Below are 144179 nucleotides of genomic sequence, written 5' to 3'. Positions count from 1 at the left end.
GCTTTTCCTGTTAGGGCAAAAGGAACGAATAAACGTTGACTCATATGCTTGTATCTTTTACTTATCAAATTATGCATGACAATACGTTTTATAACACCAAGTTACTGATGCGTTTTCGTATCACCAATGCATGACCGACTTGTAAATTGCAACTCATATATCTTCGTTTCAAGATTATAAGATATTATCGTCTCAGTATTACTCGTGACGAACTCCATGAAGTAATACTCTGAGCGAGGGTTTATCCAATACTCAAATCTCAATTTCTGAGTACTCATGAACGTTGCAGCAATTCTATTGCCATGTCTATCCTTAGACAATCCGCAATCCAATTCATGACAGTCTTAATTCACTACTTACTTCCAAGAGTACGAGCGACTGTGGAGTTTGAATAATCTCATTATTCAGGAAGTAAAACATGCAAAAATGAAACACAATAATAAACAATCGACAAAAGGTAGTAGCCAAACTTATAAATAATACTTTATTATTTAATCACCAAAGGTCAATTACATTTACTTTGTTACAAGTTTCAAAAACTAATCTAACTACTAAAACTAATATCATCTTTCAGTCCTATGCTCCGAGCATGCTGAATATGCTTAGCCCTACTCAGACCCTTTGTGAGGGGATCTGCTGGGTTATCTTCAGATGACACCCTCTTTACTATAAGATGGCCTTCTTCAACTCTATGTCTGATGAAATGGTACTTTCTGTCGATATGTCTGGTCTTACCATGATCTCTCGGTTCCTTTGTCAAGGCAACCGCTCCTTCATTATCGCAGAACAGTTCCATAGGCTCCTGGATGGTTGGAACAACTCCGAGATCCCCGATGAAGTTCCTCAACCAAGCTGCTTCTTTCGACGCTTCACTTGCTGCTATGTACTCTGATTCACAAGTAGAATCAGCCACCGTATTTTGCTTGGAACTCTTCCAAGTAACTGCTCCTCCATTCAGTAAAAACACCCAGCCTGACTGAGAACGGAAGTTATCTCTATCCGTCTGAAAGCTGGCATCACTGTAACCATCTACTCTCAAGGTATCACTGCCACCAAGCACAAGGACCCAGTCCTTTGTCCTTCGCAAATACTTGAGTATATTCTTAACTGCTACCCAATGAGCTCTACCTGGGTTTCCCTGATAGCGACTGACCATGCTCAAAGCAAATGCCACATCAGGGCGAGTACATTTCATAGCGTACATGATCGATCCGACAGCGGAAGCATAAGGTACACGACTCATGTCATCTATTTCAACATCTGTACTCGGGCATTGAGTCTTACTCAATTTGGTATTGCTCTGGATAGGTAGCTCTCCCTTCTTGGAGTTTTCCATACTAAACCTCTTTAGTACCTTATCCAAGTATGTGCTCTGACTAAGTCCAATTAGTCTCTTCTTTCTATCTCTCAATATTCTAATCCCAAGAATATAGGCAGCTTCTCCAAGGTCTTTCATGGCAAAACACTTTCCAAGCCAAGACTTAACTTCTTTCAAGGTTGGAACATCGTTACCAATGAGTAATATGTCATCGACATATAACACTAGAAAAGTTACTATACTCCCACTAGCCTTGATATACACACAAAACTCATCTTCACTTCTAGAGAAACCAAACTCTTTGACTTTCTCATGGAAGCAAAGATTCCAACTGCGAGATGCTTGTTTCAATCCATAAATGGATTTCTCAAGCTTGCACACTCTATTGGGGAACTTTGCATCAACAAAACCCTCTGGCTGACTCATGTAAACATCTTCAGCCAACTTCCCATTAAGGAAAGTAGTTTTGACATCCATTTGCCAGATTTCATAATCATGAAAGGCAGCTATGGCGAGCAATATCCTAATAGATTTAATCTTAGCTACTGGTGAGAAGGTCTCATCATAGTCAACCCCTGGGGTTTGAGTGAAACCTTTTGCAACCAGTCGAGCCTTGAATGTGTGCACATTTCCATCCATGTCTGTCTTCTTCTTGAAGATCCATTTGCACCCAACTGTCTTGCGACCTGGTGCACTATCAACCAAATTCCAAACTTGGTTGTCATACATGGACTTAATCTCGCTGTCCATTGCCTCTTTCCACTTGGAAGCCTCTGGGCCTGCCATTGCTTCCTTATAAGTGACTGGTTCATCTAAGTTTACCAGTGTTCTGTCACTTATGAATGTGTCACCATCTGAAGTAATATGAAAACCATACAACTCAGGTGGCACACTCACCCTAGTGGATCTTCTAAGAGGTAATGAGTTATCAATTGGTTCAACAGGAACTGTTTCCTCTGGTTGAGTGCTAGTGTCATCTAAGGTTCCCTCATTGGCTGACTCTTGAATTTCTTCAAGGTCAATAGTGCTCTCACTGTCCTCTTTGAATATGAGCTCTCTTTCAAGAAAGACTCCTCTTCGTGCTACAAAGACCACGTTCTCACTAGGCCTGTAGAACAAATATCCAAAAGACTGCTTTGGGTAACCAATGAAAACACATTTCTCACTTCTAGCTGCTAGCTTGTCGTGAGTCTCTCGTCTTACGAAAGCTTCACAACCCCAGACTTTAATATGTGCTAACGAGGGAACTTTCCCTGTCCACATTTCGTGAGGTGTTTTGGCAACCTTCTTTGTAGGGACAAGATTGAGGATGTGGGCGGCTGTCTCTAAGGCATACCCCCAGAAGTGAATAGGAAGCGAAGCCCGACTCATCATAGAACGAACCATGTCTAACAAGGTTCGATTGCGCCTCTCAGCTACACCATTTAACTGTGGTGTCCTAGGAGGAGTCAATTGTGAGACTATCCCACATTCTTTCAGATAGTCGTTAAACTCGATACTAAGATACTCCCCGCCTCTATCGGATCTAAGTATCTTTATCTTTCTGCCCAATTGATTTTCGACTTCATGCTTAAACTCTTTGAACTTTTCAAAAGTTTCTGACTTATGCTTGATCAAGTAGATATATCCATATCTGCTATAATCGTCAGTGAAAGTCACATAGAATCGATTAGCATCTCTTGTAGTTGATCTGAAGGGCCCACACACATCCGTGTGTATGAGATCCAACAGACCTTCACCTCTTTCACAAGACCCTGTGAATGGTGATTTTGTCATCTTTCCCAAAAGACAAGATTCACACATATCATTTGATTTTAGGTCAAATGATTCCAACACTCCATCCTTTTGGAGTTGGGCTATGCGTTTCTTGTTAATGTGTCCAAGACGACAATGCCACAAGCATGCCTTGTCGACACTATTAGACAAGTCAATATTAAGTACACTATTTCCTAGGCTATCAACACAAGTCACTGTTTCATACACACCATTACAAGGCAAAGCTTCAAACATAAAAACACCATTCTTATAAACAGAAATTGAACCATTCAAATCATTAAAAGAATATGTAAAACCTTGTCTGAACAATGCATGAAATGAAATAATGTTTCTCGTCATCTCAGACGAATAGCAACAATTTATTAAATCTAATCTAACATCATTACTAAGCAGAAGCTGATAAACTCCGATCTTGGTTACTGGTGAAGACTTTCTGTTTCCCATGATCAGGTTTATCCTTCCTTGCTCTATCTCCTCACTTTCCTTTAGACCCTGCAAATCAGAACAGATATGAAAACCACATCCTGTATCAAGGACCCATGAACGAGAAGATAATGAGTTATTAGCAGAAACAGTGTAAATACCTGCCGAAGATGGCTTCACTTTGCCATCCTTGATATCTTGCAGATATTGTGGGCAAGATCTCTTCCAATGCCCCTTTTGGTTGCAGTAAAAGCAAACTGCCTCTTTTGGATCAGAAACATGGGGAGTGGAACCATTGGGCTTAGCCTTTGGGCCATTACTAGATGACCCAGCTTGAGCCTTGCTCTTCCAGTTTTGCTTGGGAGGACCTTTCCTCTTTTTCCCCTTTCCCTGTCCAATAGCCAAAACAGGGGCACTCGTAGATGTGGAGGGTATACTTTTACCCTTCATCCCTGCCTCAGCTGTCTGCAACAAGTTGTGCAATTGGGCCAAGGTCTGCTCAGTATTGTTCAAATGGTAAGTTAGAATAAACTGACCATAACATTCAGGAAGTGAGTTCAAGACCATGTCAATGGCCAATTCCTCATCAAAGTGAATATTGAGCTTGACCAAACGCTCTATGTAGCGTTGCATTCTTTGCACATGTGACACTACCGACTCCCCATCCTTCATCTTGCAAGCCATGAGTGACTTGACTACTTCGAACTTTTCTTGACGAGCTCGCTTATGGTACTTTTCCATAAGGTCCTTGTTCATCTCGAAAGGCCAGTAGTCCTCATAGTACCTCTGCAGTTCTGGGGACATAGTTGCCACCATGATGCATGCCACTTTGGTAGCATCATCGTAATGTTTCTTGTAGGCAGCAAGATCTTCAGGAGTAGCTTTATTCTCATCAAGCTCTTTGAGCTCCTTTTCAAGAACATATTCTTTGTTCTCGAAACGAAGAGCCATCTTGATGTTGCGCATCCAATCGTTATAGTTTGAGCCATCCATAACGACTTTGGAGCATATATTGAGCAAAGAGAAGTTTTGGTTGGAGGAGGACGAAGCAGAAGTGTTTCCAGGAGTAGACATCTGAAAAGAAAGAAAGTTTTAGTTAGATTTCAAGATACCTTAATAGAATAACCCAAAGATATAATATCAAGGTTAGGATCCAACTATGAAGATTCACAACTTAGAAATGGGATGCCGAGATCCAAGTGCAAATTTCATAAAGGTAGGTGAATGACGATTCACCAATTCCACCATTAGACGAAACAAACGAAGTGAAATTCCTAATTCTTTTGAGATACATTGAAACTATTCAATGGCATGTTTTAATCTCAGATTATGTTCTTCTATTTGTGACTGGGATGCCGAGGATCACAAACAAGATGTGAATAACCATGCAAATGTGCTTGGTAACCTCATTGTCTTTATCATTAACTATTGATGTGCTGGTAAACCACACACGCTCCATCAAAATGACAATTATGAGATACCCATTACTACTCTTTATTAGTGCCTTTTAGTGTGCTGGTTAACCACACACGCTCCACTAACGACCAATAAAGCATAATGTGCAATTTCATGGATTAGCATACTTTTCACATTTTTCCTAAAGTAACTAGAGTTGGGATTTTGAAAATAATGTTCTAGTACTTTCTTTAATATCATTATACTTTTAATGAGAAGTAGTTGTCCTATCAAATCCGTTCTGCTAACGACCCTCCACTAATCAAGGAAGCGGTGGGTGAGAGTGGACACCCATTCAACTACCATTTTATAGGCAGTTTCCTTATACCCCCCTTATAGATTAGCTTCGTGAATGAGGCATACTAGCGATTTGACTGACCATGTTCTTGTACATATATAATATCAAACTTTTAATTATAATATATATATATATAAGGTGTGTTTTAAAACATTTTAAAACTTCAAGGGTTTATAAATTTCGAAATTTAAGCTATTAAATTTAAATTTAAATAAACCAATTAACTAGATTTAATATTTATCTTTTAATTAACTATTAATCAAATTATTAAATCTTGTAAGGATTATCTAATTAAATTAATCCATTAATTTAATCCTAATCCTTATCCCTCTAAATTTCGAAAATTAGGGTAAGGATAATTATCCAATTAATCTAATTAAGTAACAATTATCCAAAACAAGAAACCCTAGTTATCCTCTAGCATATTTCGAAATTTACAAGGGAGGAGGCTAGGGTTTTCAAAACCCTAACCCTAATTTCGATTAGGGTTCTTTGGAGGCTAGGGTTTTCGAAAAAACCCTTTGATCCAAAACCCTAGAAATCGAAAATTTGGCCTTTAGGGTTTAATAGCTATAAACCCTAATTGGCAATTCAACAATTATAGCAATTCAATTTAAAACAATAATGGCTCTGATACCACTGATGGGTTTTAGGTACAACAAATAAACTAGAAACAATTCCTAAGTTCACATGCAACCTACTTTGGATCTATGTTTTAACTATTGAACATACAACTTTGAATTGCAAAACAAGAACCCTAGAGGAGAGAGGCTAATTTCGAAATTAACAAACTAGGGTTTAGGGTTTACATACCTTTCAATTGTTATAGCAAACAATTGATATTCCCTTGATCTTGATCTTGATCTTCTTGGAAGCTTTAGCACCACAAGTGTAATGCCTCTAATGGAATCACACCCAATGACTAGCAAGAAGGAAAGTAGAAGAGAGAGGGGAGAGGGAGTATGCAAAATCTCGGCCTTAGGGTTTTTTCAAAAGAAAGAGTGACCAAAAACATGAACCAGGAGGCTCCTTATATAGCTGAGGGATTTAGGGTTTAAGGGAAACCCTAGTTATCCTTTGCTTAGGGCCTAAGCAAACCCAAGGGCCTTATCCAAGCCCCTATGGACGAAATTATTAGGGTTTCCCCTAAAGATTTCGTCCACCCTCTTCCAAGGGGGTTCTAGAGCCTTCCACTCAACTATTAGATAATTGCAAACTAGTCCCTGCACCTTATAATTAATTCTTTTAACCCCAAAATCAATTCTGATTAATTTCTGGCTAACAATTAATTAAACATAATGATTTCTAATTAATATATTAATCCATTAACATATTAATAAATCATTATATATATATATATATATATATATATATATATATATATATATATATATATTAATTTATTAATCTTATAAATTAATATCTCTCCTTTCATAATTTCCTTGTCCAGTTGCTAGGTTGAGGGCAACCCAAAAGGACTGTGCTGCTATCAATTCAAGTACATACCAATTATAGTTATGGGCTTAGACACCTAATCCAACATAGGAAACCCTACCAAAATTTCGAAATCTAGGGTTTAGAAACCCTAATTTCGAAAATCAAGCCTCCAGGGTTTATTAGCCATAAACCCTAATTGTCATATTCATACATTTGTATCAAATCTAATTGAAAACAAAAACCTAAGGCTCTGATACCACTTATAGGTTTTATACAAACAATCCTATGTGTGCATGCAACCCTAATTGGATCTATGTTTTCACTATTAGACATACAACTTTATGAACACAAAAAGAAACCTGGAATGCTCCTCTAATTTTTGAAATCTACATAGGAGAATAGAATACATACCTTTTGTTGTTATATAGCAATAACAACTAGTTCCTTCAATTTCCTTAGCTCTTGAAAGCAAGTACCACAAGTGTAGTACCTCTAATGGCTCACAAACACACTAGGTGAAAGGATGAATATGGGAGAGAGGAGAGAAGGGTATCTTGCTCTAAAATTCGTCCCTTTTAGGGTTTCCCAAGGCTTGGACGAATTCTAGTGCCTTAGGGTGCTATTTATACTGGAGGCTAGCTAGGGTTTCAAGGTGGAAACCTTAATCCCTTAGCTTAGGGCCTAAGCAAGTCCATGGACTCCTTTCCTTAAGCCCTTGGACGAAAACTCCTAGATCCTTCTAGGATTTTCGTTCAAGCCTTAATAAAGGTGATCCAATAGCCCAAAGTCTCAACTATCAAATAATTACAAAACAGCCCCTGTACTTTTAATTAATTCCTTTAATCCCGAAATTAATTCCTAATTAATTTCTGATTAAATACTAATTAATAATATGATTCCAAATTATTATATTAATCATATAATATAATAAATAAATCATATTTATGCCCTAATCAACCTCTCTCCTCAACTGTCATCCTGTCTAGTCACTCGTGTGAAGGCAACCCAAAAGGACCATGCTCACAATCGGGTCAAGTACATACCAAAATAGTTATGGACTTAGACACTAATCCAACAGTCTCCCACTTGGATAAGTCTAATAACTATTCTGCATATGACTTCAGAACCTGATCAACAATATTAGCTTTCAAAAGCCGTTGTCTACTCTGATCTTATCAGATACGCGTGTCCTTTAGATAAGGGATTATATATTCCTCCATTCTCAAAATATCGTATAGACACAAGACATGAATTTTAATCATTCTCTCTATACTGTTTCCCGACTTCCGATTTATGACGACTGACAACAGACTACAATTGAACACATCAACTTAGTCCCGGCTTGGCCAAGCGCTTAGGGTGTCATCACTAAATCATCGAGGGGCCCACAGATATCACTTTTATCCCACTTTGGGTAAAATGAATGGATAAACTTCGACTCAAATGCTCGTTTTCATTTACTGATCGAATCACACACAACAATAAGTTTTATAACACCAAGTTACTGGTGCATTTACTTATCATCAATGTGCAACCGACCAGCAAATAACAACTCACACGTCTCGGTTTCAAGAATATACAATGTTATCGTCTCACTAATCACCCGTGATAAATCCATGAAGTGACTCAAGTGAGCGTGGGTTTAATCCAATACTTTAATCTTACCAAAGCACTCATGAACTCTGCAGCAAACTTGTGCTATGTCTAAACACTTTAGACAATCTGCAGACAGATTCATGACAGTCTTCCTTCATACCTACTTCCAACGTATGACCGACTGTGGAGGTTCGAATAACCCAGTTATTCTGGAAGTCAAAACATGCAAAGTGAAACGCAATAATAATATTAATCCTATATGGCCCCAAAACTTTTGAGCGTAAATAAAAACACTTTTATTTAAACACCATATTGATTACTCATTATTCATTGCTTACTGTTTCAGAAAATCAACTTATTACTTGAATTATAACCACAATTGTCCCATGCTCCAAGCATGCACACTTTGGTTTCCTATGGTCTATACTTTGCGAAATAGATCAATTGAAAGACTTTTCCAATGAAACTCATTTCACAATCCCCAATCCTTATTATTAGTATAAGAATACCAAATTCTTGCCACTTTTAGAATATGTCAGATTCTAACATTTTATGCAATGATTCTTTTGTAATGTCATAGCACAAAAGTCACCAAGACCCGGCTAATGAAATTACAAGGTATTCTATCGAAAATTGTTACAAGACAATTCCATAGACGTGAAGTCTCACATTCAAAGTACATTCCTTTGAACATCCTTCTCGCATAAAAGTTTCTAATCTAGACATATTTCTTAATATCCAACTCCCATTAATGGAAACATTTCCATATTTGCCATATGACAACTCATTCTTAATAGAATCTTATCTATTCATAATAATGTCAATATTGTCCATCCAATACTATACTTCCAACTACTCACAAGCGACAAATCCTCAGTGAACCTCAGATTGTCCTTTGATAGTTGTTTAATTATTTTTAGTCAAAACCAGTTCTAGTCCCTTTTCCCTCTTAATACCCTAGGCATTTGGAAAATTTTAGAATGGTCAAATAGTATAGCATATGCAATCGATCCTATACCCGAAGCGTATTGGACACGATGCATAATGTCTCACATAAAGACATGATACTTCATCATCCTTCTGCCATAATATTTTATGTGCCCTGTTCCCACAATTCGAACTATAAAGAGGGATGCCGTAATCATAATCGAATTTTGAGAATGCACTATGTATCCTTGACTAAATTTATTAACATTTCTCGATCTAAGCTTTAGAATTTTGAAACGAAGTATAATATTCTCTCCCTTAATTATAGCAAAACAACTTTTCAACCCTTGCAACTTTGCAAAATGAATCTTTGTTTTCTATAATTAATATTGCTAACTTGCAATACTTACCATAATAATCATGCTCCCACTAACATGACGATTATTTTCTTACCAGCATAACACTTATGCTCCCACTAGCTTTGACATGTATTCAGAAAACAATTGAACTTCTAGAAAACAATGCTTATTGAATTCCTTAAGTTCATATTTCTAATACCTAATGCTTTGATAAGCCTTTATCTAAGCTTTTTAAGCTCATACGCCTTTGCCTTAGATAGCTCACATGTGTGTCTAAACAATTCAGAATTTATGTTACTAAGTCCCAAATGTTCAGATCAATTGCCAAATCTCACAATTCGAACTATGAAAAGGGATGCCATAATCATAATCGAATCTGAGAATACAATTTTCACAATTGCTATCTTCTTAAAATCTCTCTTAGTGAAAGCATTTCCTCACAATCATTTTCATGAAGGAGGAAAACCTTATGACACTTGGATTTTATGATGTATGTGTTCCTATCCATGTGAATTTGTCAAAACGAAAGTTTACGACAAATCCAAAACCATATGGACTGAACTTGTTCAATTTTGATTTCTTGCCTCATGGTAACATGAATGCCCACCATGTCTTCCAAGCAACTCACCCTTTCATATCAATGTACTTTCCATTGATCAAGGTGCTTTGTCTTCATGCGTTCAAATGAGAACTCATAGAACTCACACGCATAATTAACTCAATTGGAATGGCACAGAAAAAGAGTATGTCATCCACGATAGGCTTTAAACCTCAAGTCGTGTGCTAGTGATGATCAACTAGGTTTACTCTTGATTTGTTCTTGAAACTTTTCAAGACCATTAAGACTCCCATTGACTCCTTGACATATAAGATTCTCTTGTCAAGAAACATTTCTTGACAAACAAATATTCAAGAGTTAGTGTAGCCTTTTGTCAAGTTTAACACTTCACACAATTGGTCTTGGTTGGTCTTTGTCTTATCCAAGACATCACAACTTACCAATTTCAAATGTGCAAGAATAAGAAAACTTTTCCAAATTCCACATTTGTCGAGTGTTATAAACCTACTTAAGACTTGTCACTCATGTCAGAATCTTGACTCTAAGACTTGATATTGGAACGAAATATGATTGACTTCTTGATTTAACCATTTCTACAATTCTCGATTTCTCTTCTTAGACATGCAATTGCACTAAGACTCACTTAGAGGATCAATTGAGATATGGTTCTTAATCATTAAGACTTATCATAAAACACAATAAAAGGTACTCTCCCTTCTTCTTAGAATAGAGAAACTTTTATCTTTCTGCCTACTTGATTCTTCTTATTCGTTCTGCTATTGATTGAAACTCTTTCAATCAACTCAGAATTATACTTAATCTTATAAGTATAATCATATTTACTAAACTTTAGTAAATCATGACGAATATCTTTATCACTCTTGTGGTGGACTTGATCAACGCACAACCTAGTGTACTCGATCTCCTGGTCCTTCTCTTGACACTTTGCCAAAGAATTAGTCTAATTTCCAAAATATGAAGTTTCTCATTCATCACGCAACCAAGTTGTATGATTCTAAGTTTCTGTCCAATTGAAACTTGGGCGATGAGAATCTTCCTTTATTTGGCAAATCCTCGACATTTCATAAATAACATAATCAAGAATCACATCCAATTCAACATTGCTAAAATTAGAAATACATAAACATCCATTTTCACATATGCCATTGCAAGGATAAATAAATAGGACGAAATCAAAATTCATTTTATTGCGGAAAAACTTGTCCTTACAATGCAATTCAAATGAAAACTATGTTATTTCAATTTCTAAGCAATCTATTCTAACTCTAAAGTAGTAGCTCAAAAATCCGATCTTCAAGCAATGCGATCGAAATCCATTTCTTCACGATCAGATTCAGCTTACTTCTTCCCTTAAGCTTCCTCTCTTTTATTCGATCCTACAAAACATCAAAATGTAATCTTATCGCATCATGTATTGAAAATCAAAGAATAGGAACTTATAGAGTTAGTTATTGGATTTTACCTGAAGTAGAGCCATACGTCTTGACTCTCCCATCTCTTAGATCTCTCAGGTAAACAGGACAGCTTCGTCTCCAATGCCCCTTCTCTTGGCAGTAGAAGCAGATGGACTCTTTTGGAATGGCACAAGGAACTATCACAGAATTTACCTTTTCTGGATTTCCAATGTCACTATTTTCAATGTCCATTGAAGTTTGGGAGTTTGATTTGCCAGGCAAATTTGCTCGATTAGCACGCCAAATCATTTCTGATTCAGCAGCTATAAGCAAATAGGTCAAATCAATGAGGGTCACGTCATGGTCCATCATATAGTACTCTCTAACGAACTCACTATATGATTCAGGAAGTGACTGAAGAACCCAGTCAACAGCCAACATTTCTGAGATATCGACACCCATCATCCTTAACCTATCAATGTGTGACTTCATCTCTAAGATGTGTGCACACACAGGTTTCCCATCTTCGTGTTTACTTGCCAATAGGGCTTGAGTGAGCTTGAACTTTTCAAGCCTTTGAAGTTGTGGGTTAGGGAGAATAATTGGAGGAGGTGGAGGAAGTGAAGCATGACTCTCATTTCCTTGATCATATCGTGGAACATCATCTTCATTTGGAAAGCTTGTTCCAAGGGACTTGGGAAGACCATTGTAAGATTTAGACATCTACAAAACGGGAGAAAATTCAAGTTAGTTGATAAGAATCCTTGATGTAACACCCAAATGAAACATCAAGGCTAGGATCCAACACAACATTCTACAACCTAGAAGAGGGATGCCGTAATCTAGTTGCAGAATATTTGAAGGTAGGTAAATGACGATTTACCAATTCCCACCATGAAAAACGAAAAAGAAATTTAAGTTTTAAATGAATTGAAACTCCTAGATCTTTTGAGATTCATTGAACTTTTCAATGGCATGTTTAATCTCGATTATGCACTTCTATTTGTGACTGGGATGCCGAGGATCACAAACAAGGTGTGAATAACCATACGAATCACGTGGTGCACCCAATTGCTACTATCACCTAATCAATGTGCCGGTTAGCTACACACGCTCCATTGATCTATGATAAACATCGAGCCACCCTTCGCCACCAATGTCAATCCTAAATTAGTGTGCCGGTTAGCCACACACGCTCCACTAACGTTTGACAAGGGTACGAAGTGTAATTCCATGGATTAGCATACAAATTCACATTTTGCCCTAAAGTAACTAGAATTTGGGAATTTGTAAAAGCATGTAGTTACTTTGTACTTCATTATACTTATAATGTAAGGTTTCGTCCTATCCTACCCGTTCGGCTAACGACCCTCCACTAGTCAAGAGTGCGGTGGGTAAGAGTGGATACTCATTCAATCGCCATTTTATAGGCAATTTCCTTAAACACCCCTTATAGACCAGCTTCGTGAATGAGGCCTATTAACGGTAAGACTGACTGTTTACTCATATATAATTTTAGACTTTTAATGTTATATATAGTATAGGGTGTATTCTATACTTTTAAAATACTAGGTGGTCTAATTTAATAAATTATACTTTTAATTTAATTAAATTTAAACCAAAACTTTATGGAATTATTAACTCTCTTTTAATTATACATTTTAATTAATTAATAAAACCATAAGGGTGTAATTTGAACTTTTCAAAATACTAGGGTTTTAATCATATTTAACTTTTTCGAAAAATTAAAACTTTTTAATTTTAAACTCTTAAATATTAAAAAATTTTGATTTAATAATTATCCAAAATTAAACAATTAGTTTAAAATTATTAAATCTTGTAGGGTTATCTATTAAATTAGACAATTAATTTAATCTAATCCCACATCCCCTAAGATTTGAAATTTTATGGAATGAGATAATCCATAAGATCTTTTAATTATCTATTTAAGGAATCAAGGATAATTACAAGATATGGAATTATCCAAATCCCTAAAATTTGGGAATCCTATCTAGGGGACAAGGCAAATTTCGAAATTCTAGGGTTAGACAACCCTAAAATCGAAATCTTGGGGCCAAAGGAAAGGGTTTAGGAAACCCTACCAAAATTTCGAAATCTAGGGTTTAGAAACCCTAATTTCGAAAATCAAGCCTCCAGGGTTTATTAGCCATAAACCCTAATTGTCATATTCATACATTTGTATCAAATCTAATTGAAAACAAAAACCTAAGGCTCTGATACCACTTATAGGTTTTATACAAACAATCCTATGTGTGCATGCAACCCTAATTGGATCTATGTTTTCACTATTAGACATACAACTTTATGAACACAAAAAGAAACCTGGAATGCTCCTCTAATTTTTGAAATCTACATAGGAGAATAGAATACATACCTTTTGTTGTTATATAGCAATAACAACTAGTTCCTTGAATTTCCTTAGCTCTTGAAAGCAAGTACCACAAGTGTAGTACCTCTAATGGCTCACAAACACACTAGGTGAAAGGATGAATATGGGAGAGAGGAGAGAAGGGTATCTTGCTCTAAAATTCGTCCCTTTTAGGGTTTCCCAAGGCTTGGACGAATTCTAGTGCCTTAGGGTGCTATTTATACTGGAGGCTAGCTAGGGTTTCAAGGTGGAAACCCTAATCCCTTAGCTTAGGGCCTAAGCAAGTCCATGGACTCCTTTCCTTAAGCCCTTGGACGAAAACTCCTAGATCCTTCTAGGATTTCCGTTCAAGCCTTAATAAAGGTGATCCAATAGCCCAAAGTCTCAACTATCAAATAATTACAAAACAGCCCCTGTACTTTTAATTAATTCCTTTAATCCCGAAATTAATTCCTAATTAATTTCTGATTAAATACTAATTAATAATATGATTCCAAATTATTATATTAATCATATAATATAATAAATAAATCATATTTATGCCCTAATCAACCTCTCTCCTCAACTGTCATCCTGTCTAGTCACTCGTGTGAAGGCAACCCAAAAGGACCATGCTCACAATCGGGTCAAGTACATACCAAAATAGTTATGGACTTAGACACTAATCCAACAGTCTCCCACTTGGATAAGTCTAATAACTATTCTGCGTATGACTTCAGAACCTGATCAACAATATTAGCTTTCAAAAGCCGCTGTCTACTCTGATCTTATCAGATACGCGTGTCCTTTAGATAAGGGATTATATATTCCTCCATTCTCAAAATATCGTATAGACACAAGACATGAATTTTAATCATTCTCTCTATACTGTTTCCCGACTTCCGATTTATGACGACTGACAACAGACTACAATTGAACCAATCAACTTAGTCCCGGCTTGGCCAAGCGCTTAGGGTGTCATCACTAAATCATCGAGAGGCCCACAGATATCACTTTTATCCCACTTTGGGTAAAATGAATGGATAAACTTCGACTCAAATGCTCGTTTGCATTTACCGATCGAATCACACACAACAATAAGTTTTATAACACCAAGTTACTGGTGCATTTACTTATCATCAATGTGCAACCGACCAGCAAATAACAACTCACACGTCTCGGTTTCAAGAATATACAATGTTATCGTCTCACTAATCACCCGTGATAAATCCATGAAGTGACTCAAGTGAGTGTGGGTTTAATCCAATACTTTAATCTTACCAAAGCACTCATGAACTTTGCAGCAAACTTGTGCTATGTCTAAACACTTTAGACAATCTGCAGACAGATTCATGACAGTCTTCCTTCATACCTACTTCCAACGTATGACCGACTGTGGAGGTTCGAATAACCCAGTTATTCTGGAAGTCAAAACATGCAAAGTGAAACGCAATAATAATATTAATCCTATATGGCCCCAAAACTTTTGAGCGTAAATAAAAACACTTTTATTTAAACACCATATTGATTACTCATTATTCATTGCTTACTGTTTCAGAAAATCAACTTATTACTTGAATTATAACCACAATTGTCCCATGCTCCAAGCATGCACACTTTGGTTTCCTATGGTCTATACTTTGCGAAATAGATCAATTGAAAGACTTTTCCAATGAAACTCATTTCACAATCCCCAGTCCTTATTATTAGTATAAGAATACCAAATTCTTGCCACTTTTAGAATATGTCAGATTCTAACATTTTATGCAATGATTCTTTCGTAATGTCATAGCACAAAAGTCACCAAGACCCGGCTAATGAAATTACAAGGTATTCTATCGGAAATTGTTACAAGACAATTCCATAGACGTGAAGTCTCACATTCAAAGTACATTCCTTTGAACATCCTTCTCGCATAAAAGTTTCTAATCTAGACATATTTCTTAATATCCAACTCCCATTAATGGAAACATTTCCATATTTGCCATCTGACAACTCATTCTTAATAGAATCTTATCTATTCATAATAATGTCAATATTGTCTATCCAGTACTATACTTCCAACTACTCACAAGCGACAAATCCTCAGTGAACCTCATATTGTCCTTTGATAGTTGTTTAATTATTTTTAGTCAAAACCAGTTCTAGTCCCTTTTCCCTCTTAATACCCTAGGCATTTGGAAAATTTTAGAATGGTCAAATATTATAGCATATGCAATCGATCCTATACCCGAAGCGTATTGGACACGATGCATAATGTCTCACATAAAGACATGATACTTCATCATCCTTCTGCCATAATATTTTATGTGCCCTGTTCCCACAATTCGAACTATGAAGAGGGATGTCGTAATCATAATCGAATTTTGAGAATGCACTATGTATCCTTGACTAAATTTATTAACATTTCTCGATCTAAGCTTTAGAATTTTGAAACGAAGTATAATATTCTCTCCCTTAATTATAGCAAAACAACTTTTCAACCCTTGCAACTTTGCAAAATGAATCTTTGTTTTCTATAATTAATATTGCTAACTTGCAATACTTACCATAATAATCATGCTCCCACTAACATGACGATTATTTTCTTACCAGCATAACACTTATGCTCCCACTAGCTTTGACATGTATTCAGAAAACAATTGAACTTCTAGAAAACAATGCTTATTGAATTCCTTAAGTTCATATTTCTAATACCTAATGCTTTGATAAGCCTTTATCTAAGCTTTTTAAGCTCATACACCTTTGCCTTAGATAGCTCACATGTGTGTCTAAACAATTCAGAATTTATGTTACTAAGTCCCAAATGTTCAGATCAATTGCCAAATCTCACAATTCGAACTATGAAAAGGGATGCCATAATCATAATCGAATCTGAGAATACAATTTTCACAATTGCTATCTTCTTAAAATCTCTCTTAGTGAAAGCATTTCCTCACAATCATTTTCATGAAGGAGGAAAACCTTATGACACTTGGATTTTATGATGTATGTGTTCCTATCCATGTGAATTTGTCAAAACGAAAGTTTACGACAAATCCAAAACCATATGGACTGAACTTGTTCAATTTTGATTTCTTGCCTCATGGTAACATGAATGCCCACCATGTCTTCCAAGCAACTCACCCTTTCATATCAATGTACTTTCCATTGATCAAGGTGCTTTGTCTTCATGCGTTCAAATGAGAACTCATAGAACTCACACGCATAATTAACTCAATTGGAATGGCACAGAAAAAGAGTATGTCATCCACGATAGGCTTTAAACCTCAAGTCGTGTGCTAGTGATGATCAACTAGGTTTACTCTTGATTTGTTCTTGAAACTTTTCAAGACCATTAAGACTCCCATTGACTCCTTGACATATAAGATTCTCTTGTCAAGAAACATTTCTTGACAAACAAATATTCAAGAGTTAGTGTAGCCTTTTGTCAAGTTTAACACTTCACACAATTGGTCTTGGTTGGTCTTTGTCTTATCCAAGACATCACAACTTACCAATTTCAAATGTGCAAGAATAAGAAAACTTTTCCAAATTCCACATTTGTCGAGTGTTATAAACCTACTTAAGACTTGTCACTCATGTCAGAATCTTGACTCTAAGACTTGATATTGGAACGAAATATGATTGACTTCTTGATTTAACCATTTCTACAATTCTCGATTCCTCTTCTTAGACATGCAATTGCACTAAGACTCACTTAGAGGATCAATTGAGATATGGTTCTTAATCATTAAGACTTATCATAAAACACAATAAAAGGTACTCTCCCTTCTTCTTAGAATAGAGAAACTTTTATCTTTCTGCCTACTTGATTCTTCTTATTCGTTCTGCTATTGATTGAAACTCTTTCAATCAACTCAAAATTATACTTAATCTTATAAGTATAATCATATTTACTAAACTTTAGTAAATCATGACGAATATCTTTATCACTCTTGTGGTGGACTTGATCAACGCACAACCTAGTGTACTCGATCTCCTGGTCCTTCTCTTGACACTTTGCCAAAGAATTAGTCTAATTTCCAAAATATGAAGTTTCTCATTCATCACGCAACCAAGTTGTATGATTCTAAGTTTCTGTCCAATTGAAACTTGGGCGATGAGAATCTTCCTTTATTTGGCAAATCCTCGACATTTCATAAATAACATAATCAAGAATCACATCCAATTCAACATTGCTAAAATTAGAAATACATAAACATCCATTTTCACATATGCCATTGCAAGGATAAATAAATAGGACGAAATCAAAATTCATTTTATTGCGGAAAAACTTGTCCTTACAATGCAATTCAAATGAAAACTATGTTATTTCAATTTCTAAGTAATCTATTCTAACTCTAAAGTAGTAGCTCAAAAATCCGATCTTCAAGCAATGCGATCGAAATCCATTTCTTCACGATCAGATTCAGCTTACTTCTTCCCTTAAGCTTCCTCTCTTTTATTCGATCCTACAAAACATCAAAATGTAATCTTATCGCATCATGTATTGAAAATCAAAGAATAGGAACTTATAGAGTTAGTTATTGGATTTTACCTGAAGTAGAGCCATACGTCTTGACTCTCCCATCTCTTAGATCTCTCAGGTAAACAGGACAGCTTCGTCTCCAATGCCCCTTCTCTTGGCAGTAGAAGCAGATGGACTCTTTTGGAATGGCACAAGGAACTATCACAGAATTTACCTTTTCTGGATTTCCAATGTCACTATTTTCAATGTCCATTGAAGTTTGGGAGTTTGATTTGCCAGACAAATTTGCTCGATTAGCACGCCAAATCATTTCTGATTCAGCAGCTATAAGCAAATAGGTCAAATCAATGAGGGTCACGTCATGGTCCATCATATAGTACTCTCTAACGAACTCACTATATGATTCAGGAAGTGACTGAAGAACCCAGTCAACAGCCAACATTTCTGAGATATCGACACCCATCATCCTTAACCTATCAATGTGTGACTTCATCTCTAAGATGTGTGCACACACAGGTTTCCCATCTTCGTGTTTACTTGCCAATAGGGCTTGAGTGAGCTTGAACTTTTCAAGCCTTTGAACTTGTGGGTTAGGGAGAATAATTGGAGGAGGTGGAGGAAGTGAAGCATGACTCTCATTTCCTTGATCATATCGTGGAACGTCATCTTCATTTGGAAAGCTTGTTCCAAGGGACTTGGGAAGACCATTGTAAGATTTAGACATCTACAAAACGGGAGAAAATTCAAGTTAGTTGATAAGAATCCTTGATGTAACACCCAAATGAAACATCAAGGCTAGGATCCAACACAACATTCTACAACCTAGAAGAGGGATGCCGTAATCTAGTTGCAGAATATTTGAAGGTAGGTAAATGACGATTTACCAATTCCCACCATGAAAAACGAAAAAGAAATTTAAGTTTTAAATGAATTGAAACTCCTAGATCTTTTGAGATTCATTGAACTTTTCAATGGCATGTTTAATCTCGATTATGCCCTTCTATTTGTGACTGGGATGTCGAGGATCACAAACAAGGTGTGAATAACCATACGAATCACGTGGTGCACCCAATTGCTACTATCACCTAATCAATGTGTCGGTTAGCCACACACGCTCCATTGATCTATGATAAACATCGAGCCACCCTTCGCCACCAATGTCAATCCCAAATTAGTGTGCCGGTTAGCCACACACGCTCCACTAACGTTTAACAAGGGTACGAAGTGTAATTCCATGGATTAGCATACAAATTCACATTTTGCCCTAAAGTAACTAGAATTTGGGAATTTGTAAAAGCATGTAGTTACTTTGTACTTCATTATACTTATAATGTAAGGTTTCGTCCTATCCTACCCGTTCGGCTAACGACCCTCCACTAGTCAAGAGTGCGGTGGGTAAGAGTGGATACCCATTCAATCGCCATTTTATAGGCAATTTCCTTAAACACCCCTTATAGACCAGCTTCGTGAATGAGGCCTATTAACGGTAAGACTGACTGTTACTCATATATAATTTTAGACTTTTAATGTTATATATAGTATAGGGTGTATTTTATACTTTTAAAATACTAGGTGGTCTAATTTAATAAATTATACTTTTAATTTAATTAAATTTAAACCAAAACTTTATGGAATTATTAACTCTCTTTTAATTATACATTTTAATTAATTAATAAAACCATAAAGGTGTAATTTTGAACTTTTCAAAATACTAGGGTTTTAATCATATTTAACTTTTTCGAAAAATTAAAACTTTTTAATTTTAAACTCTTAAATATTAAAAAATTTTGATTTAATAATTATCCAAAATTAAACAATTAATTTAAAATTATTAAATCTTGTAGGGTTATCTATTAAATTAGACAATTAATTTAATCTAATCCCACATCCCCTAAGATTTGAAAATTTATGGAATGAGATAATCCATAAGATCTTTTAATTATCTATTTAAGGAATCAAGGATAATTACAAGATATAACATTATCCAAATCCCTAAAATTTGGGAATCCTATCTAGGGGACAAGGCAAATTTCGAAATTCTAGGGTTAGACAACCCTAAAATCGAAATCTTGGGGCCAAAGGAAAGGGTTTAGGAAACCCTACCAAAATTTCGAAATCTAGGGTTTAGAAACCCTAATCTCGAAAATCAAGCCTCCAGGGTTTATTAGCCATAAACCCTAATTGTCATATTCATACATTTGTATCAAATCTAATTGAAAACAAAAACCTAAGGCTCTGATACCACTTATAGGTTTTATACAAACGATCATATGTGTGCATGCAACCCTAATTGGATCTATGTTTTCACTATTAGACATACAACTTTATGAACACAAAAAGAAACCTGGAATGCTCCTTTAATTTTCGAAATCTATATAGGAGAATAGAATACATACCTTTTGTTGTTATATAGCAATAACAACTAGTTTCTTGAATTTCCTTAGCTCTTGAAAGCAAGTACCACAAGTGTAGTACCTCTAATGGCTCACAAACACACTAGGTGAAAGGATGAATATGGGAGAGAGGAGAGAAGGGTATCTTGCTCTAAAATTCATCCCTTTTAGGGTTTCCCAAGGCTTGGACGAATTCTAGTGCCTTAGGGTGCTATTTATACTGGAGGCTAGCTAGGGTTTCAAGGTGGAAACCCTAATCCCTTAGCTTAGGGCCTAAGCAAGTCCATGGACTCCTTTCCTTAAGCCCTTGGACAAAAACTCCTAGATCCTTCTAGGATTTTCTTTCAAGCCTTAATAAAAGTGATCCAATAGCCCAAAGTCTCAACTATCAAATAATTACAAAACAGCCCCTGTACTTTTAATTAATTCCTTTAATCCTGAAATTAATTCCTAATTAATTTCTGATTAAATACTAATTAATAATATGATTCCAAATTATTATATTAATCATATAATATAATAAATAAATCATATTTATGCCCTAATCAACCTCTCTCCTCAACTGTCATCCTGTCTAGTCACTCGTGTGAAGGCAACCCAAAAGGACCATGCTCACAATCGGGTCAAGTACATACCAAAATAGTTATGGACTTAGACACTAATCCAACAAACTTTGGTTATGTATTTTATTTTTTGTGAATTTTATTTTTTGTGATTAGTATTTTATTTTGTGATTATTATATTTGTGTATTTTTACTGTTTCTTTTAGCTCTGTGATCAAACCAGAAAATGAAAGGAGGGACCCTTCAGATCAATTGTCACAACACAAATCTTGTTTAGTTATTATTTAACGGAAATGTGGTACAAAAGTATGATAAAAATTGATAATTAAGTTGACATAGAGAAAATTACAAATTTAGCAAAATATATTTATGATTTTTCAAAAGATAGCAAAAAATTAGCGTTTTTTCAATAATAACCATCCACTTTACATGCGATTACCGTCAGATATGATATCGGTCTCTCCAAATGTGATTTCGTCTTTTTGGGCTAGCTATAAAATCAGCTAAAAGTATATCAACTATCTCTAATGGCCGAAGATTAATATTCTCCCGAAAACTTTTTAAATTTTCTAGTTATGTCATGTTTTAAGCGTGTTTTATTAGGTTTTATACATCTAGTATTGGTTTTTGTATGATTTTTTGGTCAAAAAATGGAACTATGATTTCTAAAGAGAAAATCACATCTAGAGGGTTTGAAAGAGAAGCAATCGCATATGGAGGATACAAAATCACATCCGAAGGGCGTGGTGTATAAGTTGTGCATCATGACTTATACATTTTCATTAATCATGCTTAAGTAACTTGTACATCTACATGGTGTATGTGTAGATGGAAACGTAAACGTTACTGATGCACGAGTCATGCATCGGTGACTTGTACCTTCGCAGGTGTGTTTTCCTTATTTAAATGTATAAATAGCTGATGCACGACTTATGCATCTTTATCTGTGATTTTATGTTGTACCAGATTATTATGTACAAGTCAGTGATGTATAAGGCTTGCATTACTGCCTTGAAGATTTGTTTTTACTTGTCAATTTCTTTTTATTTTTTATTTTATTTTATAGATTTTTAGTACTTTATAATGTATGATATTTAATATTGGTGATCAGAAAGTCCATTTATTATATTTGATATGTTATTAATAGTTGTAGCGCACGATATTTGATATTGGTGACATGTAGGTCTGTTTTTTTTTTGTCTTATTTGATATAATTTTACAATGTTCATATTTATTATTAGTGAGTTGTTTGTTTCAGCAGACATAACAAAACTTTAAGGTGGTTCTGAAAGGATCAGGGTGTAAATTATGGAACCGTTAAGTAGATCAGAAGGTACCCAACATGCTTTATTTTGGACGACAATATTCATATATTTTTTGGACGTGCCAATACTTCAAGGGGAAAGGTTAATATTCTCCGAAAATGCCACACCGAATATAAAAATATATAAGTATTCACTAAATTTAATCTTCTCTAAATTAAAAATTCATCGTGTTCTTACTTCCACCAAATATAAAAAATCACAAAAATTAATATTCTCTGATAGAGGAAATCGTAGGTGACTATTAACCATATGTAATTTCATTAAAAAAAATTGCTTTTTATACATATTATTGGATTGAAATGGGATAAAGTGGTAGGGGAAGAGACCAATTTCATAGTTGACCGTAATCACACATTAATTTTTTGATACGTGATCATATTTGGTTAAATTTGTAATTTGTAATTTTCTACTTTTTTTATTTCTTAGACTTTTTGCTATTTTTTTGAAAAGTTTAAATTTTTAACTTTCTACTTTTAATTTCTTAGACTCGTTTAAATTTGCAATTTCAACTTTTTTATTTGTTAGATTTTTGCTATTTTTTTTAAAAGCTAAAACTTGTAATTTTCTATTTTTTTAATTTCTTAGACTCGTTTACATTGAAAGGAATTAATTGTCCATTTATGAATTATGATGAAAAAAATTGAAATGTTAGAGGGTATTGAATTCAAAAATAACTAATAAGCAAAATGGAGATGCGGGGGATCGAACCCCGTGCCTCTCGCATGCAAAGCGAGCGCTCTACCATTTGAGCTACATCCCCTTCATGCTAATGCTTATACATAGTTAGTTAATCTCAACTAGTGATAGAATTTGTGAATAGAAAATTCTAATTAAATGAAATATTTACCGTAACGACTAAAAACCACTTACTGAACTTATATGGAGTATAGAATTACTTACTGTGTTAAAGAGTATTGTGTTGCCTTTATAAAAAGCAAAAATAAAGGAGAAAATAATGATAAGTAGGATGCCTAAAATGTATATTTATGTGTGTTTTGAGAGACAAAATAGAGAATGCATAGAGATCGGCTGTCAAATTTGGTGTAGCCATTCTCCATTGGTATGTATAAACAAGTACGTCAAAAAAATATTTGAGAATTAGAATGTGTTTTATTCAAGAATCAAGACCCTCTTTGGATTATCGAATAAGTCATTACATTATAATAGAAAAACAATAATCTAGCCACATTATCTTAAGGTTAATATTTCAACAATTTTATTATTCATCAAAATCGTCACCAATTTCACAATGACCACTACACGAAATCGAATATTTTTTTTCATACAATCCACACTTTTTTTTAAGTTCAGAACAATATAGCACTTAAACATTTCTTCAACGTTTTTGATTTAGAATAATATCATTTAACATTAAAACGTTTAAAACAATAGCACTTAACATTTCTTCAACGTGGCCCCAATAGGCCATTACAGGGGAAGAATTTCCAAACAACGATATGTAATCACTATTTGTACAAATTTCTCGCTAATGTACTTCATAAATGTCAAGTAAAACAATGTATGCTCTCACCATTTCTCTCTACCTTAACATACGCCAAATATCCAACAAAACAAAACCCTCTAAACATCTCCAAACATTATACAGCCTAAGTAAGTATACAACAAAATTCCAAAGATTCATAACACAAAACACAAGTAAATCGTTTCAAGACACAGGGAAAATCTCCGCCTGCAAATTAGGCGCGATATTTTTGACATGTAACCAAGTCAACTGCCAAAAACTATCCGACCCAACCGAATCACTCTCAACAAGAATCCCATTACCTTTCATCACAACCAAACCCTCCTTCAAAAGCTCCATCACCATCTCATGAATCTTATCACTCGTTTTCCCCCTAATTTTCACCTTCATAAACCTCTCCAAACAACTCAAAACCCCTATCCACACTTTACAAAACGACGCCAACCGACAAAGACTCGGTAACGAATACAAAAACACATTCAACAAAAGCTTCACACATAAAACAACCGTACCTTCCATGTTCCGATACTCTTTCGTTGACTTTTCTTGCATTATTTCTAACAACTCACTCGCTAAAGTGAAAACCACCAAATCGAAACACTGGGCCCACATTTCGTCTTCAAGATGAATCCCGTCCAAACCCGTTAAACACTTTTGCAATGTGAAAACCGCGTGATTCCTAATTTCTTCTCGCGGGTCTAGACACACTTTTTTTAAACTTTGTAGTAATCTCAACCACATTTCTCCAATATCTTGATAAACTTTATCAGCAGCTTCACCTTCTTCACCTTCACTAGTGGCACGAGACCATTTCACTAGACACATAGCTGATCCCGACATTAAGTCCAACGACTTAACTGATCGAGACGTTTCGCCTACGCGTGACTCGGCAAACTGCCGAGCTGCATTGACACATAGGACGAAATTTGCGGGGAGGAGATGTGTTCCTTCAAACATGACGAATTCTAGGGTTTGGAATCCGGGGTCGGAAGCTTCCGGATGACATGCGGTGATGGAAACGAGAGAAGTGATTGTACGCCAACCGAGGTGGGATTTTATCTGTCGCGCGTTTGCTTTTACTAAACGCATGATTTCTTGCGTGATGTGTTCACAGTATGCGTCGGCTACACGCGCATCGAGTTTTAGGATAAGTTGAAGGGATTTTAAAAGGTCGTCTGTTAGATTCTCCTTGTAAGGAAGTAGTCGCTGACAAATCCGGATTAAACCAAAAACCGCTTTTTCAACTAAAGTACTCGGCATTACTGCTGACTGGACAATATTTGAAATGTAACCGAAAACATTTTCCCATAACAGCATGATTCTGTCGCGGTTGTTTAATGTCACGGTGATTAGTAATTCCAGACAGAAAACCGAAGCTTCTTCGTTTTTGTTTTGGCCCACGGATAAAATGAGAGCCCGGGTGAGATTCAAAAGAGAATCAGATTGAAGAAACTTACTCTCTGTGAAAATGTTATTCACGTGACAACTTTTTACAGTTTCGACAGCACGTTTGTGGGCTTCGAGATGTTCTTGAGAGGGTTGCGGGGCAGGTTTTTCCGTATCGTAGTATAAAAAGTCACTGAAGCGGCCCATGAGGCCCGATGACTTTCGCGAATGAGACGCAAGGACAGCTGGCGGTGGCGGTGACAGAAGAACGGATTTTCCGGGATCTTCGATTTGGTCTGAATCGTTAGCTGTGTCAGTTGCTAAACGGGTCGGAAGAAGACCGAGTTTGTGTAAAGTCAAAATGCAGTCAACCGTGTTTCTCCAACCGGACCTTATGTAATCACTGTAGGTGTTTGCAATTGTGAAAACACCGATAGTTGCTTTCATAGCTTTAGTATCGTTACCGAATGCGAAAACCGGTTCTTCCATAGACACAGGAGTTAAAAGGTTTGTGAACTTGGATAGAGCCACGAGTAACCCGTCGATGACATCATCGAGCTGATAACACCCGGCAATCTTAGCAACTTTTAAGAATCCGTCTATACATGTTTGCAACACGTCGTCTTGTTCCACAAGATCAAGAACCACTGATAAAGCAGCAAGAGTCGGGCCGGACAAAATAGCAAACATTTCGTTGTTAATTTGTTCGCCCGAATCGCAAACGATATACGGAACAGTTTGTCTCGATTTGTGAAGGAGCCCGACCCAGTTATCATGGGTCATGACCCCGGCACCCTGTGCCGGGGTCATACGGATCTCGTTTTCACAAATCGAGCTGTACAGCTCGGAAAGATACTCACGCGGGAGATCATTTCCCCCGTTTATTCTCCGGTTGTTACGGATAAAATCTTCTTCGGTCATCTTTTTCTTCACTTGTGGACTGTGTCTGTCTGTGTTAAGTAATATTAGGGAGTAAGACAACAAAAGTGCGGCGTCTTTGTTCGCGAATATATCCGGTGATTGTTCGTAGAATTGATCGGCGAAGGCCTCGACAAATCTCTGAATCTTTTGGGCTTCACCGGGCAATCTAAAAGTCTCTAGAAACACACGTAACGCGATGTCTAAGTTCATGTCATGAAAATCAAACGTTTTAGCAAATTCTAGAAGGACATCGACATTGAACCGATCATGGTTTCCCAAATAGTCGCCAATAAGAATCTTATCCAATCCGGTTGTGTACCTTAAAAAACACGCGACACTTACCGGATCAAGTGTATCGGGTAACATACGCAATCCTTGAAGAAACTCAAGACCCTTTTTAGGATCCGTATTGAAATGATCCGACCCAACTGATAACTTTTTCTTCAAGTGCTTCGTTTTATGAATATATGGTACCCAACAACCAGGGTTCTCGTAATTTTCACATTTCACCTTCCAAAATGGCTCATTTTCAGGATCTGGAATCGTGTGTTCTGATACTTGTACTTCACAGTTCCCGGTGATTTTTTCGGAAATACAATTTGTCATGGCGATTAATCCTTCGAGAGCGAGAACGTGAATAGCGGTCAACGGGGTGTTGACCGGAAACGCGCTTTTTGACAACAAGTTGACTAGATCTTCAAAGATATTGCTACAGGAAATGTCGCAATCGTAATTGGTGTACATTTCATAAATAAACATCGGTTGCCTACAGAGATCAACAATAGTTTCCATGGCAACTTCCTGTTGTTGATATTTAGCTCCGTGTTTGTTTTGTGCAATTCTCATGAGCACAGAAGAAAAGAAAGCTTCCAGTTGTAGCTTCAGCTTTGTTCTAAGAAGATGGTATAGATTCAAAACAATGCTACACACAGTAGAAAGAATCAGTGGACTTGGGGACAAGCCAAATTGGATTAAGCTATGGAAAAGATCATTCTCCACCAAAGTCAACAACTCAGGGTGTTGACCAAGAGACGCCCCGCCTAACTCAACCACCGAGTTAATTAATCCCAAGGAAAATAAAGGAACATCTTCATCGTATGATAAGGAGTTTGACCTGAGACCGGGACCCACTCTTGAATTCTCAACTGCGGTTAAAAGAGAACAAAGAAATTGAAATATTTCCACCATGCATGGAACCCCGTATGGTTCTGTTGTAAGGAACTCCTTTGTGTGACCAATACTTTCATCCACTTTAACTGCAAGCATATCAAGATTTGTAGCACCTTCAGTTTTTGAACTAATGTAACCGTTTTCCTGTAAGCAAAAGTGTAATTAAAGTTAGTAATAATCTTATAAAGAGAAAATTAATGACCTTTAATCATAGGGAAAATTGTAGGAAATAGCAATGTACTTTACTTTTTTTACCAATATAGGATAAAACATAAAGTACATTGCCAATATTGTTCTACCAAGAGCAAAGTACGTTGCTATTCCCCACAGTTTGCTATTAATCATATGTCATTACCTTTTCATTCACATGTGGTGTAGCAACATTGGGAAGATGTGAGAAAATACATCTGACTAACTCATGCAAGGTCTGTCTTGCTATCCTTTGTAACAGTTCACCTTTAGAGCTTGCTTGATGAACTATCTGGAAACACGTGTTGACCATGTCACATACATGTTGGTTACTTAATTTAACAGATGCTTTGTTCTTCATGCAAGCTAGGAGAACTTGAAGTATCTTGACCAATACGACTTCTTCAGATGCAGGATCTGTTACTTCAAAGCGACAACTTGTGACTGCATCAATGATTTTATGCGATGCATCGGCTACATTGACAGTGTTTAGATGAAGGACTTCAAGGGTTATGAATTTGTATATTGAAGATAAAGCAACACCAGTGATTGGTGCACTGGTTTCATCGGATTGGATTACGTCTAAAAAGGGTTGTAAATAGAGGATGGGATTGATGGTGTGCCATTGGGTTTGCCATGAGAAGACTTCTCTTCTTATTTCTTTGAAGGATTTGATAAGGGAACGCTCTATTTGATCTTCATCTTCAATATATTGAATTCCCCACCTTACGTTTCTTCTCATGACAGATAAAACTGCACCAATTTCGGTATTTATAATAAATGCTGAGGGACTTCTGAGAGGAGTGCAGGATGTGTCTTTGGTTTCTTGAGCAAGGGTAATGGCTTCCGACTCTTGACTTGGGCACCCCATCTTTTCAAGCATTGAGATACTGTTATTGATGAAGTTTACATTGAACTCTTTATGGGAAGGAAGAAGAGTTCTGAAAGTTTAAATATTGAATAGGAACATGATGAAGTCAGATACATTGTAAGATTGGAAGCATATATATTTCTATGCAAAAGAGTTCATTAAAACAAATTCATGTGGCCCTACTTTTCCATGTAAATGATTTAATAACAAGAATTACAGTAATTTCTCCATATCAATCTTGGTCAACCCTTACAACCACCAAAAGTCTCATTTTGTAACTGATGCATTAGAAGGTCTGAGTGTGAAAACTTAACAGTCTTATTGAAATATACTATGAGATTTCACTCGTCATTTTTTACAATATAATAACTAGTGAAAGCACAAGCTTTCTTCAGAGTAAGCTACATTACTAATGTGCAACATTCCATCAACTAACAGAATCAGGCATTCTGTATAACTGTAATGTGGTATACCTATCCTTGTGGGAGAATTGTCCCAAATGCAACATCAAACAGAATCCTTTTATCTGTAAATTGTTCACGAAATGAAGCCAGAAAAATCCTCCAAACTCTAACCTATCACCATTCCTTTCCCCTATATTCAGAGCAACTACCTATTAAGTATAAACCAAATGTAGACTTGCTAATTCAGCACAATGCACGTATGCTGCCAAATAAAAGCTTCTTATGATCATATCACTTCGTGTGTCTAATTGGTACAATTAGTCAAACTGAGCTAATTAGGATAAATCGTTCTCGATTACATTATATTAAGAACCTCGGTCCTGTTGTAAATAAGTTCAATCAGCATAAAACACCGAAATCCTCACCATATTCAACTTAATCAGCGACTTCAATTGATTTAATTATAAAACAAGCATCTATCATTACAGATCCCACGCTATCAATGTTCAACGATTTGTATGACCAAATCAGATTTCATCAATCGACTTAAAACTGTGACGTGATTCATAAAAGGCATAATTCAACAGCGTAGATCGGGGAAGACAAAGAAAGAGTTTACCGTTTTCAGCATCCTCCGATAAGGCGAGAGGTATCCGACGGCGACGGGTACCTTGCGCACTCACAGGGTGATGATATTGAGAGCTGAGATCTTCCTCCTGATTCTGTGTAACAGGAAAAGCCAGATGTGTTTGCAGAGATCGGCGTCTTGCTCAGGGTTTGGCTTATTTCTCTTTTTGTTTCAAGTGAATTTTCAATAAAACCGAAGTAATGGGCTAATTGCGAAAATACCAAAAATGGAGAGTGTATAAGATAAAATATGAGACTTTTAAAACTTATAAAATAATCATGTGTTAAATAGTTTTTCAAAAAGAAATTGCAAAATTATTTTTTGAGCTGGTCTTATTATGAAAATATTTCAAAAAGAATAACTAATTTGCTAATATTCTTCAAAATATTTAAATAACACATAGTTTTCGAAGTAACAAAAGTTTTTGTAATTTCAAATTTTGCGAAACAGCTTGTAACGTAGTAAAGCTCATCATCCTTTTGATTCGATCATTATGTTGTCACGTTGTAAAAAGTGGAACATGTCTTTTGATCTTGAATTTTGTTAATACTTTATAAAATTAAAAAATAATTATATAGTGTATTGAATTAGTATTTTTGTACGTCAAAATTTTACACAACTTACTATTAAACTTATATGAGGTGTACAAAATCTATCGTTTTTATCATGGATTACATATTAATGTTTTTTATAAGATTTAATTTTAAATATATTTTTTACATGATTTAATTTTCAATTTATTTTTATAAATATTTACCATTAAACTATGTATCTGTTATCATTATCATCCAACACCATACATTCTTACAACCATCATCAACCTCTCACGACCACCGTTCACCTCCAACAACAAACATCATCTTCCATCATCACCATTAGCCACCACAACCATTAATCTCCATAATTCACCACTACCAAAAAAATAATCTAAAATTAATTTTAACTTGTAACAATATTGATTCAAAACTTTGAATGATTTAAATCAACATTCAACCTAAAAATTAATTCAAACTCATATACAAACAATAATTGCATCCTTGAACGGAAGTTGTTATTGGTGACGCACAACTCACGAATAAAAGGGTGAGAAAGGGATGTGGGGTAGGGATAATTTCGCAAAGTAGCAGGATGGGGAGTGGAGTAAGGAAAGGTGTGAGCCATGACAGGAGGGATGTCGACAGTAGTAAAGTGACGGAGTCGAGGGATTTTCATCGAAGAGGAGAATGAGAAGATTCTACGCTTGCACTGTTTTTTTAAATGAATACGTAAAATTGTGTTTTCTTTCTTTGGAATTGTGTTTGTAACACCCTCTTTCCGGCCATTTCTTATTTCAGGGTCATGAGCCGAAAGTCGATTGTGTAAAAAAGTTTTGGGCCTTAAGGAGGCAAAGTTTAATCCTTGTGGAAGGAGATAATGATGGTTAAGAGATTTAACCCCTTGAATTGTGTTTTGGGTCGAATGGTAGAAAGGAAAAAGTCATAGATCGGGTTCTTGCATGTAATATGGATTTTTGTTCGAGAAGTTTTTAGTCTAAGATATTTATATAATATTGTAGGGCTCTTCAATACCGTTCTGTGGATATAAAGATCGTTGAAAACGGAGTTGGAACTGAGAAATTATGATTGTTAGAAGTTAGAAAGGTTTTGGGCTTAGTCTAGTACGTTGGATGTACAGGATGTACGTTGGGTGTACTAGGCATCCCTGGTACGTTGGGCGTACGCAATCAGAACCCAAACCATATTTTCATGGCTTGAGCCTTTTTTAAGCTCCTTAACTTTCCCAAACTCATTTCATTCTCAGCCTCCACCTCTCAAACACCCTCCCTTTAAATCCTAACCCTAGTTTGAGCCTTGTGAGCTAAAGAAGGAGTTTTTTTTAGTGCTCTGGAGTGTTCTTGGTGTATCTTGGAGAAGAAGGAGCTCATTGGAGAAGTGTTAGTTGCTTTCGAGCTTCTAAATTCAGTCCTTGTTCACCTTGAACTTTCTTCTAGAGATATAAAGCTTGAATCTTGATGATGCATTTGTTAGATCTAGCTAGTTTTGGGTGTTGTGAACTTTTGATCACTTTAGTGCATAATGTTTAGATCTTGAAAGTTTGTGTAACGCCCGTAGATCCGGGCTAGTCAATTTAGAGACGATAAGCATCAAAAATGACTTTTTGATGGAAGATTATTTAGAAGGATTAATCTTAACCAAGTTGTAGTATATGTCTCAAGGTTTCCGGATATATAAAGAATGTCGAAATCCGAGTTATAACGAAGAAGTTATGACCTGTCGAAGTTTCGCGACAAACCGGCACGGTGCCGAATGTCGTAAAAAGTGAGTTTTTGATAAACTACTTTTTAGCCTTAGTGATCTAAACGAAACTTGTAGTGTTCGTTAAACCGAGAGTAGGTATAAAAAGAACGCCCAAATCTGACTTCGTATGAGGAAGTTATCATTTTTCGAAGTTTCAGCTTAGCAGTAAACAGCTAAAAACTCGAATTTTAGATCGAGTGATTTTTAGCCGACACGACCTAAAAGAGAATCGAAGGTCTCGTCATTAGTAGCACAACGGTAAAAAGTCTGACGAAAACGGACGTCGGATGAAGAAGTTATGAATTTTTAACGGATTTCATGTCCCGGTCTGTTAAAAATAATAATATAAAATTTAAAATCAAAATTAGCCGACGAAGTCTAAACGAAAGTTGTAGAGCGTAATTTTACCTACGCGTGCATATAAAGAACGTCAAAAACGGAGCTCGTATGCGAAAGTTATGGATTTTAGAAGTTTTGGCGCGAAAACCGAGAAATTTCGCATAGGTGGCTTCGGCCACGTCACCTTCGCTTAGAGCATGCCACGTGTCCGAAATAAGTGATGAGTCATCCGAGCTGCTGAGCAAATCCGAAGTGGTCCAATGCCTGTCCGACGCGTGTCCCATTCCTCGTGTCCGAGTCTCGCAGAAGAAGCCACGAAGCCCCTATCTCGGACCCTAGGCCGCGGTCCAATCAGAGGATAACACCGAGCCCTCGCACGCGCAGCCCATGTGCAGCCACCTGCGCACCCTCGCCTTCGGACCCCACCCTCCTTAATCCGACTTCGGACCCTATAAATAGAAGGGTATGCGAGCCTTCTCGGTTACTTTTGGAGTTTTGTCACTTTTAGCCCATTTTTCCATATTTTCTTCATCTTAACATTCCCCAAAGCCCTGGTATCGATTATAACCCTCGGAATACGCCACGAAGAGCCCGAGAAGACCCGGAAAATTTATCTTTTCGGTTTTGAAGCCCGACCCTCGTAGAGCCCGGTTTCTCAATAAAACTCCCGGTTTTATTAGAAACGATCGTTTTAGGAAACGAATTGCTGCCCGATTTTCATTAAATCAGGTGAGTGTCGCGAGAAGGCCGTTTGCCTTCACCTTCCCAATCACGAAACCCTAATAATCTATGGTGATAAACTTGGCACTAATCCTCGTCTTATCTCGTGCATCAAGGCACAGAAGTGCCTGCACCAGATGAACTACGTTTTCCTCGCCCACGTTGTGGACTAGACCAAGGAAGAAGTAAGCATACAAGGTATTCCAATAGCATGCGATTTTTCGGATGTAATTCCCGAAGAACTTCCGGGAATACCCTAGAGAGACAGGTCGAATTTCGAATCGACCTCATACTGGGAACCACATCAATTGTCAATTCACCCTATAGGTTGACTCCCGCCGAAAATTCAGAAGTTATCCATTCAATTGAGAAAATTGTTGAGCAAAGGATTCATCAGACCAAGCTTTTCACCCTGGAGAGCTCCAGTCTTGTTCATCAAGAAGACAGATCCTTTAGAATGTGCATCGATTGTAGGAAATTGAATAAGCTCACTATCAAAACCGATACCCACTCCTTCGGATTGACGAACTATTTGACCAACTTCAAGGAGCTAGTTGCTTCTCCAAAATAAATCTAAGATCCAGTTACCATCAACTCCGAGTCCGAGAAGAGGACATTCCAAAAACTGTCTTTCGAACTCGTCGCGACCATTTCAAATTCGTTTGATACCCTTCGGTCTAATGAATGCTCCCACGGTATTCATGGACCCTACGAACCGAGTTATCCCAACCATTCCTAGTCATCCTTTTTAATTATTTTCATCGATAACATACTCATCTGCTCACGAAGCAAGAACAAAACACTGTCAACGTCTACGACCAGCCTTGAAAGCATCAAAATCGGAGAATATCGCGAAGAAAACACTACATGGATGGATAAAACTCTCGAAGTCGAAGGACGAAGCTTATAGTTATGCGAGTTGAGTTGGGCGTTAACTGGGTGATCGTCGATAGGTTAACCCAACCTGCCCATTTCCTGCCAATACAGAAATCAAACAAGATGGAAGGATTAGCTTGGATCTATATCCAGGAGATCGTGAGACTCCATGAAATATCGGTATCTACCATCTCGGATCGAGATAACGGGATTACTTCAAGACTTTGACAGTCATTTCAGAATGCTATGGGAACATAGCTAAGTATGAGCGTTGCTTACCACCCTCAAACCAATAGCCAAAGAGAACGAACCAATCAACCACTCGAATTCATGCTACAAGTTTGGGTGTTTGAATTCAGCAAGTCATGGGATAACGGGTTGCCCTTGATTGAATTCTCACGCAATGACAGTTATCGCACGAGCATCAAGGATGCTCCTTTCGAGACTCTTTATGGTCGTAAATGCAGATCACTCATCAGTACTCTCATGGGACCAGAAAACCATTCGCGAAACGACAGAAAAGATAATCCAAATCAGAACTCGACTTCAACCATCACGAGACAGACAGAAGAGTTATGCTGACAAATGACGAAAACCTCTGGAATTCCAAGTCGGAGGTCGGGTACTATCGAAAGTCTTTCCTAGAAAGGAATGATTCGCTTTAGGAAACGGGAAAACTGAACCCGTAATACATTGGACCGTTCGAGATTCTTGCGCGAATTGGTCCAAAGACTTATAGGCTGCAGCTGCTTGTAGAGCCCAACAACATACACCCCGTGTTCCACGTTTCAATTTTGAAAAAGTGCTTATCTGATGAAACTCTCGTGATACCTTTAAAAGAGAGTGAAGTAAACAAGAATCTCTTGTTCGTCGAAGGACCAGTTGAGATAAAGGATAGGGAAGTGAAGTATACGAAGCAAAGCCGCATTCTGATTGTGAAGGTTCGATGGAACGCCAAGCGTAGATCGGAATTCACATGTGAACGCAAAGACCAGATGAAGCAGAAGTACCCTTACCTATTCTCTCATTCATGAACCTACCTTTCGAAAGAATTTCGGGACGAAATTCTCTTTAACGGGGGGGATGATGTCACAACTAGCATTTTTGCTAGGAAATTCTACTCTCATATAATCATTCAACTAGTATAATAACTGGTACTCTAAGCGAATATCATACTCTATGCTTATCCAAATACATCTCATATGCCCAACTAAGGGCTGAAAACCTTAGAAATCCCGGTTCAAGTTCTTTATGGACTAGGATTTTCTTACTGGGCCTAACGGACCAATAAGCATTCAACTCGACTATTTTGGGCTTGGAAACCCTATTTGGATTCTATATGGACCCAATTCACAAATCTATAACATTTTGGATCATTCGGGCCTAAAATGTAATAAAATTATATAATGGGCCTTGTTGGGCTATAATTAACCTAATTAGTTTTATTGGGCCATAATTGATTTAATTAGCCCTAATGGGCAACAAATGATTTCATTTATTCTAATAGACTTCAATTGGGTCGTGGACCCTCATAAAGGGCCCAATGGGCCGAGAATTAGGAATTTGGGCCTCATAGGATCATAACCAAGCAAGTAAGGCCCAAGCCACTTCTTCTTTTCTCTTCTTTCTCACTTACGACCCATCAATAAAAAAAATGAAAGAGATTTGCATGAAAAGAGGTGGTGACACCTCATTTTTATTTTGAGGACAACCAAGTAATTACATAACATGCACCTAAGTAAGATATTAGCCATGGAGTAATAACCTAATTGAAAATCCTCTCTCTTCCACCTCTTTTAATTGTGGCCGAGAACCACAACTCACCCCAAACAATTCTCATTTCCTTCCAAACACTCTCAATACTTCACTCAAAAACCCTCCTTTCCTCTCTAAAAATTTCGTGAGTTGAAGCAAGATTTCAAGAGGTTCTTCAACAAAGTTCATCACATTTGGTAAGTTTTAGTTAGACTTCATAGTTTTAACTCCAAGTTACACTTTAAATCTCTCCTTAACCTACATCATTTCATGATCCATACCCTAGAACTCCATAGAACTCGAGATCTACTCAAGGGAAGCTTGCAAGAGCCGAAAGCTTCCTCTTTTCTTCACTAAAACCGAAATCAACAAGCAAGGTGAGTTCATACCCCTTGTTTTCGGTTTTCATATGATTTTGGGGGAGGGTACAAGTTGCTTTGTGTAGATCTATGTGTATATGCATGACTATGTGTGTTTTTCCATGAATTATTTGGTGATTATGTGTTGATTTCTTCATTAATCTAAAAATATGTTAAGAACTTGAAGTTTATCACTTGGATCTTCATAAGAACCTTGAGAAAAGTATGTTTTATCACATATATTACATATAAACTTGTAGATATGGGAATTATACACTTAAAATAGCAAAAATGAGTGTTGTGCTCAAAGATCTATAACTTATACCCAAAAATCAGCTTTTGACAGGAAAGTTTTAGCCCAATCCCGAACTGTTTTGACCCTCTTAATGGAAATATTTTTCAAAACTGTTTTACATGGATAAAGTTCAGATTTATACCTTTAAAATGACTACTCTCACGTTTTCATACGATTTTTCTACAATTTTTGGCGAATTTTACAAAACTGCCTATCATATTTGAAATAATTTCGGACCAACCTGTGAAGGTGAGTAATTTCACACTAGTTTGAGGCCATCAAATATTATGAGAAAAATTGTGAACAAAGTAGACAAAATTTCCAAACTTCCAGAATTTACGGATCCAAATTTTGACTTACGATGATTTTTCTACAAATTTTCCAAAAACTAGGTCGGAAAAGCCCAAAACCAGAAAAATGTGTATTTTCACAAAAATCAAGCCAAAAATGATATTTTTGACAAAAATGGGTTTAAAATGTTATTTTTACCACAAACTAGTCATCAACGCAAGTTCTGAACAAAATGGAGACTAAAGTGTTATTCTTACAAAAATTGGGCCTTAATAAGTAAACTTTTTGCTTATTGGGCCAAGAATGTCATTTTTACAAAAAGCGGGCTTTTATGCTATTTAAGTGAATACTTGAACCAAAACCAACGATAAACTAACAAACGGATTAATTTGATCATTTTCTAGGTTATTGGGCCTTAGTGGCCCATTTTTATGTGTGATAGGTCCTGTATACTATTTATATGTTTATTGGGCCTCATTGACCCATTAACATGTGCGACGGACCTTGGATACTATTTGTGTGCTATTTGGGCCTGTAAATACCTTACATGTGAAATGGGCCTTAGTTGTCCTTTCATATATATATTTCGGGCCCATGTTATATAATTTCATTCCAATTTGGGCCTTTAAATGATTTACATGTTTAGCGATGCCTTAGTGGTTCACTTTCATGGTTCATTGGGCCTGTAATGAGATTATACCTTTCTTCGCGTAAATTCGATTAACGATCTAGTGAGTTTTGTCGGTTGGCACCTATTAAGTGTACGATCGTAGCCCGTAGTTATAACCAGAGTCTCTTGGAGGGAGAGCGGGGATTTGTGTACAAATCTATACGGGGATGACACCCCACACCTGAGTTGTTCGCTACAATTAGACTAACTCAGTCTAGGGTGACGAAAACCTTATAATAAAAATCAAAACCGGCGTCCAACGACGCCAAGACAGGTGAAATTGTCATTATTTAGTATGGTTATGACGGCTCGCTTAGAGGAATTAACGTTATGAAGTTTACGGAAGACCATTCTTTTTTTTTACAGACAACATCGGGTTGTCTGGGAACATTCTCTTTACATGCTCTTTACATTCTCTCTACATTCTCTTTACCCCTTTTAGTCAAATAAACAATAACATACATGCATTAATACAAAATCTAACACAAACATACTAAACAATTTGCAGAAAATATAGGATTTTCTGGTGGTTTCAAAATTATACAAATCATTTTCACAAACATGCTTATGAACTCACCAACATTTTATGTTGACCGTTTTTCAAAATAACTTGTATTCTCAGAAAACCGTTGAAGCAGGATGAACGAAACAAACTAATGGATATTGTGTTATATTTTGTTTCATCATACTCTTACTATTTTGGCATGTAATATTCAAATACAATACTCGATGTAAACAATGAATGTTGTTATATTACATGTGTGATGATGATGATGTTATGTTTCAATTATATACTCTGTAATGATATTTCAAGATGAAGTCACGCACAAGCCCCCGGACGTTTCCGTCGTCTGGTTCGGGGGTGTGACAAATATGTTGGGTAAAACATGGGTAGATAAAGTATGAGGGATAAAAGTACAGTATAGATGTACGTTGGTAGCTATGAATTTAGTACAGTATAGATGTACGTTGGTAGCTATGGATTTATTATGTTGGCAGCTATGGACTTAGTGCCTGTTGTATAAACCTTGGCGACGATGTGACTTCGTGCCTATTAGATAAACCCTGGCGACTATGAGACGTAGTGCCTATTAGATAAACCCTGGCGACTATGAGACGTAGTGCCTATTGTATAAACCCTGACGACTATGAGATGTAGTGCCTATTGTATAAACCCTGGCGACTATGAGACGTAGTGCCTATTGTATAAACCCTGGCGACTATGTGACGTAGTGCCTGTTGTATGAACCTTGGTAGCAATGGACTTTGGATAAATTCCTTAGGTCAATCCTGAGGAATGATTGGATGAAGGATAGTCGATTCTTGATCGACGTTTATTAGTGCTTGTAGTATAAACCTTGGGCAGCGATGGACTTCATGCCTATTCCTTAGGATGAATCCTTAGGAATGAGTGAGATTTGATTCTTAGGGTAAATCCTTAAGAAATAAATAAGATAATGGGGATTGGGTAATTGGGTTGATTGTTTGATGTTTAAGCATAATAAATTATTTATTGTGGGTTGAAAACCCTATATGCTCAGCAGGCTCCCAAGCCTGACCCACTCAGTTTGTTTGTATCACAGGTATCGATACGAAGTTACTTTACATTGAGAGATTAAAAGAGATGTAGATCACTAGTGTAAGTGAGTGTAAGTTCTGTTTATGCTTATGTTTCTGTATTGACGATGACATCCCAATGGTTTAAGTGAATAAAATACATTTTTTCATAAATAATTTGATAATATAATTATTATGTTTTTATGGGAACAAATTCCGCAACACCTTTTAAAAGGATTACTCTGATTTTATTTTAAAAAGCATAAACGAAATCGGTCTTTTCTGGCCGAGAAATTAGGGGATGTCACAGTTTGTGACCTTGTTATGGATAAAGTTGGAAACTTTGTCCATCTTAACATCATTTTGATTCAGATCTGAAGGTTAGAGACTTTGACTTAATGGAATAAGTTGAGAAAGATGCACTTTTGGTCCCCTTTTGACTTAAAGACTATATATTGGTTGTTTGGACCATTCTAATGGATGAAGTTGGAAACTTTATCCATTATGGATCTATTAGGAACCATAAAAATGTGATTTTGGTCCTTCTATCTATTCTACGCAAGAGTTATGATGTCTTAATGGATAAATAAGTTAGGGTGTTAGCTTTTAGACCTTTTCTAGCCATGGAAAGTCATAAGGTGGAAACTTTATGACTTAAGTCAGTGTTTTAAGTCTAGATTTGAGCTCTGGACAAAAGGTCTTAAGGGATAAAGTGCTTAATAGAATGTTGGAATCAGCCAGCGTACGTTGGGCGTAGCTGGGAGTACGCTTGGCGTACTGGACTTGAATCGCGTACGTTGGGCGTACGCAGCCAGTCTTGGACTTTGACTTTCGTTGACTTCCATTGATTGTTGACTTTTAACCAAGTGTGACTTTAGATCAAACTTGACGATTTTGGGCTATTGATTAAGATTCTATATGGTTCTAGTGTTAGTGGATTCGTGGGTGCAAGCAGTGTAGAAAAGGGACCTTATCGCAGTGTTTCAGAGTTCTTCGATTCAGGTGAGTTTTCCTTACTGTACTTGTGGGTCGAAGGCACCAATGTCGGTCCACTAGGTTATGTATCCTGGTATATAGGATGTTGTTATGATGTAGTGGTATGTTAGATCTGTATCCTGGTATGTAGGATGTTGTTATGTGGTAATAATCTGTAGATATGCCTATTTGTCTGCTGACTTGTTATATGTTTATCTGATACATATGTTGATATAGTGTGGTTGGGTTGAGACTGTACTGCTTTGTGCTGTCAGTCAACAAACCCCGGGCAATCCAACCGGGAAGTTGTGGGCCAGGGCAATCCAACCAGGAGGTTGTGGTCTAAGGGTAATCCAACTGGGAGGTTGTATACCCAGTATGTAGTATGTATGGCAATCTAACCGGAGGTTGTGGGCCAGGGAAATCCAACCGGAAGGTTGTGGGCCAGGGGTAATCCAACTGGGAGGTTGTGGACTCGAGGGTATTCCAGTCCGATGACTGATTAGACCCAACATGCATGATTGTATATGTTATATGTTTGTATGGTGGGACTTTAGGGAACTCACTAAGCTTCGTGCTTAAAGTTTGGTTTCATGTTTTCAGGTACTTTAGATGATCGGGGCAAGGCGAATGCTTGATCGTGCACATCCTTCAGTTTTTATGAGATTTGTTTTTGGGATGCTCTGATTTGTGACTATTGGCACTTTGGAAACTATGTTTGTAAACATTTATGGTTTTGGGTTGTTTTTGAAAAATGAAAATTTTACCGTAATTTTTGGGATGTTACGGTGTTGGCCGGAAAATATGACCAGAAATTTTATGATGGCTGGAAAATATGAAAATGACAAAATATGTACATAAGTTAATTAATGGTAAAACGTGTACAAAAATGTGATTCTAATGATTTTTTTCTTTCATTGTAATTGTGTTGGCCTGGAGAAGTTAGACCTAAAATGATCATGTTCGAAAAATATGAAAATGATTAAATGTGTACAAAAGTTACCTTAATGTAAATAATATACAAAAATTGAGTTTAATGGTGTTTTCTAAACAGGTAAACCAACTAGACTTGCAATAGCAAATCAAAATAACATTCTAAATAAATATTAGTTTAATGGTAAATCATACACAAAAAATGACTAAATATATTAAAACATAATTATCCATTGCCCTAGAACATTGTTTTTCTTAAAAATAAATTACTGTTAAATATTTGTTCACCATAACAAGCTAATAAATCAGTTTGAATACGTTAGATGAAATATATTGATATTGCATTATAATGTCTAATATCAACTACCATGTCATATAAATTTTAGTTATTTTTTGTAATTTGTGCGAGACAAATAAAATAAAATATTTATGTACATAAAGAACTCTCTCCCATATCTTTATAGGATTTGGTCCTTCAAAGATTGCAAGATTAGTGATAGGTTGCCTAACTCTAATTCCAGAGCTATGAATGGGGTGATGTGGTGCTGGAGCAGACCGTCGATAAGAGGTAGAGAGTCGGTTCAACTTATGGAGTTGTGCAGAAAAATTAAACATGTTAGGCTGACTTCGACTTTGGATTCTTGAAGTTTTAAAGGTAGCGCAAATGGAGATTTCTCGGTTAGCACATTGAGAAGGTACATGGTTGATTTTTACTCCGGAGTTGCTCATTTCTCTTTCATTTGGATAAACTGGATCCCAATGAAAGTGAATTGTTTTGTTTGGAGACTTTCGTTTAACAAGATTCCTTTTAGTGCTCTTTATTATCCCTCTGGAAAAAAAATGAAGATGTCAACCATGTGTTTTTTAATTGTGATTTCGTTGTGGAGGTCTGAAAATGGTTTTGTGCTTGGTCGAAACTTATTTATGTTGCCCATGTGAGCTTTTCTTCACTGATTTCGGTTGTTTCTGATATGAAGGCTGAAACAAGGAGATGTAAATTGTTGCATTCCTTAGCTTATGTGGTGTTGTCGTCTTTATGGAAAACGAGGAATGATGTCGTCTTCAAAAGGCGGAGTTGCAACCCGATGAGAGCGGTGGATGATATTCAACTTCTATCTTTCAATTGGATTAAGTATATAGTTAAATTATCAAAGTTATGTTGGTTTGATTGGTGTATTACTCCTTCTATACTTTATACTTTGTAATTTTCTAACATCTTACTAGTTTTAATGTATTTGTTGTCGTCTAAAAATATTTAAATAGCTGAGATTTATAATAAACTCATTACACGGTTACATACTACACTAAGCAAATGCCCTTACTATACTTATATAGTTAAACTAATATATATATATATATATATATATATATATATATATATATATATATATATATATATATATAGGGAAGGGTTATTTGGAAAACAAAAAAAACCCAAAAATCATAAAAATGCATAAAAAAATACCTAGAGATCACAAAACTTTTTTTTGACATTTTTTATGAAAAAATCGCAGGTTTTTAAAGAAATTCGCTGAAAAAAAAATTTGAAAAAAAAAACTTTTTTTTTATAAAAAAAAAAATTGATTTTTTATGTTTTTTTCAGCGAATTTTAATAAAAAGCTCCGATTTTTTATAAAAAAAATTCAAAAAAAAGTTTTGTGATCTCTAAGTATTTTTTTTATGCATTTTTATGATTTTTAGGGTTTTTTGTTTTCCATAGAACCTAAACCTATATATATATATATATATATATATATATATATATATATATATATATATATATATATATATATATTGTTAAGACTAATTAAAAGGGGAATGAGTGTCATGTATTTATACATGGTGTAATAATAATACGTATTTATATTATATAGGATTAATAGTAAATATTTATAAAATAATTAATGATTAAATATATATATAATATAAAACTAATGATTAAATATGTAAAAAAATCAGTGACTAAATATGTACAATAAAATTTATAATAATCAGTAATAATGATATTTTTCAAGGAAAAATATCTTAATGACTAAATATATATAATGAAGTAATGAACCAAATTATTTATGAATTTTTTAAAAACTAATTTCCAGAAAAAAAGATATCGTTAAAAATGTTTTTTTTTTTTTTTCATTTAACTAACCATGTAACAAACGTATTGCATAAGGTTGCATTGATGAAAGTTGTATTGGTCTCATAATTAAGGGATCTTGTGATCGGTTTCTCCGGTAGGATTATCCCCAGAGCCACCGTAGGTGCCGGTGATAGAACCGGTCGATTTATTCACAACGATAAAGGCTAAGTCTGCAATATTGTAAGTCGTTTTTCTCTTCCCTGTTCAATATTTATTCTGTGTTGCAATTGCAATTGATACATGAGTTCAGTTAACGATAGAAGTATGTCATTTCCCCAATCCCTGATTACAATAATCTAGTGTTAGGGTTCAATGTCAACCATTTGAATTCCAAAAAAATCATCGATTTCAGTAAGTACACTACATATCAGTAGGAAGGGGATGATGGAGTAACAATGGCCAATTGGCCATTGACATTGCCTTTGCCTTTGCCTTTGCCCTAGATAGACAACTAGCACCTTGTCATTTCACCTAGTTAAAAACTCAAAAACCTTAAACCCCAATTCATTTACGTAAATGCCACTGTAGAAACAAACAAGCTATCCATGTGGCAACCTTAGAAGAGCCATATCACAATTATTTGAGAGAGATAGATTTGGTAAATATCAAGAGGATGAAGTTAAGATCAGAAGAAACAAACAAGAGGTTGATGTTTTTAGCATCTCAAACCTTTCTTGTCTCTTCTTTTGTTAATTCTATTGGCTGTTTGCATGTTACCTTTAGAATCGTTCGTTTATACTTCATACTGTTACCCTGCTATGTGACATTCTTTTGAATCTTTTCGTTCATCACATATGATCATTAATTCATTATCTTAAGACATCGGTTTTGTCGATTCTGAAAGAACTTTATGAACTAATGAAATCACCATAATCAATGGTCCAATTACCACAAGAGTTTTGTAGCAACTAGTCTGATTGCTTCCATTAGATATGGCTCACTGGGCCCTACTAAACGCCTTATGGGACAAACTATGTAAGAACACATCGACTTGAATTTTATACAATTATTAATATGACTACGTAACTTGTCTTGTAAATTGCTCCAATTGTCTCTTCTGTGATGCAAGATGCAACTTGCAAGTTTCCCAAAATTGATTAGTGGGATTACCAATACCATGTTAAGTACATGTAATGGGGTGATGATATCAAAGCTTCTCTTTGTCTATGGGCTTTGATCTTAGTTTTAGGATGATATAATATATGAGTTGAACTTGTAGTTGAATATCTAAAATTTCCCATGATAATAACAAGAAAAAGGGTGGTGGATATAACTGAACGCTATAAATATGTTGTAATAGTTATTAACACAAATGAAATCTTGATTTCGAATATGCCAATAAATAAGAAAAGAAATGAGTATTAAACAAAGAGAACTCAATATTTAATCAAAAGCATGATAGAGGAAGCTATAGGTACTATAATACTATATACAAACTCTGGCTAGGTCAAACTATATATTTACAGATGAATATTATAAAGATTGAATACTTTATTCTTTTCTCCTCGAATGAAAGATAACGCTCCAAATGGTTTTATCTAGGAGCCAAAAACTGAAAGTTGATAAATTAATATTTAAAATAAAAAAGAGTTGTGACCCTTTCAGTAGTTTGACAAGATCTTCTCTTTCTAGTTTCTATGCCTATATATAAATGCATCAAAATCCAGATATAATATGTATCAGAAACTAATATAGCTTCCAAAATCCAAACCGAATAAACACATTATCATGGCTAGAAAGAGAAAAGTGTCAAATGAACAAGACTCTGATCATCTTGAAGAAAACATAGTGTGGGAGGATGAGAGGGTTAAAGAACCACCAGCTGTGGCGGCATTTGGCGGAATCCGGCGAGCTCGGAAGCGGTTTGTGGGTGTTCGACAGCGGCCCTCCGGCAGATGGGTGGCAGAAATTAAGGACACGATACAAAAGATTAGAGTCTGGTTAGGCACTTTTGACACAGCTGAAGAAGCAGCTAGAGCATATGATGAAGCTGCTTGTTTGTTAAGAGGAGCCAACACTCGCACAAACTTCTGGCCTTCTTCTCAGTCAACTTTGACCACACCTGCCCTTCCTTCAAAAATCACAAACCTTCTTCTTCACAGACTCAAAGCCAGAAATAATTTTTTAGCACTTGCTGCAAGTGCTTCATCTCAAAACGTTTCCCATGTATCTATTAATCATCATGATGATAAGAAGCAAGAGGAATTTAGAGATGATGTAGTTGAGTTTTCAGATACAATCTTTACTGATTTTCTCAATGACACGGATGAGTATATTCCTGATACAAATGATGAAAATCATGTTAAAGATGATTTTGGTATGTTGATGGAATCTGATAATAATTTGGAAGCTCAGTGTTCAAACGGTGATGTAAACAATGGAGGTGGGGTTGATGAAGAAGAAGAAGAAGAAGATGATGATGATGAAGGGAGCAGTGAAACAGGAGTGATTGATTTTGGTTTCATCGATGAACTTGGATCAACTTGTAACTTTTCTCCATTTGAGATAGCTCAAGAGATAGCATCAGAGGTGTACAATGAAGAAGGAGAAGAGCCATTAACAATATCTGAAGCGATGAAGAGGATGAAATATGAGCGCAAGTACTCAGCTTCTCTTTATGCTTTCAATGGCATACCGGAGTGTTTGAAGTTAAAGCTTGGTTTTGGAAGAGGTGTAAGTGTAAAATCTAGGGGAAGATCCAAAATGCAAAGAACTGTTCTTCATAAGAAAGCAGAAGAAGAAGAATCAAAGAAAGATGTTGCAGAAAACTCAACAACAGTTTCTTCTGCAACAAACACTATCGATGGAGAGTTGTCACTATGGAGCTCTCTTGATCTCCCAACCATATGTTATGTTAATTAGCTCAAACCTTTTATATAGTTTTAGTTTTGTCTAGTTCATCAAACTCACTCAATGTCTTTTACTTTTTTGAAAAGAAACGAAAAAAAGTACATTGTCCTAATTCCCAATTCTTTTTTTTTTAACAAATACAAGCAATGAAGTTGTACTTAATAGATTCGATACTAAGGTTACACATTACTCTTATTATAATAAACCAAAACAAGCTATTGATGGTTTTATATAAGTAAACAAGTTAACAAAAGATAAATACGGGCTCACAAAATTCGCCTATAAATAGAAGCCTAGAGACTTTTATATACAATACAGCCTAGCTTTTCTTCACAAAAGATGATATCCCGGAGAAAGCCATTCTTCATACATATAAATATATAAATATATATATATTTTTTTTTTCAGGCTATGTCTTGTTCTAGAGAACACGAAGCTGAGCAAGAAACGCAGCACAAAGTTCCAAAAACAGAAACTGAGGTCCATTTACCCTCTGTAGATCAAGCAAATACTTTTCCTCACGAGTTTTATAAAGCTGTAACAAAACACATTTTTTTAACATGATCAATAAATATTCAATACAGAAATTAGTGTAGCAAGCTATTGATGGTTTTATATAAGTGAAATAGTTAACAAAATCATGTTTACCTGGACTTCAAACTTGACAACATTTGGAGAGGTTGAGGAAGCAGTGTCAGCAGCAGCATCTACTATGGTTGACTCATCTCCAAAGTAACGACTACTTTGCAATTGCATGGTGTTGGTGTTGTGTCCATGGCTAGTGGCAGGATCCCATCTGCACTTCATGTTGTAGTGTCCTATTTTCTTCCAGTTAACATTCAGTTCTTGCAAAGCTTTTAATACTTCTTGCATTATCTCACGAGGATGCGCTCGAGACTGTCAAAACGGACCCCATTAATACAAAGAAAAAAAAAATTAAAATACTTTATTCATACAATACAAGGAAAATGAGAAAAATAACCTGAAGCCCAAGAGCCCATTTCCTTTCAACTTGGTTTCTCATATTTGTTCCTTGATAATCCATGTATCCAGTTGAACGTGGTGATAAAACTGATACAGAAGCTTCGTTTGAATTCACACCTCTGTACCCCTCAACAGGTTTTTGAAACTCCGCTCCAAGATAACTGTTTGAGTTACGAAACCTATTGTCCAGTAGCAAGTAATACGCCACAGTACCCTGTATGTAAAATATTCAAATTTTTACAAACATTTTTCACCTAAGAAAATTATAATAATAAAAGTTATTACCTCATTTTGCACTCGGTTGCGAAGTGACTCGATAAGCCCATCCCTGTCAAACCCCATCTTAATCACCTCATTAAGAATATCTTCATCAGTCTGCACCAACAAAAAAAAGGGTATATTAGAAAATTGGAATTGCTAGTGATTATCATTATCAGTAAAGGGTATATTTGGAAATGTACCTTTTTTGCTTGCTGCATGGAATCGGGTGGAGGGACGGCTAAGTAGCGAGGGAGATGAGCTTGGAACCACGGGTGTGCACGGATTTCAGGAATAGTCATACGCTTCATTGGGTCAACCACAAGCAACCTTGGAATCAAATCTCTAGCACCGGGTGACAAATGACTCGGAAGGGTATATATTCCACCCTTAAACAACAAATCAACATGAGAAGGGTATAAATGGGAATTTATCAAATATTAAACTGGCAGACCTTAATTTTCTTGAAAAGGTTAGGAATGTTTTCATCGTCAAAAGGAAGGGTCCCACAAAGAAGTGCATACAGGATAACACCACAGCTCCATACATCTACCTCGGGCCCAGCATATAGTTTCCCAGATATAACCTATTTTTTAAAAAAAAAATGTTAATTCTTCTGATGCTGAAATTATTAGTCTGACTTATGTGAAACTTATATTTAATACCTCAGGGGCTGCATAATTTGGACTTCCACAACTTGTTTTGAGGAAATGACCATCACGCATGATATTACTCAAACCAAAATCTGCAATTTTCACATTGCATTTGGCATCCAATAGCAGATTTTCAGGTTTAAGATCTCTGTGGACCACCATATTACGGTGGCAATACTCCACACCAGATATTATCTGCCTCAAGAGTCAAGACATTGACATATAAGTAATAAGTTTAGTTTAACCAAATACATTCCTGATGAAACAATATTTATATTTAAGTATTTTCACCTGCTGAAAGAAATTGCGAGCTTCATCTTCATGCAATCTTCCCTTTTCCACAATGTAATCGAAAAGCTCACCGGATTTCACATACTCCATAACAACATAAATGTCTGATGGTGTTTCTACAACCTCATAGAGACGGATGATATGTGGATGCATGAACAATCTTAATATCTTAATCTCTCTTCTAACTGCAAATATATGAAATGAGTAACTATTTGTTTATGAGCATTGTTATTATTGTTGTAAGTTATAAAGTTTGTACCTTTTTCTTCCATTTCCATGTTTTTGATCTTGCGACGATTGAGGATCTTTATAGCAACTTTGTGTCCTGTTAATGTATGTTCTGCAATTTTCACCTTCCCAAATGAACCAATACCAAGTGTTTTCCCAAGCTTATAGTTGCGTAAGAACATGTCCACACTACTCCCACCACGCCCTCCTCCCTCCATATCTTATCCTGAAAAAAAAAAATGGTTGATTTAACATAATATATAGATATTAAATCAACACTGCAAAAGCTTTGGTATGATAACATTGGGGGGCACTAGGTAACTTGCATTGAAAGTTTGCCACAAAAGGGGAAGCCACAATTATGATTGAATATACCAAGATGGAAACATGTATCTTACAGATCACTTAAAAGGAGAAAGTTGCAATTATCGAGATATATTTCAAGATGGAAATTGTTATAATATTCATGAAAGGAAGGAAGAATGTTGGGGCTGGAAGTTGTGTAACATGTGGGGAACATTATGAACACCTAAAACACTAGCAAGGTAACAAATGAACATGAAAAAAGGAGTAAAGTTATGAGTTGAGCTCATGTACAGGATGTTAGTACTCCTATTACTCTTTCTAAGATGAGATCCAAAAAAGAATTTTGGATCAGCCAACAAGCTCGTGTTAGCCCTTAAGCTAGATGAGTCGTCTCGATTTTAAACTATGGAGAATGATAAAGAACCTCTTTAGAAGAAATGGAACTAAATCGCAACACACCTGCCGATTATAGTTTGCTAAGAATTCACATCGACGATTAGGTTACAAGTAAGAGAACAAAAAGCGAATAAATTGAAAAAGAGAGATTGGAAATCTGTTCGAATCATCAAACAAGGGAATCTCACATTAAACGCAACTGAAGGAATTATACAAAAAGCAAGATTCTTGAGAGATTAGATTAGGTTCCTCGGAGCTTATATGGAAACCGACCGATTTTCCCAACAGAAACACATGATAGCCACAGATCTGAATTTTAAAATTAAACAAACCCCACGAACAAAAACAATTTCAAATAGAGCGAGGAAATTATAATTTATTGGAAGAGTAACAATCTTCAGAAATTTCATAGACTAACCGGGTAACGAAAAGCACACGAACTGAGTCAAATCATGTAAAGTTTGTGTCTCCCGATTACGACTCCTGGTTGCGAAATTCTGGCGAAAGAGCCGAGTGTAAAATCAATCACAAAGATTAATCGAATGAGTTTTCTTCGACATATCAACGTACGTACGTATAAGAGAGAGAGACCGATGAAATATTAGAAAAATATAATTGGGAAAAAGGAAAAAGAAAAAGAAACAAAGGAATGGTAGACCTCCCTGTGACAAGGGTTTGAGGAGGGGGTGATGAAGAAGGGAAGCTTTGGTGAAAGGCCACGCAACAAATCACGAAAGGGTGCACGCACTCCTTCTTCTCTCTCCTACTAAAAAGTAGACCTCACAATGTGATATTTGGGCTTTTTTTTTTTTTTTTTTTTTTTTTTTAATGTCCTTTTCCTTCAAAGTCTAAACAAAAGATGTTTTCAATTTCACAGGATTCCCATGTAAAATTTGGCAAATGAGTTTTTAAATGGGTTGGTAACAATTTTAGGCTAAACTCCGACAAATTTACTCATCTAATTTTGAAAACCATTTTTATATTGGATGTTTTTTTTTCTGTCCTTCTGGAACAACGATCAAATATATAAACACATAGAAAAAACAATAATGTAAAATAAAAAAATAAAAATCTTAAGCGAGAAACTCAAGTCAAATATAAAAAAATGCCGATAGATGAAAACACCACTAAAGTGTCAGGGTTTTTATTCAATTCAAAAATACTCTAATGTTAGAGACAAAATTTGACATAATTAACAATGGAAATATTTTTCTTTGAATAAACTAAAACCATTTTAACTTACCAAAAATCATTTTGCAAGATTAGAAAAATTAAAACAATTATAGAAAGTTAAGTGTTACAACCTTTAAAGACTTTGATTCTCATGAGATGTAACCACCCAAAAATCAAGGTTAAAAATTTCATTTTTAATATAGCTAAAACATTGATATCATTTATTCAAACATTTCAAATCATCGTTAAGTAAAACATTTATCAGAGTTCATCCCAAAATCATTCATTGCGGAAATCATAGGTGTGTGCACTGCGATCAATCTGAGCCCTTCTTTTCTAAATCAATGATACCTGAAACCAAAACTGTAAACCGTAAGCACAAAGCTTAGTGAGTTCCCCAGAGCATACCCCACACAAACCACATAACCAGATAATTCATATCAGTTATAACAACTACATAAACCATATCAATCACATATCCATATCAATCACATAGCCATGCATATAAACATATACGGATGTCGTGGGCTCCCCCAGGGTCTTACTCCAGGATGTCATGGGCTCCCCACATGGTCTTACACCTAAGTGTCATGGGCTCTCCCATGGTCTTTAATAGGAAAGCCATGGGCTCTCCACATGGTCTTACATCCGAGTGTCATGGGCTCCCCCCCCCCCCCCACCCCATGGTCTTTAATAGGAAAGTCATAGGCTCTCCACATGGTCTTACATCCGGTGCCATGGGCTCCCCAATGGTCTTCCATGCAAGTATCACAAAGACAGCTAGCATACCACATAATCAATAGCATACCACATAATCACTAGCATACCACATATACATGCATACCAGATATATCAGTAGTTAATCTACAATAAACACTACAACTAACTGAATGGGTCGGCCTTGGTGCGTTAGACCCATTAGTATGGTGAGGAGACTCACCTGGCACTGCTGAAGTCCTGCGGACAAAACTCTCATTGCTGGTTGACAGATTCTCGAATTGTCAACATCAAAATGACACCCAATTAATAATTGGGTTCCAATGCATAACCATAAATCTACACTTGGGGTAAATGGACCATTTTACCCCTAACCTAGCTTGGTTCAAAACCAAGGCCTAAACTCACACTCTGAAGGCCCAAAAGCCCAATAATCAACCAAGGCCCACTTATGGCCCAATTTTCCAAATTGGGCCCAAACCTCTACATGGACTTATTTTGAGGCCCAACCAATTATTCTAGTCCAAACAATTGGCATTCTGATGGTCCAATAGCTAATAATCCTCAAGGCCCAATTATGGCCCACTTATGGCCTAATTTTCCAAATTGGGCCCAAGCCTCTATAATGGGTCTTATCCTAAAGCCCAATAATTTCCTTAATCCATAAATATGTTCCCAACTGGCCCACAAAGGCCCACATCAGCTTAGTCCAATAAATAGCCCAATAAGAACCCAAAACCCAATTAGGGTTTTTCACATAAAATGACGATTAGGGTTAAGTGTTCCTACTTAACCCATTAAGACTTAATCCGTTAAGGACTTAATCCATTAATTCCATTACTCCACTAGACCAACTTAGTCGGGCATAGTTTAAATTTCCAAACCAATGGTCCTACGCGGGTCCCGACAAATCCAAAATACATACTCCCAAAATTAGGGTTTTCTAAACCCTAATTAAGGTTTCCAACCAAATCAAAAACCAATTAATCTAATAGTTCAATTTTTACATTAATTAAAGTCTAATCTAGTCGAGTACCACACACTACCACCCCGGGCAGTGGTGGTTGGCGGTGGTTCACGGTGGTGGTAGTCATGTTCTTGGGCCAACACAACACCAAAAGCACTCCAAACATCAATCCAAACGCACCCGAAAGTCCACAGCCACCTGGAACAACGACAGCAGGTGGCGGAACGGCGGCAGCAGGTGGCGGTGACGAGTTCTCTTCGTTTTTTCCTATCCAAGAATGTCCATACAACATTAAACTCATGAATTAGGCTCACACACACCCAATCACGCACACAGCCACCCTCCCACGGTAGCTGGTGACGACAAAAGAAATGGCAGCCACCACCTCACGGTGGTGGTGGTTACTTTCCGGCCAAAAAATCGATCACCGAACCCCATCTGTTCATGATGCAAGACCACAGCTCCCAACCACCGACTAGGTGGTTGAGGACGCTGAAATGAGCAAAACGACAACCCTAGGGCTGCCAACGACAGCAATCGACGTGCACAACGTCGTCTCACCGGGGAAAGCGAAGGAGATGAGAGGGAAAGGTGGCAGGTGGCTTACCGGTCGTTTCTTGATATCTCGCGACCCACTGGCGACAAACGCAACGTGCCCCACCGTCCTCGCATATATTTTGTTGCCCATGGCGCCTTCGACGGTCGGGGTTATTGCAGCGGCGATCAACGGCGATATTGCAGACAGAGAAAGGTGGCGGTCGGACTCGACACTGGCGGCGGCGGCTGGAATAGCTTCTTATGGTAGCGACTAAAGAAAGATTAGGGTTAGGGTTGCTCAATGAAACAGTGGCCACCGGGAATGGAAGGCACGAGTTTAAGTCTTGTGACTCCATTCAAACTATTAACGGATTTGGCAATTCTGGTCCATCCCCTTCACAATCTTCTCAATTCAAACCCAAAATTTACGATTTAGCCCCATGCCTTCTGAAATCTCTTTCAAATCACATCCAATACTTACCAAACACACCCTAACTTCTAAAAATCTTTACAAAGTACATCCTGAAATTACACTTTGACCCCCGAAAGTCTAAAATATATCATTTGGCTCCTCGAAACCAACTATCCGCTAAATATTATTGGTTTTAGGGCCATTATAAAATAATATAAATTATAAATTTACATCTTGGTGCTCCAGGTTTATTATTTATTTTAATTAATTTAAACAGAATGTTACATGAGAGATTAGAAGTTGATGAAATATGCATGAAACTCCAAAAGAGAAGTTCTTTATAATATATTCATCATGCAAGATTAAACCACCAAAATATGCTAGTATACACTTATATAAAGTTGTTCTTAAGTTTTAAGACTTATACCAAATAAGTGTTTACAGAGAAGCAACTTTAGAGCCTTCATTTCTAGCACCAAATGGAAGAAAGAAGAAGATGAGAATGGAGCATCTAGCTCTTGGATTTGGTAGGCCAAATGAGGGAGGAAAGAGTGTCTAAAAATTTAAACTCGTTCACTAGTTAAGCCTTCTTTAAGTACCAAAACATGTAACCATAAACCAAGACCAAAAAGCAAAAGTGGTAAGGCTTTTCTTACATGTATGAGAGATGTAATAAACAACACAAAGGTAATCCTTGCCCATGCTCCTCAATTTTCGGCCATAATGGTCAAAAACACGAGACGTGGAATATTTAATACATATCACATAACTAGCTAGTTGAGTTGTAACCAATTGGTTACTCTAAGTGATGACAAAATTGTACACAACATTAATAATCATACTATATGATATTAAGCTAGTTTTTGTTCTCTTTTATTATTATTTCCTAAAAACAATAATTCTCAATATATTGGTAAAAATTATTTTCATAAAATAATGTTTTTCCAATTAAATACAAGTGCTGATATTTATTAATAATCAAAATTACTGTAATAAATAATCAATTGGTAGTAACTGGTGGGTTTTATAGGTTATAAAATACATGTACATGCGGAAAAAATCACTTAACATTTAAGGGCACATGCAACCTATAAGGATCTATGTCATAACACTTTGAAGGTAACATACAATGAACATCAAAACCTACAAGAAGCCTAATGTAATGAAAATACCAAGTTAGGGTTACATACCTTCGAAATGTCGAAGTAAACAATTCTCTTCAATACCTTGTAGTTGATCTTGGAAAGCCTAGCACCAAAATTATGATGCCTCAAATGGTTTATATACAAACCCTGGAACCAGAAGACTATTGAGGAGAGAGGAGGGAGAGGTAGATTTTTGGCTATTCTCTTGGATACACAAGTGGCTGAAAATGCTTAGGTATAGGTTCATATTTATAACTACTTCGAAAACCCTGGAAACCGGAATTTGAACGTATAATAAAAATATTTCAAATTCAGATAGCTATCCAGTTTCCTAATCATGAGGAAGCTTCCAGAATGCCCTATTAGGGCATCCCAAAATCGTCCCCATGGGATGGGTCAAATTAGATCAGGGTAAAATGGTCATTTTACCCTAAGAAGGATTATTAGTTTTTGACTAAGTGTTATCGTGGTAATAATAGCTCGGGGAGTCGTCGGAGAAGCCGTTAGAGATTCCTTACCGTGAGATTCTACATTCAGCTTTGCGAGGTGAGTTTCCTCCTATAGGAACGGGTCGAAGGCACCAATGTCGGCCTGTATGTATGATTATATGTTTTTGGATTTCGATATGATGTCGGGAGGTGCCCGATGAATGTTTATATGCTTTATGGATTTCGGTCTGATGTCGGGCGATGCCCGAGGAATGTTTGTATGCTTGATGTCTTCGTGATTCTTGCATGTGTCTGTATTTGTATGTTTCTGGATTATAGTCCGATGTCAGGCAAAGCCTTGAGGAATGTTAGTACGCTTCTGGATTTCGGTCTGATACCGGGCGGGGCCCGAGGAATGTTTATATGTTTATATTATGTGTATATTTTATGTGTATTTGTTGATATGTTATTATGTATATCGAGCTTTGCTCGATGCTGGGCGGGGCCCGATACCAGACTATGTCCGATGCCGGGCGGGGCCCGATGCCGGACATTGTCCGATGCCGGGCGGGGCCCACGATATGTTTATATGTGATTATGTGCTTATGTGTATGATATGTGGTAGTTTACGGAGACTCACTAAGCTTCGTGCTTACAGTTTTCAGTTTTGGTTTCAGGTACTTCTGGTAGCAAATGGAAGAGCTCGGGATGACTGCAGTGCACACACCATTATGTTTAGCCTGGGATGATTACTCTGATGTTTTGATTTGGAAAGTATGATAATAATGTTTTGAGATAATTTGACTTATGTTTCAATGAAATGTTTTGATAACTATGGTTTTATTTAATGATTTAAAACGAAATTTTTTGACATGATTTTTGGGATGTTTCAGTCCCCCTGGGTACATATGTCCAAGGGGTAGAGACCTTGACGGGTTCTAGGGGTAGCGCCCCTAGTATGGTCCAAGGGGCTGAGCCCCTAGCAGAGGTTTCGCTGAGAAATGGATCATGCGTATATTTTGTCGCCAAAAACATATAGTTATGTTATGGTGATGTGGCGGTGGTTATTCCCTTAGTAAGTACCATTAACCGTCATTTTGTCCCATAACCACCTCTTTAAACCGCTATATTCCATGTATAAAATGGAAGATGTTCGTTGCATCTAAAGGTTACCAAGTTTAATAACCAAAAATCGTATTCTTCTATCTGAATGCAAATTGTCTCGGAGAACACATAACACAATCAAGGTAGTATGTGTTTGTGAATTAGATTGGTCTTGTATCTTATTTAATCTCTTTAATTATCACATGAATTTGCGCTCATGTAACCATATGAATAAGGGTCAAATTACTGATTTTGGAAAGTGATTTCCAAACACGATCCAAGAGAGTATCCAAGTCATTTTTATTCTAAACCCTTAAAATTCTAACAGTAAGTCTTTAGATTATATTAGTAAATATTGATAGTTTCCTTCAACATCTTACATTGTTTGAAATCAAGTGATTTATGCATCTTAAAAGTTCAATTTTGATTTTCTAGTCAAAATAATTAGGTCAACCCGACTTCCATGTCATTTAATTAGACATTCATGTCATTTGATTAGGTCGCATCAACAAGTTACCTACTAAGGTTAAAATCTGTTGCATTGAATAAATTAATTGGTATTTTATGTTTTTTTCTTCAATTAAAATTATGTTTGAGATGTTTTCATAAACTGTATCAAAAGTGTTGAGACTTTACTAAAATTATCACATTTATATTTGCTAATCATCATGCTATATGTAAGTAACTAGTATTTGAGCTCGTGCTTTGCCACAGGTTCTTACTTGTGTTTTTCTTATGTATATCACTGTTTGAAACAAACAGTTAAAGTTTAAAAAAATGAGTGTTAGATGATTTATCAAAAGTTGAGAAGAGTTTAGGGATTATTTTTGTAAGTTGAATGTTTATGAATAATCCATATAAATGTAGGGGTCATAACTGTAGAATGAAGTAGTACAATTGTCACACCCCGAAACCGATGGCGGAAACGTTCCGGGGCGGAGGACGTCATGTGTAGCATCACAACCAATGAATAATAGCAATCATAGCAACACAACCAGTACAGTGCATACTAAAATAAAAATGTTTACATCAGTTTGAAACGTTGTTTGAATTACATTCAATAACTTTGTATAGTATAAACTTAAAACTCTTATTGCTCCCGTCCTCGAAAATCCAGCAAGTACCTGTCTACTGATTTCCTGAGAATACAAGCAGTTTAAAAGAGTATCAGCATAAAGCTGGTGAGTTCATAAGCGGTGGTTTGTAGTGAAAATCGTTGATGAGTTCGGAAAATATTTGTATAGTTTCAAGAAAATCCGATATTTTCCTTAGTGAAAATGTAGTGTTATCAGTTCTGTAATAAACCATGAATATCTGTATGTTTCCAAGAAAATCCGATATTTTCTTTAGCGAAAAGGTAGCGTTATCGATTTCGTATAAAACCATGAATGTTCGTTACTGAAAACTGTAGTGATATGCGAAAATACTACCTCATGTGACTAGCTAAAACTAATCATGAAGTGTAAGTATTTTATATGTGAACCCATTGCATAATCGGTTCTGTTTGAAAAACCCTGGCTTTAGCCAGAATACGTAGTGTGTATCAGTTCTATATAGTAAAAATAGAACTGTTGAAGAGTGTTAAGTTGTAAACTAAAGGTGATTTATACATATTGTGAGTCGTATAACCATGCTTGATATGACTAGAGACCTTTCCAACGTTCTTCAGGCGTCGAGTTAAATGACATTTGTACATCTCAGGCGTGCCCGCCTAACTGTAGCTAGCAGTCCAGATGTGGGATTGTCAGACCCAAATAGATCTATTCACAAATCTCACGCTCTCCCTCCAGGAGACTCTGGTTATACAGTGGTAGGATTTATCCCTGTACACCTAAGGGTACAGTAGTGAAGTAGCGCCTCACAGTATCGTACAATCTAGTTTACATGTAGTGTAGTAGCGTTCTACCGTAGTGAAAATCCGTATGTATCCCGTATATAGTGATAATTACAGTTATGAAAACCATGATAAAGTAGTGATGTAACTGTAAACTATTTCTGTCTTAGTGCATATGTTTAATAGTGAAAGTTTCTGTACTCGTGATGTTTAGAAAATCCCAAACTATACCGATTATAGTTTGCATGTATAGTGAATAGCGTGTCCGGAAAACTATGCAAATTTTAGTGAAAACGTCCCTTATGCTCAACACAGTACAAAAGGGTTAAAGTATGAGATTTGCATAAGTTTTGAAAACATTTATGTTTAGCTTGTATTCCCCCCCCCCCTGAAAACATTAAAAATACGGAAAATGTAGGGGTATGAACTCACAGTTCTTGTTGTGAAATCGTTGACTGAAATGAAGATCCTCGAGTTGTTGCATGTGACACTTAACGGAATCCTATTATCAAATAAATACATATATGTATCTAAATTAGCGATTTCGTTAAATAACGTGTTAGAGGTACACTTGTATTCGGTTGAGGAATGTTACCGGGACTTTATCGAATCGATGAAAGTGGTTTCCAGTCAAAAGCACCACTTAAAAGGTGTTTACGGTCGAAGAGGAGTTTACGGTTCCTGAAGGCTCGGTGAGTTTACGGTCGTAAACTCAAGAACAGAGTTTACGGTTCTTGAAGGCTCAGACCGTAAACTCAAGAACAGAGTTTATGGTTCTTGAAGGCTCGGACCGTAAACTCAAGAACAGTGTTTACGGTCTTTGAAGGCTTGGACCGTAAACTCAAGAACAGAGTTTACGGTTTCTGAAGGCGGACCGTAAACTCAAGAACACTGGTGCTGGTTGCTGATTTCGAAGAGATGAGTGCCCTGAGACGTTCCAAAGCGACCCAAACGTGGTTTTCTCGATGATTTCCGAAATTTGAAGGCGTTTTGAGTGTTTACGGTTAAGGTTCTTAGAAAGAGAATGAGAGAGTTTTTGGCCAGAAATGTTCAAATGAAGGTGGAGGTCTCATATTTATAGGGGTGAGGTGGGGGGTCCACTCGTTACTGACCGTAAACAGGTTTACGGTCGTAAACGAGTTTACGGCCGTAAATGAGTTTACGGCCGTAATCTCACTTAGACCAGAAATGTTTGATTTTTCGAGATAATCGGGTTTCCGTGCGATTTTTGGTTCCGACTCGTAAATAATTTAATTAAATATAACTAGATTATTTTTTAAACCAAGAAGTTTGACGGAAAAGTTAACAAATTTGAAATTTTATTAACGGAAATCACGAAACGGAAACGGAAAAAGTTTCGGGTTGTCACAACAATGCACATTCGAAGTTTAAACTTGAGAAGAGTTTATGAACTATTTTTATAAGTTTGATAGTTTTTGAATAATTCATAAAAATGTTGGGGTCATAACTATAAAAAAAAGTTGTACCTTGTGTATTTTGAATAGCAGTAGCTATAGTGATTTTGTAAGAGGCGCTGTAAATTACAGTTTGTATCTAGTTTTTCTAGTTTTTTTTTTGTCATATGCTGCAACGAGTCCAATATGTTTTTAATTGAATTTAACAATTGTATTGATAAAAAATAGGTACTGTTGTAGTTGTCGGTAGAAAAATATATAATGTCGATAGCATTGTATATACCGATCTTACAAAGTGTATTTATAAAAATGTAGTTTTTTAGGATAAAAAATGAAAAAAAGTTTAAAGGGCCGCAAATGGCAAGTAAAAATAAAAAATGATATCTATTGTGAAGAAGGTGTAAGAACATGTGGATTATAAGGGTAAAAAACGAAAAGAAAAAAGAAAAATGTTACAAATGGGTTAATTTGATTTCAATGGTAAAAGGTGAAACAAAAGAAAGAAAAAGGGACGTAAATTGTTATTAATAGAATATGTGTAACGTCCGTGTTTCGGGGCTAAGCATTAGTAGATGATGTAATAGTCTAGGTCAACTATTGTAACTCTTTCTGAAGTAATAAAGATGAATTATTTGAATATTATGTGAATTATGTGCATTTATGTGCTTATTACTTATTTATAAATGTATAATAAATAAAGGATAAAAATAAGCGTCAAAAATTAAAGTGTGAGATAATCCCGATATCTTTATATAAAGTTGTAGTGGTCGAAACAAGGATTCCGGGGATATAAAGAACGCCGAAATCCGAGTTATAACGAAGAAGTTATGATCCGTCGAAGTTTCGCGACGGAACCGGCACGGCACCGGGAAGCGTAAATAGTGAATTTACGATAGAAGACTTTTTGGCCTTAATAATCTAAATGAAATTCGTAGAATATATTAAAACGAGAACATCCATAAAAAGAACGCCCAAATCTGACTTCGTATGAGGAAGTTATGAATTTTCTAAGATTCGACATAGCGGTGCACGGCCCGAAACTCGAATTTTAGTTCGAGCGGTTTTTGGCCTACGCGACCTAAATGAGAGTTGAAGATCTCATTAATAGGAACTCAACGGTAAAAAGACAGACGAAAATGGAGTTCGTATGAAAGAGTTACGAATTCTTCGCGGTTCTTTAACAGTCTAATCTCCTCCTACTGTTAAATTTAAGATCGGTCGAGAATTAGCCGACGGAGTCAAAATGAAAGTTGTAGATATTATTTTTACATATGCTGTCTTCTCCATGTCCTCCTCTCTGACCCTGACCTGATGATACCCAGACCTCAAATCTATCTTGGAAAACCAAGATGCGCCGTGCAACTGATCGAAGAGATCGTCTATCCTCGGGAGTGGGCAACGGTTCTTCACCGTTAACTTATTCAATTCCCGGTAGTCAATGCACATTCGGTGCGAACCGTCCTTCTTCCGGACAAAAAGAATCGGTGCTCCCCATGGAGAACTGCTAGGTCGAATGAACTGCTTGCCCAGCAGTTCCTGTAGCTGTGACGACAGCTCCAGCATCTCTGGTGGTGCCAATCGGTACGGCGCCTTAGCGATAGGGGCCGCACCTGGCACCAGGTCGATCCTGAACTCGACCTGCCTCTCTGGAGGTATCCCTGGAAACTCCTCCGGAAACACATCTGCAAACTCCCTGACCACCGGAACATCGGCAACTGTAACCTGATCCCTGACCCGCGTATCCACCACATACGCTAGATAACCCGCACACCCATGCTGAATGTACTGCCGAGCCCTGACAGCTGAACAAAATCCTGATCCCACTCTGGTGCCCTCGCCATATACAATCAGTTCTCCCCCACTTGGGGTTCGAACTACCACTCGCTGGCCCTCGCAATCAATCATAGCACCGAACCGACTGAGCCAACCCATGCCTACAATCACGCATACCTCCCCCATGGGGATCGGAATCAAATATATCGGAAAGGACACCCCGAAAATCTCCAAATCACACTCTCGATAAACCGAAGAAGCAGAAACCCCGTGTTCGTTGGCGATAGACACTCACAACGGACACTCTAACTCGCCTACTGGCACACCGAACTCCTTACTAAATGACTGAGATACGAAAGACCAACTCGCCCCCGAGTCAAATAAAACCAAAGCAGGCAAAGAGTTCACTAAGAACGTACCTAACCACATGTACAACGGATAAGCACAAAACATATGTAATAAATGAGATAAAGGGTAGAAACATACCAGCAACCACATCTGGAGCTGCCCTGGCCTCATCCGCTGTAAGCTGGAAAGCACGCCCCTGGGCCCTCGAGGGCACTGCTCGACCCTGACTCCCGTCAGTAATCCTCAATGTAGTCGGCGCTGGAGCCTGTGACAGCCTGGCTGCAAGCTGTGGACAGTTGGTCTTCACGTGACCAACCTGATGACAGTGGTAGCAGATCCTCATATCCTGAACCGGGGCCGTCTGACGACAATCCCTCGCAAAATGCCCCTCCTGGCCGCATTTGCGGCATTCGCTACCGGATCTACAAACCCCCGTGTGTCCCTTTCCGCACTTCCCACAAGTGCGGCCCTGATGTCCCCCTGTCTTGGAATCAGCGGTCTTAGACCGCTTTGGCGCCGGCTGCGACTGTGCCGGGGCCCGACCCTGCTCTCTTAGCTGTAACTCAATCTCAAGCTCCCGCCGCCTGGCGGCCTCCTGTAACTCCAGAAGCGTATCACAACGCTGAGTCGCCACAAACTGTCGAATATCTGTCTTGAGCATGCTCAGATAACGAGTCATCTGAGCTTGCTCATAAGTAAACTCCGGGCAGAACATCGCCCTCTCAGTGAACATACGGGTGATCTCCGTCACCGTCTCCCGATCCTGTCTCAACTCCAGAAACTCCTAAGCTAACCGCTCCCGCTCGACTCAAGGAATGTAGCGAGCGCGGAACATATCCCTGAACTGCTCCCAAGTAACAGCAGCTCTCTGCTCGTCAGAATACGACCCAATCATCAACCTCCACCAGTCCTTTGCCCCGGACCTCAGCAAGTTCAGGACACACCTGGCCTTCTGGTCAGTAGGACATAAGCATGTGAAGAAACATCCCTCCACGTCAGACAACCACCTCATGGCTTTGATGGAGTCCTGGGTCCCATCAAAAGTAGGGGCTTCGTGTTGTCGAAGCCCCGATACTGAAAAGCCCGACCGGCTCCCATCCCTGCTGCCGATACAGCTGTTGTAGCTGCTGCGGCAGCCGCCTCAGTGAGGGCTACATAACAATCATCAAAATACTCCATCATAGCGGTCTTAATAGACCCGAACATCTCTGGCAACTCGGCCCGGAACAAAGCAGCAACCTCATCATGCAGGATCTCCCGGATCCTATCATCCGTCTCGTCTGGCCTCCTTTGGCCGATAGTCTCGGGCGCTGTCGGCGCCCCCTGTCCGCCCTCTCCCTCTCCTGATCCTAATCCCGAACCGGATCCAGTCACAAAACGCCTGGTCATCACCATTCTGAAACATAACACAAGGCATCAGATAATCCATACAAAGAACTGGGAACCAACTCCCGATAAAACCCTAGGGTTGTGACCTCCTTGCTACGCGTATGGGTCCTGTGCTTTCAGTAGTATGGGCCCATACTACCTTCCACACCTACCCATATTTGTTCCAAGTATCATCACAACGCCCCAACCATATATATAATCATAGCGAACACTTAAGCCTCACTCCTAGAGGAAGGCTAAATATCCCGTAATCGGCGGACTCATCCCAAATAACCTACCCCTCCATGAAACTTTCACCAACCCATGCAGCCCTAGTGTATGCTATTCATACACAACGCTGGACCCTATAGACTTTCGAATATCCAATCCTACCCTAAGCTCCCAATCAAACAAGAACATAACATAAGGCCAAATCAAACATTCTCAGGCTATAAGATCTTGGTTATGTATAAATGTGATGCATACACTAAGCAATCACAGTAATGATGTCAATCTCATATAAAGGAAACCCTAGGCTAGCAGGCATCATGTAATCAGGCAATTCTATCATGCAATTCCTAAAGATCCATAGCCTAGTACTAACATGTTGTTCTAACATATCTCATAATCAAATAACTTTTATGGTATTTTGGGGGTCTACTTACTGGCTCCGTCTGATCGTACACCCTGCATCCTCCTTTACTTATTTTGAAAACCCTTTAAAAAAATCATTTTGAAAATCCTTCCCTTGATTTGAGACTGGAGTTACATGCATGTTCCTCCAATTCACTCAAACCAAGGCTCTGATACCAACTTGTAACACCCAAAAATTCAAACCAATTTAAACTTTTAAAAACATTTCAAATCATTAAAAATCATTACAACTTGTTTTCAAAATGTATAATATCAGAGTTTTCCCAGAAACATAGACAAAACATGAGGAGATGTACGATCACGCCTTCGCCTTGCCGCGATCCCCTGATATACCTGAAACAATAAACTGAAACTGTAAGCCCGAGAGCTTAGTGAGTTTCCCCAAAATACCAACGCCATACAGATATATCCATATCATATAAACATATAGGCAAATAATATAGCATGCGTAATGAGCCATCAGTCTGACTGGACCGAATCCCGGTCCTCAGTCTATCTGGACCGCTCTCCGAGCCCTCGTCACGTCTGGACCGCCCTCCTCGGGGCCTTCAGCCTATCCGGACCGCTCGCTGGGCCTTCGGCCTGACTAGATTTGCCCGGCCCGGGCCTGCAGTCTACCCGGTCCGCCCAGGGTGTCTTGGCCTACTGCACACAGCAGGACCTACCTCAACCCTTTCCCCAAACCAACAAACATGTGCACATACATATAAACAAGTAAACATGCAGATCTAACAAATCACTAGCATGGAAACCATCCTATAACCAGGATACCGATCTAACCGATCTCTAGCATAGCAACCATCCTAAACCAGGATGAAATCTAACATAGCAACCATCCTAAACCAGGATGAAATCTAGCATAACAATAACATAGCAACCATCCTAAACCAGAATGTAAATCATAAAGGGCCGGCCTTGGTGCCGTAGACCCTGTTGATATAGTGAGGAGAACTCACCTCACAATGTCGCACTGAAGTGATAGACTCAAACCCTCGAATCACCAACACGAACTCCACCACCTATAGTCACCATAAAACCCCTTTTTTCCATAAATCTCCAAATTACCAAAATACCCTCAGAAATCAACTGGTCATCTCTTGGTCAAAGTCAAAGTCCACAGTCAAAGTCAACAGTCCATGTTGACTCGACTTGTCGAGTGCAGATCGCCGACTCGTCGAGTCCTTCCTGAACTCGAGAAGTCGTGAAACCCTTGATTAGCTCGTCGAGTTCCCTTTTAACTCGCCGAGTACATACGTGTCCAAGAATTTGGAGAAACCCTAGCCGACTCGCCGAGTCTTCGAACGACTCATCGAGTGCAAGGCAATCTTCATCGGGCTCACCGAGTTTGTTCATCAACTCGACGAGTTCATTACCATCTTCATATGACTCGCCGAGTTGACTATGCAACCCACCGAGTCCTTGCAGACCTTCATCCATGCAGACACTTTTTAAGCCATGTCAAGGTTCCGGATTACAGATCCAAGCTTCTAAGGCATGATTATCACGTAAAGTTGCAAACTTTACACGCATGCAAGGCCCTAGAGGCTCTAAATGACCAATCTAAGCTTCTAATGGGGCTTTACATCTTAAGAGGGTCTCATCCTTGCAAGAGCTGGAAACTTTATGGGCTTAGGACTCAAAAGAGGTTCAGATCTGAAGTTTCAACTTCAGATCTAGCTCACATAACAAAATCCCTTCATGCATAACTAAAGAAAGCCCTAGATTCCACATAAGAATGATTCTAGAAGAAAAAGAAGTTAAGGTAACAGGTGGTTACCTCCAAAACGTGCCCAAACCGAAGTAGACTCTGGATCCACACAGAAATCTTGATGCTAGCCTCTTGATTTACAAATTTCTCACAAAAGTCACTTCCCAAAGCTCCAAAACACTCTCCAAGCTCTCACTCACGTAAATTAGGGTTTCTGGGTCTCAAAGGGTGATAAGGGACAGTAGGAGGCGCTAATGGTCCAATATATATGGTGCAAAACCCTGAAAATTAGGGTTTCCACTGCCAGCTCCTACTCGTCGAGTCCCCCATACCGACTCGGCGAGTCACTCATTAATTGACGTGTCCTAGCCCGCTGCTACTCGACGAGTCATAGCGCCAACTCGTCGAGTAGACCTTAAACATGATGTCTAAAATGGAAAATTAATAATACCTGACGGTTGGGATGTTACACGCACAGAGCCCGGTTTTCAAGCAAACTTTCCGGTTTCGTCTGAATCACTCTGTATCAGGTGAGTGCATAGTCACTTCCATCTTACACATAGATATGAAGTATTTTATATAAATTATGTGTTATGTGTCTAAATATATGTTGTCTGTTTACCTGAGATGTTTGTTGGATGAAAGATCTGAACCTCTTTCTTTTCAGATCTGAATTTCTTCCTTTATATCTAAACATTTTCTTCCAGATCTGAACTTTCTCCTTCAGATCTAAACTTTTTTTTTTATCTAAGACTTTTCTTCAGATCTAAATCGTATATGTATTTTTTGTCAGATCTAACCCTTTTCTTTCAGTTATGAACTTTTTCCTTCAGATCTGGACTTTCTCACTGCAGATCTGAACTTTTCAGATCTAAACCTAATATATGGATGATTTATACTTGAGATCTGTGCTGGATGAAAGATCTAAACTTCTTCCTTTCCAGATCTAAACTTTTCTTCAGATCTAGACTGTATATGTATTTTATGCTTTGAAAGATATGATGAAAGATTTAAACTTTGTTTTTTCAGATCTAGACCTTTTTCTTCAAATCTGAACCGTATATGTGTTTTCTTTACAGATCTAAACTACTTCTTCAGATCTGAACTGTATATGTATTTTATATCTACAAATATGTTGGGTAAAACATAGGTAGATGAAATAGTTGGTGTGTGATGAAAGATGAGTTAGAGGATGAGATAAAAGGTAATATAGATTATGAGATGAGGGTGAGAGGTGAAAAATGAGAGAAACCTTTACCCAAACGATGACCCCGTCATCTAGCAGAGTACAGATGACAACCATGGACTATTCTAGACAGTCTATTGAACACTAGCAGGCTCGCTACCTGTAGGTGTTGTGAACGATATGTTCACCCGGTGTACTCTAAAAACCCATTTACATGTATTGCAGGTGGACTCCCGCAAATAATATTGTCGATAAATGAGAGCTATGGACTTAGCACCCGTTGGATGAACCCTGGAAGCTATAGATTTAGTGTCTGTTGTATAAACCTTGGCGACGATGGACTTCGTGTCTGTTCCTTAGGAAAAAACCCTTAGGAATGAGTGATAGATGATCCTTAGGGTAGATCCCTAGGAATTAAAGAAGATAATGGGGATGGGTAATTGAGTTAATTGTTTGATGATAAAACATAATAACTTTGTTATTGTGGGTTGAAAACCCTATGTACTCACCAAGTTTCCCAACCTGACCCACTCAGTTTATTTGTATCACATGTGTCGATATAAAGCTACACTTCACTGAGGGATTAAAGAGATGTAGATCACTAGTGTAAATGAATGTAAGTTCTGTTTATGCTTATGTTTCTGTATTGACGTTGACATCCCAAGGTTTTAAAATGAATAAAATACATTTCTTCGAAAGTGCTTTGATAACATATTTATCATGTTTTTCTGGGAACAAAATTCCGCAACACTTTTATTAAGAAGTTTACTCTGATTTTTTTATTAAAAAGCATGAACTAAATCAGTCTTTTCTGGCCGTAAAAACGGGGATGTCACAATATGTAACGGCCATTTTTGTATTTTGTTAAATATTGAATTGTTGTAGAAGAATACAAATAAAGAAAGGGAAATCTCCAAAAAAAGTCCCAAAATTTTGGGTCAAATTATGATCTAGTCCTAAATTAAATTTCATTAACGAAAAAGGACAGGAAACCGGCTAATGTAATCACTTTAACCTTTTTTTACCTTTAACCTGTTGAGGTGGCACCAAGTGGACTACTTGCTGAGGTGGCATGCCAAATGGACTGTTGGACTTACGTGGCAAATGATGTGGCATGCTCGGACTGTTGGACTTACGTGGCAAATGATGTGGCATGCTCTTCCTTTATAAATTTAAGAAATCTGATTTTTGGGAGAAAAGATACGAGGGGGAGTCGAACCCATGATTTCCCAATCATGAACCATACACCTTACCATGTGAGCTGGGAGAACTTATTATTATAATTTCTTCAAAATAAATTATAAATTGTTATAATCCATGTCTTCTTTCCCACATCAGCCCAACAGGCCCCATCAATATACCTTCCACAAACTTAATTATATTGTCATTCACCATTAACGTCTGACTGCTTCATCTTCTTTCCCACAAGATTCGTCCACTGTTATAACCATCGTCATAGCTCTCTACACCCTAAAATCATGAAGTTAATTCTCGTCCCTCATTAACGATCGCAACCCATTTACCCTTTTCTCTCTCGATCGAAAAAAGCTTGCTTGACGCCGGCCACCGCCACAACGACATTCACCGATTCCTTCGACGCCACCAATGATTCTTGCCAAAAGGTTTTGGAGTGAGTTGTTGAAATAAAAAATCAAGAACATGAAATTTTTATTGAATTAGTGTGTTTGATCTGAAAAGGTTTCTTGAATGAAAAAATTTATGTTTATGGAACTTGTCTTGAAAATCAAAATTACCAAAAGCATTTGCGGTGTTGAGTATTGAAGTAGATGAATTAAATTTTGATGATGCAAAAGTTAGGTCAAAATTGGTATTCAAGTCAAAATTGGTGTTAAGTAGTGTTCGATGATACAACTCATACAAATTCGTTTTTCCAGATGATTGAATTAGATTTCGATGGCCAAAAGCATAAGCTGGAATGAATGTCAATTTGGTTGTATATGAAAAGTCAAAGTTTATATCGATCGATGGTTGAATTAGATTGGAGTTTCAATCTTTCACAGTGGACTTTAGAAGTTATTGAATTGAAAATTTAAATACAATGTCGAATTCGATTTTGCAAAAGAGTCGAAGTAGTCAAATTTGCTACTCCATTGATGTTATTCACACAAAAATCGGTGATTTTAATTCGAGCCCATAGAAGGAAGCGAATTTGATTTTGCAGAAGAGTTAGAGAAAGACTGAGGGAAGATGAAAGGTTAGAGCCTCAGGTAACCGACTGAAAAGGTAAAAATGATCAAAGTGATTACATTAGTTGGTTTCATGTCCATTTTTGTTAATGAAATTTAATTTAGGATTAGATCATAAACTAGCCCAAAACTTTGGGACTTTTCTGAAGATTTCCCATAAAGAAATTGCGAGACCCACTAATGACGTGTATGTTTATTTATTAAGTTGTAAACAATGCATTCTAAAAGTACTATTAACTATAGTATTTTCACAACCCAAGGTTGGTATTTGTATATATTTATAATGTTTATTGATTTATTTTTATACATATCTTTGATTTTTTAGGATAATTAAATTAAGAATTTTTTCCTCTTATTTTACTCAATATGTATAATAGACAATTTGTTAGATTGGTAAAAAGTGATTTTTGACTGTGATTGTAACTGTAAACAATACTAATGAATTAAATTGTCATTAGAAAATAAATTATAAAGCGAACGATAAGAACTAACTATTTATCATAAGCCTTAAATTTTGAGTTTGCTGAAAACTTTTGTATCTATAAAATACTAGTTTATAACCCGTGAGAACCACGGTTATAAAATTAATTAAACTTTTATAGCAAAAACTTAAAATTATTAATTAATTATTTCAAATAAATTATTTGAAATAAATTATTAATTAAGAGATATCTTTTTAGTTATATAAAATTATAGTCGTTGATTTATATAAATTCATGAAATTATTCACTATATAATATATATTAACTTTATTTTATTTTTTATTCTAATGTTATTAATTTAATGTAATTAAAGTGTGAAAATTCAAAATTCAAAGTTTGAAATGAAAAATCAATTATTAATTTAATGTAATTAGAGTGGAAATTTAAAATTTAAAATTTAAAATGGAGAATTAATAGGTTGACATGTGGCATGATATATGACATATAATATTAATCAAGATTTCTAATATTGTGACACTTATCAATACGATAATAAACTTATTCATTTATTAGAATAGAGATATGAAAGACCCATGTATTACATGAGTTAATTTAAAAAAAAATAAATATAAAATTTTAAACATTTGAGAAGTTTGAATTTATAAGAAAAATTAGAAAAATATTGAATTATTAAAATTAAAATGTTTTTTCTCTTTTAAATTTAAACAAATAATTTAGATAAATAAACAAAGAAAACTAATGGGCCTTAATTTAGAAATTTTGACATTAAAAGGAAAGTCAATTAATGAAATTGAAATGCATTTATTATTATATTTATTACAATTAATATATTTAATTAAATATTATGTGAAATTTAATAAAATGAAACAAGCATAAAATGTCATGTGAAAAAATTTAATTGAAAATAACCACAAAATGACATATGGCAAAATCAATGAGAGTGTGACATATGACAAAAGTATTTTATTTATTAGGGAGCATCGTATCCGAACCAAAGGTTAAGTCTTTTACTTTGGAAAAAAAATTCTATTTTCGTTTTGACTTTTTCTTTTTAGGTTTTTTTGTAGGGCAAAATATACATATTGAATGTCTTGAAGCTAACTTCCCGTTTTTGTTAGGGAAGTAAAAATCTTGTTTTTTGTTTTTTTTGAAACATAAAAAATAATATAATTTTAACGATCATACAATGCAGCTGTTGGTATGTGGTTTTTACGAATAATAAGATGCAATATATAATACGAAACAACATTGCACCGCAAATACTCTATTTTTTCAAAAGAATTGGTTTTGTCATCCAGAAAGCGCTAGCGGCGCAGCTTGTTGCCCGTTTGCCTTCAATCGATATGTATTGAACTATAATTATCGGATTATAAATAACTAATGTAATCTTTTGGAAAAAAAAAATTACACCATCTTCCATTTGTTAGATTAAATTTTTAAGTATTGAGCTTTCGCGATTTTTCAATTTGATAATTCGGTTTTTGCTAATCCTAACCATATAATACATATATATTAAATCCAAAGGAGCTTAGGAATAGTACATTTTTAGGCTTTAGGTTTTTGCCACAAAAGTTTACTGAATTTGACACTTTTAGTCCTTAAAGTCAAAATTTTTACATTTTTGCCTTTTAACTAAGTTTTTGTGCCTTAAGGTTTTTGCCACAAATCTTTAATGACTTTGACACTTTTCGTCCTTGCAGTCAAAAGTTTTACATTTTGGTGTTTTTGCCACAAATCTTTAATGAATTTGACACTTTTCCTTTTTATAATTTTGCCCCTTTATTTTTACTTCTTCATATTTTTGTCACTAAACATTCACTTTTACTTCTTTAAAACCCTTTTTTTTTATTCTTTTATAATTTTACCACTTTATTTTTACTTTTTTATAATTTTGCCACTAAAGTTTCAACAAACTTTTCCTCTTTATAGTTTTGGTACTTTATTTTTACTAATTTTGCCATTAAAGTTTCAACAAACTTTTCATCTTTATAATTTTGACACTTTATTTTTACTTCTTTATATTTTTGCCACTAAACTTTCACTCGTGTAGCGCCAGCAACGCCTTTTCCTAGTTTTTAAAAATCCACGTTAGTTTGGGTAAAGGACCCACGTTGGTCAATTCAATTTTGGTCGACCACAGGGTTGTGGAAAATAGGCCGTGATAGGTCTGGATTTCTTCGTGTTGGAGCAACGGCAGAGGCGAAACTATTTTCTGGATCAACTGAAATCCTCCATCGTTGATCCGTCTCTCTCTTTCTCTCAAATACTCCAAGCAAGTGATTGATCTCAATCCTCGGGTAAGCTGTTCTTATATCCGACCTAATTATTAGCTCTATGAATCATTGCTTTTCCCCCAAGTTTAAAGGTGCTTTTAAATTGTTAGTGATTAAGAATTGTGAATGGAATCCTTCCGTTCTTTCGGTACTTTCGGTTTGTATTTTGTATTGTGACCAAACTATTTCAATCTGGTGTGTTCAGCTTGAAATAGGTTAATTAGTAGTTGATACTCTATATTGTATAGTTTGTTTCTGCTGCTGTCTGTCTCTATATGCGTCCGTAGCACTACAATTAAGTCACCATACGAATCGCAATAAGATGTTGCTTTTTGATCATGATCTGTCACTTTGTTACTGTTTTCATTTTGAATGCAATCAAAGAAGGTAAGTAAGTGTAAACAACAATTAGAAATATGACCAGCTTTGCAAAGAGGGATGAAATGGTTGATGCATCTCATGATTCTAATGTAAAATGATAATCATGTAAGGATAACATCATTAGAAGCATCCTGCGAGAGCACTCCACCATCAAGTTAAATCACAATCATGAGAGCATATACAGGGAAAATGATAATGATTGTGTAGTAACTAGTAAGCTAATTCTTGTCTATTTATGGGTTTTACTGTCCAAGTTGGAACTTCATTTGACATTTATATGATCTGTTTTCGTATTTACTTCATAATAAAACATTATCTGCTAAAAAAGAGGCATTCTTCATACACAAGCATATGCACATTAAGAAAAGTTGATGATATACACACTTTTATCTACCCATACACATACATAAGTGCATTAAAGAAGTTGGAATCTTAGATAGAACACCATAGCATTAATCAACAATGATGGTTTTCCAAAGCAGTTTGATCTGAGTGGTTCTTTTTGTTAAATTTGAAGTGAAGGTGACATGGCATCTAGGAGGAACATCAATTACAGTCGTCTTCCTGATGAAGACAATGATCGTATAGGCAATGAAGGAAGATACGACCCTCGGTTTGACTACTCACCAGGAAGCTTGGATGAAGTCCCATGGAAATCCATTGCCCTTGCACTTTTTCTCCTTTTTCTTGGATGTTGTCTTCTTCTTCTTTCAATCTTCATCTTCACAGGTCACATGGGAGGAGACAAATCCCAAGCATATGGCCTCTTAGGACTTGGTGCACTCACCTTCCTCCCAGGTACCCTACATTAATCATATATTAATAAGTATAACACAATCTGCATTCATTCTGCACATACATACTTATATTATAGTGTTGTTAAATACTTAAATTTTGAAGAATTCCTTATTTCTTGATGATGATGATTCATTTGTTTTAGGTTTCTATGAGACTCGAATTGCTTATTATTCATGGAGGGGCGCACAAGGCTATCGGTTTGCATCCATCCCTGGTTATTAAAGGTTTATAGTTATACCCCTCCTTTTCCTCATCTTTTTTGGTTGTATATGTAATATACATACAGCAACTTCCAGTTATGTAGTAGGTTTTGAGAATTGAGATTGCTTTTGTTTTGGAAATGAAAAACTTCTAATATAGAGAAACTGCTTTGGAGTCTTCTTGCTGGGAATATACTTTGAACTTTTCTTTAGCATTTTGGAACTAGACTTCAGCTTTAGTAACTAACAAGATTCTTTAGCAACCAAATTTTGTTGGGTGTTGGAGTGTTGTTTGTGTCGATCATTTGTCTTTTGATTGGTTGCATCTTCTGACAATGACAACATATATATGTTTCCATTCAAATTGTTAACTGAAACAACCTGATTATCATTTCTTTTTTCTTTTTAACTTGTCTTCTAGATCTTCTATATTTAATGCCTGCTTCTTTATTTTCAAAATAGAGAATATTTTTATACCAAATATCATTGGAATCCATTTCTTTCTTTGGATCACTTTGTTGGGTTTTGTTCCAGGTGTTGAAGCCTTTTGCTTAGGAACCCATATTTTCTTAAACTTCTTTTATTCTTTTTGATCTCCCTTTGATTGGGTTTGAAGTATCTGTTCTTAGACATTTGACTGGTGTTGGTCTTTCATACCGCGACTGTTAGAGGATACACTTGAATTTGACATCGATTTTTTACCAGGCTGGTACCCCTTAACATTTAACATATAGAATCGCTGGTTTTCTGAATTCCACCAATCCAATCATTGAGTTGTTTGATCTTGAAATACGAGGTTTTTCCTTTGATTGTATCCTAGAAACACCAGTGGCATGTTGTTCTTCGAAAATAACACCTTTTTTTTTCTTCTGAAACTTCGTCAACATATTTGACTTTAGAAATCTCTTGTAATGGTACTTTAGTTTTGATATTAACAACAATTGTACTTCTATCTTTCTTATCATAAACTTGAAGATCAACGTTTGAAGCAACTTTGTTCAATAAGTGTTTCTATATGTTGGAGGCTCCCCTCTGGCCCTCTCTCTATAGGAGCTCTTTTGGAGAGAGCTTTGGACTCCTCATATATCATCAATGTTATTAATGTTTGCGCGTCATACCCCCATGGATCAATACATGTTATCAATGCCTATCCGCGTCAAGCCTCTAAGATGGAGTGTTAGTATATCCTGTCTATAAGGGTTATTTTGAATCCAACTCTTGTATTAAGTTTTTTTTTTTTTTATTATTATTATTATTATTACAAATTTCTTTGCATTTTTGTTTTTCTTCTTTTTTCTGTATTTTCTTTCTTTTTCAAATCGCCATAACAAGAATTTGAAAGAGCAATTCATCATCATACTAGGTGTTATTAAAAATAAAAATTTAATATCAATAATTAAACATTAAATATTTTATAAAATAATATTTTTACATAACATAATGTAATCTTTTGGAACATTTATAAAAGAAATCAAATATTCTTTAGAATATTTATGAGACTTTATTATCAAATTAATAGAATGATTCTTTTTCCTTATAAAACCCATTAGAATTTTGTGGAATTTTATTTTTAAAAAAATGGAAATTCTAAAAAAATAACAAGTGGAAAATAATAGTTCTAAAACTCCCACAAAATTACATGGGGCAAAACTCTTGAGAATTTAACAAATAACAAAAAAAAAACATTCATTTATTAGAGAGGATTCTATAGCACTCCAACCATATTAGTCTTAATGTCCTTTTGAACTTTTGTAAAACATGAAAGAGTTCAATTCATCAACAATTTCATTCTCACCGACACGAGTTAAATCAATCAGCCACTTAATCGTCATTTTGAATCAACATCAACTAAAACGAAAAACTGAGATATTGACTTGATTCACTTCCAAATCATATCTAGATTTTAAATTTTGAAAATTGTCATCTATGAACCAAAACATATCAAGAACAACTCTAAGATAAAAATATGAAATAACTTGTTCCTGAAGAAATCTGACTTGAAATTGCACTTCCAAACTTTGAATCAAGAATAAATGTTGAATCGATGACGAATAACAAATCTTGAATCGATGAAGAATAATAGTAAAAATCAAATATAATGATGGAAAAATGAATTTAAATTGAACAAGAATATAGAAATTAATTTGAAGATAAACGAATCTAATGAGAAAATGAAGAGAAATTTGCTAATTTAGCTAAATTTGTTAATTATTCTTCTAAAAATAGCAAAAAAAATATTTTTTTGCAAAATAGCCACTAAAATCGTAAATGACTATATTCCATCTGCTATTTAGCCATTCCATTGCTATTTAAGGATTCCTATAAAATGGGCAAGTTTTTGTATTTCTTTCTGGACTTTTATTAGAAAAGTCTCAAACTTTTGGAAAAAATTTTAATTACACCCGAATTTTTTTTAATAAAAAAATCAGATATTTTTTTCAAAACACGAACCTAGGTCTCCCCTACAACAAAGCCAACTACATACCAACTTAGCCAAATCCTTTATCTAATTTTAATACTTCACTCATATATATATATATATATATATATATATATATATATATATATATATATATATATATATATATATATATATATATATATATATATATATATATATATATATATATATATCAAATACAGAAGCTTTTAAATTTAAAAAACGAAGCAACAAGGATTCGATCCTGCGTCACTTCTTCACCAAACAAGAGACATTAAAAGTATTATATATAACTATTATTTGCTGAATTATTATTATTATTATTATTATTATTATTGTTATTATTATTATTATAAGCAAAAATCATTAAAAAAAATTAAATTCATTTTTATCAATACTATTAAATAAATAAACATATAAATATATTGTAAATACATATTTATACATAAAAAAAACATATAAATGTAATAAATACATAAAGAAAATGCGTTCATATATTTTTAGACTTTAAAAGCGTTTTTAATTTTTTTTTCCAATTAAACGTATTTATACATATATTTTCCAATTAAACGTATTTATTTATAATATTTATAAATAAAATTACAAATACTTTTAAACTTTGTTCTTCCAATTAAATGTATTTGTAATCTTATTTATAAATATTACAAATAAAGATGTTTAATTGGAAAAAAATATGTAAAATATGTTTAATTGGAAAAACAATGTTTAAAAACGCTTTTTAAAATATAAAAAGATATAAATACGTTTTCTTTATGTATTTATTACATTTATATGTTTTTTTTACAATAAATATGTCTTTAAAATGTATTTATATATATATTTATTTAATAATAATAATAAAAACAATTAATAATAATAATAATAATAATAATAATAATAAATGAATTTGAAAACTTCAGCAAATAATAGTTATATATAATACTAATGGAAGAAAATCATGTAATTCTCAAGTGTCCAAGGATCGAATCATCCTTTTGTACGGTTTTTAAAATTTAATAACTTTGGTATTTGATAAATATATATAGGAGTGAAGGATTAAAATCAAATAAAACCTTTGGCTCAGTGTTGGTATGTAGTCGAATTTGTTCTACGGGGGCATATGTTCGATTCTTCCTCTCTGCTTTTTTTGAAAACGCAAGTTTTGTATTCTGAGAGAGAGATATATATATATATATATATATATATATATATATATCATTTGGTACTTAAATAAGTATGAAAGGTTGAATGAGTAGAGGGGAAATAACGTTTTATATGTATGGGATGTTATTTCGGAGCTTGGACAACAATGTTATATATGGGCATCGCTAGATGGTTTATTAGAGCCTTAGAAACATATTTTAAAAGGGTTATAATAGAAATATAGTCCTATCTCTTAGACCAGCTCCAGTGGTAAAACACTAAAATGGTGATGTTTACATATTAAAATTGTGTTTTCAATCCCAATCATACACTAAAAAAGTGGCTTTTAAATGCAATGTATTTTGACCTTTATATTTGGTGTCTAAAGTTATCTCACACACTAAAATAATGTTTTTTAGAGGTTGGTTGGAGTCAAATAGCCACTTTTTTTGGCCTCTAAAATGGTGTTTTAGTGTTCCATTGGAGTTGCTCTTAGTTGTCAAAAGATAAAATGTCTAAAGGCAACGGTGATCGATGTGATACTAATGTAAATTTTCAACTATTTGTAATGTGATGCAACAACTATCAACTAATAGATAGTTAACTAAAGGGTTTAAGTCATTTTTAGTCATTGAACTTTTCTGGATGTTTTATTTTGATCATTTTACTTTGTTTAAACTATCATTGGTTATTGAACTTGTTTAATTTGTTCATTTTTTGGTCACTCGAACTAGGTATAGCATGTGTCTAATACTAAACGATGTTGTCAAGGTTATAATTAGTCATTGAACTTTTATGAGTGTTTTATTTTAGTCATTATATTTTGTTTAAACTACCATTGGTCACTAAATTTGCTTATTTTTTTTTCATTTTAGTCACTCTATTTTTTTATTATCATTTATAAAAAAAAAAAAAAAAAACTATTTTTTTCATTTTTCTCCACAACTAAACTTGTTTCATCGATTATTTAGAGTAAATTATATGAATAATCCTTGTGAGTTAAGGTAGAGTGTTCATTTAGTCTTTAACCTTTTTAATAAAAAGACTATTTTATAATTGTCCATCGCATCACTCTTGTCACTGGTAGAAACGCACCAAATCATCATTGATAATCAGTTTTACGTTAGGTAACCTCGTGGAAAGTCTCCGTATCGGGTGGCCCAAAGCAAAAAATATTTTGGTATATATGAATTAATTGAAAACACTAATAATTCTACTTCTACTAAAAGCCCGAATTAGGGGACTCGATCATCCTTCAATACATAAAGAGAATGTTTTGTATGAAGCAGTTAAAAACATTAAACATGCATGCTCATGATCACAATGATTATTCATATAATGACTCTAAAATAATTGATATAACAAGTTTAGTTGTGGAGAAATAGAAAAAAAAATTGTAGTTTCTGTAGTTTTTTATAAATGATAATAAAAAATAGAGTTGCTAAAAAAAATTCAGTAATCAATGGTAGCTTAAACAAAATATAATGATTAAAATAAATCACCAAGAAAAGTTCAATGACTAATTATAACATTGACAATGTTATAAACCGACTATCACATGTTATAGTGACCAAAATGATAAAAAAATAAACAAGTTTAATGATCAATGGTAGCTTAAACAAAATATGATGACCAAAATAAAACATTTAGAAAAATTCAATGACTAAAAAAACCTAAACCCTTAACTAAAATCATTTCTTTTCTGTATTTGCACTGATATTCATGTTAAAAGAAGAGTTGGAATATATCGTTAGCAACAACGAGAAGAAAGTTACAAAAAAGAAAAGGGTAAGTGAATGGAGTAAAGGATAACAAATCTAATAAATCAATGAAAATATAATTCCATTTCTCCCTTCATTCTTCAGCACAATGATCCAAGCACATGGTACAATAGCACTGCATCAGAAAGGATCAACAGGTTTTATTTGACCTTCATCTTCCCCCTTTTCACATAATAATAACTCTGCGTCTACAACACCCAAAACACAACAACATGAAAATATGCAAACCGGGTAAAACTGGAGCCGAATGGGATTTTTCGTTTACCTCTTGAAAATCGCGATTTATGAACACCATTGCGAGTGTTACCTTCTTGTCTCCCATTGGTTGTATGTGCGTGACGTAGCATAGGACCCGAGTATCGTTTCGTTTCTTCTTCCTGTTCTTGATGATCCTGCAGATACACCAACATTCAACATTAAGGATTCCAAATCCATTCTTCCTGATCGAAAGTTGACTTACAGATGATGTTGATGACAGATCTTGCTCATAGATGGCCTCAAATGAACGAACATCTTGACTCGTTGGGGTCACAAAACTGACATGCTTTCGCCTTTTTGTTGACCACCCACCAAGGCTCCCATGTGATGAGGTCGCTCGTGGAGGCAGCGAACAAATTGTGTCAGATTCAGATACATCGGCGGTTTGTGAAACGTCCGATACCGTGTCAAGATTATCAGCTGATGCTCTAGATCCATTCAAATAACCAGTTCGTCGAGCCTGGAATTCCATAAATCAACTCAGAAATGTTCAAAAACTCAAAGGAATAACAATGGTGTGGGAGAAAGAAAGAAACCTCTGATTGAACAACTTTAGACAAAGTACTTTGTCGGCCTCTTCTCACATTTCTTGATCCCCCAGATGCCCTAATTCTGCCACCAACCTTCTTTCTGAAATTTAGGGTTCTTCAAGTTAAAATTTATCTATATTTTACCAGATCGAAGCTAACAGAGAAAGGAAACTCACCTGTTTGCTTCCTCTCGAAACTTGGCATCGATCTCTTTGCTGGGTGGGTATGTTGGCAAGCTTGCTGGATCACAGGCGTAAGGTCTCGAATGAAAGTACTGAAGATGAACAAAACATTAAAGCAAGATATGCGATTTTAGGTATAGAATTAAGCCAAGAAGACAAATTCATAACTGTTACCTCAGATTGAAGAGCGGAAGTGGCAGTCATACGTTTTTCTGGTTCAACAGAAAGGAAAGACGCGATTAGGTTGACAGCATATTTCGGGAGTTCATTACACCTTTCCTTAAGAGAGCTTTCATAAGCATGTCGGGGTTTAAACATTGTTGCAAGAGTAAGTGACGAATTTTTCCAGAACTCATCTGGTGGATTGCCACAAAGCATGAATATTTTATGCAATTGTTCAACCTGCAATGTGGTTTGACTACCCAATCAAACAAACAAATTGCAAGTATAAAGTCAAGATTTTGAATCCTTATTACCTCTGTTCTCCCTTTTAAGATGGGTCGACCGATAAAAAGTTCAGCAAAAACACATCCCACGCTCCACATATCAACATTGGTTCCATAATTTGATGACCCTAAAAGAAGCTCAGGAGGACGATACCACAATGTCACTACACGACTCGTTAATGGTTGCCTGCTTGCTGCAAAATTGGCAAGACCGAAATCTGCAATCTTCAATCTTCCATTGTTATCCACCAAAATGTTTGATGTTTTAATGTCACGATGGAGGATTCCTCGTGAGTGACAGTGCTCGATTCCTTTCAACAATTGCCGCATGTAGCATTTGATCTGGGATTCGGTGAATCTGATGTCGGGGGATGATAGAAGTCCGGCAAGATCATGTTCCATATACTCAAATACAAGGTAAATGTTACACGACAAACGTGACGTGATTATTCCCTCCAGTTTCATGACGTTTGGATGATCAAGCCTTCGAAGGATTGAGATTTCACGAGCCATGAATCTCACGCTTTCAGGTTGGAAATTGTCGAATCGAACCTTCTTTAGTGCCATCATTTTACCACTTCTGAGATCGCGTGCACGATAGACACTGCTGTATGTTCCTTGTCCAATCTAGATGTGAAGAAAGAAGAAGATGAGTGTATAAATGTTTGCGAACATAAAAACTGAAATGGTATATTATTACCTTTTCAAATCTCTCGAAGCTATCGGATTTTTGTGGAACCCAACCATCAATGGCTTCACCAGCGACGGCACTGAGCCAGGCGGGCCAACCGGCGGCGACATGTTCTGCTACAGTCAATCTTCCAAATCTCGTGCTTAATGAAAATGCAGGCTTTTTGGGAGAATGTTGTACGACAACATCACCGGCGGGATCATCGTCGTTACTGATCTTATCATCATCATCGTCGTCTTCTGTCTCCTGTTTGAACTTCCCCTGTCCATAATCCTGATTCTGATTAGGATCCGGAAAACGCCTGGCGGGTTTATCATCATCAGCAAGGGTCAGGGAAGAATCATGAATAGGGGAAAGAGTAGCGATGGCAACATGTTTTGAACTGATACAACCCATTTAGATTCGCCCCCAAAACCCATCAACGAATTGACAGATTTTGGGGAGACCCAGATGGACCCGACGCAGGGAGAATCGGGCCTCAAACTGGTGAAAGTCGGAGAATGGTCCCTTCAATAAGAGGGACCAGAGGAAGAAATTTGCTAAAAATCGATGCAATCCCTAAAAAACGAACCTCGTCTAATTCCAATAATTTAATTTCGTGGACGACTGGTTTTGGGATTTATGTGTGGCGAGATAATCGGAGGTGGGAGAGAAGAAGTTGGAAATGCGGCAAATATTCGCCAAACAATTCCTCTTGATTTTCTCTGTGTTCGATATTACCTGCCATTACCATCGTTTTTTTCTATTGGTCCATCTCACATTTCTGCAACTTATTTGATTTGCATTGTAGTCGGAGGTGGAAGACAAGGTTTTTCCATCATAAAAACATTTTTAAATGACAAAATTACAAAAATGGTCCCTGTAGTTTGTCAAAAGTCACAAAGTCAGTCCCTCCTAATTTTTTTTGATGCAAATGGTCCTTGTGGTTTGCAAAACTTGCACAAATGGCCCTTTTTACTAACTCTGTTAGTATTCAGCCTTTAGGGTAAGTGCATTTTCGTCTTTTCAGGTATAAAGGAACTAAATTCGTGATATTTGGTAAACCAGAGAGACCGTTTTTTAAATTTGTTTCAAAAAATGAATTTTTTGGCTGAAGGATGGGGAGGGCTCGAACTCGAGACCTCCACCTCTTAAGTAGCCAAAGATTTAACCAGTTGAGCTGCATGTATATTTGGTTTATATTTTCCAAATAGTAATTTATATAATAACGAAAACGTTAAAACATAAACAATAAACAAATTACAAAAAACATTTTTTACATATTTTTTTTAAATAAAACAAAATGTATTTAATTGTATTATAAAAAAATTACAAACAATTTGTATATATTTTTATGTATTTATTTTACATAAAATGTATTTTTTTTGTCTTTAAAAAATACGGCTTTGTATAAAAAATACATTTTCGTAAAATATTTTTTTATATCTTTAAAAAATACGTTTTCGTAAATAATAATAATTAACACTACTCATGACATAAAAAAATGTATAAATTCTTTTGGATCGATAGTTCTAAAACCGGTGTTAGTTATTATTATACGAAAACGCATTTTTTAAAGACATAAAAAAAATATTTTACGAAAACATTATTTTTAAAGATAAAAAAAATATTTTACGAAAATGTATTTTTTATACGAAACCGTATTTTTTTAAGACAAAAAAAAATACATTTTATGTAAAATAAATACATAAAAATACATATAAATTGTTTGTAATTTTTTTTATAATACAATTAAAATACATTTTGTTTTATTTAAAAAAAATACGTAAAAAATGTTTTTTGTAATTTATTTACTGTTTATGTTTTAACGTTTTCGTTATTATATAAACTAGTATTTGGAAACTATAAACCAAATATGCATGCAGTTTGAGTCCTTCCCCCTTCATTCAACCAATAAATTAATTTTTTCAAACAAATTTCAAAAATGCTCCCTGTGGTTTATCAAATATTACCAATTTAGTCCCTTTATATGTGAAAAGACGAAAATGTCTTTACCCTGACGGCGGAATACTAACGGAGTTAGTAAGAAGGTCTATATGTGCAAGTTTTGCAAACCACCAGGACCATTTACATAAAAAAATTAACAGGGACGACTTTGTGACTTTTAGCAAACCACAAAGACCATTTTTGTAATTTTATCTTTTAAAATCTTTAAAACGATTTTTTTTGGTTAAATGAATTAAATAATATAAAAATCATTCCATTTCTAATTAATCACTGCATTTAAGAATATTAATTAGGTAACAAACAATTGTTTTTAATAAAATTAAAGGTATTTTTTATTTGTACGGTAAAAATAACTATTAGATTTTAAAGATATATAAACTTATATAAAAACTAAAAGTTAAAAACCACTTAAAGTAGTTTTTTTATTTTAAATTTTTTATTTAACATAAAAATTAAAATATATTAGATTTTTTACCTATATATACCCATCAAACGTCAATTCAATTTTATTTCAATCTATCTCAACTTCGTTTCATTTTCTCACAATTCTATTCCAACCTTCTTGAGTTCCATTTATTTTCTTTCTATAACCTTTCAACAAAATGAATTAAAACATCCGAAAAATAGTAGTGAAAAATAATCCCTAAAGTTCATCTCCATCCGACGATGAACCTAGCAACACTAATTTGTTAGTTACATTATCTCGTACTACACAAGTTATGTTTTAGAACAATGCGAGTTCAAGCAGCATTCATATGAGACACACAATCAACAAAGATCGTCTAGGGGTTGAATACCTACTGATTTGAGATTTCTTTGCTAGTGATTCAACCTTTGCTAACGAGCAAACGTTTGCTTATGTGACTTGTTGGTGACCTGAAGAAGAATTATCATATTTTTTTAAAATATGGGATGCAAGAAATGAGAAAAGTTTCAGTGCGCTATAAAAATGAACCTCAACAATACGTCAAATAGCATATAGAAGCAACTTGGACTCATTTGATGAGTATATGAATATGTAAGAAAGAACTTCACATGAAAGTCTTCAAAACTTATGCTATGGTCTTATCCAACTGTATAAGGCCGGAAATTTATGTCGTCCAACACCCACTGACATTCAACTTTTGTACGAAGCACACGAAGCCAAACATGGATTCCCTGGAAATTCTTGGTAGCATTAATTGCACACATTTGAATTGGAGGAATTGTCCAACGAAATTGAGAGGCCAATACACGAGGGGGTAATCATTAGTATCCAACAATGATACTAGAAATGGTGGCAGCACAAGATTTATGGTTTTGGCATAAATTATGTGGTGCAGCCGATTCGAACAATGATCTGAACGTCCTCTACCAATCACCGTTGTTTTAGGAAAATATCATGGAATATTTGATGAAAGTAGGTTTTCATCAGTTGCAAGGTCTAGAGACCTGGAAAGCCAATATGACTCTGATACCCGAAGGGCCGATTCTCCAACCTAAAGGGCAGATTTGTACCTCTTAGGAGAAGCCAAAGAATCCTTAATAGAGATCTTGACTCAAATCACCGGATATATTTGGTGGAAAGTTCAAGGGATGAACCTGGATCAAAACACTTTTATTGTCTTAGTGTTGAGGATGATCCAAAAACCTTTAAGGAGGCAATGAAGTCTCAGGATGTTACCTTTTGGAAGGAAGTTGTGGATGATGAAATGTCATCAATCCTTGAAAACAACACTTGGGTATTATTTGATCTACCTCCAAGTTCAAAACCATTAGGTTGTAGATGGATCTTCAAAAAGAGGGAAATTGTCAGAAAAGTCTCAATATTTACGGAAAAGTTACACTTTAGTACCAAGATTTTTTTTGAACAAAAAAGTCCGGAAAACCGGAAAAAATTTGCAGTTTGACCCTTTTTGACCGGTTGAAATCGGTACCAAATTAATTTGGGACTATTTCGTAAACTAAACCAAAGTATTGAGACTTTTCTGTAAACAAAAAATATTATGACTTTTCTGCAAACAAATCCCTTATTATTATTATTATTATTATTATTATTATTATGATTATGATTATCATTATCATTATCATTATCATTATCATTATCATTATCATTATCAGTATCAGTATCAGTATCAGTATCATTATCATTATCATTATCATTATCACTATCACTATCACTATCATTATCATTATCATTATAACAATAACAATAACAATAACAATAAGGGTTTTGTTTTGCAGAAAAGTCATAATATTTTTGTTTACAGAAAAGTTTCAATATTTTTGGTTAGTTAACGAAATAGTCCCTAATTAATTTTGGGTTAGTCAAAAAGGGTCAAACTGCAAATTTTTGCCGGTTTTCAGGACTTTTTCGTTCAAAAAAAATTAATGGGACTAAAGTGTAACTTTTCCGAAAATATTGGGACTTTTCTGGAGATTTCCCTAAAAAAGAAGATGAAAGTGGATGGGACTATCAAAAAGTTCAAAGCAAGGTTAGTCATTCAAGGCTTTAGGAAAAAGTATGGAATTAACTACTTTGATACATATGCTCTTGTAGCATGAATTTCTACTATAAGGTTATTGATTACCCTCGCATCATTCCATAACCTTGTGATCCATCAAATGGATGTCAAGATTGCATTCTTGAATGAAGATCTTGATAAAGAAGTTTACATGGTTCAACCTGAAGGGTTTGTCGTGCATGGACAAGAGCATAAGATTTATAAACTTGTAAAATCATTTTATTGGCTGAAATAAGCTCCTAAGCAATGACATCAAAATTTTGATGAAGTGATTTTGTCTTTTGGTTTTGTGCTAAATCAAAATGACAAGTGTGTGTGTAGTAGGTTTGACACTACTAGCAAGGTGTCATCATATGCCTCTATGTTGATGACATGCTAATTTATGGAACGAACCAAAATCAAGTAGATGAGGTGGGGGAGGCGGATGTGATTATTGGTATTAGAATCTGAAGGCTGAATAAAGGCTTATCCTTGACTCAATCACACAATATTGAGAACATATTAAAAAGATTCAATTTTAATGATTGTTCACATGTTAGTACTCCCATGGATCCTTAGGTAAAACTTATGCCGAATATTGGAAAACCAATTTCATATTTAGAGTATTCAAAGGTCATATGATGCTTGACATATGTCATGACAAGCACAAGACATGACATTGCTTTTGCTGTTGGGAAGTTGAGCAGATACACTAGTAATACTAACGATCAACATTAGAAAACAATACATAGAGTACTCAAATATCTCAAGGGTACTATGAATCATAGCTTGAGCTATTTGGGATATCCTTTCGTCTTAGAAGGCTATTCTGATTCAAGTTGGATTTCCAAATTGGAAGATCACTCTTCAACCAGAGGTTGGGCTTTCCTCTTGGGAGGAGATACAGTTTCTTGGGCATCAAAGAAACAGACATGCATAATAAATTCAACCATGGAATTTTTATTTTTAGCTTTAGCTGCTGCTGGCAAGGAAGTTGGGTGGTTATGAAACTTGATGTTTGAAATACCATTGATTCTTAAACCTATTGTTCCTATATGTATTAGATGTGATAATGCTTCAACATTAACTAAGTCTTATATCCAAGTATATAATGAAAAGTCTAGACACTTGGGTGTTAGACAGGACATGATTAAGGATTTAATCATGGTCATAATAATCTCACTTGAGTTTGTGAGAACTCATCAAAACTTAGCAGATCACATTACCAAAGGGTTGGCCAGAGACTTAGTGTACAATTCTGGAATAATGATGGGATTAAAGCCCATTTAATTTGCAATGATGAGATGCCCAATTCCCCTTGAATGAGTCATTCAGGGATGAATTCAATGTGGTTTTCTCATTGTTGTTAGATTGGAACACATTATTGAAATCATCCCAAGGTATGTGTTTAGTTCTACAAGTGGCCAGGTTAAAGTTTTGCTTCTCAATAGATCCTTTAATAAAATGTATGTGTAAGTACATGATATAAAGGAGTTACATATGTGATTTGTGAAGTCTAGTCGTGCTTCAAGAAGGTTTTGGACTTGACCGTTGATATGATCATGAGAGGATTAGGACATACGACTTTACAATGGTGTCAAAGTTTACTTCTTGAGTAGGAAAACATGTATGTAGTTTATAGCCAGGTAGTCAAAATGGGTTGAAGGGTTCAATTCTTAAGAACACCCCGATTCTCGGTAATTTTATATATAAATTACTAAATGAGAATTCAATTGTTTTGATATTTTCATTATGTGCATGTTTTTGGTTTGTTAAACTCGTTAAAATGTAATCTCATGGTAACTCTAAAATGGAGGGAGTATTGTTGGTGATTTTAGAGTCACAATGGTCGGGTTGCTCTAATGGATTCACATGTTTGATTTTGAGTTGTGGAGATTGTATTGTGCCAATGATATTCGAAATCATGGTTATAATGCAAGCAAGGAGGTGTGGAGTACACACTTGCATAAACCTATACTAGAATATGTATATAAAAGGTTTAAGGAAAATGAATCATGTTTAGACTCTTAGAATAAACTTGGAAAACATGATATCAATTAAGTTAAAGTGCTTTCAAATTGAAATCCTTGGTATATACTTGAAATTGATGAAATCATGTATACAATCAAGTAATTAATACATCCTTATGTCTCTTAGCCATTGTGAATTAATGAACTCAAGTTTAATTAATACGCTAGGAGTTACACTTATTAATGGAATGTAATTAACACTTTTGGGGTTGTTGTTGGATTAGGTGTCTAAGCCAATAACTGATTTAATATAATCTTGAATTATTAACAAAGTCCTTTTGGGTTGCCCTCAAACCTAGTAATTGAATATGATGACTTTTAGAGAGATAGATAGATAGATAGATAGATAGATTGATTGATTTATTGATTTATTATATGATTAATAAATAGCAATAAATGAATTTATTAATATGTTATGAAAATAATATATTAATTAGAAATAGTAATATTTAATTAATAAATAATCAGAAATTAATTATATTAATTTTGGGATTAATTGTATTAATTAAAAGTGCAATGGTTAAAGTGCAATTGTTCAATAGTTGAACAAGAGAGAGTCCAGAACCTTCCTTGGAAGGAGGTGGACGAAATTAGGCTATTTCAGGGTATCTGGAATATTTATTACAGATAAATAGGAAGTTGAATAATCACTAAATTGAATAAATATTATTTTATTCATTTAGGGTTATCTAGGGTTTCCAAGTTGCACTATAAAAGTACCCTTTAGACTACAATTTTCGATCACTTGATCCTCAAGAGCCCTAGGCCGAAAATTGACATCCCCTCTCCTCTCTCAAAAGCTTCTTGTTGCTAGTGTTGGGTTTGAACCATCAAAGGCAAGACATTTGTGTTGCTAGCTTCTAAGTTATTGAAGAAAGAATTCTTGATTGTTTACTACAACAATTTACAATTTTCAAAATAACTTAGGGTTAGTATTTTCTTATTGTTCAATATAATGTTACATCAATAGTGTTATGACTTAGATATTTAGGTTGCATGTACCCTTAAGTGTAAAGGATTTTTCCGTATTAATACATGTAAAACCCATCAATGGTATCAGAGCGTACGATTGTCTAACAATTGAATGTACATTGCTTGAACTTGAACAAGGAGGAAAACAGAATCGTCATTCTCTTGCTCCACCACGACGTGATATTTTCCACCACGTGATCTGCGAATTCACATTCTTTTTCGTTCGACCACGACATGGTAATTGTTTACCATGACGTGGTGGACCCTCAGATCAACTAAAATCAGTTTTGCTTAATTCATAGATTGATTAGGATAATTACCTTAGATAATGTTTTTAATTATATATAAAAGTGAGTAATTACCTTAGTAATCAGATATCCTTATATTGAATTTGTGAATTATCCTTATGTTTTAATTATATTTAATTATTTGATTAATTAAAATATAAAGATCAAAACCATAATTGGTTTATTTTAAATTAAATTAATTTCTTAATATCGAAAATTTAATTTAAACCTTATATTTTTGAAAAGTTTTAAAATACGTCTTATATATATATATATATATATATATATATATATATATATATATATATATATATATAATACATTAAAAGTTAATTACTATATGTATAAGACTAAACCAGTCAAATCGCTAATACGACTCATTCACAAAGCCATACTATAAGGGGAGTTTAAGGAAACGACCTATAAAATGACTGCCATTGGGTATCCATTCTTACCACCGCTCTCTTGTATGGTGGAGGGTCGTTAGCCAAACGAATTTGATATGACATAACTTCACTAATAAGTATAATGACATAAAAAGTAACTAAACATCTTTTATAAAATCTCACTCTTAGTTACTTTAGGAAAATGTGAAAAGTATGCTAATCCATAAAATTGCACATTATACTTTATAGTAGTTAGTTGTAACACCCCGGTTTTCAGGTATTTTCAAATTCATTCGTGTGCCTTAATTTATGACATTTTGGTCCTTGTATTATAAGGAAGTAGCCATGAGAATCCCTAGAGCAATCCATATATGAGCTGAGGGTCGGGGACCAAGTTTGTCCACGTTTGACCTAGACATTTAATTCATGACATTAGAAGGAAGTAGCCATGAGAAGCCCTAGACATTTAATTCATGACATTTTGACCAAGTTTGACTTTGAGGGTATTTTGGGATTTTGATGGAATTGGTCACTTGGTGGATGTAGGCATTGAGTAGAGAGCTGAGATTCGGAGTCGGGCCTTATTAGTTATTTTAAGCTTGTGAGGTGAGTTTTTCCTCACTGTACTTACGGGTCGAATGCACCAAGGCCGGCCCATTGGTTTGATAACCTGATAGTTGTTGATATGTTGAGTATGGAATAGATATGCATGTTAGTTTTGATTTGCTAGTCTCAGTAGTCTGGTAGATCTGTAGGACTACTTGTGATATTGTCTGTTTATCTGTGTATGTTTTTATCTATTATATATGTGTGGGTTGGGTTGAGGTCGTACTGCTCCGTGCTCTAGCCAACAAACCCTGGAGCAATCCAAATATGAGCTGAGGGTCGGGGAGGGCATGCCAGACTCATAATGAGGGCTCATGAGCATTCCAGATGCGAGCTGATGTTGGATTAGGTGTCTAAGCCCATAACTATAAATGGGATGTACTTGACCCGAAAGTAGCATGGTCCTTTTGGGTTGCCTTCACACTGGTGACTATACAGGATGACTGTTGAGGAGAGAGGCTGATTTATTATTAAGAATAATAAATTGGGGCATAAATATGATTTATTAATATATTATATGAATAATATATTAATTTGGAATCATATTATTAATTAGTATTTAATCATAAATTAATTTGGAATTAATTTTGGGATTAAAGGAACTGATTAAAAGTACATGGGTTGTTTTGTAATTATTTGATAGTTGAGGCTTTAGGCCATTGAATCACCCTTGTTAGGGCTAGGCCGAAAATCCTAGAAGGATCTAGGAGTTTTCTTCCAAGGCCTAATGCAAGGAGGTCCATGGACTTGCTTAGGCCCTAAGCTAAGGGATTAGGGTTTCCACCCTGAAACCCTAGCTGGCCTCAAGTATAAATAGGACCCTTAGGCTTAATAATTCGTACCACCCCCTTGAGAAACCCTAGAATAGATGATTTCTAGTGCTATTTACATTCTCTCCTCTCTCTCATATTCATCCTTTCACTCTTGTGTGTTTGTGAGCCATTAAAGGTACTACATTTATGGTACTTGTTCTCAAGAGCAAAGGAACTTCAAGATTTAGTCGTTATTACTACATAGAAACAAAGGTATGTATTCTAATCCCTTTTTGTTTGTAATTTTCGAAATATTAGATGCATGCTAGGGTTTCCTTTTGTGTTCATTTGTTGTATGTCTAATAGTGAAAACATAGATCCAAATTAGGGTTGCATGCACACATAGGATTTTTTGTATAAAACCCAACAACTGAGGGTCGGGAAGGGCATTCCAGACTCGTACTGAGGGCTTAGTGATATTCAGTCTGAGGACTGATCTGGCCGGGGAGCAAGCCATACATAAGTTATGGGCCAAGGGGAAGCCAGACTTATTTTGTGGTCTCAGGGGTAACCCATTCTGTTAGTTGTGGACCTATTGCATGTTGTTATTATATATGTGTTATTTGTTGTGTATTGGTATTTTGGGGGAAACTCACTAAGCTTTGGGCTTACAATTTTGGATTATGTTTGAGATACCTCAGAGGATCGCAGGAAGGCGAAGGTGTGATCGTGCACCTCATCGTGTTTTGTTTTATGATTTTAGGAAAACTCTGATATTAAACCTGTTTTGAAAACTATTTGTAAACAATGATGATTTCTGGGCTGTTTAAAAACTTTAAAATTTTCATGAATTTTATGGATGTTACCTTAGTGGAGCGCGTGTGGTTAACCGTGTCTCACCCCCGAACCAGACGGCGGAAACGTCCGAGGGATCGTGTGACTTAAATTAAAATATCATCACAATGAATATACATGAAACATAACATAAACATCCCCATGCATTAATACATTACAACCGTCATTGTTCACATCCAGTACATTGTTTACATTACATAATCCATAACATAAATTGTTTGAGAGTCACAAAACATAACATCCTAGCACACTTGGCAATTTTCTTCAGGTTATCTGTTACCTGAGAATACAAGTTATTTTGAAAACAGTCAACATATATAATGTTGGTGAGTTCATAAGCAGGTTTGATATGAAAGTGTTTTGTGTAGTTTGTAAAACCCAGAAAATCCGATATTTTCTGAAAAGACAATTGTTTACGAAATAGGTGTGATGATCCATAAGTATATGCGTGAATGATTTCAAACGTGTAAAAGTAGTATGAATTCTTGCATTATAGTTATCGAAAGTGAAAGTGAATAATGTTGTTCTCCGGAAAACCCAATGTTTTCCGATATAAATAATATGATCATTTTGTTTTATTATATCGTCACAACGAATGAATATGATTTCCCATGATTACTTAGATGGCATTGGATCTCTATGTGAGTCGTTATAACCATGCATAATAATGACTATTTCGTCTGTCTTGGCATTCTAGTGAAAGCCGGTATTGAATTTAAGATTTTGTCACCCTAGACTGGCCGAGTCTAACTGTAGCGAACAGCTTAGGTGTGGGGGAGTCACCCCCGTATAGATCTATACACAAACTCTCGCTCTCCCTCCAGGAGACTTTGATTATAACTACAGACTACGACCGACACTTATTGGTGTCGCCCGTTATTACTCACTAAATCCAATGAAATTGAATAACCTTGTTTAACAACCTGATTTATGTTTACTTGAATAAAAGGGTAAGCCTAACAGACGAAGAGAAGAGGACTACGGGGGCCTACTAATCACGTATGTTATTATAGGATGTCGGGTATGCGACAGACACGTTAGCCCATCACACATATGATTGATTTGGACGTTACTAGCAATGCAAATGGGCCACTACGGCCCAATAGCATGTAAAAGCCATTGAGGGTCCATTAGGCATGTAATTGGGTCACCTGAGGCCCAATAAACATGTATTATTTATGTTGGGCCCAATAGTCATGTTAATGGGTCACGAAGGCCCAATAAGCATGATTAGAAGTATTAAAGCCCAATCGATATAATGTTTACTTGTTTTGTGTAGTATTAATGTCGTAAGGTTTGTTTCACACAAATTGTTTAATCGAAAAGTCACCACATTCGCCAAATTGTTTTATAATGATATTTAGATTTATATATATATATATATATATATATATATATATATATATATATATATATATATATATATATATTCTATTTAAATCCATAAGTTATTAAAAATTATGTATTTTTGACCCAATTATTTTAATATTAACATAATTGACCCATAAATAAATGTTTGACCAATTCAGCCCCTTTTCTAGTAAAAATGACAAATTTTTTTACCCATTTTTATGAAAAATGACATTTTAGGTCCTTGGATTATGTTTCTTGACATTTTCGGCCCAAACACTCATTTAAATCATGATTTCAGCCCAAAATAAGGTTTTGGACCATTTCAGCCCTTTAATTAAAAAGATTTACACCTGTAGTCCAAATTTTCGCAATTTTTACAATTTCAGCTCAAAATCCAAAAACTTTGCATTTTTAGTCCTATTTGATAAGAAATACATTTTTAGCCCCTGAAATTTGCTTATTTATGTTTTTAACTCATATTTTGATAAACTTGCAATTTCAGTCCCTTAAGTTTCATATTTTTTGCAAATTGGGCCTAAAAGCCGAAAAGCCCAAACTTTAGCCCATTAGGCTAAAATTTACACTTAGTCCTTTAAAAACCGTGATTATCATAATAACTCATATTTTAAGTGATTTGACCTTTTTGACCCTTATAAAAACCGTAAATGACATCATTTCCTCCATCTTTTGCTTATTTGTCAAAAATGGTTCATAAATAGAATTTGTGTTTTGTTTTACTTAGTTTGAACTTGTATAATACTTTTGCCTTGATAATAATATGTATAAGATATCTTAGGTCACATATTTCCTTAACAAGGTTAAGAATCTCGAATAGATTAAGTTTCTAACACATATTCATCAAATAAATTCAAGAAATCACACATATCATACAAAAACACATGGATCTACATATTTTACTTGTATTCTCCCCCATAACTCATGTAAAAACCAAAAACAAAGGGGTATGAACTCACCTTGGGTTTGTTGTTTCAATTTTTAAGGAAGAAATGGAGGGATCTTGGCCTTTAGCAAGCTTTCTTGAACGGATTCGAACTCAAGAAGTTCTTGGTGGCTAAATCACGAAATTTAGGTAGTGAGAGGAGTGAATGAATGTAGAAAGAAAATATGTTACATAGTTTTGTGAGATCTTACCACTAGAATGAAACTTGAAGTGATTTTTGGATGAAAAATTCCTTGGAATGCTTCTAATTCTCGAAAATTTGGATGAAAGGAAGGAGAGTATTCTTGAATGTTTGAAGAATATTTTTGAGAGAATGTGGGTGGTGTGGGTGTGTGGTCTCGGCCAAGAAGAAGAAAAAGGAGATGGAAGGAAAAATTGCATGGAAACATGAGACTAGGCATTGTTATATGTTGAACAATGCTTAATTATCCATTAAACCATGTTGAGGTGTCTAACTCTCATTTATCCTCCATAAACTTCTTTTTTTTATATATAGATGGGCCGAGATTCTTGGGCCAAGAAGAAAGGATAGAGTAGATTTGGTCCATTTACCTTAGCTAGGATCTTTGGATCCTAAACATAGAATTTTTCGGCCCATTGGGCCCTTAAAAGCATTCACGACCCAAAAAGAATAAAAGAATGAGTTTATGTCCTATTAGGGCTAATTAGATTTGTTATGGCCCAACAAGGCCCATTGAAGGTAAGCTAATCCATTTTAAGCCCATTATGGCCCAAAATATTAAGTTTCATGAAAATGGGTCCAATTAGAGACCATTTAAGAGTTCTAACCCAAAATAGTCAAATTGGAGGCTTATTGGTCCATTAGGCCCAATAAGAAAATCCTAGTCCTTATTGGACTTAAACCGAGATTTTTAGGGTTTCCAATCTTTTGTTGACTATTTGAAGTGTTGTATAGAGTGTTTGATGGAATTTTGTTGTTATTGAATAAACATCATGTTTTCAAGGCATGGTTACAATTATTGATAATGCTTACATAAGGATAGAACTTCCTAGCCAAATTTGCTAGTTGTGACAAACCGATATACTAATAGTGACTATAAAGAGTAATAATGGGCATATCGAACATTATCGTTGATTAATGGAGCGCGTGTGGTTAACCGACACATTAAAATGAGATGATAAATGACATCGAGAATGTCAAGCTAATTTGTATGGTTATTCACATCTTGTTCGTGATCCTCGGTATCCTAGTCACAAATAGAAGATCATTATTTGAGATTAAACATGCCATTGATAGATTCAATGAATCTCAAAAGATCTAAGAATTTCATAGTTTGAAATTGGTGAATTGTTTTTACCTACCTTCATAAATTTGCAATAAGATTATGACATCCCTCTTCTTAGTTGTGAATTGTTATTTTGGATCCTAGCCTTAATCATTTATTATGGTTTAAAATATTAAGGATAATTGTCATCTAACTAAAATTGTTCTTCTTTTTATCTATAGATGTCTACTCCTGTTGATGCTTCTGCTCCATCATCTTCTACCCACCACTCGGGTTTCTCCCTACTCTCCATCGTATCCAAAGTGACTTTTGATGGCTCCAACTATAATGATTGGATGCACAACATTAGAATGACTCTTCGCTTCAAGGGAAAAGAATATGTCCTTGAAGAGAAACTCATTGAAGTTGATGAAGCTATTGTTACTCCTGAACAACTAGCCTCCTACTATTAACACTACGATGATGCAACAAAAGTTGCTTGCATCATTACGCCACAATGACTCCTGAATTGCAGAGGTTCTATGAGGAATATTGGCCTTTGGAGATGAACAATAACCTTGTGGTAAAGTACCACAAGAGAGATCGACAAGAGAAGTTTGAAGTGGTCAAGTACCTCATGTCTTGCAAGATGAAAGAAGGAGAGATATTATCCTCAACATGTTTTAACGTGGGGTCAGTGATCACAGGGAAATCATGTAGAGCAGGGGATGTATTAGTATCTATAGGATCATTGGATTCAGCAGATGTAAGAGGGGCCTGGGTACCAGATCCTCCAGACTCTTGTGACTTCGGCCCAGGAGCACGAGCAGACCTCTTTCGTTTTGGCGGGGAGCCAACAACCGACAGATCACGACGATTCATTACGCCCTCCAAGGAAACCATCTTTTCCAAACCAGATTTCCTTTAGTAGAGGAAGACAGAGGTTTCCCACTGCCTGACTCCATCTTAACATTTTTCTTGATCGGAGAGGAGGCGGTTGATATCAAAGCTTCTGAAGACGGGATATTCACGGTGGAATCCATCATCGATTCTGAAGGGGAAGGGGAATCTGGTACAATAACTTCTTCGATGACCACATATGAGTCTGCTAAACGTTTCTTATGCAAACGGTATAGCAGAGTTATTTATCGACCAAACAATAATTTCAACCGGTTTCTTACCCAGTTTGTTCCAAAGAGGACTCAGGCCAGCCATTCCTAGGGTTACCTCTTCTGGGTCCGCCCACTTAACATAGTTCTGAGCCAAGAGGTCAACAGTTTCTTGCTCTTCAGCGGATAAGTCGGGCGGAGCATCAGAACCCCTATTAGCAGTAGCACCATACGCCATGGGGCCCGAGAAAGCAGGAGCGTCAACAAAAAAGAACTCCTCTTTCCACCCTTTGACAAAAGTAGGAAGACCATCACAGAGTTCTACCAAGTCATAGCGAAAGGAAAGGAGACCCAATCACCATTAGACATGGTAATATAGAAATGACGAAACAAAGGGATAGAAGGAGGAATATTTAGGGCATAACACAAGAGCATGAAACAAATTAGCTTCCGAAGCTCGTTTGGAGAAATTTGAGCAATGTGAAGTTGGTAATAATCAAGAACCGTTTTCAGAAAATCAGGAACAGGGAGACGAAACCCTGATTTGAAATGAACCCTGTACACTCCGACAAAGCCAGATGGTGTGTCGACAATTGCATTTCCAGGCTCTGAGAGACGAGGATGGAATTGGGGATCAATTTGGTATTTTTTTCAAGAGGGCAGCCAAACTCTTAACGGAAAGTTTGGATTTCACGGTCTCAATAATGGAGCTATCTTTGCTAATCATGAGAGAAGAAAAAGGAAGACGAGTGGAATTGGGAAGAAGTTCAAATGAAAGTATAAGGAATCAAATAAGCATTTATAGGAGTGACGAAATCGCAATTACACACTGTACACCCATTAAATGTAAAAGAAACGAAAAGACAATTATATGCAATGATGGAATGACAAAATGTAAGGAATCAAAGAAGCATTTATAGGAGTGACAAAATCGCAATTACACACTGTACACCCCTTAAATGTAAAAGAAACGAAAAGACAATTATATGCAATGATGGCCTCTAAGAGTCGTTCGTCTCATCAGAATTCAATTCAGGTGCCTCACCCTTATCTATTCATAACGGTCATCATCGAAAACCTCGCCAGTTTGAATTACTACTCATAACGGCAAGTAATAATCCAAATTGGGGGGACTTAATAGGGTATAGGGTTAGTCACCGCTCATATACCCTCGGAATGGCCGCATTGCCGAACCTTGCATAACCACCGAACTGTGTGAAAATCTCGAACCACATTCGATACCGAACTGAACCTAAAAGTTCCGAACTTAGGTGAAAAGGTGACAAAAGAACAAGGTGATATCGCTATAGTACACAAAGTACATGGGAACTCAAATAAACATGAACAGTTGTACAAGAACGAATGATTGAACCTTGTACAGTTGTATAACGGTTTCCAAGTATTTCTTTTCGTACCTTCGGGCGTACGGCCATAAATGCGACAAGACCTCGGATCAGTTCGGTAGGAAGTAAGGTCGGGATGTTTTCGACTCCAATTATAAATAGGTGGCCCGATACACTCCCGCGAGGTACACAACAACCATTCACTCACTTCGATTTGAGATATATTATAGTAACCTTACCAGGACCCCTACTAACCTAATCGTCAGAGAGTTGTTCCGGGGCCCCTCCCCGGACAACTGGCTTATGAGTTTGTGATTGTTTCTAGGTAATCCACTGTTAGAAGAAGTTACTCAGCTTTGCTAATATGGAGAACGAAACCGGAGGCACATCAGCAGGGTTTACTATTTTTAATGTGTTAGTTTGTTTGCTCGCCAGGAGAGAGAGAGAGAGAGAGAGAGAGAGAGAGAGAGAGAGAGAGAGAGAGAGAGAGAGAGAGAGAGAGAGAGAGAGAGAGAGAGAGAGAGAGAGAGAGAGAGAGAGTCATTTTCTTTATTTATTTATGATAAAATAGTTAAAAAAAAAGAAAGAAACATGAAAAATAAATATATCAACGATATTTTAGTCTTTTCAATTTGTGGAGGGACCAAAAATACAAGGAAACTTGATGAAAAGGACCACCGATCCAAAAGTTTGGTGGTTTAGACATTTTTTCTGAAAAAATGCATACCATATACACCATTTATGCAATTTTGTCTTAATGATATCAACTAAATAATTCTTCCGAACACTACCAGTATCGAACAACTCCTTATTTCTTTTCATTGATATCTACTTTAACTATCAAATAAGTGATTGTGTTTCAAGATTGAATAAAGAAAAATGTTGCTTTTCTTGGATTTATACGCCTACCATCTCCGAAGAGTTAACTCTTATCGAAAAGTGTGTGTGATTATGGTTTTGAAGTATGTTTCTATTACTCCTTAAGTAATTTATAATATAAATTGTTCTACAATATATTTTAAACCATTTATTTTCATTTGGTTTGGAACTTCCGGTTTGATGTTTGGATTTTATATTTTATGTTTGAAACTTTATATATTTATATTTGAAACTTTGGATTTTATTTTAACCTTAATATATGGTTTTTTCGGTTTTCAAACTGAGTCAAACCAAACGATTGTAATTCGGTTTTCGGTTTGGTTGGGTTTCATTCTATTTGGTTTGGTTTGATTTTATGTTTGGACCTAAATAATATTTCAAACCAAAGAAGCAAACCAAAAAAAAAAAAAAACAAAAAAAAAAAAAAAATCATAAACCAAACCAACTTTTCACCCCTCATATAAAGAAAACATAAACAAATTGTTGGTTACTCTTAGGCTCTTAGCCACTTCTTCACTTCTTGGATACAAGTCCAATAGATGTCTGTACATGATTAAGGGCCAAGGCCTGGTTTTTATTTTTTTTTCGCCACTAGGTAATAAGTTAAATTTGAATCTAGGTATGAACCTTGTGTTGGACATGATTAAGGCCTGGTTTTGTGAACCTCGAGTACATCGAGTACATGTTGATATAATGGCCTCCACATAAATAATCTAGTAGTATGAGGGTAAACTATCTTAATCAATTCAAACCTGTCCATGACATTTCATTGTTATTTGGATACCGTATAAAATAGCAAAATGTTTATAAAGTATACAAGTTAATATATAATAGATTTTGCTTTTGAAAAAAGGAACCTAAAGTTTCAATATGTCAATATTGGGCTCTTGGCCACTATTTTTATATGAAAACCCTTAAACTATAAAAATTGGATTTGGGCCATTTAAGAAGCGCTAAAGAAGATTGAGAGTGAACCAAAGAAAAATGTTACACAAACCATTTACAAATCAATATATACTTAGAATATAACAACATATTCCACAGAAGTGAAATTCAAGCATGATATAGTTTACAATAAAAGTTAATTTCTTCTTTCACTTTAGCACATTACTGAACAATAAATTTTAACGAAAACCAAAATTACCATTTACCCATTCTGTAGGATTTCATTTAAGTATCCCAAATGGCAGCAACAGCGACCACCAAGGATATAAAAAGCTGGTTTTTAACAGCAGTAAATCTCGAGGAATGGCTTTTTACAGTTGCTGCTTGTGGTGGTGGCAAATTGATGACGTGTACATGTAGTTTCATGCCCCCATAGCAAAACCCTTTGCTGCTAATGAAGTAATAATCACGTGTCACATTGAGTGGCACCACATCTCTTCCTGCACCCGTGGTGTAATTGTGAAGCGGGTGCTCAGCATTGCATGTTTCGTAGTTTGTTTTGTTGACTTCCAGTACATCGTTTTGGTTCCTGTCATACACAAAATCTATAACAGGAACCGATGTATATATTAGAAATCTTTTTTTTATATAGTTAATTAGGAATAAAAGAATAAAAAGGTTGTTACTTATTTTAAAAACAATTCTGGAAACACCCTTTTCTAAATATTAAAGTCCCTTTGCAAGATGATGTCTTTATCGTGGGCCTCGTTATAAAATCAGAAAACAATAACTTGAGCCTAAGGCCATTTATACCAACCTCTCAAATAAAGGTCAACACCTTTTCTTTTCAAGTATATAAGCCTCTTTGGCCTTTGCAAAGCCATATGACCATATCAGTATTGTGGGTCTTACTACAAATAAAAAATATTATCCTATAACATGATTGCTTTATTATATAATTTATTAAATTGGTTTATTTTCTTAATTTATAGATAGATTTGTATATTAGAAAAATAAATAACTTATGAGTAAGTTGAATTTAAATTTAAGTTTTATATAATAATTTAATAACAATATTTTCATTATTAAGTTGTACATTTTTCTTTGATTTCTAAAAAATGATACCCATGTATAATAAGTCTCCTTATTGTAAAAATGTAAATCTGAAACATAAATTTGTGCATACATATTAGGAAAAGTAGAGAGTTAGAGCCGATTTAGAAGAGAAAAAATGATAGATTCATGTAATCTTAATGTTGTTGAACTATTGATACTATTTAAACGTTGTTTTTGAAATAGATTAAATATTCAATTATTTTGTTAATTAAATAATAAATATTATACTAATGTTAATATTTTAATGAATTTTCTAAAGGATTAAAAGAGTTATCAAGTTCCAAATCAACATTCTATAATTCGGAAATGAGCACAAATATGGCGACAGCCGACAGAATGCTGTTAACATATCAATTACCTAACAAACACAGTAAATCAATCATTAATGCACTGAAATAATCATGATCACAAACATTACGTATTCGTTTATTTCAAATTATATACAATTAGGCCAAGAGAATAACACGAATTCTGCTGAATATCCAGCTTAATTAGCTTCAAAATTACTGATAAATGATAAATATATGCATAATGAATGGGAACAGATAGTAAGATATATCGACAAGCATATAAGAGTAGATCTGCACATGTGTTACTTACAGAGCCAATCGCCGAGGTAGAAAGTTTGGTTTCCTGCCCAAAGAGTGTAGTTGACGTTGGAAGTCCAGCCCATATTTCCTCCGACGATGAATCGTTTGGCAGAAACATCCGGCAACATCACCATAACCACGGCGCAAACCAGCACTCCGACCGCCGTCGACCACCTGCTACTGCGGCTGATTCTCATTCTGCTTCCGTATGCGAAAGTACTGAGACTGACAAATTCGAGTTTCTTCCAGACCTCTCGTTTCTATTTACGCCGGTCAGAAATAGAAAGGGTTGTGCTATAAATACCGCTTAACCAATTTTACCCCTCTTAATATCAATTAAATCAACTTTTTATTTTTGATTTGACATTATTTTTTTCTTTTTATTTTTCTTTATTTTTCCTTTTATTTTATATTTTAATATTATTACTATTAAATTCGGATGACATTTTAAAATTCGGTAAACATTATAAATTCGCACGACATTATAAAATTCGAAAGACTTTTTTGTCCGTAATTAAAAAATATAAAAAAAATATTTAAAAACCGATTTTATATAGTCGTTTGAATTTATAATGTATTCCGAATGTTAAAATTTTGTGCGAAATTTATAATAATAATAATAATAATAATAATCAAAATATAATAATAATAATAATAATAATTAAAAAAGAATTAAAAACAACAAAAAAACAAAATAGGAAAAAAACAAAAAAAAAACAACAAAAGACAAAAAATCAAATCAAGGGGGTGGAATTGGAAAAGGAAAGGGATACTTATAGAAAACCCCAATATAAAGAATACTTTTCGGGTTGTCTTTCGGGTCATGGGCCAATGTAGCCCAAAAAAGGAAATTTAAAGTTAAAATAGAAATTGGAAAACTAGTGGCAAAGTATCAAACTCAAAGGGTCTGTTTGGTTGGCAGGATTGAAATGAAATTCGAGGGAAAATGATTCCAATTCCCTCGAATTCCTGCGTTTGGTTCAACTTTTAGAGAATGAAAGGGATTCCTAAATGAGAAAACATTCCTTCAATGGAGGGAAAATACTTTCCTTCACCAACAGGATGGAATCAATTCCTTGTTAACATGGAAAGTTAAAATTTACCATTATACCCACCAAACCATTCTAATCTTCTTCTCCAAACCACATCGTCTTCTGCAATCTTCCACCAGGTCGTCGTCTTCTCCAATCTTCCGCCAGGTTAGTGAATCGATGTCATTATCTTTCACTCTCGCTATCTCTCACTGTGGTCACGTACCAGGTTTTGAACGTTTCGTACCCAAACGGGGTACAAAGTTAATCCCAACGCCATGCGAAACGCTCTCTGGCACGACTCCTTGTCGATCCGAGCAATCAACCAGTACGATGAAGGGAACGTGTTTCTGTAGAATTGGATTGCAGCAATTCGTCGATTGGGTCGGCGATTGCAAAAAAAAAACCGGCGATTGGATCACCGATTGGGCGGGAATGGTGATGTCGATTCCAAAAAGTAACGATTTAGAAAAAAAAACGCTTCGACAATTGGTTTGATTCCTCGATACCAGGTACGATTTGCTTATTAAATCAGGCCCCTGTCACCACAAACTTCATCTTCTTCAATTAGACGATTCTTAAATTCCATTGTAACATCGACTTCCATTAATACACTTGCCGATTTTTTGCTTTTCTTCTCTTCTTCTCTTCTACTGTTATTCTATTAGTTATTAAGAATGGTTTTTGGCAATGGCAAGGCTAGTATTCATGCATCAGATAGTGAAACAGAACCACATGAAAAGTGTTCTTCATGTTCTTGCTGGAAAAGTGGAAATCAATATTTTTTTTTGCTTGCTTGTTTAGAAACAACAATATCTTTAAAAATTGATTGTGTAGTTTTAGTATTTTAGATATACTTGCTGGAAATTACATTACATCTTCAATACGATATGATTTTGTATGAACATGATAAATTCATGTGATTAAGCAAAATAGACAAAATGGCAGTTCAGTCATTTTTCATGAATTCCAATTCCATTTCCTGCAAACCAAACAGGATCTGGAATTAATTCCAATTCCATTTTCTACCAACCAAACAGCACATGGAATTGGATTCCAATTCCTGACAGATTTATTTTCCAATTCCAATTTCAATTCTTTCATCAACATTCCGCGAACCAAACAGCACCAAAGATTATCAATATCAAGTACAAGTAGGTGTAAATTGGCATTAAAAGTCAATTTGACAAAAACTCAAAATAAATAATATTATATTGTGGCTATCGAAAAATATAGTACTTCAAAATTGATTTATAACTAAGATAAATATTTATAATAAAGTCTGAAAATGCTTGTAATAAATGTATTAAAAAATAATAGTACAGTATCGAAGGAATTACTAAAAATATGCATCCATTTATGTTGGTTCATATTTACAACGGAATAAATATGTGTAAACAATTTTGGTAGGTTTTGAACCACCACATGTCACATGATTTAAAGGACACATGATAAAATACTTATAATAATATACGTTGATGTATATTATAAAATATATTTTGTTATAATATATATAATTTTTTTGTCTAATATTTGAAAAATAACTAAAACATCCATTGCTAGTGGCAAATAAATAGGTTCGTGGATCAAAGTAATATTTTAAGACTTAGGTCTTATTTGATAAGTCTTTTATTGAGTTTAGTAAAATATCACGTCTAACCGTTTCGAATCAAAACGTTTGATAACCCATATATAGCCGTCTGCAATAGATGTATTTGATACCCACATATTAGCACCTGCCAGATTTGCACCACGAACCACCCCTTATATCTTCCTTAAATACTCCATCATTGCGGATATAGATGCATCAACATTGCCACCACCAAAATCATCATATCCAGACATCTTACCTTCAATTAAATCGTCTTTCCTTACGACTCCATGACACCTAATAACCATCTCTCACATACTTTCCTTGATTCTATAGACGAAACTAACACTTTCTGTAACCATTACCTTCACACCCACATGCCACACCACATCCATATCATCCAAAACCCCTACCATGCCTTTGGGCATCCACAATACATTAAACTTATTAGAGTTTAATGGATTGACACATCATCATTTTACTTACTATACAACTCTACATTAATTTTCCTACAATGCATTGAATTCAATAGAGTTTAATGAAATATATATTTAATAGTTAAAAGTTTTTTTTCCTATTGAACTCCATATTCATTGAATGCCAAAATAGCATCCCACAATGGTAGAGTTTAGTCCATTGATTGTCAAATAGGCATACCAACTCATTAAACTCTCATTGAACTAATTATATAGTTGTACGATACAACATTTTAAAGCATCAATTGTTGTGTATGGAGAAAAATTATTGTGCACAGATCAGCTCCCAAATAAAAAACATTACGTCAATAATTTCTCTTTATTTCAAATATGATATCTAATATTTGTATGTTCAAACAATTATTAGGATCACATTACATGAATCAAGAGTCAAACGTGGTGCTAATAAACAAAGAAAACCAACCATTTCATAACAATAAGAATTACATTAATGAAATCGTAAATTGCCATTCTTAATCGACCTAACCAACATAAATGATTTACAAACTTTAGACCCGTTATCCAACATATGCTTCAGTTTAAACATTTGTATAGTTTTCTACACAATGACGTTACTAAATTACTATCTCTTTATTATTATCTCACCATCGTATATCCATAACTTTGATCCCTATAACACACAATAGACAACAGATATCATGTGGATTGAAACTTCCAGAAGCACCATGACATTGATCGTGTAAAATACCATAAGTTTCATGGTTCAATCAAGTCTTCTCAACAAATACTCAACCTGAACTTGTTTAGTCAAGGGCATAATCCAATCCCCATAAAGATCTGCAACTAAGCTTGGGTTTATTTTGTACACCGGTTCCGGTGAATCTTTCACGTCAACCACTTGCCCGTAAGTCTTCGCTTTTGTTTCTACCCTTTTCTTAATCGCCTCCTCCACAATCGGATATGTCAACAAATCCATCAGTTTCCCCCTATCCTGCACACATAATCAATAAATCCCAGAAATTTGAAACCATTTTCATAGAACAGAAAGCAATTGACGCGAAAGATTTGTTCACAGATGACAGAATCCTTACTTGTGCTTTAATGGCAACTTCATAATCATCTGGTGAAGCTCGAAACTTTGCTTCTGCTACAAATTTACCGTAGTGGATCCGTTTGGAGAGGGCCTGCGTATACAATTTCAGGAAATTAGAAGTTTTAGAGTCATTGGGTGAAGAAAAAGAAGAAATTGCACTAGTTATTACCTGCAAGCAAATGGTGTCGCAGGTTGCAGTTGATCCACAATTACCATCGTTTCCTTTCTTGACGAGTCTAGGAAGAAGATCTTTAAAATACATATCCCATATTTTGCGATTGATATTGATTGAATCTGCACTAGGATGCAACACCTGTAGACACATATCAAGAATCTGTCATTGTTTAGATCCTAAAACACGAATAAAGATGAAATTTTTACCTGTGGGTACTGCAATGGTGGCAACATAGGTTCAGGCAGGTCGTTAGGGAAAAAAGGATGCTCGTCAGGGTTCTTGTATCTCCCAACCTGTTTCAGAATCAGTCAGAAATTTTATCTTAATTCTTATACATAATCATTGGATTTTCCATAGACTTACCTTGGCGTGAATCTTTTCGGTTTCTTGGACCATAAACTCGACCAATGAGCCCTGGAAACCATCCATGAAGAAAGCTTTGGGGTCGTATGTATCCTCATTGTAACAATATTGAGCTCTTTCCACAAGGCTAAATATTATGCTATCCTCTTGTCGAATCAGAGAACTTCTTATTCCGTCAAGAGTATAGATCTCACTTTCGTCTATTCTAGTCGGATTCTTCATTCTACACGAAAACAAAATCATATAAAACTAAAATTTTTAGGGAAGATTCATCGCATAATCCATGATTTTCGCTACAAAGTGTCAAGTCGTCTAAAACGGATTTCGCTAGCTTAAAATCGAGGCATAAATCACAACTGCTTTTTGACACAACGGTGATCAGGTCTTGAAACAAACCATAGAAGGGTATAAGGCAATAAAGGATCTCGTAACACGAGCAGAGTAAAAAGTGATTTATATAAAACAAATTACAAAAAAAATAACAAATTGGGTCTTGGATTGTAAGGGTACCCGAGGGATGCAGAGGGCTGAATTGATTGGAATTGGAAGCCATTGTTTGGAAACCCTGAAATGGAAACCTGAAAGCTGCAATTTTTCCACATTGGAAGGGCAAACTTGGGAGATTTTGACGATGAAATGGCAGCAGGAAACAATTGGGATCCCAATAGCTTGGTGGCCTCCATTTTTGAGTTGAAAGAGAAGAGAACTGAGAATAGGTGGCGAGGATGGAGAAAGAAAAATATAGATTAAATCCACCCAATCAAGAATAAGAAAGTCTCAGGGGTTGGTGGGGTTTAGGGGTTAGGTAAGGAAGAGTGTAGGTAAAGCTGGCAAGGTGGTGGTTCTATTTTCTCCAAATGTTCATGGAAAAAAATCTATAAATATATTATTATTATTATTATTTAAACTAAAAATACATATTAGATTATATTATATTGATAGCATAGATAAAAATAGTATTATTCCTTAGAACCTATCTTATAAATATTAAGGTAGATATCAGAAAAAAAATATGCTTTTATTTGAAAACTCATTATGATTTTTTTAACAAAAAACTAATGATAATTTGATTTTTTTTGATGTAAATCATTATTTAGAAATATTTACATATAATTTATGATCATTATAAGACATAAAAAATTGGGTTGTTTTAGAGTGGACTGCTCTTGACTATGATAAAAATGAATTGTGTTCTTGTAATTTAAGTATATATATAACATGATATCCTAGGTAAATAAGTTTTCATAAAAAATTTACAAACTGTGAGTGGTTTTTCTTTTTCTTTTTTTCTTTTTTTATTTTTTTATTTTTAATATCATGACCTTTCAAGTAAAAAGTTGAACATATAATTACTTTTTATCAAATTTGCACTAAATAGTATCTGAACTCTCTATGAACTTTTTTTTTGTAAGTGTATCTATACAGAATTTCTTCAATGGGGACTTGTTTATTACAAATTCTTATACATACCATGTGGCTTGGGCTAATCACCTCTAACCAAAACCGGTCCAAACATATTTTAAATTTTAAAAAAAGGCACTTGATGACATAAATTTAGTTGATATTACTAACATACATGACCAATACCCTTTATATATTGACGGAATCTAGTTTTTTTTTTTTTTTTTTTTTTTTTTGGTTCTCGATTATATGTATGTTTGTATATTAGCTCAAATATGTAGCCCAATGTTGTATCTTTTAGTCATCGGCCCATGGCCTTAGTCTTGTATATATATTCTTGTAATTATTATCGAGATGAAAGGAGATTAATTCCATAATATAAACGACTTTTATATAGATAGACAAACCATAAGAGTAATTCAAGTTAGGTACTTGTCCTTGACACTTAAAACAGTTAAACTGGTCTCTCATAAATATTAGCAATTCCACAAAGTATAAGGTGTATAGCAGAGCAATCAACTTGCAAAAACGTACTATAAAAAGACAGCTTCTTTCATAGACATTTCAAGTAAACCATCATTTAACCTTCAACCAACCATTTGTTTAGAAAAAAATAAATCTCTTACCAAATGCTTTGAATGCCTTGTTTATATCTTGTAATTCTTACCGGTTATTGACATACAAACATAAAGTCCTACTTAAAAGTTCTTATCTATTACAAAAGCAAACAAACGCATTGGCTATTTGATTTTACTAACATGTACATCTTAAATAGTTAAATCTAATAAACCCACAAAATATAAGTTGGCAAATTAACCAAGATTCAACACACTCGCATGTAAAAAGATCCATGATATCTACCAGAACATTGTTGTGAAATGATAAATCCTAATTGTCCATTGTTTAGGCTGATGGGTGTTGCCAACATGTTATCACACCAAAAAATTGTCATCTCACCAACAATGTCACCATGATGTTATAACATCAATTGAAAGAAATGGACAACATGTTATAACATGTAATTTCCATATCATCATTTTTTTTTTACATAATTAAGCAATTTTTGTCAAAATTAACCGGTTACCCGCTCACAAAACTAATGTGGCATTTAATAATTAATTTGTCTTTTTTATTTGTTAGCCACGTCATTAATCCACCGGTCTCCATCGATCCTTATCGTTTACCCCATCTTCATCTCTCCTTTGTTTTCCCTAACTTCAAAATCTCATTTCCCATGATCTCTTCTCCGATTGCTCTGTGAACGAGTTCTCCGATAGCCTAAGATCAAACAATTTCTTACACTCGCCAAGTGTTCAAGGAATTTCCCCAGAGAGATTGTTTCTTTGAAGCTTCAGAACATTCAAACCAGTTAGATTCCCAATCCCTTTTGACATCCCACCGGAAAGCCTGTTCTGGTCACCTCGCTAATTCTAAAGAAATAAAACCGGAGAAACTGTTATTAGTCAAATCGAACAACAATAAAGTTTGAAGCTTTCTGCAGTAACCCAAACTCAATGGAACCTGACCCGATAAATCTTTTTGCCTCAACTGAAGAAAAACCAGATTCTTGAGCTTCCCAATTGTACTCGGAATCTGACTTGTGAAATGATTCCCGAAATAATCAATTCACTTAACATCGAGCAATTCGTTAACTCGATTGGAATGTTTCCCGACATCTGATTATCGTAAATATATAATACACTTAGCTCCTGTAATATCCCTATTTCAATCGGAATTTCACTATTTCAATCGGAATTTCACCTGTAATCATGTTCACAAACATATAAAGATTCACCAAATTACTCAAGTTTCCGATTTCAGAAGGTAAACTACCGGAAAACTATTATTGTTGAGTAAAAGTTCAGCGAGGTTCTTTAGATTGGGGATCCCAGATGGTATTTCGTTTCCAAAGTTATTACCAGAAATGTCCACCACTTCGATTGAAGAACAGTTTAGCACCGAAAAAGGGAAGTCGCCGGAAAGACGGTTGTCGGAGATAAACAAATGGCATAAATTCAAGTCCCCCGAGCAAAGTTTCTCCGGGAACCCACCGGTGAAAGAATTGCTAGACAAAACTAAAGCTTCGAGGTTACCATTTTCAAAATCGAAACGGGTAATGTTTCCGAAAAGATTGTTACTTGAAAGATCAAGATTTTAGAGCTCCAGAAGCCTGAGTAGCTCCGGTGGGATTTCGCCGATCAACCGGTTTCCATGAAAGTTCAAGTACTTCAAGGTGGAAAGGTTAGATAAATCATGAATGGAGCTTGAGAGGGTGTTGTTTGCTAAATTCAAGATTTCGGGGGTCTGAAGTTGTCCAATTCAAGAAGTAATTCCACCTTCAAGCTTGTTGTTTGATGCTGCAAAATCTTTGAGTTCTTGACACCCATTGATCTCTTCTGGAATCTTGCCACCAAGATTATTTGTCTGTAACCGAAGGGATTTTAAGGACTGCTTCCATTAAATGACGTGACTACCAAATAATAAAGATAAATTAATTATTAAATGGCACATTAGTTTTGTGACCTGGTAACCGGTTAATTTTGATAAAAATAGCTTAATTGACAGGTCAAATACGAGTTTAGCGGTCTAATGCGCAAGAAAATTACTTTAGTGACCAAATCGCACAAATGACGAAACTTTAATGTGCTACAGTGTCATTTTCCCTATATTTATCTTTGTACATGTTATGTAATTCTCCGCTCATGGGTTTATTCTCGGTCCAAACTTTGTTGTATTATTCTTATATATTGTCTATGAATAAGAGGAAGATCTTCATGGGAAAAATATGCTTCTTTACCGAGCACATATACCACCTACACATTGGGTAGAAGCTCTCCACATTGTCACTCACCTTCTCAACATCGTACCATCCATCACCCTACAAAATGATACGACATACCATAAGCTCTTAATTTCAACTACAATACACCTACACACATGTACCTTCGTGTCTTTGAATGTATTTGCTACCCCCATTTAACAACCGATCATAAACTTGCGCCATGAACAACACCATGCGTTTTCCTCTGGTATCATTCGAATCATAAAGGATATCAGTGCCTAAAACTAGCTACTAAGAAAAATATCATATCTCGTCATGTTACTTTTGATGAAACAAGGCTTTATGACACGTAACTTCCTTATTTGTGTAATTTCGTTGATACATTCGATGATGCAAAACAACATACCAGGTCATTTTGTGTAATTGGAACTTACATGTGAGCTAAGGGGCTTCGTAATTTGTACTATAATATATGCTTGGATTTGTGCGGAGTGCACACATGTATAAGATCGAATTAGAAGCCGGTTGGATGACAAGTCGGGGTTCCGAGGTCAGAGCCCCTTTGGCGGGGTTTAGGGGCAGCGCCCCTTTGGCGGGGTTTAGGGGCAGCGCCCCTAGTGGGGTCCAAGGACTAGAACCCCTGGATGGGGGATTATGGTAAAACTGACTAAGATCGTCAGTTTTGGGAACCCTTGATTTCCTCATTAATTCCGGATTCCCTTGACTTGTTTTCAAAGGAACCCATGACGGTCTACCGTAGAAGAAAATCCTACATCTCGTTTTCTGTATAAACGACTCTCATTTTAAGGAGAAAGACCGCCTTTTAGCTCTTGTTTTTCTTCATATGAACTCATAATATTCTAGCAATTTGGCTTACGTTTTCTGTGCCTAGATTCGTAAGTGTCCCCTTGGGATTATCCTAGGCTGAGTTTCTTGTAACCCGGGCATAGGGTATAAATATCAGTTCGGAAAGTGTTTACATGATCCAAGGGGTATCCAGAACTGCACTATATACCCTACCCAATATTCTAACATCCCTACACTCACATACAATCGAACACCACACTGTCACTTCAACTCCACCACATAACCCTTAAGACACCTCACACATGTAACGCCCGCAGATTCTGGCTAGTCAATTTAGAGACGATAAGCGTCAAAAATGACTTTTTAATAGAAGATTATTTAGAATGAATAATCTTAACCAAGTCATAGTATATGTTACAAGGGTTCCGTACATATAAAGAACGCCGAAATCCGAGTTATAACGAAGAAGTTATGGCCCGTCGAAATTTTATGGCAAAACCGGCACGACACCGGGAGACGTAAATAGTGAATTTGCGATAGAAGAATTTTTAGCCTTAGTAATCTAAACAAAAGTTGTAGTATACGTTAAACCGAGAACGTACAAAAAAGAACGCCCAAATCTGACTTCGTATGAGGAAGTTATGAATTTTCTAAGATTTGGCATAGTAGTGCACGACCCGAAATTCGAATTTTAGATCGATCGATTTTTGGCCAACGCAACCTAAATGAGAATTGAAGATCTCATTAATAGTAGCGCAACGGTAAAAAGACAGACGGAAACGGACGTCGGATGAAGAAGTTATGAATTTTTAACAGACTTTTCTTGTCCCGGCCTGTTAAAAATATAACTTTAAAAATAAAGTCAAAATTAGCCGTCGGAGTCTAAATGAAAGTTGTAGAGTACGCCTCCACCTACGCGTGGATATAAAGAGCGTCAAAGCGGAGTTCGTATGAACAAATTATAAATTATAATAGCATATTTACGTATTAAAATAAAGTATAAATCATATATATATATATATATATATATATATATATATATATATATATATATATATATATATATATACAAATGTATATATCATTAGAAAGGTATCGAAGATGCGGTCATTATAAGACTAGTGTTGAGTACTTTCGACATTAGTTTTGTACAAATATCGTTAAATCTATTTAAAATAGTATTATGAATGAGTGTTTAGTCGTTTATATAACTATAATGTCATTAAGTAATTATGGAGGGTAGTTTTTGTAAATTCAATTACTATAAATAAGAGCCTTGGGCTCTCATATTTCTTGCACCATTCTCTTGATTCAATAGCCTTTCTCTTCTTATCCCCCGAGAATTTCGGTCCCTTGTGATTCGACTTATCTTTCTGTAGTTTTAGTATCGTAGGGTGAGCGCTGAAGCGCTGCACGAATCTTTCCTAGAAAGATTCAGCGACGAAGTTCTTCCCCTGCAGAGCCCGACTCCTAGCTAAAACCCCTTTGTAAGTAAGTTATGCTTACCCTATTTTAATATAGCTTATATTTAAAATTAGTATTGTTATTATGAACTTATAATAAATATTTGGGCTATTATTATGACTTATATAAGTGTCGTTATAATATATTTTTAACTACTCGCGGTACGAGGAATCTGGTTTAAAGAGCCGCATAGGGTTGTTGGATTTCAGAAGTGTTATATGCCAAAATGGTCCTGCCCTCTGGTGTTTTATGTCTGGCCCCTGTCTATACATAGTGGTTGGAAAATATTGTTTAAACGTTTATATAATAATAATGCTAAGACTAATAATTTGTCACGGTAAATATTAGACTAAAATCTAGTGGTAATAATACTAGGTTTCGTCGAAGGAAATTATATTGTTAAGAAGCGAAGCGCTGTCCGAGTTTAGAATCATCACTTTAACAAGTGAGTGCATAGTTACTTTCATCTTACACATAGATATGAAGTATTTTATATAAATTATGTGCTATGTGTGCATATTATTTGAATATTTGCTTTCTATGCTGGATGAACGATTTTATACATGTTTTAAATGATTGAAACTGTATATGTATTTTATATCTACGAATATGTTGGGGTAAAACATGGGTAGATGAACGATGAGAGATGAAAAATGGTATGAGTAAACATTGGCAGCTATAGACTTAGTGCCTAATAAATAACATCGACAACTATGGACTTAGTGCCTATTAGATAAACATCGGCAACTATGGACTTAGTGCCTATTAGATAAACATTGGTAGCTATGGACTTAGTACCTGTTAGAAAAACGCTGGTAGCTATGGACTTAGTACTTGTTAGATAAATGCTGGTAGCTATGGACTTAGTGTCCGATAAATGAAGATTAGCAGCTATGGATTTAGTGCTTTACGAACGAGCATTGGCAGCTATGGACTTAGTGCCTGTCATATGAACCCTGGAAGCGATGGACTTCAGAATGAACGAATGCATGATAGATGATTCTTAAGGTAGACCCTTAAGAATAACGAAGATAATGGGGATGGGTAATTGGGTTGATTGTTTGATGTTTAAACATAATAATTATATTATTGTGGGTTGAAAACCCTATGTACTCACCAGGTTTCCCAACGTGACCCACTCAAGCTTATTTGTATCACAGGTGTCGATACGAAGCTACTTTACACTGGGAGATTTAAAAGAGATGTAGATCACTAGTGTAAATAAATGTAAGTTCTGTTTATGCTTATGTTTTTGTATTGACGATGACATCCCAAATGTTTTAAAATGAATAAAATACATTTCTTAGGAAATGCTTTGCTAACGTATTTATCATGTTTTTCTGGGAACAAATTCCGCAACACTTTTATTAAAAGAGGTACTCTGATTTTTATAAAGCATAAACAAAATCGGTCTTTAATTGTAACATCCCGAAATTCAGGTACAGCTATGTAGCCCTTATTTTATTCAAAGTGTCAAGTTAAGCCCTTAAGAGGAATTGGTAGCAAATGAGTACGCTGGGCGTACTCAAGAGTACGCTGCGCGTACTCATGCGCTTATTTTGGACGTGGACTCGCCTGAGTACGCTGGGCGTACTCAGGGTTACGCTGGGCGTAATGCGTCCAGGTGCAAACCCTAATTTCTGACTTGTGCCCTATATATTGGATGCTAAGGCTCATTTCTCAGCCTCCATAGCAGTGAGTAAAACCCTAAGAGAGAACTTTTCATCGTTCTTAGTGAGTGTGTGTGATTTTGGAGCTAAAAGTGCCTTGGTGTGCTAGTGAAGAAGAAGGAGAGGAGTTTGTGGAGACTAGAGCTTGAAGTGCAAGTTTGGATATGAGATCTACAGAGGAAGGAGCTGCATTTGGAGGTATAAAGTTCAAAACTTTCCTCTTAATTTGGTTTGTTGCTTCATGGACCATTTTAGGGTTAAAAGTCCCAAAGGTGGAGACTTTATGAGTGTAATGAGCTCCATGGACCTAGATCTGTCCCATTTCAGTGGTATTTGTGTTATAGATCCATAAAGTTCCCATCTTGGTCGTGGATATGAGATCATGCTTGAGTATTGGGCTTTCTAGTGTTAGGAAATGGTATATTTTAGGTGTTAGTGACTTGTTCAGCCATGCAAAGGCTTAAAGTCATCGACTTTATGGATTAAGAGGCTTAGAAATGGTCAGATCTAAAAGTTGGACGTGAGTCTTAACTGTTTAAGACCTCAAGAGCTAAGGGACTGAAACTGGGATTTACGCCGGGCGTAATCCCAGTACGCGCGGCGAACGGGGTGGCGTTCCCCGATTCTGAGAGACTGCCGGGTACGCCCAGCGTACACATCTAGTACGCGCAGCGTAACCCGGAGGGTTGACTTTTGGTTGACTTTTAGGGTTTGGTCTATAGTGGGGCCTTTGAGTTATGAGAGGGGTAAAATGGTCTTTTACCCTTCTGAGAGTACTAAGAGGAGGAATAGTCTAGCCTTGAGAGATGTATTGATTTAGAGTATTTATTTCACATGATTAGGCGGAGGCTAGACCCGATTTTACAGAGTTTGAGCTTTACCGAGTTACCCGAGGTGAGTCTTCTCACTATACTTTACCTAGAGTGGTAATTAGAGCTATGAGACAGAGTATTGTGTATGCTTTTGCATGATGTGATTTCTATGTGTTATATGCTATGTATGTTACAGAGTTTTCAGAGTTAGGACCGGAAGGTCCACAGAGTTAGGGTCAGAGGACCCATAGAGTTAGGGCCAGAGGGCCCACAGAGTTATGGGACTGGGGGGTCCCACAGAGACACTTTGACCAGAGTGTCAAACAGAGTTATAGCCTCGAGTGGCTAATATGTGTTATGTGTGGTATTTTGGGGAACTCACTAGACATTTATGCTTACAGTGTTGTGTTATGTGTCTCAGGTACCAGCGAGGATCGCGGGAAGGCGCCGGCTTGATCAGTACACACGCGGGGAGATTTTATTATGATCTTGGGAGATGATGTTATGTGAAACAATGGTGTTTTTATAACGATTATGAATGAAAACGTGTTTTATAAAATGTGAAAAATTGTTTTGAAAATTTGGGTGTTACAAGTTGGTATCAGAGCCTTGGTTTGAGGGATTCGGATTCATCTTCGGGCGTATCTGAACTCAAACTGAGGATTTGAGAGAAATTTTGATGACTAAAAACTTTTTTTAAAGAGTAAAAAGAGTTTTGAGACAAACAGAGCAGAGCCGTGTGTACGATCAGCCAGCGCCCGAACGGTGATTTCCCAAAATACCCTTGTAATTAGTGTTATGAGATATATTATGTTATGATATATGATGAGTTATGCTATGCATGCTAGAGTAGACTAGGTATTCTTATTAGGACTAGAGTGGCCTGATATGTGATGCCTTAGTCTAGGAGTTTTGCTGCTAGGGATACTTGAGAGTGTTTAGATAGCAGCGAGGAGTTTATGAGAGAGCTGCTAGTGAGTAGCATATGGTTAAAGAGAGTAGAGTACTTGGGACTTGGGATCCAAGGAGGAGGACTTAGAGTGGATGCTGATGCGGTGTGGACGGTAGTATAGGGCCCGTACTACTGAAGACACCGGAGCAGTGCGCACCCTAAGTAAGAATCCATTGGGTACTAAGGAGCAAGTAGGGTGGAGTTATCGAGTGCGAGTATACTCGAGCGAGTCCCTGATATTTATTATGTTGTATTTCAGAGACATCATGGTTGGGACACGCCACACACCAGAGAGCAGCGGTACTAGTGATGAGGAGATCCGTAGGATCATTCATGAGGAGGTGGCTGCGGCCATCAGGGCAGAGATACCAGAGATGTTCGGGTCTATCAAGACCACACTGATAGAGACATTTGACGAGAGATACGCTGCTCTTTCTGAGGCTGCGGTTGCTGCGGCCACTGCAGCTATAGCTGCGACTAGGCCGCAGGGTGGTGATGCGTTGCTGTTTCGTGAGTTCAGCAACACAAAACCACCGGAGTTTGATGGGACCCAGGACCCGATTGCAGCGATGAGGTGGATATCAGACATTGAGGGGTGTTTCTTTACTTTCTCATCTCCAGAGCATTTGAGAGTCCGGTTCGCGTTGAACCAGCTTCGCTTGGGAGCGAAGGACTGGTGGAAGTTTGTGACGACGCACTATTCGCCTACTGAGCTTGTTGCAGTGACCTGGGAGAGGTTCACTGCTATGTTCCGAGAAGAGTACGTTCCCCAGGTGGAGAGGGAGCGTTTGGCCCAGGAGTTTTTGACCCTCAAGCAGGGTACAGAGTCTGTTACAGTGATCACCAGGATGTTCCATGAGCGGGCGATGTTCTGCCCAGAGCACGTGTCCTCCGAGCAGGCACGTATGAGCCGATATCTGAGCATTTTGAGGAGGGATATACGAGAGTTCGTGGCGAACTCGACGTACCGGACATTTGCCGAGCTTCAGGCAAATGCCCGGAAGAGGGAGATAGAGCTGGAGACTCAGGCTAGGGAGGAGGCGGAGTCTCAGGGGAGGGATCGGCGACCGACACAGTCTCAGCCGGCAGCCAAGCAGGCCAAGCCTGCCGATTCGAGATCAGGGAGCCAGAGGGGCCGCACTTGTGGCAAGTGCGGCAAGAGTCATGATGAAGTGTGCAGAGCAGGGTCTTGCTACAAATGTGGCAAGGAGGGGCATATGGCCAAGGATTGCCCCAAGGGGTTTGCAGTCTGTTTTCACTGCAACCAGACCGGACACCGGAAGGCCGAGTGTCCACAGTTATGAGGGTCAGCTCAGGGAGCTTCTCAGGGATCTGCTCCTGCTGCTGTTCGAGCTACAGAGAGTCGGCCGGCGAAGGCTGAGGCACCGAAGGCTCGCGGGAGAGCCTTCCAGTTGACAACGGAGGAGGTCCGCGCAACACCCGATGTGGTAGCTGGTATGTATTCTTTCCTCTGTTTATTTTGAGTTTGTAGTGTTATGCTTATATTGTGATATGCGTAGGTACATTTCTTGTATGTTCTGTACCTGCCTTGGTGTTATTTGACTCGGGTGCGAGTCGGTCTTTTGTGTCACTAGCGTTTAGTCAGCACATCAGTACCCAGCGTGAGGCGTTGAGTCGACCTCTACGAGTTTCCATAGCTGACGAGCGAGCGGTGTATGCTACTGATGTGATTCGAGGATGTGTACTCGAGATCTTCGGTGTCGAGTTTCCGATAGATCTGGTCCCGATTGCTATGGGGGACGTATGTGTCATAGTGGGCATGGATTGGTTGAGCCGTTTCGGAGCTGTGATTGACTGTGAGCGACAGTTGATGACGATACGAGACCCCAGTGGGGGAGTACTTACGGTGTACGACGAGGGTTCCCGTTCTGGGTCAGCATTTTGTTCGGCCGCTAGAGCGAGGCAGAGTTTACAGCAGGGCTGTAGTGGGTTTGTGGCTTATGTGGTGGATACGAGAGTAGATGAAGAGAGACCGAGGTCGATCGATGAGGTCCCGATAGTGCGCGAGTTCCCAGATGTTTTCCCCGAGGAGTTGCCGGGTGTGCCTCCCGAGAGGCAGGTAGAGTTCCGTATTGATTTGGTTCCGGGGGCAGCGCCTATCGCCAAGGCGCCCTATCGCCTTGCGCCACCAGAGATGCAGGAGTTATCCTCGCAGCTGCAGGAGCTGCTGGGGAAGGGGTTTATACGGCCGAGTAGCTCGCCGTGGGGAGCGCCGATCCTTTTTGTCAAGAAAAAGGATGGTTCACACCGGATGTGCATTGATTACCGGGAGCTGAACAAACTGACGGTCAAGAACCGTTACCCCTTACCGAGGATCGACGATTTATTCGATCAGTTGCATGGAGCGTCTTGGTTTTCCAAGATCGACTTGAGGTCTGGATATCATCAGATGAGAGTACGAGATGAGGATATCCAGAAGACAGCGTTCAGGACTCGTTACGGGCATTACGAGTTCGTGGTGATGCCTTTCGGGCTCACCAATGCACCGGCGGCGTTCATGGATCTCATGAACAGAGTATGCAGACCGATGTTGGACCGTTCGGTGATCGTGTTCATCGATGATATACTGGTGTATTCGAGATCCAGAGAGCAGCATGAGGAGCATTTGAGAGAGTTACTTGGAGTTTTGAGATCGGAGAGGCTTTATGCCAAATTCTCCAAGTGTGATTTCTGGTTACGAGAGGTCCAGTTTCTAGGGCACCTCGTTAACCAGAATGGGATATTGGTCGACCCGGCCAAGATTGAGGCGGTTATGAGTTGGGAGGTGCCGAGATCCCCCACCGAGATCAGGAGTTTCTTAGGGTTGGCTGGCTATTATCGGAGATTTATCAGGGATTTCTCCAAGATCGCCGTGCCACTCACCAGGTTGACCCGGAAGGGTGTTGCTTTTTCATGGGGACCAGAGCAGCAGGCCTCCTTCGAGACACTTCGCCAGAGACTGTACGAAGCCCCAGTGTTAGCCCTTCCGGAGGGGATGGAGGACTTTGTGGTGTATTGTGACGCATCGATATCGGGGCTGGGAGCGGTGCTGATGCAGAGAGGGCATGTGATAGCATACGCATCGAGGCAGCTGAAGCCTCACGAGACGAGGTATCCCACCCACGATCTGGAGTTGGGGGCTGTAGTGTTCGCCCTCAAGATCTGGCGTCACTATCTGTATGGGGTTCGGTGTACCATATACACGGACCACAAGAGCTTGAAGTACTTGATGGATCAACCCAACCTGAATATGCACCAGAGGAGATGGTTGGACGTGGTAAAGGATTACGATTGTGAGATCCTGTACCACCCGGGCAAGGCTAACGTTGTAGCCGATGCCCTGAGTCGTAGGGCGGAGAGCGCCCCGATACGGGACGTTTGTATGAGATTGACAGTGATGACTCCGGTGTTGGACACCATCCGAGGGGCCCAGGCTGAGGCCGTGAGACCGGAGAACCACAAGAGAGAGCGGGTTATCGGATATGTATCGGAGTTTGTCACCGATAGCAGAGGGCTTATGACCTTCCAGGGTCGGATCTGGGTGCCATTTGTGGGCGGGGTACGTACCATATTGATGGAGGAGGCACACCGATCGAGGTTTTCGATCCATCCCGGGGACACTAAGATGTATTTGGACCTGAGAAGAGATTATTGGTGGCCCTGTATGAAGAGGGATGTAGCATGGGTTGTTGAGAGGTGCTTGACCTGTCGCAGGGTTAAGGCCGAGCACCAGAGGCCGCATGGTAAGTTGCAGCCGTTGGAGGTTCCCGAGTGGAAGTGGGAACAGATTACCATGGATTTTATCACCAAATTGCCAAGGACTGCGAGGGGCGTCGATGCAATTTGGGTGATTGTGGACAGGTTGACGAAGAGCGCTCACTTCCTTGCTATCAGTGAGAGCTCCTCCGCTGAGAGGTTGGCAGAGTTGTACGTAAGGGAGGTGGTATCACGGCATGGAGTGCCGATCTCGATCGTCTCAGATCGAGATGTGTGTTTCACTTCCAGATTCTGGAAGAAGTTTCATGAGGAGTTGGGTACGAGGCTACATTTTAGTACCGCATACCACCCCCAGACAGATGGGCAGAGTGAGCGGACGATTCAGACGCTCGAGGACATGCTTCGGGCATGTGTGTTGGATTTCGGAGGGAGTTGGGACACATACTTGCCCTTGGCTGAGTTTTCCTATAACAACAGCCATCATTCGAGCATCGGTATGCCACCCTTTGAGCTGTTGTATGGGAGGAGGTGTCGGACTCCTATTTGCTGGGGTGAGGTCGGGCAGTGTGTGATGGGTAGTACAGAGATAGTACTTCAGACGACTGAGCAGATTCAGCAGGTCAGACAGAGGTTGTTGACCGCTCAGAGCCGCCAGAAGAGTTATGCGGACAGACGTCGCTCGGGGCTTGAGTTCCAGGTTGGTGATTTAGTACTCCTGAAGGTATCTCCTTGGAAGGGGGTGATCCGATTCAGGAAGAGGGGTAAGTTGGGACCTCGGTATATTGGTCCTTTCAGGGTGACTGCCAGGGTGGGCAGGGTAGCGTATCGTTTGGAGCTACCTACGGAGTTGAGCCAGATTCACGATACCTTCCACGTGTCTCAGCTGAGGAAGTGTATTGCCGACGAGACAGCAGTGGTACCGCTGGAGGATATTCAGGTGGATGCAAGCCTGAATTATGCTGAGAGGCCAATCGCGATTATGGATCGGAAGATCAAGGTTCTGAGGAACAAGGAGGTGCCTCTGGTTCAAGTCCAGTGGCAACATCGGAGAGGGTCCGAGCTGACTTGGGAGCTAGAGTCAGAGATGCGGGAGCAGTGTCCGGAGTTGTTTGCAGCATGAGACTTCGAGGGCGAAGTCTGGTTCTAGTGGGGGAGAATTGTAACATCCCGAAATTCAGGTACAGCTATGTAGCCCTTCTTTTATTCAAAGTGTCAAGTTAAGCCCTTAAGAGGAATTGGTAGCAAATGAGTACGCTGGGCGTACTCAAGAGTACGCTGCGCGTACTCATGCGCTTATTTTGGACGCGGACTCGCCAGAGTACGCTGGGCGTACTCAGGGTTACGCTGGGCGTAATGCGTCCAGGTGCAAACCCTAATTTCTGACTTGTGCCCTATATATTGGATGCTAAGGCTCATTTCTCAGCCTCCATAGCAGTGAGTAAAACCCTAAGAGAGAACTTTTCATCGTTCTTAGTGAGTGTGTGTGATTTTGGAGCTAAAAGTGCCTTGGTGTGCTAGTGAAGAAGAAGGAGAGGAGTTTGTGGAGACTAGAGCTTGAAGTGCAAGTTTGGATCTGAGATCTACAGAGGAAGGAGCTGCATTTGGAGGTATAAAGTTCAAAACTTTCCTCTTAATTTGGTTTGTTGCTTCATGGACCATTTTAGGGTTAAAAGTCCCAAAGGTGGAGACTTTATGAGTGTAATGAGCTCCATGGACCTAGATCTATCCCATTTCAGTGGTATTTGTGTTATAGATCCATAAAGTTCCCATCTTGGTCGTGGATATGAGATCATGCTTGAGTATTGGGCTTTCTAGTGTTAGGAAATGGTATATTTTGGGTGTTAGTGACTTGTTCAGCCATGCAAAGGCTTAAAGTCATCGACTTTATGGATTAAGAGGCTTAGAAATGGTCAGATCTAAAAGTTGGACGTGAGTCTTAACTGTTTAAGACCTCAAGAGCTAAGGGACTGAAACTGGGATTTATGCCGGGCGTAATCCCAGTACGCGCGGCGAACGGGGTGGCGTTCCCCGATTCTGAGAGACTGCCGGGTACGCCCAGCGTACACATCTGGTACGCGCAGCGTAACCCGGAGGGTTGAATTTTGGTTGACTTTTAGGGTTTGGTCTATAGTGGGGCCTTTGAGTTATGAGAGGGGTAAAATGGTCTTTTACCCTTCTGAGAGTACTAAGAGGAGGAATAGTCTAGCCTTGAGAGATGTATTGATTTAGAGTATTTATTTCACATGATTAGGCGGAGGCTAGACCCGATTTTACAGAGTTTGAGCTTTACCGAGTTACCCGAGGTGAGTCTTCTCACTATACTTTACCTAGAGTGGTAATTAGAGCTATGAGACAGAGTATTGTGTATGCTTTTGCATGATGTGATTTCTATGTGTTATATGCTATGTATGTTACAGAGTTTTCAGAGTTAGGACCGGAAGGTCCACAGAGTTAGGGTCAGAGGACCCATAGAGTTAGGGCCAGAGGGCCCACAAAGTTATGGGACTGGGGGGTCCCACAGAGACACTTTGACCAGAGTGTCAAACAGAGTTATAGCCTCGAGTGGCTAATATGTGTTATGTGTGGTATTTTGGGGAACTCACTAGACATTTATGCTTACAGTGTTGTGTTATGTGTCTCAGGTACCAACGATGATCGCGGGAAGGCGCCGGCTTGATCAGTACACACGCGGGGAGATTTTATTATGATCTTGGGAGATGATGTTATGTGATACAATGGTGTTTTTATAACGATTATGAATGAAAACGTGTTTTATAAAATGTGAAAAATTGTTTTGAAAATTTGGGTGTTACATTGCTGGCCGTGAAAATAGGGATGTCACAACACATTTCCATATTAGTAGCCCACTTATCCTCCCCAGTTATGTGTGTCGCCACCCGACCAGCCGCCTTCTTCCATCGGTAGCTACAGCTCCGCCTTAAGCCACCAAGACAACCATGTTGGCTGCTGCCTCATCTCCAATGATACACAATGCTACGTCAGCAGCCAACAACCTCACCCTCGTTGCCATATCATCGACATCTCCACCACTGCTTCAAAGCATCGATGATATCTTTCTATATGCTCTCTTCGGCCAACCATCCTTAGTTGTTCCAATCTCATCAACTTACTCTAAGATTACTCGTGCTAGGAGCAACATAGTTAAATCAATTCAAAAACTAAATCTTTTAGTCGAGTCCTCCTCTTATCTTTCACATATGCACTCACGGTCATTAAAAGGCCCTTTATTTTATTAATGTTATTAAAGTGGAATACAATGCCATGGTGAAAAACCAGACTTGATATATTATGCCAAGACCTACATATGTAAATATAATTAAATGAATATGGTTGTTTAAAAGAACAATGTTGGTGGATCGTTCTCGAGATACAAGGCACGATTTGCTGCTAATAGTTGTAAGCCAACAACCTGGTATATATTATGATGAAATATTTATTCTGGTTATCAAACCAACCAACATTCATACGGTTCTCAATCCAGATGTATCCTATAATTGGCCCATTTGACAAATTGATGTAAAGAACGCTTTCGTCCACTGTTATCTCCAAGAGACCGTCTACATGTATCAACCACGAGTTTCTGGAATAGTTTATTTCCAAATCATGTGTGCTTTCTCAAACGTTCTCTTTATGACATTAAGCAGGCTCCACGTGCATGTTTTCATTGGTTTCTGGTCTTTGTTTCGAGACTTGGTTTCACTAACAGACTTTATGATTCCTCATTATTGTCTCTCATGGCATCCACGACATCTTTTGTCTCATCAAAGATATGCATTGGGAGTTTTAGAAAGGGCTGATAAACTTAATTGTAAGACTTCTCGCATCCCAGATAGCATATTCGTCAAGCTGGATGGTTCCACTCCATGGACCAAGGACCCATCTCTATATCGTAGTTTAGCATGGGCCCTTTGGTACCTCATAGTTATTCGTCCAAACATAAATTATTCGGTCAAACAAATTTGTTTGTGCATGTGTGATCCTCAAGAGACACACTCCGCAACTCTAAAAAGAATTCTTCGTTATGTTTGCGGTACGACAAATTTTGGATTACAACTTTTTGCTTCGTCGTCTCAAAGGCATATAACATATTCTGATGTTGATGGGGATGGGTTCCTTAACACCCGTCATTCTAATTTGGGATATTGTGTATTTCTCGGGCAAACCTACTTCCAAGTATGTTAACATTTCACTAAGGCTAAGGGGAGTGGTAACACTCTTAACACCTTGTCATGTCAGCTTTTTGAGCGACACCTTATTTTTCTCCATTTAGCATCTAATCTTAACATTTGGTAGGGAGTGGTAACACTCCTAGCACTCCATTTTTTCTTTATTTTTATAATTTAATTTAATTACTTTATTTTAATAGACAAACATTTTTTTTAATATTACACAAACATTTTTTTGATTTACGTAATATCACATAAAGTAATTATATTTTGGTTATTTTTCTCGTGTTTGTTTAATTTGGTTTTGTTTGTTTTATTTGGGCAAAAATCCAACCTCTAATGTGTTTGTTTGAGTCGATTCTGTTTCTTTTATTTGGTTCAATTACATTCCATTCCATTCCTGTTCTAATCTTGATGTTACAATCTATTAAATTACATTCTATTCTTGATTTCATTCTAATCTTGATTCCATTCCATACTAATCAAATGAACCATAATAAAAACGTTAAAACTGCCCAACTATAACACAATGGTAAAACTGTCCAACTATAACAAAAGAACCCGAAACAATCCAATTACTCACAAAAACACCACCAGTAATATAAAGAAGGGTGAGAGCAAGCTGCAGAAAGTTAAAGGTCGAAAAGTTGGATCTAATCACGATTCCAAAATCACACTAAATTAATCCAACTTTCAGTTTTAACAATGACAAAATTAACTTATGTGCAAAAAAAAAAACTAACCTGAACATTGAAGAGTGAAAGAACACTAAGTTGAATCAGATTGTAACACACTAACTTCCAACACTTCAACTCAAATTGTAACATTCCAGCAACTAAAACTTCAAATCAAATTGTAACACACTAACTTCCAAACAGATTTCCAGAAACTAAAAGATACCAAAACAGGAATAGTAAAGAAAAACAAAAACAAGAACATTAAAAACTTGAAATTAAGATTGTTTGCTAAACAATAAAATTCAGCCATGTATATAGCCATACTTTACCCAGTAAATTAATTGTTTGAAATAAGTTGTGGATGTGAAATCGTCTAATGTCATGAATTGATTGTTTGAAATCAATTAAGTGATTCATTGACTAATGTGATATTGTGAACCAACTAAAATCAATAAATTGAGTATAATCAATAAGTTCAATAATATATATACCAGTTGTTTCAATCGAATTTGTTTCAATCGAATTATAATATATAAGCAAATAAAAAATTAATCGCAAAAACTGGTAGATTTTGAAGCCAATTAGACAAAACGATGGTAACATGGTAGAAAATCGGCGTTCCAATTCCACCAATAGAGTGACAACGGCGTTCCCAAATCACGAATTGGACCAATTCCGATTGGTGAATACACATTCCAACAATCGATTTTGCCATTAGGTAGGATCGTGAAGTTGTCGTACCCAACTACGTTTCTCCTTGGGCGACAGAGCGGAAACGAAGAACGCGATGAGAACTTCGGACTTGCAATCAGTGATGAAGAAGAAGGGGACCGTCTCCACCAATCAGCTTCCACCCTCACATTCTCTCTCTTCTCGCCAAAATTGTAACGACGATCAGATAGTGACCCCCGTAGCAAGCGTCAGGGGGCGGTGTTCATGGCTCGCTAACGAGCGTAGCGAGTGGGCTTAACATCCCCACTCCGCTTAGCCTAAATGACTTGTTTCTCTTTTATTTATGGAATTTAGGTCCAGATTGAACATTAGACAATGACCTCCCATTCAAATTACAAAGACTGTTAATATATATTTATCATTGTACATGTTATGTAATTTTCGACCAATGGTATTATCTTTGGCCCAAAGTTTGTTGTATTATTTTTATATGTCGTCAATGAACGAAATAACGATCTTAATGGAAAAACACATAATTGCACTTTTATTTTATCAAATATATAGATGTAAGAGTCAAAATAAAAATTTCTTTCTATATAGTATATACTAAAACCTCATTTTATTATATCTTTTTAATTTAAAATAAGGTGTTTTGATTTTTTTATTTTATTTTAAAGAAAAGGGAAAATATAGCTAATTTCTTTATAATTTGCCAAAAAATAACCATAAAATTCACATATTTCTCAAAGGAAAATTTGGCGGTATGGAGAGTATTCCTTAATATTTTTATTATTAGGTGTTTTTAATTTTTGTTATTATTTTAGAGAAAAAAGAAAATATAGCTAATTTTCTTAATATCTTGCCAAAAAAATAAGTATATTTTTTTTCTTCTTTATTTTATTATGCCTCAGGTATATTTTCCTTTTTCTCTAAAACAAATACTTATTTCTAATATTTGCTACATTTTAACTATATTTTGAAAAAAAATTGTCTTTTTTTTTTATTTTTATTTTTAGGGCAAATTATGTAAATGACACTAAGTTTACACAAAATTTCCATTTTAACATTGTGTTTTATTATTATCTATTTAATTAAATCACCAAGTTTACATTTTTGTTGCAAATTTAACAAAGTGTCCGATTTGTTTTAGGTGTTTTTTATTACTCACTTGCTGACTAGGCAAATAGTTGACGTGGCTTCCACATATGATATGAGTTGACAAACATTTAGGTTAAATTAAACCCTTATGTAGATATGTAATTATTTTCACTAATTTCTTTTTCCTTTCTTTTCTTTTCTCAGGAATCATAATTTTGTGTAATGGCTTTCCAAATTCAGTCAAATGGTTCATCATCACAAAATAGTGTAAGCAAAGCAAGAAGGCTTGTTCATAATATCATCTCCTAAAGGAAACCTTCATTGTCTTGCTTACACTATTTTGAGATGACGAAGCACTTAAACGACATTAGGAAACTATTACACAAAATTATGATGCTCTGAGAGGGAAAAAAAAGATAAGAAAAATTGAGTATAGATCTATGAAAAGGTTCAATTTAACCTAAATTTTTTCCAACTCATATTATATGTGGAAGTCATTAACTTTTTCCCCTAATCAACAAGTAAGAAACATGAAACACATAAAACAAACCGATCGATTGATTAAATTTGCAACAAAAATATAAAGTTAATGACTTAACTGAAAAAAATAAAATACAATGTCAAAAATCAAAATTTATATACATTTAATAAAGGTTGTCAAGATGGAGATTCTACTTAAGATCGTTTTACGCTTTGCAAGATCGTGATCATAAGATCGGACCGAGATCAAAAGATCGTACAAAAATGAAATCATATTCAAATTTGCTCGTAAGATAATCTGTGTGAACTATACATTATAATTTGATGTTGATTAACACTTCAATAGTGGATCAAGTTTAACTTCTTAAACGTGAACCATAACTTTTGGTGCTATAAACCATAAAAATTTAAAAGAAAACAACTTAATTCGAAAAAAAAAGGATCATTTTGATCATGTACAACTAAAAAACATAAAATCACAAATGGATTATTATGAGTGTGCTCTGCCTAATTCAAGATAAATTGATGAAATTGTGACATTCTACAAGACTTTTTTCAATTTATGATTTTCGATTTAAAGTTCAATAGACGAATTTTTCATACTCAGTTATATAATAAAACTTAAGAGCTAAGAGGTGTTTTTACATTTTTACTATTAGGATCTTATCATCATAAGATCTCAGAATTTTTTATATAGTTGGACTTTTTTTTTTCTTTTATTTATTTATTTATTATATCCTGTTCTATTACATATTTCTCCAATTATTTGGATAATATCATGGTTATTGTACATGGACGAGATCTCAGCCCTCTGCTTCTCTTCCGTCTCCGTAATCCCGCAGAATGCAAGTGCCCGCCCCGTTTCGTGCGCCGGCTTGGGTATCCACGCGCCGCCTCCTCGAACAGAAACTATCAGACCTCCATAAATGCAACGATCTAAGACAACTGAAGCAAGTTCATGCACTCATATACAAATCCAGTCTTGACCAGGACCCATTCGTCATCCCCAAACTCATCACTGCCTTCTCTCTCTGCCGCCAAATCCCTTGCGCCATCAAAGCCTTTAACCAAGTCCACGAACCCAACGTCCATTTATACAACACTATGATTAGAGCTCACGTTCACAATTCTCAGCCTGCCCAAGCCTTTGGGATTTTTTTCTTGATGCAAAATTCCGGTGTTTTTCCCGATAATTTCACTTATCCTTTCCTTTTGAAGGCCTGTGCCGGTCAGAGTGATTTTCACTTGGTCAAAATGATTCATAGCCATATCCAAAAAATCGGTTTTTCTTCGGATATTTACGTGCCTAATGCTTTGATTGATTCTTATTCGAGGTGCGGTTTGGTGGGTGTAGGTGCAGCTAAGAAGGTGTTCAGTGTGATGGAAGATAAAGATACTGTTTCTTGGAACACAATGATCGGTGGATTGGTGAAATTGAATCGGTTAAGCGAAGCACGCCAGCTGTTCGACGAAATGCCTGAGCGTGATATGGTTAGTTGGAACACCATATTGGATGGTTATGCTAAAGCAGGACAGTTAAACGATGCATTTGAACTGTTTGAGAAAATGCCTGAGAGAAATGTTGTCTCTTGGTCTACTATGCTCACAGGTTATAGCAAAGCTGGAGATATGGATATGACAAGAATGTTGTTCGACAAAATGCCTGTCAAAAATATGGTTTCTTGGACCATAATAATATCTGGCTATGCACAAAAGGGGCTTGCAAAGGAAGCAGCCGATTTATATGTACAAATGGAGGAAGCAGGATATCGCCCTGATGATGGGGCTATAATCAGTATTTTAGCTGCATGTGCAGAGTCTGGTTTAATTTGGTTAGGTAAACGAGTGCATCAATCTATTAAAAGAAACAGGCATCAATGTAGTACCCTTATTGAAAACGCATTAGTTGATATGTATGCCAAATGTGGCAGCTTAAACAGGGCATTAAGCATCTTTAACGGGATGTGTAAGAAAGATTTAGTATCTTGGAATGCCATGATTCATGGGTTAGCAATGCATGGACATGGAAACGAAGCACTTGAGCTTTTCTCCAAAATGAAACAAGAAGGATTCACCCCAGATAAAGTTACATTTGTTGGTGTTCTATGTGCATGTACTCATGGAGGCTATATTGATGAAGGGATTCAATATTTCTACAGAATGGAAAGAGACTACGGGGTTCCTCCTGAAATTGAACATTATGGATGTGTGATTGATCTTTTAGGGCGTGGAGGGCGTCTTCAAGAAGCATACAGGTTAGTATGCACTATGCCAGTTGAACCTAATGTGATCATATGGGGTGCCCTTTTAGGGGCTTGTAGACTTTATAATGCAGTGGAACTTGCTCAAGAGGTGTTGGAACATTTGGTTAAATTAGAACCTGAAAATGCTGGAAACTATTCCATGTTGTCTAACATATATGCTGCAACTGGTCAATGGGGTAGTGTGGCGGATGTAAGGTTAAAGATGAAGAATATTGGGAATGAAAAGCAATCAGGAGCTAGTTTACTTGAATTAGAAGATGGGGTTCATGAATTTACTGTAAAAAATACTTTGCATCCTGCATCTGATAAGATATATCAAATGGTTGATGGATTGAGTGATCATATGAAGAAGGTTGGTTATTTCCCAGATGCATTTTACTAATACAAGTTAATAAAATGGAGGAGATATCGAGTGCTTCTGGAAACTGACTTCACTCATCTTGTTGTATGTATATTCATCATGTACATCTTGCAATTGCTTCTGTTATTTCTTGTTATACATGAAATGTTTAAATCCTATGTCCTGTTATCTCTTTTGTCCATCACAAGAACATCTTAGAGAAGTTGGTACTCATTCTACTGTTATAGATAAGTTCTTGCTTTGATCATCTCCATGAATTGGATAATATTGTTTCATGTGAATTTGCTTGTTTTGATCCTTGTTTGATGACTTCCTATGGCTTTTTAGTGATACGTTATTGATTTGTTTACCATGTTTTGTGAATTGAATTCATCCCTAACCTCCTCATTTAGCCCATTGACCAAAATACCCTTCTTCCTCCCCACACTTTGCATTTTAGTCAAACTATTAATTTTATTTCTTTTGGCCCATTAAACGACTTAATTAGCTTTAGCCCAATTATTTAATAAAGAGCTTAATAAATTTAGGGCAATATAATAAAAGCCATTATATTTTTCTAGATTTGTGGTTTAAATGTCGTGAATCAAAATATCGCACTAAATCTTCGCAAATTTGACAATTATTTACAAATTTTTTTTCTATTGTGACAACTTTAACTTTGCTATAGCGGTCAAAGTGTTCGGATATGGAAAGAATTTGTCAAAGTTGGGTGGTTTTAGTGGAATATTTTGATTCCCAATGGTGAAAATACAAATGTGACCAAAATATAATGATTTTTATATAACTTTTCTATACATTTCTCTCTTGATCTATTAGAGCATCTCCACCCTACCTCTTAATCCTATTTCTTACTTCATTTCCCTTTCAATGCCTCTTCAACCCCACTTATGAATAATATTACTCCAAATATGCCTCTTCAACCCCACTTATGAATAATATTATTCCAAATATAGAGTAATATTTTTTATTTGTACCAAAATAGAGTGGAACTTTGGTTGTCAATTTTAGTCCTTTCTCAGTTTAATACTTATACATTTTTAGTATAATTTAATTTACAAATTATAAATTAAATGCAATAACCAATATTTATACTATCATGTTATATATTAGATATATTAAATTGTATTAATTAATCATAAAAATGAAGATTAATAACATTCAAGAGTATTAAAAATGTTTTACATATATTTAAACTATTTCAAAATGATCAAAATACTTTATAACATTATAATGAAGTTTAAAACGATATATTCTACTTATGTCATGTATCTTGAAAAGGGAAAAATTCATATGTACACACCTTGGTAGTTAGGTTATTTAACTACTTGTCTTACCTTGTTCTTGTTCTTGTCCTAATCCTTTTCTTTGTTTTTGATCTTGAATACCTGGCCAAAATCATATTGAATTGTTCCAATACAATTTTCAAAATCAATAATATAACCCACATATGTAAATCAATCCTACATAAACAAGACAACGATTCTATCTTCCATTGCCTTTCGATGACATTCTTATAATGTCACTATGCACTTTTCTCATAATCATATAATTCAATAGGTTCAAGTAATATCATTTTTTTGTTATTGTATTCAGTTTATACATCTTTTATAGCTGTTGACCCATATAAGAAGTTGTATACAATTTATGAACTAAAACATGTTAATGATATTCAATAACATGTTTATGTAATTATGTCCTTCAATTTATCCTTTAATACATTTATCTAAGCTTCCTTGCTTCCGATTCAAAATCAAAATTACCAGTTCTTGGAATTTGTTCAATACATATTATTAATAAATAACATGTTTACATAATCCATTTCATGAGTATATTATCATGTGATAATCCATAATTTAAGATTCTAATGATGTTAGTTTATCTTAATAGCATGCCAACGATATTTAATTTTCCATTAACTATCTTCATTTCTAACATGCAAGTATTTCATCAAAATTATGGTTCTTTAGATTTTCCAATAACTTGTAAATTAAACCCATAAAAAAGAAAGGTAGTGTATGAACTACGTAGAAAGACCAGTAGCAATCCTGGATAAGAAAACAAAGACCTTACGCAATAAGGTAATCAGTCTAGTGAAAGTCCAGTGACAGCACCGGAAAGGGTCGGAATAGACCTGGGAAACAGAAGAAGAGATGATGAGCAACTATCCAGAGTTATTTAGTTAGATTTCAAAGACGGAATCCTTGTAATTAAGGGAGAGTTGTAACACCCCATTTTTACTACTCCCATAGTAATAACAAGGCCTTTTAACATAGAAGTCCTTGAGTTTCGCAACTTTTGTCGATTTAGTCCCTCCAACGATTTTTGGTGTATTAATGCCTAACATTTAAAATTTTTTTTTATTTTCGCCACTTAACCGGTTTCCCGGTCCTCAGCAGGTCATTTTTGTCCTTTGCGGCTTAGATGGCATTGACCAGGCATTTTTACTACTGACATGGGGCTGACGTGGCGCCACGTCAGCGAATTCTTTCCCATTAAAAATGTAGCTGAATCATAGGAGAAACGCATGAAAGAAGAATCGAACCCTCGCCTCCTACGAATCAGGGCAACACGCGAACCATTAGACTTAAACACTTTTTGTGTCATTATAAGCTAAAACCGTATATATAAACTATTAAACTACTCTAATAATAATAATAATAATAGTAGAAATAATAATAATAATAATAATAATAATAGTAATAATAATAATAATAATAATAATAATAATAATAATAATTATTATTATTATATAAAACGTATTTATTAATATTAAAATGTATAAAAAACGTATAATTAAAATTACAAAAATGTCAATATTTTTTAACGTATAGAATTATGTATTCCTATTATTCTTATATGATAAATATATATTCATATATATTAAATACAAATAACTATATTTTATAACGTATAAAAATACATAAACTTGTTAAAAAATATATAAATTCGAATAAAAATGTACAAGTAACTATATTTTATAACGTATATAAATGTATAAATTCGTTTAAAATATATAAAATTCGTATGTTACAAATAAAAACGTCATATGTATAAAACGTTATTTTTATGTATAAAAAAACAATAAAAATATGTTTAAAGGTATAAATAAAATTTAAAGGTATAAGGTATTTATATATTGAAAATATATATTTGAAAGAGTAAGTATACTTTTAAATACGGAAACAAATATCTATATACATTTTTAAGTGAATTTATACTTTATAAAATATGTTTATATATATATATATATATATATATATATATATATATATATATATATATAAATAATAATAATAATAATAATATAATATTAATAATATAATAATAATATATGATAGAAATAATATAATTATAATATATGATAGAAATAATATAATTATAATAATAACTAGAAAGGTTACCCCCGCTATGCGGGGGCCAGAAGCTTTCAATGTTGTTTCCGAATTGATAAATATGACAGACATAGAAAGTGCAAGGATGAAAAGTCCGGGCTTTGCCCCGGACAAAAAATGTAAAAGTTTTGACTGCAAGGACCAGAAGTGTGAAAATGGCTAAAGAATTAAAGGGGTAGGAATTAGCAACTTTTTAGAAAAGGGATCAAAGTTGTCAAACCGTTAAAGTTTTGTGGCCAAACTTTAAATATTAAAAGGTTCCAAAAAAGTGTAAAAATATTGATTGCAAGGACCAAAAGTGTCAAAATGGGTAAAGAATAATGAGCAAAGTTGCCAAAAAACATCCAAATTTAGTATTCCTAACTTCCAACAATAATACAGGGACCAATTCTGCCAAAAAAATGGGAAGTTGAACAGAACACAAACAAAAGGACATGAATAAATTAGTTAAAGAAGTACAGGGACCGGATATGTAAATCAAGGGACCAAATCTGGACAAAGTATCCCAAGTTTACTATTCTTTTCTTCCACAACTTTAATATATATAATAATAACTATATTATTAATAATAATAGATTTAGCAGTATAGTACTTTATATATAATATTTCAGCTATTAAAATCAAAAAGTTGTTTAGCCCGGTGGTAGTTGCGCTGCCATGTTCTGTAGTAGGCGAGGGTTCGAATCTTGTCAACGACATATTTTTCAGACTTTTCAGATCTTTTGATTAAATAATAACATGCTGACGTGGCACGTCAGCCACCTCAGCCCCGCGTCAGCGAAAAGCCCAATCAGCACCACCTAACCCAAAAGTTACCTGCTATGGATAGACAAACCGGCTAAATGGCATAAATGAAAAAAAGTTTGAAAATATTAGGCATTAATACACCAAAAATCGTTGGAAGGACTAAACTGACAAAAATTGCAAAACTTAAGGACTTTTATGTCAAAAGGCCTAATAACAAGCAGTTATTATGAAATAAAAAGTAGATATACATTACTTTTATGTCCAAATAATCATATTCATTATGTAGAAAACATGATTATGATATATATATATATATATATATATATATATATATATATATATATATATATATATATATATATATATATATATATATACCGCGTAAATCCAACTTCGTATGAAGAAGTTATGTTTCTTCAAAGTTTCACAATTAAACCGACAAAGTTATGCGCGTCGTAAAATACGAATCGACGATATATTACTTATTAGCCTTAGTGATCTAAACAATAGTCGTGGTAGTCGTCAAAACGAGAGCATGCATATAGAGAACGTCCAAATCTGACTTCAATCGAGGAAGTTATGATTTTTAGCAGTTTCAGCGTAGGAGTGTGCAACACAAAAACCGAATTTGAGATCGGTCGATTGTTAGGAAAAACAATCTAAACAAGAGTCGCAGATCTCATCCATACCTATATGTCAATATAAAGACAGTCGAGAACGGATATCGTATGAGAGAGTTATGATTTTTACACGGACTTTAACAGTCTAAGCCTATGAAAATATAACGTTAAAAATAAAACAAAATTAGTCGATGGAGTCTAAACGAAAGTTGTAGATCTATTAAATAGCTACACGTGGATATAAAACCCGTCGAAAATGGAGCTTGTACAGAGAATTTATGCAACTTTTAAGAAATCATAAATCCTCGCGCGCAACCGCGCACACCAACCAGATGTGCGGCGCGCCTAACACGTCCACCCATCGATCGAAACGTGTCACCATAAGGGAGTTTCCATATCACCGGCCCCGACCAGATGCGTGGCGCGCAAGGGACTAGGTGCGCGGCTTTCAGCCTCCCCAGGGCTATAAATACCTTCGTTTTCTGCTTAATTCCTCCACAACTCATCCCATATCCTCCCAAATCCCCCAGAACTTTCGAGTATCAATTTTAATAGTTTTTAGGCACTTATAGTGAAGCCCTGCGATATCATAAAGCCGGAGAAATAGAAGTGTGCTCAGTATCAGGGTCTTGCCCGCGACTTTTCAAGTCTTTCGCTAGGAATCTCTGTAAGTGAAGCTACGCTTACTAGTATTTTTAGAATAGCTTATATTCGTAAATTATAGTTGTTATTAGGAGCCTATAAATGTTGGATTTGTCATTAATTCCAAGTTATAGTACTGATTGAAGTACTTACGGGAGAGGTGTCTAGAATGGTCATGTTGGCTTGGTTGTTGGATTTCAGAAAAGCTATATGCCGAAATGGTCCTACCTCCCAACTGTCATGCCTGACTGATCCTTATTTGATAGAGCTATCAGTATTCATTAGGATTCGTGATGGGTCTAGCCTACATTACAGATTCCTATAGGAATTAATAAACTATAGTAATATAGGTAGATCCTCGTTGAAGTGGTGCTCGTCAGTCGAAGTGGCCGGTTAACTGTTTATTCCTTGAGAAACTGTCCAGGTGAGTTCATCTCACTATATTGTATGTATCGACTATATGTTAGGATATAGTTGCATGTAATATACACTTAAGCAATTAGGCTAGATAGTTTCCTGTAATGTTGGAATATTGCTACCTATATGTGTTAATATATTATGTGGGAGGTGGGGCGGACCAGCTTCGTGCTGAAGGCCAATAGACTAGAGCGGACTAGCTTAATGCTAAAGGACAAGGGACAGACCAACTTTAAGCTAAAGGCCAATAGGAGGACTAACTATATGTTAAAGGCCATTATCTATATGAATTGTATATATATATATATATATATATATATATATATATATATATATATATATATATATATTGTAGTACAGAATATTCTAAGGGAATTCACTAAGTCTCGGCTTACAGTTGTTGAATAACTGCTTTATAAGTTGTTCTACGGATCAAGGAAAGGCTCCCAAATGACTGTATTTGCATCGAAGGCAATAAATAATATTTAAGACTTCCGCTAAGACTCTCTTTTTATAATTAAATATGTAATATAACGCTTGTAAGAGTCATATTTGAATAAATAAAAATGAAAAATTTTCCTTGAAAATTAGGGACGTAACAAAAACTTACCAAGCCTAGAGCTTTGATTCCTATGACCTTTGAAGTGTTCGCTTTCAATACACCCACGGTTCAAGTAGAGGAAGAAGTTGAAGAAGAAAAGTTTGATTCAGATGATAATGAGGAGATGAGTGAAGTAGAGATTGAACAAGAGAAAAACAAGCCAACTTTTGATAAGATGGAAGTGGAAACTAAGGAACGAACACAAGGATAAGGAATGATATAAATCAAAGGTAAAGGGGTTGAAACGAAAAGACGAAAAAGCACCAATCAAAAGAAGAAGGAAAAGTCGAAAAAAACATACATACGGAGGGTACAAGCGTACAAAAGGAAGTGGAATAAGCAAAAGGAGAAGCGGGAGAGCCCACTCCCGCCTGCAAGTGCAACTAACGAATCCTCAAAAAGAAACGCTTATCGGGAGGCAACCCGACATTTTAAGAGTTTGCATTTTATTTTTCTTTTGATTTCTTTTTAGTTTTTGTTTTCGTAATTAGTTTTATTCTTTCTTAACCGAATGATGGTATGTTATTCTAGTTCTTGATCTTAATTGCAGAATTGAAAAAAAAAATGAAATCAGTAAAGGAGCTTAATTGGAAAAATCCATGAGATTACGGAAGACCATATTTTTGAATAAGTGAGGGGTAACTACCAGACGACAGGAGGAGTTTGAAGAATTTTACAGAAAGAAGAGGTCGGGAATGGTCCTAAGCCATTAAGAAGTGAAGATGCATTATATTTTGGCTCTGAAAGACATTATGAGAAGTCCCCACGATGTGGCCATCATCTCCATGCCGTGGCGTTTATTCTTATTGCGACTGAATTCTGCCAGATCTATCCCCACGATGTGGCGATTACTTCCACGCCGTGGCCCTATTCAGTGCACTTTTTGAAGATGGTTCTTTGGTTTATTTTAATTCGGCACCTTTATATTCATGAGAAGAGGCACATAAGTACTATTTGTCCCGCAAATTATACAAGATGTCAACCACACAAGTTTCAAAATTCGATCTCACCACTACTACCCCAGGGGAGTCTGTTCCAATTTCTCCTTTTTAGTTTTATGTTCTTAAATTGTTTAAGTATGCAATGGGGGACATTGCATCAATTAAGTGTTGGGTAGGGGTTGAATATAGGAATGCAAACATACCGATAAAAATTAAGATTTAAAAAATGACTAGAAATTTAAAAATTTAGTATATAAAGACTTGAAATAATGGTCTAAAAGTTGAATCTAGTTAAAAAAATTGTTATATTATTGTGTTGAGACCTAGGTTGCTAGTGTTGTGTGGGACGATCAGATGCAAGTTTTGATGTTTATTTGAGCCAATATATGTTATAGTGTATTTGTGGCTACCCTATCCTAATGAAATCATGGGATAAAAACATAACCTTGTTTAGTTTGAGGGACATAATATGTTTAGCATCGTGTACCAGAAATGTATCCAGGAAAGCTTATGTAGTCATTACACTTTAGACTAATACATCTGACCAATAAGGGTTGAAGTTAAGTTCCCTTACTTAAGCATATATTTTTGTTTTTAGGATTTTTAGTTTTGAGTGAAAAAGTTGAGAAAAAAATAAATAAATAAAAAAAGAAAAAAAAAGTTGCAAAGTTTGAGTGAATAAGAGTCTACAAAGCTATGAAGATCAAGAAATATTATGAAGAAAAGTTCAAGAAATCAAAAAATCAAAGACTCAAGAATAAGGCAATTTGCCAACCTTTTATTTATTATAATTTTTCTTTCTAGGTTGCTTTTCCATATCTATACTTGGGGGTTTAACCAGAAATTACCTTGAGGTCAAGAAATATTTTTGAGGATATACTTGGAGGGATGCTTAAAATGAATGTTGTTCAAAAGAAGTAGGGAAGTGTTTATGAGAATTATGAGTATTTAGGACTTGGGAAGTTCTTAGGAAAATTTAGACACAAATATATGCATTGCGGTCTTGATGTAATGAAGACCAAGTGTGGGGTATTTTGATACGTGCATATTTAATCATATATTTTATACACTATCTTAATACTTTTAGCTACAATTATGATTATTTTGGGACATAAGATACTTATTATGTTTAAAATCTGCTTTGTAGTAGCAAAGTCATGTTCGGGATGAAAATGAAGCAAATGCGGAGATGGAAGCAGGAAAGAATGGGCCGTGAAAATCAAAGGCAAAGAAGTCATATATTCTGAAGCCGACGATGTGGCCATTCTATGCCACACCATGGGGAGGAGAAGATTCGCGATCATCATATGAATTGCCGCATACGCGTTTTAAAAGATTCCCACGACATGGCACCTATTTGCCATTGCGTGGGAGTCAGAATTATGGAAAGTATAAATACTCAAAATTAGGTTAAATGAAGAGACTTTTGGTTTTTTTTTGAGAAGGATTACGACTAAAACCTTCTGGGAAACCTTGGGAAGATCATAAATCGATTGGAGCCTAATAGTTGAAGAGATCTAGAATAAATCTACATAGATCTATTCGGTTTGCTAGCATTACTCATCTCTAGTCTTAATTGCATTGATTTAGTGTGTTTTTCTGTTATGATGAGAGTCTAAAAACCTTATACTTCTGTTTGGTGAAGATGAACCTAAATCTTATCTGTTGATTTCGATTTATTAGATGATTTATGTTGATTTTACTTGTGTTTGATAATCAAAACCCTAGCATGTTTTAGTTTTAGTCTTTGAATACCTTGATATGAGTTTAATGTATTATATGATCATTCTAATTGCATGAGCTTGTTTTCCTAGTGGTTTATGATCATTAAATTGTTAGAGCTAGGATTAATCACATTATAGATTAAGTAATTAAAGCTAGTAACTTTAACTATGTTAGAGAGCATAATTAATCTTAATTTGTGTTTGGTTGCTTGACTTGATCATAGGAAAGTAACTATTAGATTTATCATTCATAGTCCAATTCATGCTTATATCAATTTTGTGTTTAACATGTGCTTGATCATTGCATGGTAATTCATAAATTGGTACATCTAGGTATTTGATCATAATAACTAGTAAATTAATGAATTGGTAATAAATATAATCCATTCACTAGAAATCAACCATAGGAGAGGGGGAAATCAGAACTGAGTAGTATCCTCCTCATCTTCCTCCATTGATTCCTCCTCTGAAAATTCATGGTTGGATGGTACTAGGTTCATAGGAAAGTAAGGATCCGCTGGTTCTGGTGTAACGCCCGTAGATCCGGGCTAGTCAATTTAGAGACGATAAGCATCAAAAATGACTTTTTGATGGAAGATTATTTAGAAGGATTAATCTTAACCAAGTTGTAGTATATGTCTCGAGGTTTCCGAAAATATAAAGAACACCGAAATCCGAGTTATAACGAAGAAGTTATGACCTGTCGAAGTTTCGCGACAAAACCGTCACGGTGCCGAATGTCGTAAAAAGTGAGTTTTTGATAAAATACTTTTTAGCCTTAGTAATCTAAACGAAACTCGTAGTATTCGTTAAACCGAGAAGTTCGATAAAAAGAACACCCAAATCTGACTTCGTATGAGGAAGTTATGATTTTTCGAAGTTTCAGCTTAGTAGTAGACAGCTAAAAACTCGAATTTTAGATCGAGTGATTTTTAGCCGACACGACCTAAACGAGAATCGAAGGTCTCGTCATTAGCAGTACAACGGTAAAAAGTCTGACGAAAACGGACGTCGGATGAAGAAGTTATGAATTTTTAACGGATTTACCAGTCCCGGTCTGTTAAAAATAATAATATAAAAATAAAGTCAAAATTTTCCAACGAAGTCTAAACGAAAGTTGTAGAGCATAACTTTCTCTACGCGTACATATAAAGAACGTCAAAAACGGAGCCCGTATGAGAAAGTTATGGATTTTACAAGATTGGACACATTTTTCGAGAAATTTCGCATGAATAGTGCTGCCACGTCACCCTCGCTCGGAGCTGGCCACGTGTCCGAAGCTGCTGCGTGGCATGTTCGAGAAGCGACGCGTGTCGCACAGGTGTCCGAATCCACGTGATCTCGCATGCGCCCCACGTGATCCGACCCGCGTGTAGCCTCCTGATTCGACCGAGGTGTTGGCCCAATCCGAACCGCACACCTGTCCGAACCGAGCCTCGCCCTGCTGCCACCTGGTCCGAGCCTCGCAGCCACCTGCCCTCTTCCCTTCGCTTCGGATCCGAACCCTCGCCTATAAATACAAGGCCTGCGAGATTACCCGGCTACTTTTAAGAAATTGGCAATTTTGGCCCCTTTTTCAATATTTTGGCTATCTCGACATCCCCCGAAGCCTCGGTATCGATTATAACACCCGGAACACGCCCCGAAGTGCCCGAAGACCCGGAAAATTTATCTTTTCGGTTTCGAAGCCCGACCCTTCGCAGATCCCGGTTTTATTGGAAACGATCGTTTTAGGAAACAAATTGCTGCCCGATTTTCATTAAATCAGGTGAGTGTGTAGTCACTTTCATCTTACACATAGATATGAAGTATTTTATATAAAATACATGCTATGTGTGTATATGTTGTTTGTTTATTTGAGATAGATGTTGAATGAATGTTTTATACATGTTTAAAATGATTTAAAATGTATAAATATTTTTTCTTCAAATATGCTGGGTAAAACATGGGTAGATAAAGAATGAGGAATAAAAGTACAGTATAGATGTACGTTGGTAGCTATGAATTTAGTACAATATAGATGTACATTGGTAGCTATGTATTTAGTACGTTGGCATCTATGGACTTAGTGCCTATTAGATAAGCCTTGGCGACGATGTGACTTTGTGCCTATGAATTTAGTACAATATAGATGTACGTTGGTAGCTATGTATTTAGTACCTTGGCAGCTATGGACTTAGTGCCTATTGTATAAACCCTGGCGACTATGTGACTTCGTGCCTATTAGATAAACCCTGGCGACTATGAGACGTAGTGCCTATTGTATAAACCCTGGCGACTATGAGACGTAGTGCCTATTGTATAAACCCTGGCGACGATGTGACTTCGTTCCTATTAGATAAACCCTGGCGACTATGAGACGTAGTGCCTATTGTATAAACCCTGGCGACTATGAGACGTAATTCCTATTGTATAAACCCTGGCGACTATGTGACGTAGTGCATGTTGTATAAACCTTGGCGACGATGTGACTTCGTGCCTATTTGACATAAATTGCTGAGGGAAAGCAATGTTGTCACCCCGATGTTTGTTTTATTTGACATAAATTGCTGAGGGAAAGCAATGTTGTCACCCAGGTGTTTGTTTTATTTGACATAAATTGCAGAGGAAAGCAATGTTGTCACCCTATTGGTTGTCTTATTTGACATAAATTGATGAGGAAAAGCAATGTTGTCACCTTATTGGTTGTTTTATATTAGGATGTCTGGTTTGACCTAAATTGCTGAGGAAAGCAATGTTGCCACCCCATTGGTTGCCTTATTTGACATAAATTGCTGAGGAACCCCCGAAGCAAAGTTGTCACCCCTAAAGAAAATCCTTAGGCGAGGTCCCTTGTAATAGTTGTTTTAGGGACGTAAGGTGAGGATAACGGGAATGGGTAATTAGGGTTGTTTTTGGTTGATGGAATTAATAAATTATTTGTTGATTGATAAACTTAAAGAGTTTATTATTTATTGTGGGTTGAAAACCCTATATGCTCACCAGGCTTCCAAGCCTGACACACTCAGCTTTTTATATTACAGGTAGTGGACCCCGAGCATAGTCGGATGATGACAATGAGTGATTTTTGGATTATAGGCCAGTAGTTGTAAATAACTGTGTAAGGCTTATAATGTCTTGTTTATGCTTTTGATCTGTATCGGAACATGATATCCCGAGGTTTTGTTATGAAATAAAAATATATATTTCTTAAGGAAAGGTTTTGATAAACTTTTATCATGTTTTGTTTTGGGGACCAATTCTGCAACATCTTTTAAAAAGATTTCTCTGATTTTATTTTAAAAAGCATAAACGAAATCGGTCTTTTCTGGCCGTGAAATTGGGGATGTCACATCTGGAGTGTGTGGAACAATCTGATTCTCCTCTGGTGCATGTACATCCCTCCAAAATCCTTAATTCGCCATTCTAGAGTTAAGATCGTACATAAAACATCAAACATGTAGATGTTTATGAGTGTTAGTGTTTTATAAGAATATTTTTAAATTAATAAATTGCAAGTATTTAAATCAGCTTATCAAAATTTCTATGATCTATAAGTAAGTATTTTGTTATAAAAACTCATTCTTTGACGAACTCTCAAGCACTTAGTTTAGAAAAGTAGAGTATTCAAAGTTTAGTTGTTCATTAGTCGGGCCATAATAAAACTTAGGCGCACAACTAGGTTTAGTCTTGGATAAACTTATGTATCAAACTGAGTTTAGATCATGTATTAGACCTAAAATCATGATTTGTGTTCTCATCGAGGGACTGAGTGTTTATATAACTCTATATCTGAAGATTTTGTATTTTATTCATTTGTTTTTGTACTTTAAGGTTAATTTGGTATTAGCCTAATTTGTACTATCTCTAATATTTATACTTTTAACTTCGTGTTTTAAGGGTAAAACCTTTCTCAAGTCAGTTAAATTAAACTCGTGTTTAAGAATAAAGCCTTCTAGAGTCTAAAAGTTAAGACTCAAGTTTAATAATAAACCCTTCTAGTGTCTGAGAGTTGAGACTTAGATTTAATAATAAACCCTTCTAGATTCTGAAAGTTAAGGCTCAAGTTTAATAATAAACCCTTCTTGAGTCTGAGAGCCCTAAGCAATAGTTGTATTCTTCCGAGAAGATACTAGTTTGCTATTGTTGGATTAGGTGTCTAAGCCAATAACTAAATTAGTATAATCTTGAATTATTAACAAAGTCCTTTTGGGTTGCCCTCAAACCTAGTAATTGAAAATGATGACTTTTAGTGAGAGAGAATAATTTATTGATTTATTATATGATTAATAAATAGCAATAGATAAGTTTATTAATATGTTATGAAAATAATATATTAATTAAAAATAGTATTATTTAATTCTAAATTAATCAGAAATTAATTAGATTTAATTTTGGGATTAATTGGAATAGTTAAAAATGGAAGGATTAAAGATGACAATGTTTAAAAGTTGAACATTGAACAATTGTCGAACCTCCCAAGAGGCTGGACGAATTCTAGAAGTCGTCTAGGGTTTTCTTGGGCATTAAGGGTGCATTGGATGCCTTAGGGAGGAAGTTAAGGGATTAGGGTTTATCTTAGGAAACTGCCTTATCCATAGCTCATTTGATCATATATATAAACCCTTCATGGGGATCCAAATTCGGCCATTCCTTCTTCTCAAGAGATAGCCGAAAACTTCATATCCCCTTTCCTCTTTCAAAAGTTTTTTGTTGCTAGGGTTGGGTGTGAACCATCAGAGACACGACACTTCTGGTGCTAGCTTCCAAATCAAAGAATAAAGGATTCTTGATTGTTTACTAAAATAATCAACAAGGTATGTAAACCCTAAACTTTATTCTGATTTTCGAAATACCTAGGGTCTTTTTATGGTTTTGTTGTTCAATAAAATGTTACATCAATAGTGTTATGACTTAGATCTTTATGTTGCATGTACCATTAAGTGTTAAGGATTTATCCGCGTTAATAAATGTAAAACCCATCAGTGGTATCAGAGCGTATGGTTGTCTAACAATTGAATGTACATTGCTTGAACTTCAACAAAAGCCGATTGGAGAAAACAGAATCGTCATTCTGTTGCGGCGCCACGTCGTAGCGTTCTTCTGCCGCAACGTAGTATTCTTCGAATCCACGTATTTTTCCCGTTACTCTATGACGTGGTGAACCCTCTGATCAATGATTTTTTTTGCTTAATTCAAAATTTGATTAGGATAATTACTTTAGATAATGGTTTTAATTGTATATAAACTGAACAATTATTTTAGTAATCAGATATCTTTATCTTTAATTTGTGAATTATCCTTATGTTTTAATTACATTTAATTATTTGATTAATTAAAATATAAAGATTAAAAACATAATTGGTTTATTTTAAATTAAATTAAATTTCTTAATTTCGAAAATTTAAGTTAAACCTAGTATTTTGAAAAGTTTTAAAATACACCATATATATATATATATATATATATATATATATATATAGAGAGAGAGAGAGAGAGAGAGAGAGAGATAGGTTCAGGTGTTTTAACTAAGTATTGTGTTATTGTATGCATGATTGTGGACCAATCAAAAATTAATAGAAAAAGCAATAATTAAATAAATCAATAAGGGTAACTAGGTAATTTGAGAAATAAATTCCACAAATACTCCCTATAATTTTGCTAGTTATCGTTGATTTTAACCTAATTCCCCCCTCTTATATACGGCCTACGAATCTTCATCACCAAATCGGTAGCAGTAGTAGTAGCGACGGTGAGCGACGATGCGCTCTTCTCGGTCGGCTGGTAGGTGTCAAGGAATGAAGATGAAAAGGGTCTGAAGAAGAGACGCGAACAACAATGGCCGGAGCAACGAAGGTTCGTCGGTCGGCTTCGCAAGTCGATGTGGTCGATGGGAACAGCATAGAAGGTGTGGATGGCGCTGTGGTCGATGGTAACAGTAGGTACGACTATGGCAGTACCTTGGAGTATGACACTGTGGATGGCGAATATGGTGTGGATGGCGCTGAGTGGTTGGGTTATATCGTGCTTGACTGTAGCTGATGAGATCGCCGGTTCACTTCGTACTGGAGATATCGGTCCATTTCATGTTGGTTAGATCGCAATTTGCTATCGTTTTCGACTGCGCTGGTGAGTAATTCTTCCATTATCATGTAATAATTCGAATCAATTCTTGATTGGCGGGGTTTCTGCTTATTTTGCCCTAAGTAATATGCCCTTTAGGTATGCATAATTTGTAATCAAATCCTATGATAATGACGATGGTATGGTTAGGTTTTTTCTTCAATTAATTCGCATTCAACAGTGGGATTATGTTTGCTTCATAGTATTTTGAATTACCCATTTCGTTGTATGAAGCTATCTTCTGATGAGTAGGTACTGTTTTGAAGTGCGAAACTGTCATGGGATCAAAGTTGATATCAAAATCATATAACTGGATATAGTTTTGTATTTTTTATACTTGTATTCTTAGATTTTTAGGATGAACACCCATGGAAAATTTCTCTAGATACACGCACATGTTGGTTAAAATGCTTGGGATTTGTAGTTATGGCCACTTTTTGGGTGCATTTTTATCATTCCATCAGTGTTATTATAATTATACAAATGAAATATAACTAATACCAAGTTGCATTTTCTTGCAGGTTTTATTGACTTAGTTTCTGTTGATGTAGATATTATATGCAAAAGTATCAATCACAATTTACAATGGTTCCTCCTACCAAATGTTAGTCTTTTTAGGTAGTAAAAAGTATGGAAGAAGGCTCTAAAAATCCGATAAAGTAAAGTTGTGTAGTTAAAAGATGGCATGGAATGGAATTCCAATTCTGTTGGAATTGAATCATGAATTCCAATTCTGTTGGAATGGAATCATGAATTCCAATTCTGTTGGAATGGAGTATGGATATTTTCTCACTGATTTATGCATGTTCTACAATTCTTGTTTATTGGTTTTGGTGCAATTCACAAGTTCACATCTTTTTCCAAAAAAATTTAGTTTTTTTATTTTTCATTTGCTAATGCATTATTGGAATCTAAACTACAATTTTGTTTTGTTTTCACACAAGTTGATGCTTGAAGAACGGACAACAAAATTAAAAGTGTTTCTTAGCAACATTATTCTTTTAGAATAAATTAGTGTATTTGTTAGATTTTGATGTTTTTTTTTTCCGATTTGAAAGTTTTTGTAGTTTTATTCTTTAACAATAAATGTAATTCTTTACAATTGTTACATGTATTCTATAAGAATTAATGTAATTTTTGTTTTAATTCTTCAATTGCTAGTTCGAGAATTTGTTATTCTACTAGAATTTTTTAAAGTCATGATCAAGAAAATTTGTTATTCTAGAATATTATTATTTTTGAACATACTCAAACATATTCTATCAGAATGTCCGAATTAAAAACCTTATAATTAGTAAAAATCGGATTTTTAAAATTAATAGAATCTATGATCCCTTAAAATATGCAAATTTCCTTTATTAAAAATATATTAATTGACTAAAATACCATTCTAGTTAAATTGGATGGTATTTTTCAATTATTTTTAATTCAATAATATGTATTAATCACTTTCTTAAAATAAGTAAAATGATTGGCCCACATTTATGCATACAATAACACAATAATTAGTTTGAACAGAATAACCTAAGCCTATATATATATATATATATATATATATATATATATATATATATATATATATATATATATATATATATATATATATATATATATATATATAGGGTCCGGTTCCTGTGAGGAGTCATTTTAAAGTGAGGACTCGTGAGGACGCCTTAAAAAAATTGAAAAAAATCTAAAAAAAATACAAATCATAAAATCAAGCATAGATCTA

The 144179-nt window shown here is 35.9% G+C and overlaps 9 protein-coding genes, 1 long non-coding RNA gene and 1 other non-coding gene across 12 annotated transcripts; 5 read left to right on the top strand and 6 right to left on the bottom strand.

Moving 5' to 3' along the window:
- Window positions 1-23370: 23370 nt before the first annotated feature.
- TRNAA-UGC (transfer RNA alanine (anticodon UGC)) lies at window positions 23371-23443 on the bottom strand. Its single transcript has one exon. It is a non-coding gene; the product is annotated as a tRNA-Ala (tRNA).
- Window positions 23444-24062: 619 nt separating this feature from the next.
- On the bottom strand, window positions 24063-29931 carry LOC145160464 (ARF guanine-nucleotide exchange factor GNOM-like). Its single transcript, XM_079079660.1, has 3 exons — window positions 29727-29931; window positions 27999-28773; window positions 24063-27787 (listed from the first exon to the last, which is right to left on the bottom strand). The coding sequence occupies exons 2-3, from the start codon at window positions 28713-28715 to the stop codon at window positions 24350-24352; spliced, it is 4155 nt and encodes a 1384-aa protein (XP_078935786.1). The 5' UTR covers window positions 28716-28773; window positions 29727-29931; the 3' UTR covers window positions 24063-24349.
- A 13053-nt stretch (window positions 29932-42984) lies between these two features.
- LOC145156856 (uncharacterized) lies at window positions 42985-55116 on the top strand. The gene is made up of 2 exons (XR_013736945.1): window positions 42985-43119; window positions 54962-55116. It is a non-coding gene; the product is annotated as an uncharacterized LOC145156856 (long non-coding RNA).
- LOC145160463 (uncharacterized) lies at window positions 43162-45905 on the top strand. The gene has a single exon (XM_079079659.1). The coding sequence runs from the start codon at window positions 44668-44670 to the stop codon at window positions 45799-45801; it is 1134 nt and encodes a 377-aa protein (XP_078935785.1). The 5' UTR covers window positions 43162-44667; the 3' UTR covers window positions 45802-45905.
- LOC145160462 (SNF1-related protein kinase catalytic subunit alpha KIN10-like) lies at window positions 45956-49661 on the bottom strand. Its single transcript, XM_079079658.1, has 10 exons — window positions 49324-49661; window positions 48235-48429; window positions 47976-48160; window positions 47697-47879; window positions 47486-47617; window positions 47235-47420; window positions 47059-47148; window positions 46772-46987; window positions 46438-46686; window positions 45956-46324 (listed from the first exon to the last, which is right to left on the bottom strand). Exons 2-10 carry the CDS (start codon window positions 48419-48421, stop codon window positions 46211-46213), a joined length of 1542 nt encoding a protein of 513 aa, XP_078935784.1. The 5' UTR covers window positions 48422-48429; window positions 49324-49661; the 3' UTR covers window positions 45956-46210.
- Window positions 55117-70435: 15319 nt separating the features above from the next.
- LOC145160461 (uncharacterized) lies at window positions 70436-72188 on the top strand. Of its 2 annotated transcripts, none has more exons than XM_079079657.1 (3): window positions 70436-70621; window positions 71501-71776; window positions 71919-72188. In XM_079079657.1, the coding sequence occupies exons 2-3, from the start codon at window positions 71506-71508 to the stop codon at window positions 71996-71998; spliced, it is 351 nt and encodes a 116-aa protein (XP_078935783.1). In that variant the 5' UTR covers window positions 70436-70621; window positions 71501-71505; the 3' UTR covers window positions 71999-72188. The 2 variants fall into 2 exon arrangements, with proteins under 2 accessions (XP_078935783.1, XP_078935782.1); XM_079079656.1 differs by having other exon boundaries at window positions 71496-71776.
- A 5090-nt stretch (window positions 72189-77278) lies between these two features.
- Window positions 77279-80190, bottom strand: LOC145160460 (putative serine/threonine-protein kinase At1g54610). The gene is made up of 8 exons (XM_079079655.1): window positions 79457-80190; window positions 78787-79383; window positions 78485-78712; window positions 78305-78402; window positions 78135-78228; window positions 77801-78058; window positions 77606-77732; window positions 77279-77528 (listed from the first exon to the last, which is right to left on the bottom strand). Exons 1-8 carry the CDS (start codon window positions 79841-79843, stop codon window positions 77461-77463), a joined length of 1857 nt encoding a protein of 618 aa, XP_078935781.1. The 5' UTR covers window positions 79844-80190; the 3' UTR covers window positions 77279-77460.
- A 17445-nt stretch (window positions 80191-97635) lies between these two features.
- On the bottom strand, window positions 97636-99490 carry LOC145156854 (early nodulin-like protein 17). The gene is made up of 2 exons (XM_079076080.1): window positions 99238-99490; window positions 97636-98126 (listed from the first exon to the last, which is right to left on the bottom strand). Exons 1-2 carry the CDS (start codon window positions 99422-99424, stop codon window positions 97807-97809), a joined length of 507 nt encoding a protein of 168 aa, XP_078932206.1. The 5' UTR covers window positions 99425-99490; the 3' UTR covers window positions 97636-97806.
- A 3318-nt stretch (window positions 99491-102808) lies between these two features.
- Window positions 102809-104684, bottom strand: LOC145160459 (chorismate mutase 1, chloroplastic-like). The gene is made up of 6 exons (XM_079079654.1): window positions 104428-104684; window positions 103918-104140; window positions 103761-103847; window positions 103549-103692; window positions 103378-103470; window positions 102809-103277 (listed from the first exon to the last, which is right to left on the bottom strand). The coding sequence occupies exons 1-6, from the start codon at window positions 104598-104600 to the stop codon at window positions 103050-103052; spliced, it is 948 nt and encodes a 315-aa protein (XP_078935780.1). The 5' UTR covers window positions 104601-104684; the 3' UTR covers window positions 102809-103049.
- A 20727-nt stretch (window positions 104685-125411) lies between these two features.
- Window positions 125412-127542, top strand: LOC145160458 (Tetratricopeptide repeat (TPR)-like superfamily protein). The gene has a single exon (XM_079079653.1). It carries the CDS (start codon window positions 125480-125482, stop codon window positions 127280-127282), a length of 1803 nt encoding a protein of 600 aa, XP_078935779.1. The 5' UTR covers window positions 125412-125479; the 3' UTR covers window positions 127283-127542.
- Window positions 127543-142262: 14720 nt separating this feature from the next.
- LOC145156853 (uncharacterized) lies at window positions 142263-142578 on the top strand. The gene has a single exon (XM_079076079.1). It carries the CDS (start codon window positions 142275-142277, stop codon window positions 142419-142421), a length of 147 nt encoding a protein of 48 aa, XP_078932205.1. The 5' UTR covers window positions 142263-142274; the 3' UTR covers window positions 142422-142578.
- Window positions 142579-144179: the final 1601 nt, after the last annotated feature.

Source organism: Lactuca virosa, chromosome 2 (assembly GCF_052849685.1).
Source record: "Lactuca virosa cultivar CGN04683 chromosome 2, Lactuca_virosa_CGN04683_v6, whole genome shotgun sequence".
NCBI lineage: Eukaryota > Viridiplantae > Streptophyta > Magnoliopsida > Asterales > Asteraceae > Lactuca > Lactuca virosa.
This window is presented reverse-complemented; position numbering and strand designations above follow the sequence as displayed.

Excerpts from the sequence above, each read along its gene's own strand:
- LOC145160458 (XM_079079653.1), top strand. The coding sequence starts at position 125,480 with ATGCAAGTGCCCGCCCCGTTTCGTGCGCCGGCTTGGGTATCCACGCGC.
- LOC145160464 (XM_079079660.1), bottom strand. The coding sequence starts at position 28,715 with ATGCTTGAAAAGATGGGGTGCCCAAGTCAAGAGTCGGAAGCCATTACC. Across the intron at positions 27,788-27,998 it reads CACCACATGTGAATGAAAAG|GAAAACGGTTACATTAGTTC; the intron begins GTAATGACATAT and ends TTTTGCTTACAG.
- LOC145160459 (XM_079079654.1), bottom strand. The coding sequence starts at position 104,600 with ATGGAGGCCACCAAGCTATTGGGATCCCAATTGTTTCCTGCTGCCATT. Across the intron at positions 103,848-103,917 it reads CCGAAAAGATTCACGCCAAG|GTTGGGAGATACAAGAACCC; the intron begins GTAAGTCTATGG and ends ATTCTGAAACAG. Across the intron at positions 103,693-103,760 it reads CACCATTGCAGTACCCACAG|GTGTTGCATCCTAGTGCAGA; the intron begins GTAAAAATTTCA and ends ATGTGTCTACAG.
- LOC145156854 (XM_079076080.1), bottom strand. The coding sequence starts at position 99,424 with ATGAGAATCAGCCGCAGTAGCAGGTGGTCGACGGCGGTCGGAGTGCTG. Across the intron at positions 98,127-99,237 it reads CTACCTCGGCGATTGGCTCT|ATTTTGTGTATGACAGGAAC; the intron begins GTAAGTAACACA and ends TTCCTGTTATAG.
- LOC145160460 (XM_079079655.1), bottom strand. The coding sequence starts at position 79,843 with ATGGGTTGTATCAGTTCAAAACATGTTGCCATCGCTACTCTTTCCCCT. Across the intron at positions 79,384-79,456 it reads GCTTCGAGAGATTTGAAAAG|ATTGGACAAGGAACATACAG; the intron begins GTAATAATATAC and ends CTTCACATCTAG. Across the intron at positions 78,713-78,786 it reads TCTTAAAAGGGAGAACAGAG|GTTGAACAATTGCATAAAAT; the intron begins GTAATAAGGATT and ends ACCACATTGCAG.
- LOC145160463 (XM_079079659.1), top strand. The coding sequence starts at position 44,668 with ATGGCTAGAAAGAGAAAAGTGTCAAATGAACAAGACTCTGATCATCTT.
- LOC145160461 (XM_079079657.1), top strand. The coding sequence starts at position 71,506 with ATGGCATCTAGGAGGAACATCAATTACAGTCGTCTTCCTGATGAAGAC. Across the intron at positions 71,777-71,918 it reads TGCACTCACCTTCCTCCCAG|GTTTCTATGAGACTCGAATT; the intron begins GTACCCTACATT and ends CATTTGTTTTAG.
- LOC145156853 (XM_079076079.1), top strand. The coding sequence starts at position 142,275 with ATGGCAGTACCTTGGAGTATGACACTGTGGATGGCGAATATGGTGTGG.
- LOC145160462 (XM_079079658.1), bottom strand. The coding sequence starts at position 48,421 with ATGGAGGGAGGAGGGCGTGGTGGGAGTAGTGTGGACATGTTCTTACGC. Across the intron at positions 48,161-48,234 it reads CATGGAAATGGAAGAAAAAG|TTAGAAGAGAGATTAAGATA; the intron begins GTACAAACTTTA and ends ATATATTTGCAG. Across the intron at positions 47,421-47,485 it reads ACCTTTTCAAGAAAATTAAG|GGTGGAATATATACCCTTCC; the intron begins GTCTGCCAGTTT and ends TTGTTGTTTAAG.